This window comes from Saccostrea echinata, unplaced genomic scaffold, assembly GCF_033153115.1.
Source record: "Saccostrea echinata isolate AGI-Se365-2 ecotype Australia unplaced genomic scaffold, CSIRO_AGI_Sech_v1 ptg000003l, whole genome shotgun sequence".
NCBI classification, from domain to species: domain Eukaryota; kingdom Metazoa; phylum Mollusca; class Bivalvia; order Ostreida; family Ostreidae; genus Saccostrea; species Saccostrea echinata.
Window position 1 is genome coordinate 2,752,397 of NW_026889752.1, and position 144,179 is coordinate 2,896,575.

A 144,179-nucleotide genomic window follows, 5' to 3' on the forward strand; every position below is an offset into this window, starting at 1 on the left:
AACTTGGATTCAGCCTCTGTTACTTTTGGCCTTAAAAGAAAACAAGTTGTAAGACTTTACAATTTTATTTTAGAGAAACCGCAACTCACAATTTTAACAAATAACAATAAAATATTTAACTTTACAAAACCTCCTGAAAAGTAAATAAATTATAAATAACATTTCATTTTCCAAAATATTACAGTTCAGTTGTTTATTTTTTAAAATAGTATATAAATATGATTAACATAAAGATGATTGAACATACATGTACGTACCTTAAAAGAAAACAAGTTGTAAGACTCTATAATTTTATTTTAGAGAAACCGCAACTGAGGTTGTCAGGGCGCGCACGCCGCCATTATATACCCCAGAACCGGTTTCCATGACAATTCCACAACTTGTTAACTTTTTCAGTATACCCATGTGACATGACCGCATGTGGTCATCGTGTGATCAGTGTTTTCGTTATTCTAATTAAGAATTAACCTTTGCCAAATTTGGAATTTCTTATCTCATAAATTCAATTTAAGACGTGTTCAAAGTCAATAAGTTTGACAAATATCAACATTGTTATCCGCGGAGAACACTGACCACTTACAGGAAATATTTGATCTATTGATAGTGATTGACTTTATTACTCAATCGCCTGGTCTGAATACACAATTTGTAAATAAGAGTTACGAAATATGTTTTCAATTTGTCAGTAATAAATGTCAAGTAATTTCAAATATGACCTTGCACTGAGTATAAAGATTACACACTTAAAACTAATAGATATTATTAAATTACAACAAAAAATGTGAATAATACAATTCTATATTAATTACTTCCTCGCTCGTGAAAATTTGGTGCTCCAAAAAAATTATGGGTGCCCAATATATATCGTTACATGAATTTCATTGACAATATCATAAATACAATTGAAAATAATCGTTTAGACTACAACATCTCACTATGAATTGTCACATAAATACATAGTGTGCTGTTGAATAAACAACCACTGTCCACCGTTAAATCCAAGGTTATACAGTTTTCGTACCTTTGTGCCCATCCTTGGAAAATCTAGGGATAGGCGCGCACGCCTTTTGTGGAATATTAGCGCGCATTGCGGACCTACAAACACTTGCAAAATGATTTACTTTTTTGCATTTTAAACACTGTTTGCCAAATGCGCGGCATTAATTGCTGTCGAGACAGGCAGTTACCTCCACAAGCTTGGCATTTTCATTTGTATTTGTAGAATAATTTGGATTAAAATTGGGCTTTGGATTTGAAAAATAATTGGGACGAAAATTTCTTTGATTATTTTGGCGAAAACTTTTTTGAAAAGGCTGGGTATCAAAATTTGAAGTATTTGTGCTGGATATTGCAGCCGCGGTAGTGGCTTCAAATTTGTCTGATAGAGTTAACATTAACTGTCTTCTAATTGCTGAATGGAAGCTGCAAGCGAAGCGTTTGCAGTTTCCGTACTTTTGATAGTTTGCTCCGCCACAAGAGCTAGTTTTCGTACTTTTTCTAAAGTGCTGGACTCTGAGGCATTACGATTTGCCTCAGTTCGGATTTTAACCTCTGAATAGTAATCCCAACTAGCAGGTGCATGGGGAGATCATATTCAGTGGTTAGACGCGTGACACAGGCCATGTAATCATCGACTGTTTCCTCTTGGTATTGTTTTAGATTTAATAAATTAACGTCAAATGTTGTCTTCCGTTTTTGAAATCTTTCTAAGAATGCTTGTTATAGATTTGCCACAGATGATTTTGCCGAATCACTTAGTTGAAGGTACCATTGCTTTGGAATGTCTTCCAAGTAGAAAGGAAACGCCGAGAATGCTGCCGGTTCTGACATATTAAAAATATGCCACCATGGCCGTAAACAACGACCACCACTGGCTGGCCGGTTCAGCCTGATGGTACGGTGACAGTTTTATCACATTCAGAGCATGTCTGGCTAGGCTCCTGTGGCATGGCAACTTGACCTTTAGATGAATGTGACGATAATGGTGAAAATGATAGAGAATTAAGGAGGACGAGAAGATGAAGATACATATGTAAGTGGAGCAGAACTGCTGAAGATAATTATCAATGTAGAAGAAGACGAAGAAGAAGAATCAGAGGAGGACGAATTTGCACCTCTAATATAATTGGTGTTTCCTGGAGGATTCTGGTTGCCCTTATCAACTCTTGCAATCTTACGGAGGGTGGCGCTGTTGGAGTAGTTGATCCAGTCGGGATCATTCCCTGGAAGTTTGAAGTCTGCCGTTCGCTGCGAATATCCATTGTCCGGGCCGGGGTCAAATACGATTCTCCACCAGATTTTTATAAGATTATTTGGTGCTTTTGTTTTGCTTTATTTCTGCTTGGCAAGTGAGGGAGGATTGAGCTCAACTTGGATTCAGCCTCTGTTACTTTTGGCCTTAAAAGAAAACAAGTTGTAAGACTTTACAATTTTATTTTAGAGAAACCGCAACTCACAATTTTAACAAATAACAATAAAATAATTAACTTTACAAAACCTCCTGAAAAATAAATAAATTATAAATAACATTTCATTTTCCAAAATATTACAGTTCAGTTGTTTGTTTTTTTAAAATAGTATATAAATATGATTAACATAAAGATGATTGAACATACATGTACGTACCTTAAAAGAAAACAAGTTGTAAGACTCTACAATTTTATTTTAGAGAAACCGCAACTGAGGTTGTCAGGGCGCGCACGGCCATTATATACCCCAGAACCGGTTTCCATGACAATTCCACAAGTTGTTAACTTTTTCAGTACCCATGTGACATGACCGCATGTGGTCATCGTGTGATCAGTGTTTTCGTTATTCTAATTAAGAATTAACCTTTGCCAAATTTGGAATTTCTTATCTCATAAATTCAATTTAAGACGTGTTCAAAGTCAATAAGTTTGACCAAAATCAACATTGTTATCCTCGGAGAACACTGACCACTTACATGAAATATTTAACCTATTGATAGTGATTTACTTTAATTATTACTGAACTGCCTGGTCCGAATACACAATTTGTAAATAAGAGTTACGAAATATGTTTACAATCTGTCAGTCATAAATGCCAAGTAATTTCAAATATGACCTTGCATTGAGTATAAAGATTACACACTTAAAACTAATAGATATTATTAAATCAAAAAAATTATGTGAATAATACAAAAATTCTATATTAAGAGCAAAGCCATGATTAGTCATATTTGGAAGCATCCTCAGTGTAGATTCAAGTTTGTTCTATTCTGCAAGGGGGATCGAGGGGGCACACTATGTGATTTTTTTTTTATACATAGGAATCATATATAGAGAAAAATCTGAACAGAAAGGAAATAGTGACTCGGGTAAGCGATGTGCTCCAAGGCCACATACATCATGGGCCTAGCCTTTTGCTTTTTCCCTTGTATTTTTTTTTTCAATATTGCGTTGTCAATTTATATTTCCAGTTGCACTCTTCCTTAGCAGTACAGGTACATGCACGACGTGCCTAGCTGAACTTTCTTAAATATTTAATTGAATGAAACTAAAAGCGACTTAATTCTTAGTTGTTAAAAAATAATAATAAACAGATATATGAGAAAATATATAGATCAATGTTCTAACGGCGCAATACATTATGTTCATTCATTTGGAGGGGGAGGGGGGGGGGGGTCTTGTTGTTATCTTTATTCTTTATTTTTTATATATTTTTTTTTCAAATTAATTATTATTTTTATTTATTTGTTTTTGACAAATGTCCTCTCCTTTTGTTGTGTTAAACTGTACTCAAATTATATTTTAATTTTACTAAAAAATGTAAAAAAAAAAAAAAAAAAAAAAAAAAAAAAAAAAAAAAAAAAAAAAAAAAAAATGATCGAACCAGAAACGGGAAAAATTAGATAATAGCATAGACCTGAAGTTTGCTTCATGTCTGTGATAATAGAAAAGGGGCCTAGTATATCATAAGAGTGCTCAAATAGACCATCCCCCAATAAGAAAAAAAATCCCTCTCTCCCCTGACTTTATGAGCCCGTCAACATTGAAAATGAAACTCGGGAAAGTGAATTCTCCAGTTATGGTTTCTTATACTTCGTGGCAATCAGAATATCCTGTATTTCGCAACCCCCGTTTGATAGATAAACAATGAATGCAGGAACAGAATCTAGTAAGTAAACAATAAGTTATACTCCTCTAAGACGCGACTTTCGTTTATATAAACTAAATCATTTACACAGAATTTAGAAGTAATTCCACTTGAAATCATTTCGTTTGTCTATGACACACATCGACGTGTTACATGTAACAATATAGACTGATAGATACACAGTCGTTTTTACTAAGTAATCGGCTTGTTGCCTAGGGACAAACACCACCAAATGTTTTCCCATAGACTTCCATACAAAGTTGAGCCCCTGTCACTGATACATATATTGAATTTTGGGCAAATGACTTTCTTGCCGTGAAAGTTCGAGATCTTGTAAAACAAAACATGCCAGAAAAAATATACCGTACCGCGGCACTTTTACTTTCAAAATCCATTTGTTTACAACTAGGTGTGTTCAGCACCAAATGAAAATCTCTAACCAAAGAGCATCCCTCCCTTCAAACTTTTACCTGTAACTTCTATATATCTCAAAGGAGCCTAAGTCTTGATATGAGATTTTTATCATCTTTATTTCACTTGTCAAATACATAACTAGTCTTTTCTCTTAATGACCAAGTAAATAAATAAATAAATACACCAGGTAGCATTTTCTTCTCCGCACAACTTTGGGTGTCCAAAATGGCTGCGCCCATGAATTTGTTTATGTAGGAGTTTTTCCTATTAGACGACTTTCACATTTACAAAAGTTATTTCCCTTTGCGGGGTCAATCTGGGGTAAACCTGCATAAGACACTGTTTTCCCTCTATACCATTACCAACTTTATGGGGCAATGTCTTAGAAATGACATCTGTATGAATATGTTTGTTGTGTTTTTTTTATGTTGCCCCACACTATGGCAATACAGGAATGGATCAAAATTGTCCGAAAGTGTTTAAAAGTGGTAAATATTTACAGGTAGCAGATTTAAGGGGGATACACCCGGCATGAATCCCCCTAAAATCATCAAAGTTAGCGTGAATCATAGTTTTGTCGGGAAAATGTAAAAAAAAATCTACTCGGTAGACATGCGAAATCTCTGTAATCCAGGAGCTTCTGGGGGCTTTGCCCCCTGGGCCCCCACGAGGACCTCGCCCTGGACCCACTGGGGGCCTCAAGGTGGCCCCCAGACCCCCTGCCTACTTTTTGCGCCCCCCCCTCCAACTTCAATTCCTGGATCCGCGCCTGGATAGAATCTAAGTTACAAAGGTTATAGTGAGAAAAATGAGCGTTACGCCGACAACAGGAGATAACTCTTACAAATGTGAAACAACCATTCTACATATGGTCGTAGTTCAAAATGTCCCTCACTGGTTTTAATTTGTATTTCTACGCTTTGCAAATAAGTGTACCAAATTTCAAATATATGAATGGAATAGTCAGGTAGATGCACCCCCCCCACTCCCGCCCCACTTTCTCCTAGATATGTCTCTTATGCCCTGTTCACACGGAGAGTTTAATTCGCAGTAAATTAATGCGAAGTAAAATGATGCGAATTAAACTAATTCGAATTAAATTGCGTTCACACAACAGCTAATGCGAAGTAAACTAATGCGAATTATAATTTTATTTCTACAAGGCTTTTCAGTGAGGCTATTATGACGTCATTTACAAATCATGTCATATTGTGCAGAGCAGGTATACATTTGACATAATGTCATAACGTCTGTACACATTTTAGTGATTAACATACTTTTCCTTTGTTTTCCACTCAAAAATAGCACAAGTACCTATATTTGACCATCGGCATGTGGCCTGTGACTTAATTCTGCCCTTACGCATGCGTCAGTGAAAATTTAATTCGAATTAGCTTCGCTTAGCGTTCACACGGAGCTAATGCGAAGTAATTTAATGCGCAGTAAACTAATTCGAATTAAACTAATTCGCATTAAATTCTCCGTGTGAACGCAGATCAAATTTAATTCGCAGTAACTTACGTTTAATTCGAATTAAACCCTCCGTGTGAACAGGGCATTAGACAATTCTTTTATAAAGCATACAAACATTACTTCTTCATTTAACTGATTTTATTTCTAAAAATGAACAGGGACAACAATAAAAAATGATTTGGTTGAAGGACATCAACTGACCTATTAAAATAACCTCTGCCTGATCATTTCTATCCCCCGCCATGGGTATGTCCGGGGCGTATAGAGTTTGTCATGTCCGTCTTCAATCCTTCCATCCTTCTGTCCTCCCGTCTGTCCTTCTGTAGAGCTTTGCATTTTAGCACAGTTCAAAGCTCAGTTTTAAAGAAATTCTTCAAGATATTTTTATCAAACTTCATATGCTGATACATATTGATGAAAGCTTTTCAACTGCATCAATATTTTTTGCCCTTGACCTTTCCTTTGACCTTGACCTCACCTTTCTTAAATTAGTGTTTAGCTCAGTTTAAAAGAAACCATGATTAGGATGATATTTTTATCTAACTTCATATGATAATACATACTGATGTAAGTTTTTCAACTGCATCAACATTTTTTGACCTTGAGGTTTCTTTTGACTTTGACCTCACTTTTCTTAAATTAGTCTTTAGCTCAGTTTTTAAATATACCATTCAAGATATTTTTATTAAACTTAATATGCTGATACATATTAGTTAGAGCTATTCAACTGCATCAAAAACTGTTGACTTTGACCTTATCTGTGACCTTGACTTTGACTTCATTTTTCTTAAATTTGCATTTTGCATAGTTTTAAAGAAACCTTTAAAGATATTTTTATGTAAACTTATGCACTTATAAATAATTTGGTGAGAATTTTTCATCTATATCCAATTTTTTAGATTTCAGTTTAAAGAACTATTCAAGATATTCTCATAAAATTTCATACACTAATACAATTTTTCTTGTTGCATTACTAATATACCCTGGTGGGGCATTCCTGTCCCATGGACATATTTCTAGTTTTTAGTGCTTTAAATTCTTATTCTATATTTTTTTTTGTTTCCAGGAAAATACAAATACATGTCTTTTTAGTAAAGATTGAAAGGTTTTACAGCAAAAATATTAAGTCTGTCCCTTGTATACTTTGTAACGAAAACATTAATATTATCTCAATCTGTGAAATCTATAATAATTTTCCATGTGTTTGATAATTCCAAAAAAAAGCCTACCTACATGTATCTAGTATCCACCTTCAAAAATGTTGGATGGAATATACATAATAATAATAATAATGTTGGCCCAGTATAAAATATTGTCCTTTGAATCTAATCAGCCTTCTTGTGAGACACATTTTTAGATGTGCATCTTTGCTCGTAATCATTCTTTGTTGTATTTTTTTTTAAAGATATCTTTTCACATCGTATTTTTTTTAAAGATATCTTTTCACATCGCAATTTTTTGTTTCATGTTGAACAACACTTTTTCAAACTAAAATTCAGAAACAGAACGAACTAGGCAGGAAAAGATCATGGTTCATTTGGATATCAAAATTTTATATAAGAGTCTAAGAGACAGTTGTTGTTCAATTTAATGTTAAAACTTGTTTTGCGTATCAGATACATACTCAGTTTTGGGGACAATAAATGTATTTTGTCACTTTGTTGCTTACAGTCATTTATTCTTTTGCGTATTGCCCTTTAGCTTTCAGGACATCATAGTTTAGTCTATAACTTTCAGTTAACTTGAAAGCCCAAGGTGCAGTTGTAATTGTAACCCTTTGAAAAATAAATGTTAATTGGGTCCAGAAAGAATTTTACATACTAAAATTACATTTAGGACTCCTCAATTTGGGGGGATTGTTGTCATGACAATTTGTATGAATAAATGATTAAAAAATATTATAAGTATATATAAGAAACTCAATTATTCATTTTGGAATTTTATTTATTGTAACTTTAACGAGAAATAAAAAAAAATTTAATGCAGCCATAAGTCTCAGAGATTTTATTATTTTCTTTGCTTAAACTATTATGTTGTAAATTTTAAATTTACTAGGTTGGGGTTTAATGTAATATTTATAACATGATAATTTTTTATATTTTTGATGATGACCAACATCTTCCAAACCAAACCCTAGTAGATTGTAACATACAATGTAAATATATCTTTGCAAACTTGATATGTGTAGAATTTATAGATGCAATAAATTTGGAACAATTGTTTAAATACAAGGAGTTAGATATGTAAAAGTACTTGAAACAAGAAAATGAACCTTCCTGTTTAAATACCCATGTGTACTAGATCTGTTAAAGATCTGAATTCATGCATGTCAGTGCTACTACTGGAACTGTCCTAGAATTTTACACCAGAGTTCAGGACTATATATAGTTCCATGGCTAAATCTTCCCTTTTACTTCAGAATCATTTGACTGATAACAAATGTATGACAAAAACACTGGATCTGAAATGCATTATTTATTGATTTCTGTGGAGAAAACAGGACTTTTTGTACTTAAGTGATTAAGATGCATTGACAGACATTCAGATTTCGTGAAACTTTTTTTTATGAAAAAAAGAGAAACTTAAATGATTTTTTTTCATTAATTGCAGACTATGCCTATAGTACATATATGTAATAGTTAAAGCAAAGGGGAGAAGTAAAGAAAATGCAGGTAAATTAAGGTAAGGAAACATTGCATGATGTTACATCATTTGAAATTAATTTGTTTTCTCTTAGCTAGCTTGACAGGAAATTGTTATTTTCTTATTTTTGCTTTGGTAACAGCTCTAGCAAAATGTAATCAATGATATATTGCACAGATGATGGTGTTGGATTACTGGTTGCTATTGAGTATTCACACTCATGTCATGTAAAACAGAAATATATTATTCTCATGGATCATATTTTCCTCTATAATTAGACATGTTAGGCAGCCATTTTTCCATGCACCTAAAAAAAAAATTTAATTTCATTTTGTTTTCAGTGTTTCTCTAGAGGAGATAGATTAAAGTTTTAATACAGTCACTAGAATTATTAATTAACTAATGGCATCAGTGACAACACAGCAGCCTCAGGCAACAGACACTAATTCTGTAGTGCTTAAGAGTGGCCCTGTTACTGTTAGACATCTAAAGAACTCAGAAGATGATTTCAAATTCTTTGCAAAAGTGTTGGTGGAAGCCTTTGAAGGAAAATTTGTCTATGCTACAAGTAAAGGCAGGTATGTATGCCCTGATAAACGTTTACTATAATTACTTATTTTATATATATATATATATATATATATATATATATATATATATATATATATATATATATATATATATATATATATATATATATATAAAATTATATATATATATATATATATACTGTAAACCAACTTTTATTCGCGTGCAAGAAATATTCGTAAGTTTCGCGACCTACTTTATCTTGCGAATATTAATCGCCGCGAACCATTTATTTTGCTTTGTATTTGTAGACAGTGTTTCCCCAGACACAAAAATTAATCGTCGCGGATTGATTTCAAACAGACGAATTGCGAATAAAAGTTGACGCGAATAATAGTTGGTTTACAGTATATATATATACATATATATATATATATATATATATATATATATATATATATATATATATATATATATATATATATATATATATATACCTAATAAATAGTCTAAAATAAACTACTTGTACTAAAAGTCTACAGAATTTCATCATTGAATATCTTGGCGTTTTTATTAAACCCTGAGTTTGTATCGCATATATGAGTATGTCCGAAACATTCCTAATATGAGCGTTCAATATCGATTCTCCCCATTGTAGACAAAAAATGTTGATAGGTAGTGGCAGCTAGGTAAGATTTGTTTATTTCACACAAAATTGAAATTATTAATTAATAATTTAGTATGTATTAGCCTCAATAAAAGCATAAGCAAATCAAAGCACTTGGTAAGGTCTTAGGAAGGATGCGATATTGAACACTTACAGGTCAGATGTTAATTTAGATACTGATTACTGAAAAATTCTTTTCAATTGGAATTATTCAATTTAAATAATTAATATTAATCAATGGGAGATGTTTTAACTATATAGTAAAATAGTTATTGATCTTATATTGGTGAATATTGGCACTCGTTGGCTGTATACAAATGCACTCACAAGCTTGTGCATTTACTGTAGAAGCACAAATTTTCATGGGGATAAAATTTCATTGTTTTGTCATCTAAAAAGGTTTCGTGGGCATTAAATTTCGTTGTTTTGAAAGCAACCCTATTCAATATATAGTCCTGTAAAAATTTTGTGTGGGATTTAATTTCATTGCTAATTGTTAACAACAAAATAAATGAAATTAAATCCCCAATGAATATTTCTGCTTTTACAGTATACAGCCAACTTGTGCCAATATTCACCAATATAAGTTCAATAACCCCATATTATTTCATGGGTGTATAATTTCTGTTCAAACTGCTGAATAAATACAGTCAACCCTCATTATCTCAAACTAGCTAAATGGACCCATGAAAAACGTCATGACATCACAACCATTGATATGAAAATGATATCCACTGTATAAAGGACTAAACATGTGATAAATCAAAGTTCACCTGTAATTTAAATGATTAAAAACAAAGATCAGTAATTTAATTTTTTAGGTCACCTGAGTCAGTCAGGTGACCTATTGCTATCTGTTTTCGTCCATCGTCGTCTGTCATGCATCATCCATCGGTCGTAAACTTTTGAACATTTTTAGCTTCTTCTCTTGAATCAATGAACCAATTTCAACCAATTTTGGCATAGAGCATCAACGGGTAAAGGGGTACATAAATTGTTAATTTCATGGTCCCTGCCCCCCTGGGGCCTGAGAGGTGGGGCTAAAACAATCAAAATTAGTGCTGTCTTGAAAAATCTTCTTCTTTACTCCTGGACATCAAGCAGTCAAACTGTTGGTATGATTGTAATGAGAATTGAGCCCTCTACCAAAATTGTGAAATTCCTGGCCCCAGGGTCAGGGGTTCTGGTGTTAGGCAGGGCTGTATCGGTAATATTGAGTGAAAGTGCATTATTTCTTTGAAAATCTTCTTCTCTACTCCTGGGTATTATTGAAACAAATTGAATACATAGTTATGATAAGCAAGGCTGACTCTACCAAAATTGTGAAATTCCTGGCCCCAGGGTCAGGGGTTCTGGTGTTAGGGCAGGGCTGTATAGATAATATAGAGTGAAAGTGCATTATTTCTTTGAAAATCTTCTTCTCTACTCCTGGGTATTATTGAAATAAAGTAAACACATAGTTATGATAAGCAAGAGTGACTCTACCAAAAATTGTAAAATTCATAGCCCCAGGGTCAGGGGTTCTGGTGCTAGGGCAGGGCTATATAGATCATATAGTGAAAGTGCATTATTCTTTGAAAATCTTCTTCTCTACTCCTGGGTATTATTTAAACAAATCAAATACATAGTTATGATAAACAAGGATGCCTCTTCCAAAATTGTGAATTTCATGGCCCCAGGGTCAGGGGTTCCAGTGTTAGGGTGGGGCTCTATTTATTATATAGTGAAAATGCATGAATTCTTTAAAAATCTTCTTCTCTGCTCCTGGGTATAATTTAAACAAACTAAGTACATTGTTATGATAAGCAAGGATGCCTCTTCCAAAATTGTGAAATTCTTGGTGCCAGGGACAGGGGTTCTGGTGCTAGGGCGGGGCTATATAGATCATATAGTGAAGGTGAATTATTTCTTTGAAAATCTTCTTCTCTGCCCCTGGGCATTATTTAAACAAACTAAGTACATTGTTATGATAAGCAAGGATGCCTCTTCCAAAATTTTGAATTTCATGACCCCAGGGTCAAGGGTTCTGGTGAAAAGGGATGGGTGGCTCTATTAATTATACAGTGAAAAAGCAAAATTTCTTTGAAAATATTCTTTTCTGCTTCTGGTTAAAAAGCAAAGAAGCTAAGTGTATAGTTATGATGAGCAAGAGTGCTTCTTCCAGAGTAGTAAATTCCATGACCCATGGGTCAGATGTGCTGGTGTAAGGGTGGGGCTCTTGATAATATAGTGAAAATGTATTAATTCTATTAAATAATCCTGTCTGCTCCTTAGTGTTAAGCAGATAAACTTACTCATGATGAGCAAACTTCTGGTCCCAGGGTCAGAGGCTCTGGTGTTTCTCGGTGTGGAAGAGGGGGGGGGGGGTGTTATTGATAATATAGTGAATCTGTAGTAAAAATGCATTATTTCTTTGAAAATCTTCTCTGCTCCTGGGCATATTGGAGGCAGAGTAAAAGTTTTAATAAGGAAGGGTATTTCTACAAGATTTTGAACATCTGGACCATTTGGTCAAGTGTTCTTGTTCTGGCCAGGGATCTATTTATTTGTATTCTACTGAGAGGAGTTATTCCTCTGCCATTTACTTTTGATAATTAATCACCGTAAATAATGTACTTGAAAGGTTAATAGTATAAGAGAATTATACAAGAAATTTTATTGTATAATACAAAAAGTACTCTCATAGTTTTAATGATCAGGTAGACTTGTAAGTAATAGATAAATAAAAATGAGACAAAAATAAGTTGTCTTATTAAATGTTCATCAAAGACCAAAAGAGGCCAATGTAAAAGATTTCAACAAGGAATTAAGATAGTACAGAAGCACTTATAGTTTGTTAATATACTGTATGGAGATAGTGATAAATGGGGAACAGATTAGAACCTAATTTATGAGCAGCTAATGAATACTAGACTAATTATTTTGTTAATCCTGATCACCCTATTTTTCTTGCTTTGGGCAACAAAGATTCACCTTTCAGTTCATTTTATACTCTATAATGGATCCTCAAAATTGTTGTATTATACTCAGGTGACTGTTAAGGCCCTTGGGCCTCTTGTTTAAAAATTGATCTTTAAATTATATTTAAACAGCCTACCAGACATGGAACAATTCATGATTAACAGACTGAGAGGACGACCCCCGGAGTATTATGAGAGGAATTTCGTTGCTGAGTATGAAGGAGAAAGGGCAGGTGCTTGTGTCCTGATATACCATGGAGATAGTGAAATCTTCCCGTAATATTTATTCAAACAAATTTCATTCAGTTTTGCAAGATATCAGTCTATTCATTTTTAAAAATTTAAAAAATCACAAAACAAATAAATGAATTCAAATACAGAATTAAATAATTTAATGGAATATGTTATTTTATATACACTTATGCAGGGATTTTCCACTTCATTTTTGGAATGGGCAACACTCTGGCCCTTTGAATTGGGAATTTAACAGCATTTTATGTTTTATTAGAAAATTTTATTGCATAATGTTTTTCAAGAAATAATACTTATGATGTATAAAATTGATCTTTTACTTAATTATTCAGAACTATATAAGTCAGACTATAGATCAATTATAATAAACTTTTAGCCAAGTTTCTGAGTATTTCGTTCAATTAATTCTGATTTCCCAACTTGGCCTTGTTTGTTTTACATGAATTTTGATGAAGTAAACTTTGTGGAGTTTTTGCTCATGCAGTTCAATTTTGGGAAAAAAGGGAGGGGTTTTGCAATTGGAAATAGGGCCTATATTCGGCCCTACATGGGCAGTGTACAATCCCTGCAATATATCATTTATGTTCATTGACCCTGATAAGATCGATTGTATGTTGTTTTTACATCCCATTAAGAATTTTTCACTTATAAAATAGGGCCTATATTCGGCCCTACATGGGCAGTGTACAATCCCTGCAATATATCATTTATGTTCATTGACCCTGATAAGATCGATTGTATGTTGTTTTTACATCCCATTAAGAATTTTTCACTTACTTGTACATAGAGACAGCACCATATACATGTACCAGGGAAGGGCTTCTAATTTAGATCTTTACTCGGCACTCAGGGCCATTTAGCATTGAGGGTTCTTTATCATGCTAATGCATGTCATGACACGGGGTCCTCGGTTTTTAAGGTTTCATCTGAAGGACCCGCAATTTTCACTTCAAAATGCCAAGTGCATGGTGAAGGAACAGTTGCTACCTATTTTTTGTCGACTTAGATCAGTTGCCGCTGGGGATCGAACCCACATTCTTAAGATCATGGAGCGAGCGCTGACCTTGATAAGGAAGGGAACTCTCACTGGGGTTATTGATTAATATTGAATTTCTTTTTAAAAATTGTCCAGCTAACAGTTTAACCATTTCTGTCAAATCTTAAATCTGACAAGGAATCCTGAAATTTTGTGCATATTAATCATCAATTAGATTTCTTTTTGAAAACAAGATGTGTTTTTGAAACACTGTGCCCCCGTATGGCAACTTATAGCAAAGGTTAAACTTTCTCAAATGCAAATCAAATATGTTGGTACCTAAAGTGAGGTCTTGTCTCAAGGAATAAATCTGTGAAATATGAAAACCCTAGCAGCAACCATTGAAAAGATATGGAAAAGGTTAAAGATTTTTTCAAAAGTATGTCCAGCATCAAGGTCAAATGGTCAAAATTAATGGTGCCCAAGGAAAGGCTTTCTCCCAAGAAATACACAGGTGAAATATGAATGCCGAAGCATCAATCCTTAAAGTTATGACCAAGGTTAAAGTTTTCCAAAAGTAGGTCAAACTCCAAGGTCAAGGTCAAAGGGTCAAAGTTGTTGGTATCCAAAGAAAGGTCTTGTCATAAGGATTACATGTATGAAGAATGAAAGCTCTAGCATCAACTGTTCAAAAGTTATGGCCAAGGTTAAAGTTTTCCAAAAGTAAGTCAAACTCGTAGGTCAAGGTCAAAAGGTCAAAGTTGTTGGTATCCAAAGGAAGGTCTATTACAAGGATTACACTTGTGAAGTATGAAAGCCCTAGCACCAATTGTTCAAAAGTTATGGCCAAGGTTAAAGTTTGGTAAAATTTTGCAAAACTGAGTCAAACTCCAAGGTCAATGTCAAAAGGTCAAATTTGGTGGTGCCCAAAGAAAGGTATTGTCACAGGGAATACACATGTGAAATGTGAAAGCCATAGCTCTAACCAATCAAAAGTTATGGGCAAGGTTAATGTTTTTGCGGACAAACAGACAGACAGACGGACGGACAGGGCAAAAACTATATACCCCTGAATCTTCGATACAGGGGCATAAAAAAATCTTAAGGATTAAATCAATATTATGTATTTGGAAACAGAGAGATGATGGACTTATACTTTAATTTGAATTTTTATGTTTTCAAGTATTTGTTTACAATTTTGTTTTTTGTTTTGTACCTACTTTATTCACGTGTGTAGTAGATAATTGCATTATATCACACTCCTAGTAGATTAAACCTTAACAGTACATGTACTTGTGATAATACCCAGATTTACCATTCTTTGATAGAATAAGCTACTTATCAGTAGTAAGTGCATGATTATTTATTTGTATTTTTCCCAAGTGGATGTGTGCTGTACTGTAAACCAACCTTTATTAGCGTGTGAGAAATATCTGCGAGTTTCGCGACATACTTTACCTGGCGAATATTAATCGCCATGAACCATTTATTTTGCTCTGTATTCATAGAGAATATTTCCTCAGTCGCGAAAATTAATCGTCGCGGAATAATTTCAAACTGACGAATCACAAATAAAAGATTTCTCGAATAATAGTTGGTATACAGTATTTTATTACTAAGTTTGTAATAAGCATAATAAAACATAGTACCCTTTTCTACATCACATCTTGTATTAGCCCTTGACCAGTATCAGCCCTCAGCCCTTCGGCCCTCTGGCTGATATTGGTGTCTCAGGCTGATACAGAATGTGATATGAAAAAGGGTATGTATTATTCTCTGTGTAAATGTAGAGGAAAAAAGAAGATTAATTCAAAACATTGTAAGTAGAAACTAAAAAAATGTTTTGTTATTAAACAGAGAGAGGGAAGAGGACATGCCCCCACTTGGATGTACAGATATTTGTGGGTGAGGACAATTTTTTTTTTAATTTCATGATCCCCCCCCCTTTTTCCCTTTAATTTCAGATTCATTACATTTTAGTAGTCAATAATATTCTTTGCTTTTTCATTAAATAGTCAAAGTGTCATTATAGGCTTGTCTGTATGGATTGTGCTCTTGGGGGTGAGAAGGTCCCACCAGGAAAGTGCTATTTAGATACCATTGGTGTAGATGCCAAATTTCGAGGAAAGGGTATAGGAAAAGTTATGCTAGACGTGGCTGACGCTGATGCAAAAAGAAGGGGCTGCAAGGTATGATGATTTTTGTTTGATTTTTGTTGCAATTTTCATATGCAAAAGATTTAAAATTCAAATTTTGAATATAAAATACAGGAAGTACTGCTGTATGAATTTTATATTTCATTTATTGACACTTCTTGAATCTTAATCAATAAATGCATTCTCCAAAAGTATCTAAAACATGTTTCCTTTGAAAAAAAAAATAAAAATGTTGCAATAGAAGATGGTTACATAAACTATCTGTAAATTTTTAAAGTCTTCACATATCTTAATTATATATATTATTTGCAAACATTCATGAAGTAATTTGCTTTCACATCTCAAATTTTATCATTATTGCGCATTGTTCTTCCTCGCAGGCAATTTACCTTAAGGTGGCCTCTAACAATCGGGCCAAGCACCTTTATGAGAGACATGGATATGTGGTCAAGTATAAAACCTCACGCTGCTGCTGCATGTGGTGTCAGACAGGAATCAAAGTTAGTATCTAATCAAACCTTGTTATCTCAAACTCAGTGCTGAGAACAGCTCAAGGTGTTCGATTGGGCTCAGCCATTGGCATTGGGCAATAGAACATATTGAGCCATCCCCAGCACCTTGGGAAAAATACTCTGGTCTTTTGACTGATCAGACATTAAATAACTGTATACTCTCTCGCCTAGCATGATAGAACATCAACATGATCCACCATACATGAGAATAGGTGATATTCCAAAATACTTTGAATGTGAGGAATCCATGTACACACAGTTCACAATATTTTGCATAAAACATTCAGTATAAAATAACAAGTGTCACATGTAGTTGAAGGTACATGTAATGTGATTGAAAATGGCTTTCCTGAGGTGAAAATGTTCAATGTCACCATTGAGAAGATGCAATATTTATATTACATCAAAATCTTCAAAAATATGGTGCAAAACTAAGTAATCATGTTTGTTTTTTTTTTTTTTTTACCTTTTTAGGAATTTACTACAGTGGAAAAGTCACTGGAGTGAGATTGGGAACTACGATACTTAAAAAGATGTACTGTACTGGTGTCAGGAATGATTTCTAATTGACTTTTTTTCATTTGACTAATTTTAATGGATTTTTCATTTTACATACAGTGTATGTATATATATATATATATATATATATATACACTTGTATATGAATTCCTTCTGCATTCAATCAATTATTTTCTTTTATATATATTCTTTTATTGCATCCTATATTTTTAATGACATTATTTTTTTGAAGCATATAAATTCAGACATAATAATACTTTTTGTTAATGAAGAAAGGTTATTAGTACATGAAGTAAAAATATGTACAACATATTTGTATATAGTAAGTTGACATAAATGCATTAGATAGATCTTGGAAGCGAGACTCATTGTTTGTAACTTTGAAAACGATTTACCTAATTTAACATTTAATTGTTTGTAACTTAGAAAACTATTAATTTTTTTTCAATTTTTAAAAATGAAATAATAATGATATTGTTTTACCCATATTGGCATATTGGAGTTCATCCGGTGATATATATATATTTATCCCATGTTTACCCCTTTATCCCGTGGATATGACTCATTGGATAAATTTTTCATAATCCACAGTTAAGTGCAGTTGTGACGTCACAATGGTTTTTGCGTTAGCATATTGAAGGAAAATAAAGTGGAGTCCTATATGAAACAGTGTAAAACATTGGTTGTGAAGTATTAAACAAGGGATAAAAAGAATCTCCCATGATTTGTAGTCGGATATGACTTTTATCCAACTCGTTGTGTGTTTTTATCCCCTCGCCAAGGCTCGGGGATAAAAAACACACAACTCATTGGATAAAAATCGTATCCAACTACAAATCATGGGAGATCCTATATATATAAAATTATATATTACTTAAATAAAGAGTAAACTTGTAAAAAATATTTTAATCAAAACAAATTTTTACAAATAGTTTTACAAAGATGATATTTTCATATTGCTTTATATATTTCTTATAAATTTACTTGATCTTGATCACTTTTATGCATACTCTGAAGGTATGCAGATGGACTGTGAATGTGAACTAATGTTTTATCTGATATACATTTATGTATTAGCTCTTCTTTAATTGTAGTAAAAATGTTACTATGTTTTAGTGTTATTTTTAATTTATTTGTTCTCTATTACAATTTTCCATTTGTTCCCGTTATGCTGCCGGGTAAAAACGATGCAGGTAGAAGTTCCCTAAAAAAGATAATGTATCCCTAAAATCAATTTTTGTAAATAAATGAAATGGTTTTAAAAAAAAAAATTATAGTGTACAATATCAAATTTTATTTCATCTCTCCAAAACACTTCTAAGTAACTGTCACAGAAACTTTAACCTCGGTCAGAGAATATAACTTATAAGGGTTTTATACTCAACTTGCGCCTAACCTGTGACAAGACATTTCGAATGCAAAACGATTTTGAACCCTTATGACCCTGACCTTGTCTTTTCATCTCTGTATTAATGTAGAACATGTATGATTGATAAAATACAATTTTTCAGTTGTAATCCCCTTTGAAATTGCTGAAAAAATGATCATTTTTGCTGTTTTTTGTCCGTAAACATATGCCATCCCCCCCCCCCCCCCTTTGAAACAACAAAAGATTTGGTATGAATTTCTTAAATAACAATTTTAAATACCTGCAAAAAGTCAGAAATTTTCCATAAATCAATGATTTAAAAAATATTCTACGGCCATATACTGTTGCAGTTCTAGAAGTTGACCTTTAATTTCTACTATTTCAAGTACATGTATTTGTAAATTTAGTCTGGCTTGGGCATACGAAGAACGTGCATTGTCTGTTAATATTTGTAATATTACGAATGTAGATACATGTCGCCGAACTAAGACATTTGAACAAGGATTGTGTGTTATTGGTGACACGTACAATAAATGGGCTGCAATTATCTGGAAAACAAATACACTAATTAAAGGAGCGGATCCTGGGTTTTGATAGAAGGGGCGGAGGAAGGGTATGTAAAGCACGAGTCTTTACTGAATCATCAAGTTCATGATGATTAACGCAGGTAGGTTAAGGCTTCCCGTAGAATATCACAGTGCACTCTGTGCCTTCACATCTTTGAACTACCAAAATATGACGTCATAATGGAAAATGACGTCAGGTCACTGCAAACTTGAGGTGTTATGACAGGGAGAGTGTCATGAACTTGACACTTTATTTCAAACTGCACGTAAAATGCTAGATAGCTATTGCAAAATTCACGGATCGTTAATGGTTTTTTTAAGTTTTATATGTCCGAATATCATAAAAATACACCGCTTGCCTACCCTTGATTGAAATTTAGCATGTACAAAATGCTTATGAAAAATATACTTTTGAAATGTACTCTGTTTTATACCAGTGGTTGGAGGTAGAATTTATTTTGTATGTGTAAAAGATTCTGGCGCAGGTGATTATTGAGGATTAATCTGACATTTTTTTTTAGGAAATATGTAAGAAGAGGTTGTTCTCTAACTGAATCTTGCTTGGGAAAAATGTCTGTTGGCTTTGTTTTAATACAGATTACGATATTGTGTGGAAAATACCCTGAAATTTGTAGGTAAGTTGAATTTCTCAGGAAATATTTTGTACCCAAGTAATACTATGACTTTTCCCAAGCACATTTCGGATTCACAAGGATACGATGAGTTTATTTATATAACAAAATGTTAAAAATTATTGTGTTAATCAGCTGCGCCGAAGCGATTTATGTGAAACACTTCAAAAAATTATAAATGACCGTCACGTGATCAACAAAGTCATGTGATATCATAACAAAATATGTTAATATATAGCCGAGGAAACCCTTTATATAAATTGGAAGTACTAAAGCTCAATACTTATAAATTAAAACCAAAACCGACCTCGCAATGACATATTATGTTTTGAGCGCATTTTAGAGCTTCGGGAAGCCTTAACATAGCTGCGAAATTTTCTGGACAGTAAGATAATTACAGTATTATTTAATTAATCAAAGTTACTTTACTCGTGGATAGTTTATAGCTTGACCCACAGGAAATTTCAGTGCAATGGGCGTTCAAGTTAAAAAAGGTCTTTATCCCATATGGAAGCATGAAAAATTAGTGGCTGGGATCTATTCTCTTTAGAAAAGTGGACAGGCTTTCTCTAAAGAGAATAGCTGGGATCCACTGCATACAAAGAGTGAAGTCGTACATATACCAAGAATTTAGTACATGTACTTGCATGCATGAAGTCCTTCTATTTAAAACGGGGTAGGATTAAAAAAGTGCAGAATATCTTAACCACTATTTCAGCAGAAGCAACAATAAGAACAGAAACAACTGAATATAAATTATAGTAAAACAATATTTCCAATTTTACCATTTTACAGAAGAATAAATTTATAATTTTCAGTAAATACCAAAATTAATATACTTTTAAATGCACAAGGAAGTGCATACAAACAAAGCTCATTTTTGTAGGTAAAATAAGCTCGGATGGCAATTAAGGGTTTTCAATAGTATTCCGGAAACATTTTTTCCATTTCAACTACAAGCTGTACTTTTGTTATTTTGTAAATAACCAATATATCCTGTTTGATTTCGTAGTTAAATAAACATTTGATTTGGAACTGTTTTGCGGCTCAGTAATTCAGAAGTGCACAAGTAAGTCTTTTTTCTCTCCCACAAATATTACACAGAAAAAGTGAAAGAATAAAGAAGTGAAATTTGTTTAATTTAATATGTCTTCAAAGATTTGTTTATACATACATGTAATTGTACAGTCTGTTGTATACAGGTTAAACAGGTTGGGCACACCCCACCAAATGGTCATTTATCCCCCGTTTGGCGGACAATCTCCCATATTGGAGACGAATTTTACTGACCAAATGGTGGACTTTTTTATTCTATTCCAATTTTTATTAAAAAAAAGCAAAAGCGCATTTACTTAGGCATTGGGGAATTTTAGTGAACATAATCATATTCCTCGCACAATAAACATAGTTTGGTCGATTTTCCATGTGCAATTTCTCCATAACTTCCTAAAAACGACACCCATAGTTGTCCGTAACAGCCGAACTTCTTGATCAATTGATAAAAAAAATTTTGATTGTGTCTAGTAGGATAAAAATTCTATTTCATCCAGTGGTGTAACTCTTGATAAGTTAAGTTTCAATCTCTTTTTGGATCTTCGTCAATATTTATTTCCATAAAATCCCGTTAAACACGAGCTCTTCATTACTTTACTGGTATGGTGGGCACATACTGCTATAAAGTTAAATTTTGCTAGACTTGAACGTAATATCTTTTGTTATTTTTCTTTTAGGATGAAGTTGCATATTCCATGCAACCTTTTGTGGTTTAATATGTATATTACTGATGAATTTAAAATATTTGATAAATAATTTTCAATAAAAGATTTACAAAGTGACTTTTGCAATTATTCTTGTTTTCGTTCAAAGTACATCATTTTAAAACAATAATTATATCATAATCTAACTTCATTTACTATTTTTATAAAGAACAAAGCCATTACGTACAAAATAAAACGAAATAAAGGCGAAAACTTATTTTTCTTTTGATTTCCTAATTGAAAATTGACACAAATGTGCCTCCGTAGTAAAATCCGACTTTTGACCAGGTTATAAAAAGATCATCGTTTTTATTTGTTTGCATTATTTGATTGGTTGCCCGGATAATCGAAATAGAAAGTAAAGAAAATGATTGACAGGTGCAGCATCGTTGGAGAAGGAGGGAATTTTCTTTTTAAGTAAAAACAGAGAAATGTTGCACTTGTTTACGTACGTGACGTTTTTTGTCAAATTTTTGACCGACTCTGCGCAAATAATTACACGTTGAATTTCCGATTTTTTTCATTCAGAACACCGATAAATATCTATATTTTATTCCACGTGGTTTAAAATTATGCGCCATTTCACGCCATTCTATGGAAATGAACACAACCATTTTTCTCTCCCAAATGGTCAGTAAAATTTGTCTCCGATATGGGAGATTGTGCACCAAACGGGGGATAAATGACCATTTGGTGGGGTGTGCCCAACCTGTTAAATGCGTAAACAAGATAAATAAGGGTATGAAAATGTTATAGAAATTAGTCTTTTAATATACAATGTTACAATCTTTCACAAGAATTTTGATTGCATAATGCAAGGCAGGAAATATTGCTTTTTGAGGGGATACAGACAAAACCTAATCAAAGGTGTATATTATTATGATTATGATAATTGCGCAAGAGTATTTATTTTAATACGATTCTCATTTCTATGATTGTCATTTAATGGAAAGGTATGATACATGTATATGTTTATTACATACAAAGATCGATATATTTTTTTAAAAATGTGTTTGTTTTTTTTTAATCACTCACTATTCAATTTTGTTCAAGACTTAGTGAAGAAAATGTAAAAATTGGGTGGGGTCATTTAAAAATCTTCTCAACAGTCAGGGGTGAGACTGAAATTCATCACTTTTAAAAATTATGATTTCTAGTCATAAAATTGATTTTTAGAAATGTCTAAAAATTCATCAATTTTTAGAATAATGATGAAAAACAGTCATAACTATTTGGAGTTTATTTTACAATATCATGAATATAGAGTTACCTCTGAAAATAAATATGACTGTATAATTTCCTCATTTTTTATCATATTGGTAGGTCTGGGCGCACTTAATTATTTCATTTGTTTTATGGGGTGCACTATTTTATTTTGGTTTCAATTGTATGTTAAGATGTTTCTCTACACATTTGCCTATTACCCCATTCATATGACGAAAATTTGCTTATATGTGCAAATTTACACACGAGTTAATTTACACACATAAGTAAAATTTAATTTGCTTTGCGTTCAGACGAGATTTATGTACTTTAGGTAAACCCTCAAATTGTCATATAAGAAAAGGGAGATGGACAGATTCAGAATTGTGAATTTTCACAGAAAAAGGGTATTTCCTTACTATTTGGGTATAGGACTAACTTTTGGATGTTCCAGAAGGAAACGAAGAAAAATCAGATCCGCTGACTGGCAGACCGAACCGTTCTTAACAACTTTAAGAGCAAAGATTGGTAAGAGAATTTTCGAAAAAAAGAAGGAAATTTTTTTTAAACTTTGTGAGAAGTTGGAAAATGCTTTGGTCCCGGTCCAAAGACTGTAGAAGAGCCGTTGGATGTAAAGAAAAAGGTGGCTGTTACCATCTACTGGTTAGCGGAAAAAAGGACGATTGGAAATCTTTTTGGTGTTGGTGAAATCTAACGTGTTTGATTGTAAACATCAAGTTTGCAAGGCCATTATGGAACATCTGCTTGAAGAACATGTGTATTTTCCAGAAGGAGAATGAAAATGGTGAAGATAACAAACTGTGATCGATCTCAAAAATCATTAAAAAATACAAATATGTGAAGAGGGCTCAGATCCTCTGGTAATTCCAGAGGTGGGATCAGGTGCCTAGGAGAAGTAAGCACTCCCAGTCGACCGGTCACACCTGCCATGAGACCAATGTAATGATCAGATAGACGGGACATTCCATAGTCAAATCAGTATAAAACGAAGTCCTAACAATAGGTATGAAACAAAGCAGCCAATATGACCCTGAGATAGGTTTTATTTGCTGACAATATCATAATAGTCATTATAGTCACCATAGAGTTATTTTCCGTCAGTCTCCATATTGGACATCAACAAGCCCAGATTCCTTCATTATTCAACGATTTTAAATGTGTCATACTGGACAATGAGGCAAAGAAAACAGTTTTCCTTACGAATATATGTTAACAAAAGGTTCCTTAATTCAGAAGTTTAGATATTTAAAGATTTTTGCTCTTATATTTCTGCCATACAAGTTTAAAATTGGTTGGTCAAAGAGGAAAATTTACTAGTTTGACCCCCAAGATGGTGGCCAAGGGAAATAACTCGAAGGGGAAATACTTCATACGAAAACTATTTATTTTCAAAATGCTGACTTTAAATGAGATTGTTGACATCCATGTAACATCAACTTATCTATCAGTATCCTGCCTCAGTTTAAAAACTGAAAAAGGGTGAAGAAAGTTATCAAGGGCTATAACCTGTGGTGGGGCAAATGATGCACGCATATTCCTAACATTACTCCTAAGCATTCACATGGGAGACTACTTGAACAGGAAGGGGTTCTACTCATTGATACTGCGGTATGTTTGCGACCGCAGCTATGCCTTTAAAGACATAAAGATGGGTTTGCCAGGAAAGGTTCATGAAGCCCGATTTTTCGCAAAATCAAAAATTTATTTCAGAGGAGATAATGGCTCCTTGTTTTCAGAGCGGAGAAAGCAATTTGAGAAAGTACACATTGTACTATGCTAGACAGTAGTACTTCTCGACGACCCAGCGTATCCTTTGTAGACTTGGCTTTTGAAGCCATACACCAACAGATCTACCTTTACAAAAACTAAATTCACTTTCAACTAAAGTTTAAGTAGAGCAAGAATGACCATTGAAAATCCGCATATTTAGAGCTTTGCTTTCTAGCCGCCATGTTACCGACTGATATTTTTATCGTTTATAAATTTTATTTATTTTTTTTAAATTTTATTTTATTTTATATAAAAATATATTTTTATTTCTATTTTGTATACATAACAGTAGCAATGCTTAAAATGGAGATTGATGCAATACACAAGACGAAAAACTTACATAAGTAATTTTGCTGCATGTTCATACGACAAAATTTACACACTGGAGCAAATAATTTGCAACAACGTGTATGCAAAAGTTAATTTGCACCTTGTCCTGACCAGGTGCAAATTTACTCAACTGTGCAGAATTTGCATATGAGCAAATCAGTTCATACGACAAAAATTGCCTATGTAAATTTACATATGTGTAAAATATACTGAAGTATGCAAATCGTGTCGTATGAATGGGGTATATGGCAGGATAGTGCACTAAATAAATATGTTATTATTGTAGTAAATGGGTTGGACGATTAAACTTGGGAATGCAAATATGATGGAAAGAAGTCATATGTACAAAAATAATAAAAATATGTACATTATGTAGTTGGTAGAAATGACAATTATCAGTATCATTTTTCAAAATGATGGATATGCAGTCTCACCCCTAACTGCTCAAGAAGCACTGGGTCAGAAAAGATGAAACTTAAAGAAAACTTCCCTACACAGACATAATTTTAGAATAAAGTTTGTTCAAATCATGATCACTGGGGGTAGGGTGGAGCCACTGTGGGAAAACAAGTTTTACATGGGAATTGATTATAAAAATCTTTAAAAATCTTCTTGTGAAAAGCAAAGACATGACCAATCATATTTATAGAGAAACTTCCAAAGTTAGTGTAGATTCTTGTTTGTTCAAATTATGACACTCCCCCTCCCTACTAGTAGGATGGGGCCACAATGGGCAATAAGAATACATGTAAAAAAAAATCTTCAAAAATCTTTTTAAGACCAGGGAAACCTTGATTAGTCATATTTATAGGGACACATCCTCAGGTAGTGTAGATTCAGGTCTGTCACATTATGACCCCAGGGGGTAGGGTGGGGCTACAATTGGCAAATCAAAATTTTACATAGAAATATTTAGGTAGAAGAATCTGTTGGTGAAGAACAAGAAGGGCAATAGTTATTCAGGTAAGCATTATGGCCCATGAGCCTCTTATTTTTAACTTTTCATAATTATATACATTATCTTTTACAGTATTTTATCTGATGGAAAGAACAAATTAATGTATTTATGCTGCATTGGATCATTGTAAAATGGAATTTGTAACAACACACCAGCCCGTAGCACTAGGTCAAATAAACACCCAACCAGAACTTTTAAAGAGAGGCCCAGTTACCATAAGGAATCTCCAAGACACAGAAGAAGATTGTCAGTTTAGTGGCAGATTAATGGTCGAAGCATTTGAAAGAAAATTTATTCATGCTACTAGCAAAAACAGGTATGGATGAATTGATTTATGAATATGCCTGCTTCATTATAGTAGATCCCAGCATTAAAGTGTTTTGAACTTTTGTACACAAATATTTTACTGTACAAAATTTAAAATTTTGAAATTAATTTTAAAATTTACAACTGTACATTGTTTTTCTCTTTTCAGCCTTCCTAAAATACAGGAATTATTTGCAAAAATGTCACGCAGAAGGCCTCCATTATATTATGAAAGAGACTTCATTGCAGAATACAATGGAGAGAGAGCTGGCTCTTGTGTTCTTCGTTACCATGGAGATAAAGATCTCTTCCCGTAATAATTTTTAGGGTCCTACAGTAAAAATGACCTAATATTTTATTTTTGTTTAACAAGAAAAGGTCAAACAAAAATGTTTGGCAAATGTTGAAGAAAATGACAGTTGATATTCAAAATTCATCATAATAATATTGTTTATAATATGGAAGACTTGAAATCTCAGTCACCTTTTAAATCTCAAAATTTGATAAAGGAAAATTATATGTTAGAATGAAACATAGGGGAGAAATGATATTTATTGGTGAAAGATATATACTTTCTCTCTTTTTGTGATTTTGTATCCTAAATTGTAAATTTAAAATATTTCTTACATTTTTTTCTTTTACAGAGATAGGGATCAAGATATGCCTCCATTAGGATGCTCAGATTCTTGTGGGTGAGAATGTACAAATGACTTCTTAATATTTCAGTTTTGTGAAGTTAATTAATGTGTTAAATCCTCTGTATCTGACTTATTTAATAAGAGTTTGTTGTATAATTTATTATCATTTGAGATTAGTCATGAATTTTTTTAATGTATTAAACAAGTGTCCTCAGTTGAAACAACAAAGTAAATTTTGGCACGGATTTGATAAATAACAAATAGTAATTGTAATACATGGAAAAAAAAAGAAAAAAAAGGAATTTTATACTTGTAATCAGGATTCAGTTGGTTAGAAGATTTGTTTTTGATACACCTGCAGCAAAATTTACCTATTTCAAAATTTAAATAAATCACTACATAAAATTAATCTGACAAACAAATTAATTGTTTGCATGAAAAAAATAAGATGACTGATTCCCTATATGAAATCTCATTGCAAAGATCAAAGCTTCTCCAATATAAGTCAAAAATCCCTTCCACCAATCCTTCAGAAATTATGATCAAGCTTGAAGTTTTTCAAATGTAGGTCAGACTCAAAGGTCAAGTTCACATACATTTGTACTGAGGAAAGGCTTTGACACAGTGAATATACATTTAAAAAATGAAAGCACTATTATCAACAAAGTAATAACCAAAGTTTAAGTTTTCAAATGTATGTCAAACTTCAAGGCCAAAGACAAATAGGTACCAGAAAGGAAGGCATTATCACAAGTTATACAGAAGTGAAATATGAAAGCTGAAACACCAATGGTTGTCAAGTTTAAGGCTTTTAAGTTTTTCAAACTTCTAGGTCAAGGTATGAAAGTGTTGGAACCCAAGGGATGGTTTTGTTAAAATTAATAAACTTGAGAGAAAAATGACAGCCTAAGCACCAAAAATTCATATTAAGTTGTTGACAAGGCTAAAGTTTTCTCAAAAGTACATGTATTTCAAGCACCAAGATCCAAAGTTCAAAAATGTTGGTCAAAGTCAAAGTTAAATATGGTAAAAATTTGCAAGAATTAGGTCAAACTCCAAGGTCAAATATGTTGATGTCCAAAGAAAAGTTATGTCACAAGGAATCCACATTTGAAATATGAAGGACAAGCTCCAATCAATGAAAGTTATTAGCAAAGTTAAATTTTTAGCAGACTGCAAAAAAATTAAAAAAAAAAAAAGGGAAAAAAAACCCAGAAAGACAAAAGGACAGATTAAAAGCAGTATGCCCATAAATCTTCAAGGGCATGAAAATATAATTTTTATTTTTTGGTGACTTCTTTTTCTTAAAAAAAAACCAACATTTTTTTTAAAATGCATTGCAGATGTAATAATTGCTAAAAAAAAATGATACTTAAATTTTCCACTCTTATAGTGACTTAAAAATTTCTGCAGAAGCTATGAAGTTTATGAAAATCATAAAATTGGTCTATTTGACCCTGTCCTTCAGAACTGAACATGTATTTTATATTCTTTCCTTTGATTATTATCAGCATAGGGAACATGATTTTTTAACCAAAAGTTTAGGAAAATATTCAGGACTTTCTGTTGGGTGTCATTTAACTTTCCTTCTATGCTTCACAACCTTCTTATAATAAAACACAGTTTATTATTTATATGTCATTCATCAATAAAACCATAATTTTAATGTTTGAAATTATTTTAACATATTTGAACAGTTCATTTAAACCAGTGTCACAATTCCTTACCATAACTCCTTTATTACAATTCTCTTTATAAAGGAATTCCCACCCAAGATTAAGAAATTATACCTTTTCCTAATACAAGTTCCTAAAGTCAAGCAGTGTACTTATAGTACACTTTCTTGATATTTTAGGTTGGCATGTCTTAACTGTGCTGTATCAGGTGAGGATATTCCACGAGGAAAATGTTATGTAGATCACATAGGAGTAGATGCCAGATTTAGAGGGAGAGGAATAGGGAAAGTCTTGTTAGACATGGCTGAAATTGATGCCAAAAGAAGGGGATGTAAGGTAAACATTTCTGTCTTTTAGAAGATTTTTCAAGGACTTCTACAGTTGATTGTGGGGAACAGTACCTCATAATATACTGATTTTCGAAAAGTGACCAAATGCCATTCTGAATTTCAAGACTTCTTGTCAATGACTGAAAGAATTTTATTCTCTCTAAAGCCTTTTTAGCTTACCTGAGACAAAGGATCAAGTAAGCTTTTCTGATCAAGGAGTGCCTGGCGTCTGTCTGTCTGTCGTCTATCATCTGTAAACTTTTTGACTTCTCTAGAACTACTGCTCTCTTTCATGGGGAAAAAAATTAAAGAAATAGTGAAAATTTGATGGGTTCATTTAAAAATTTTCTCAAGAACATCTGGGCCAGAAAAGAAAAAAATGAAACTTATGCTAAAGTTTCCTGACATAGTGTAGATTCAAATCTTGAACCCACGGGGGAAAGTTGGGGCCACAATAAGGGATTCAAATCTTAAACCCCGGGGGAAAGTTGGGGCCACAATAAGGGATCAAATTTTATTACATAGAAATATGCAGAAAAAAGGTTTAAAATTTTTATTCTCAAAAACCACTAGGCAAGAGAAAATGAAACTTATGAAAACTTCCTGACAGAGTGTAGATTCAAATTTGTTCAAGTCTTGGCCCCCAGGTTTGGGTGGGGCCACAATAGGGGGTTAAAGGATAACACTGGAATACATAGGAAAGAATGTTTATCAATCTTCTTCTTAAAACCACTGAACCAGAAAAGATGAACCTTACATGAAAGCTTCCTAATAAAGTGTAGATTCAAAGGAGGGGGATTTACTTCTGCTGGGAAAATATTTTGATTAACCCTCTGATAAAAAGACCAAGGTGATTCATGTGAGCGTTGTGGCCTATGGGGTCTCTTATTTTTCGAGTTATGTTCAAATTGGATTCACTTTCATTTAACAGGCTATATATCTTTGGGTAGCAACTAGCAATCGAGCACAGCACCTGTACGAGAGGCAGGGATATGTACTCATGGAACAATACTCATTGTGTGGCTTACTTTGGTGTCAGACTGGAGAAAAAGTTTGTATCTCTCTTTTTGCTCTTCATACAATGTCAATGGAAAAAGTTCAAAGAGTGTTACCAACATTGTTATTAAGATAGTGATTGAAAAATATGATATTTAAGAAAATATTACATGATTTGTGCTAGCAAACATTAATGTTGGAAAATAGCCAAATTTATTCTATAGGGCATCCGATTCCTGATATCTGTACGAATTCAAAGATATTGGATGCATGTGCTGGTTTTCTTAGTCTTTGTTAACGTTTGGGAAGTATTTTCTCCTTCATAAACCAGCATCATAAAAAAACACTAATGATTTCATGCATTTTTCAGTAAATGGGCAGCATTATTAGCAAGCAGATAGCACAAACTGCAAGGATAACTGACATAACTAAATGCATAAAATACAATCAGCATTACTTATCAGCCAAAACAGCATACTCAGTACTCAATGGTCGATTTTCTTTGTTATGTGTTAAGATATCATTTATTTCATGACAAATGCAGGGTATTTTATTTGAATATATTTTATTAGAATATGACTTTTTAAATCCAGACAACCTAATAAGAATTCTTTACATTAAGAGTTAGTATGCTTAACTTAAAATGATGAAATTCTTTATATCATTTTTCGTCTTGCGCATTCTCCAACATGACTTGCATCTTTGGTATTTCTGATAGCATTGAGTTTTTCAATCCAGATATTATCAGCATAAAAAAACATGGCATGCATTGCCCAACATTCACTTAACAAATTTACACATTTCATTAACAAAACTTCATAAATTTCTTAAATTATTTTTAGCTGTAAAATTACATTTTCCCACTTTTCACCAAATTTTGTAGCTTGGTCAATCGTAAAGTTGTTCAACTAAACAATTTTCACTTCTTTAGTCACAGAGGCTCCTATTTAAGGAAAGATTTAAATTTTGGAAGAATAAATTGTTTGAGTTATTTTTCCTTTAATGCTCGATATGACAAAGGTTAAAAAACATGCAAAGAATTTTTATTTCGTACTAGAAAAAAAAATGTATGCCCCGAAATTAACATCATGCGTGTAATGGACAATAATTTGGACATGATGTAAAAAATGAATTTATAAATCCTGTGAGTGTGACAAAGTTCACTCAGCAGTTTACCTGTGTTTACGAAATTACATTTATTTTACTACTTCATTTCTTTTCTAAGGAATTTGCTCGCATGGAAAAGATTCTGATGTGATGAAAACAATTTTTGCAATCAAGTCAACGTTTAATTGCTGCAGTGCCACAATGTGCAAACTTGACAATCTGTCCCTTTTTTATCTTTTAAATGCTGTATTCTGTATCCCTTGTCGTTATCTTTATTATATTGTACAACTGGCATAGTTTACAGATAAAAAAAAAACGACTATTTTATATTATATATACAATTTTACATGACAAATACCTAAGATAATATTTGTATATGAATCCTTAGCATATTTTTAATTCACCTGATTTTTTTTTCAAAGTTCTAATCTATGTACAATGTTCTTTATGATGTCATACATATCTGTTGCAGATTGTTATGTGTTTTTTTAGCGTTTTATCGAGGAATTCCAGATCTTTTTGGGGTCTTTGAAAAATTGATATTTCCCACTTTAAAAACAAAATTACATATCATGAGATATTGTTCAATTTATATTTTATTTTACAAAATTAATCTCTAACAATCTCAGAGAAAAAAATTATGATTCCAGTGGAGGATTTTTTTTTCAACAAAACCTTTTACCATGTTTACGTAGTATAGACTCACCTACAGTGTATAAAACTGTGTATACTTTATTTTTTTAAGCATAATTATTTAAAACTTAACAAAATCATAATATAAAAATAATGTTGGCCAGGAATTTATTTGTGATCTAAATAATTTTTTTCTATGTCTATTTACATAATGTCTTATTTTAGTTTTATTCATGAAATAATACACAATGGACCAATCCAGAGACCCCAAAATATGTATCTTTCTGAAATAAGTACACATTTACGTTTCCAGTAGATAAATCGTTTTTCAACACAATTTTTTATCATGTTTACCTAGGTTAGATCCATTTACAATACTGCATATACTCTTTTTATTTAAGCATATTTACAACTTTGCACAAATTCACATAATGTAGGCCAGGAACTTATTTGCGATCTAAACTTAGTCTGGTCATTTTTTTTCTATGTTTATTTACATAATGTCATATTTTAGTTTTATTCATGAAATAATATACAAAGGATTAATAAGAAACTCCTAAATATGTATCTTCCTGAAATAAGTAGACATTTAAAACGTCTACTCTGTGAATTGTTTTACCTGTATTTTATCAATTTACATAACTGTATGTTTCATATTTACATGTATAAATTTCATGAGAAATACAACACCAGGGACGTTTATACTATAAACGTCCCTGAAAACACGTCCAAATAGAATATTCCCTGTGCAATGTGATAGAATTTTTTTATTTAACCTTTTACACTGATTTTTGAACACTTATAATACATCCCACTGGACATAGATACAATATTGTATCAAGACTGTAAATCAAAGTCCTTAGTTTTAAAAAGAACTGATTTTTTTTCATGAAACTTCCTTAAGCATCTTTTATTTTATCTTTTAATGCAAAACAGCTACATGTATGTTGTCTTGTGTAGGATTTGAATATTGTTCACCTTATACTTTTTACATTTTAAACATTTGTATTAATATTTGCATTTGTAAGTTTAAAGAAATGATGTCTATTATTGCATAATTAAAGTTTACTTAACAATTTTGAGATTATTTGTACAGTTTTTAATCTATGAAGATATTTACCATAACTTTTTAAGTAAACGTGTAACTAAATGATATACTAGTATTTACAGATGTTAGTAATGGCCAAAAGCACTGAAACTCAGGGTTATTCTATCAAAACCACATCACAACTTTTGTGACCTCATTATATCAGGATTTCCTACGCTTATTAATCTATAAGAAGAAATATGGAAGTATTAAACATGAATAGTTTAGTTATATATTTTTTTTATTGTGAAGTACGCATACATATCAAATAAATGCTCGATCCAGACATAGTAACTGTGGAGAAAATTATAAATATACATGTACCGGTTAAATGTTTTAAATGTTTATACTTATATTTTTTTTTGCATGTTCGTGAACTCAAAGTGATATTGAAACATTTTGTACTTCTTATTATGAATTATCAATTTGCTTATAAAGCCATACACGCATTATATTAGACATTTATACTTTGTTCAATGATATTCTTTCAAGAAAAATATCTTTAAACATATCTCTGTGTTTTTTAACTGTATGTCTGCGTTGCATAGATTGTCAGCATTTTAATTGGTATCTGGCATTTCTTAACCAAAACACTTGGCAAATTTGTTTAAATTGTATAATAATTAATGGTATGTATTATTACAAGACAAGGGGGGGGGGGGCATTCAAGGTTATTATTATGGTAGGGTATTGACAAGGAAAATGTTAATATAGACTAATGTTTAAATACCATATAGCAAAATTTTACCTCCAGAAAGTGCTTAATAATGTTTATTCATTGTGTAGCCCTGGAAAGATGATAACAACAGCGAAGGCTACATTGCAATAGAATTTTCATCTTATAAACTTCCATTTGTCCATTCTGCAGGTTACAAGTTCCGTCCTCTTTTTTAATTTGTCATAGCGAGTAGATCATTTATTTTACCAGTATATTCATGAAAACGCCTGTCAGTAGGCTTGTGAGACAATGATCCTCCTGATTTGAATATTTGGTATCAATTGTCGCAGCCAATAGTTACAACTTGTTTTATCTAAGAGTCGTTTGTGAAGTCACAATCACTTCAAATGCGCTGGCGCCCGGTAAATATCGTTTTAAAACCTGGTATGTATAGAAACTTATAAAATAAAATGTATTTGTGTAATTTTTTATTGAAATACAGGCTATTTAATAATAATAATTAATGTAATAATAAAAATTAATATCTATTATGCATGTAAAAATAAATGTATAGTAAAAGATTTCACACAGCAATAATAAATTTATTTTTAAGTATTTTCAAATATACAGGGTGTCCCAAAATATATGATACCATTTGAAATGTCTGCCACAAACACGTCCCTAGGCCAATTTCTTTGATATATGTCTCTAAAAATATTTGAATAAGTACAATTTTTTAGCAACAAAATATTCCAAAAAAATTCTCACACTTACGAAATTGCAACGTAACAAATTTACATCAAACTTTTGCAAAAAAACTGCAATTTCTATCAAAATGGATTATCAAAAGAGCTAGTTACCCTCATATTGAAACTGTTATTATCAATCCTAGTCTTAGATTCTGCTGCTAAACCCAAACCAGAATCTTTAAGATATATAAAAGGTTTACCTCTGATGAAAATCATGGAGTTACTACCGAGACAGGCACTGTTGTCTCAAGTTAAGGAATTTTGTGCAGTGTCTAGACATTATCAATACACAGATAGAACGTCGTTTAGAGGACATCATTTAAAAACCATAGCATTTTTCAAAGTGAACTCATTTTGTTGTTTTCTTTTTAATGACTGTCAAATTATGTGAATAAAATTGGACATTATATGCAATGTTTATAATGCATTTGATATAATTCAGTATTCATTACATTAGGTTTTACAGAATCTTGAAATGGTATCATATATTCTGGGACAGACTGTACATTTAATTGAGAATTTAATGGGTAAATTTGTAGTCGTCATTGCTACACTGTAGTACACGATACTATTTGATCCTCCATAAATCTGTAATGTTGAGTAATGATACATCACTAATTATCATAGTTTACTTGTCATCGATAATATTTTAATTATTTCCCCCTTTTTTTGGTCTTCTCTGGGTTGTATCTGCAAATGTGTTTCAACAAATTAAAAGTTTTTTTCCTGATACTTATATCACACATGTACAAAACAAAAGACAAATGAATTCTGTGAAAGAAAATACGTCTCTTATTTAAACATTCATTTAGTGTATATTATAATGATATATTATCATTATATTAATTTGTTCTTATAAAAATGAATGTCATATTAAGACGGTTATACAGGGCAAATGAATTAATTAAGTCACTCAGTCATCACTTCCTTGACCTTTAATCTTGGTATTGTAATCTAAATATGTTTCTAAGACAAAGTATCTCAGACTCTTTGCATGAATAAGACTGAAAGGTAGAAGGGATACAATATTTATATTATGTCCGTCCTTGAAGCCTTGAATTTTTATCACCACTCAGACACACGCGTATACTGACCAATGATACATCGATTGCGACGGAATATTCAGCATTATAATATAGTCTATTTATAGTCCTTATATAATCTATAAAAACGCAAAGGATTCATCAAGCTATTCACTGAATTTGAAGACGTATTCACTGGAGGGTCAGTGTGCATGCAGCGGCGATTTGTGACGTGATAAAAGACACCTCAAACAACATTGTAAATAATGGCTCCAACCGCCGAAGCGAGCTGTATACTTAACATAAAAAAATGATAGGCAGATCTTTTGTCAGATTATTTTCCAAACATCTCGATGTCTTATACACAACGAAAGGAAAACGGGGAAGTTATAACTTATCTGATCATTTTAAATCTTCTTTATTTTCGACAGTAGTTCGTTAATGAAAATGGTGTCGTCATGCAGCCTTCAATGTTTTACTTACATGTACTCAAATATGGGCTATGTAATTAACCAAATATGGACTGTCTCTTTTGATGGTGAATATTGTTTGTTATTCACCAGAAAAAAATATCTATTTTGACATCGGCTCCACATCGGTCAATATTGATAATTGTTGTTCATAATTGTGAATTGTAAACCATATTCACCTCCGAAAGAGCCCGTCATTTGATATTATTACTACACTGTATTAATAAAAAATGTTCTATAAAAATGTTGTCATTTCGAATACTTATTTAGGAACTGTGAAATTTGATATCTATCAAATAATCCGGAACTCAAATTTCCACCTATAGTACTTTCAGTAGTTTTGAAAACATTCAATTTCATGTTGTTTTTTTTTCAATATGACATATGATATGGGATGATAAAATTGATGTAAAGAAATATTTTGCAGCTCATCTTATTCAAAAACATGCATGTAAGTCTTTTTTTCACTGTCAGATTACACAGAAAAATGTGGATTTGAACACAGGGACTTTCTATGAATAATGAATACTGAGAAAATCTTTAGTGTTTGAATGTATTTTTTTTTTAATTTTTGAAAAAACTTGCTCTTTGCTTTTAAGATAGAAAGGAGAAAGACTACATTAGATCTCTTCATAATAGTGTTTTATCTGAAGGAAGCAGATTATCCAGTACGTGTAAGGAGACCGATTAAATTTATCAAAGAATTGATGCTGAATTGGGCCAAAGAAAAATGACATCTGTGACAACACAGCAGCCAATAGCATTCGATGAGAAAGATGCTTGTACAGAGCTTTTAAAGAGTGGCCTAGTTACCATATGAAATTTACAAGACAAAGATGATGATTGTAAATTTAGTGGTAGATTACTGGTGGAGGCATTTGAAGGGAAATTTGTTCATGCTACCAGCCGAGGCAGGTATGGATAGAATGCTATACTCATTGTTCAAGTAGTAAAGATACTCATTTCTGTAAATCATTATCTTTGAGATAGGTTTAGACTACATAAGGGATCCCAGATGAAGACGAGAAACACATATATTTTAAGTGATACTTGAAAGAATTACATGGTTTTAATTTGGATGCTTAAATTTAGGGGAATGAATCTGTAAATGTTTTTTTAGGTATTGCCCCTTTAATGTTTGAGACACCATAGAAATCCATCATGCTATAAAATACTCTCTCTTCAAAATCAAAGTTGCATGCACTCTGATATAAAATTATGGAAGTGTGTGTGTGTGTGTATTTGCTAGATTTGAGCGTTGATAAAAGGTTTGGTTTGATTTAAGACTTACATGTAGGAGGAGGAACTTGTGATAATTGTTGATAAGGGCCTTGCACCAAGATGCAGATGCTCTATTATAATAATAATCACTGGATGTGTCTGTAATTGTTCAGCCTTCTGTTTAGTGCTCTATAACAGTAAATTGATATTTGGGAGAATTTTGTAATCAGTAGTTTCTTACTTGTTCACTGTCTTCATTGTTTCCTTGCTCCAACAATTTTAAGTTGGACAATATATATTAACAAGACTCATTATAAATCCAGTCTTTGGTAATATCTTTATAACCACGGTTACAATGCAGGCACACCTTGTTTTTCAGAGGCAGACAAGATAATGGTTACTATATGGTAAAATCCATTCCTTTTTTCTGTTACAGAATACCTGATATGAGAGTTTACCAGGCAAATACACAGAGAAGGAGGCCTCCAGAGTTCTATAAAAGGGAATTCATTGTAGAGTATAATGGAGAAAAGGCAGGCGTCTGTGGTGTACGTTTCCTTGGAGACAACGATATCTATCTATCTATCTATCTATCTATCTATCTATCTATCTATCTATCTATCTATCCTTAACATTTCAATTTAACAGAGAAAGGGATGAGGACATGCCCTCCCTTGGATGCAAAGGTTCATGTGGGTGAGAGTCTACTTCAAAATGTTACCATGAATTTCCTGTATGAATATTTTAATTAGACCTGTTATAATTAAGGCTTTAAAAATATCAATCTAGGCAACACATTTATGTGTTATGTTTGAAATATCCCCTTGAATTATGTTCATTTTTTATGTAACTTCAATGCACATGTCTTTATTTGAGTTTTGATACATACCAAGATTTATTCAAAAGTATTTTCATCAAAGTTTATTCATTGCCTATCTGAATCTGTCGGTCTGTTAACTTTTCAAATTTTCAACTTCTTTTTAAGAACCATTGAGCCAATTTCAAAGAAACTTTGTATCTTTAGTATCTTAAGCTTGATTTATTAAAATTTATTTAGCTGAATGGCTTCCAATAAGAGAAAAACAAAAAAAGCAAAAATAGGTTGATGTCAATTAAAAGTCTTTTCCAGAACCATTGGGCCACAAAATATGAGATGATTTTGTGATATTTTCCTTACATAGCATAGATTCAAGTTCGTATGAACGTTTGGAGGTGGGGCCACAATAGGGGATCAAAGATTTGCGTGGGATGATTTAGGGAAACATCTTTAAATATCTTTTCTCAAAAACAGAAAGACCATGATTATTGTCAATAACATGGAAGCATCTTCAAGGAAATAACGTTAAAATTTGTTCAAATTTTAGACCGTATGGATACAGTGTGGTCACCAAAAAGGAGAGAAAAAAACATAGGGAGAATATTTGCCCAAAAAAAAATGTACAAATCTTTTCAAGGACAGCAGGGAAACAATGTGAATCATATTATTATGCAACCATTCGAAAATAGTAGAGAATAAAACATTACCTTTGGGGTAAGGTAGAGTTACAAAAAGAAATTGCATTGGAATATATACAAAAGAAATCTTTTAAAATCTTCCCAAGAATATCAGGGCCATGGATAGTCAAATAATACGTAAGCATCCCGAGGTAAAGCAGATTCAAGTTTTGTCAAATTATGGCCCGTGTTGAAAAGCTGGGATCCTCGTGTAGTATGGTTTCATATTTGATTAAGCGACATGTGGCAAGATATGAATAACAAAATGGTATCATTGTGAAGTTATATAGTGAAAAAATGTTCAGAACAGCGGGACCAAGATGCCTCTATTAAGCACTGTGTCTCTACGCCTCTTTTCTTTCTTTTGTAAATGTTTGTTAATAGTCAAGTTTATCTCTTAATTACAGTGCTCATTTATTTTCGGTACTTTCAGGTTGTACTGTGTTTTATATGCCATAGAAAACGAGACTATTCCACCAGAAACGTGTCATGTGGATCATATAAGTGTAGAAGCCAGATTTAGAGGGAGAGGCATAGGGAAAAGTTTGTTAGACATTGCTGAAATAGATGCCAAAAGGAGGGGATGTAAGGTAAAAGAAATTGTCTTTAAGACGATATTTATAGGCGTTTTTAACAGTTGATATATGGAGTAAAGTACCTAATCATGTATTCATTTGAAACGATGATTTTCAAATACCATAAGAAATTTCAGAACATTTTGCCTGTCACTGAAAAAAGAATCACTGTCTTTGAGAAGAAAAAAAAAAATGAAGCATTGGTATGTTCTCTTTTCCAGTTATTACAAGTATTTTCCTCATTTTTTTTGTTAAAATTAGCTTTAATATTGTATATCATTTTTGTTTTGAGGCTATATATTTATGGGTAGCAACTAGCAACCGGGAACAGCACCTGTACGAGATGCAGGAATATGTGATCATGGAAAAATACTCACTGTGTGGCTTAGTTTGGTGTCAGACTGGAGAAAAAGTTTGTATTTCTCGTTATCCTCTTCAACCGTGTTGGAGTCGTTGTAGATGTACCTATCAGTTTTGACAACATTTAAAAAAATACACAATACTGTAATGACACTCACTGTATATTTACTGTAATTTTATTCACTAAAATTATTGACAAAATTGATTGGTAGACTGGCTCAAGTGCTTCGCACATAAAGGGTTTTATGTGGAAACAAGGGCATCTAATTCGTTTGCCTTACTTATGCTCCAAAACAGTTGATTTACATGCATTTAACTAATCCTCAATGAGGTTAATTAAGCCCAATGTACACAGTACATATTAAAAAGTAAATGAAATAACGGATATGGAAAAATAAATAACATATGTATGTACCTTTCTTAGTAAATAATAATGTTGAAAACCAGAAGAAAACAGTTTCACTGGGCCTGAAAATCCCAATTTCCGTGCATTCAAATAATATTGGATAGCTGTCCTGATATTATTTCTTTGTCTTTGTCACAGCAAAGGGAACACTTTGTCTTGCATTAATCAGAATCAGCACAAGGAAAAAAATCAGTATTGAATTGAGAATTCCCACTGGGGAAAAGGCATGCATCATTAGCATTAATAGCAGGAAAGTTAATATTTTGCTATCTGCATAATAACAATCAAAACATCATATATGTACTTAAAATTTAGACAGTGCTTTTTTGTTTGTTCTTTTAAATGATCAGTCATTTAAATGAGAAATACATGTATAGGGTATTTTGTTAGTAACTTTTGGAAAACTTTAGTATTTTAAATCCATTCAAGCTTTAAAACAATGATAAAGGTCTAAGATTATATGCTTGAATTATAAGATGAAATTCTATATATCCCTTTTATGAAGCACATTGCCTATCATTTATGTACCTAGTGTAGCAGCAATCCTACTGTTGGTAGCATTGTCCTTATTAAATCGGCACATTAAATCGACAAGCATCAGCTAGCATTTTCAAAATTATAGATAAACAAACTAAGCATTAAAAAGTTATCATCAGTGATGAATAGTATGTTTGCTAAAAATACTATATTTCTGATGGAAATAGAAAAAAAAACTAACAATATTTATTTGATATATTTCAATCCCAAAATTTATCGTGTACTTTCAAATTTATATGACTGTAGTACCGGAGAAGATTTCCTGATTATATTAACTTTTAAATAAAAGATAAAAATAGGCTGTAAACGACACACATGATTGTGTTATTTAAGGACTGTTTACTTTTAATTTTGTGAGTGTTATTTATTAGTGTGAAAATCAAACAGACTTGTCACGTAGGTATATTTCATGAAGCGCGCTAGCATGATAAAATTATCATGTCAGTGTTATAAAAATTTCACTTTTTTGTAATGACCAGCCACATGATATTTTTCCTAAACGATTCATAAAAACCTGTCAATTTATATGAAAAGTTTATTGATATTGGTTTGAAGAAAAATAAATTTTTCAAATAATTGACATCATGTATGTAAATTACGAGTATTTCAACCCTGTCATTTTCCTAACAATCCTTTTCAATCTACTTCATTTCTCCTTTCAGGAATTTGCTCGCATGGAAAAGACTCTGGTTTGATATAAAATAATATGTGTACACTGTAATCATGTCAAATTTCTACAAAAAATGATGTGCTCTAATGTTGCTATAAGCAAGCTTAAAAATGCTATACTTTTCTATCCATATTTCTACTATCCTCTACAATTGGCTTGATAAATTAAAAAGATAGAGACAAAGTATCACTTTATCATAATTATGTAATATGTACAACTATACAAGACGGATATTACGAAGAATATCTGTAGAAATCTTGAATCACTTGTATTGTACTCGTAAAAGTAATAACTATGCACATGAATTCTCTTTATAAGTGAAAACATATCATGGTATTCACAGAAAGGTTATGTTTAATATACCTTTATCTGATGTTCCTCTAAAAATCGTAATTCCGGTGCATGGAATTTTGAAAGATTTATATAATTTTCACAGATTTTATGTTTTTTTTTTTTTTAATTTTGGAAATGTTTGAACCTTTATGAGGTAAGGATAAAAGATATATTTCCTATGTATGATTATTTTCTTAAATATTGAAATTCTGTCGTTTATTTACGTTTATGTATCAAATACCACTGTATTTATACTGTTTTAGTCTATTATTTGAAAATCTTTTACAATCGTGCATAATATGTCAAGGACTTTTGACAATCTTGATTTTTCACAATCCTTTTTTCCCATTTATTTTCCGTGTATTGTATATATATATATATATATATATATATATATATATATATATATATATATATATATATATATATATATATATATATATATATATATATATATATATATATATATAATATATATATATGGAGTCTTATTTTGGTTTTATTCAGCAATTAGATTGATCCATAGGAATCAAAACATGTACTTGCTTAAAAAAGTAGACATATTCCTATATGAATTTCTGTCCTCATTTCTTCATAGATCTCTTGCTAAGATAAGAATGCATACATTTAATTTTTTTTTTTCTATGAATTTTATAACTTCACTCCTCACAAGTGCTAGGATGTATTTTGTTTCATAAGAGAATTTGAATTTACTTGTGGATCACTTAGTGTATTAAAGTAAAAAATAGTGTTTATGTGCTATGTGAAATCATATTCTTGAAATTTTACACACTGATCTGAATAGGGTTGGATACCGGTACTCGGTACCAATACCGTACCGAATAGTTACTTCCAAAATACCGGTTAAATACCGTTTCATTTAATACCGGTACTAATAACTGCATTTCTTGATCTTTGAAACATTTTAATAGATTCAAAATGATTAAAAAAAAAAAATGAATTCTCCGTGGATTGAAAGGATAGTCTAATTGACAAAATGGATGTTTAGTACGATACTTGCTTTCGACTGCCGATATTCGAGGTAACTCAAAACGTATATTTAAAAAAAAAATACATTCACATTAATCGTGTTTAAATTTTATTAATAACCAGAAATCTCTGATGAGACTGTATCTCTAATGGTCTGCATGCACGTATTACAAAGGAACAGTAGCACGTGGATTTGAAACTATTATGTATCATTTTGTATCTTAGTGTAGTCTACTTGTATGCCAAAATATATTAAAATCAAAACTGTAGGAGGAGTAGCGTTTTAAATAAATTTCACAGAAATTTCTATTTTTAGTAACCATGGCAACACTGTTCATCAAAATCAAAAGCAATGCATCAAATTATGTATCTTAGTGTAGTCTACCTGTGTGCCAAGTTATATTTAAATCAGACCAAAACTGTATGAGAAGTAATGTTTTAAAGGAATTTCACAGAAACTTCTATTCTTAGTAACCATGGCAACACCGCTCATAGAAATCTAAAAACCGATGCACTAAATTATGTATCTTAGTATAGTCTACTTTTGTGCCAAGTTATATTGAAATCAGACCAAAACTGTAGGAGAAGTAGTATTTGGAAAATTTGTTGACAGACAGACTGACAGACACACAGACAGCTAGACGGACAGACGGACGGACACCCCCATCAGTATATACCCCCCTGCTGGTATAATAAGTATTGTCAATATACACAACTGACTGATAACCTTGATGTCGCAGTAGAAGAATATTTTGATTTTTGCGTCTATAAGACATCCATTTTTAACTATGGTTTCAGCCTTGAAAGGCCGATATTAGCTCTTAATTTTTTTTATTTGATATTTTTTTTTGCTGGTTTCAGAGAAAATGAAAAATATGTTTTATTTGAAAATAAGATGTTTTATGGTTTAATATTTGCTGTTAATAAGTGCATTATATACTGAAAGGAAAAAGAAACGCAGCGTAACATAATATGCGAAATTCATGTTACTGCTTAACCGAAAATTATGAAAAATGGTCAGAGGGATATCTTGGTTACTGTGCATTAAAATCAGTGTTCAGAATTACTCAACCAAGAAATGTATGACGTCACGTTCGGAAAATGGTAAAAAGCCGAAAACGTGCATATTGATGACGAAATGTTTTTCAACACATCTCTTAGTACCACTTGCTGCACTTAAGTTATACACATCGTTTTTCGGTAATTACGGACGATGTGCATTTCTTGCAATCATGATACGGTTGATGGAAGTTCCATGGGGTCTGGCTATTGCATTGCTTAAGTAAGGACAAAGGCAACAGCATGTTTCTGTGCAGTTTGTTGTGAATTTTTCAACCATAGAACGTCTTATCCGTCGTCAAAGAGGGCCAAGAAAGGTTTCCAACCAACCGTGACGATGACGTTGACGCGTAACAGCGCCAAGTCAAGATCGGGCTATTCATCCTGCCAACTGTATAATCACCATCACATTACCCTAAAACTGCTACTATTACAGTAGGCTATGATAGTTGTTAAATTCACCCCAAAACTGAAGGAAATCGATTGCTCGATTTTGGTTTGTGAGCTCGTCAATTTTACGTTGGTGTTCCTCTCACTCGCGCACACGTGTGTCGTTTGCCTTTTTTTGGGCATGTTTATCCCCATCACATTCATCCACTTGAATGGTCTCTGTAAAGTCCATCTTTTTCGCATTGAACATCTTTGGGACTACCTGGACGATAGGTTTCAAAATGCCCAAGCTGGTATCAATCAACTTAGGGCAGCCTTGTCGGAAGGGTTGAATAATATCCCTATTGGAAGGATAAACACACTGAAGAATTCCTTGCTTGGGAGAATCAAGGCTGTGACAAATGCCCGAGAGAGGCATGTGAGATAATGAGGATTTTCAATTTTCACTTTTGGGGGGTACCGTCATATGAGTTTCAATAACTCATGAATTATTGGGGAAAATCAAATGAGATTCTGGTTACACGTTTATTAAAGATGAAATTTTATGTTAGATAGGAACACTGAAAAATACGTCTTAATAATATAACCTTATTTCACCTAAAAAGTTTACCCTGCGTTTCTTTTTCCTTTCAGTATATGAATGTGTAATAATTAATATTAATTAATATTTCTGTTCTCGGATTCTACAATATAAATTAAACTATACTGAAATGAAATATTCTTCAACTCAATACATCGGCGACAAAATGTGCAAATGTTCATAGTACATAATATCGCCAAAATGTGCCGATGCGTGAATGTACATTTTGTCGTCATGGGCGACTATATGTTCCGATGGACGACAATATCTTACTAAATGATTTTTAAATAGCTAATTTTATATGTTAAATCATGTTTTCATTTCCAGACACATTTAAATTGTAAAAAAAAAATAGATGTACTTCAGACACGAAAAAGACGTTTTATTCAGAACCATACTGCAGAACAGTATATGTAATTTTAATGAACATTTATGGGGAAAAACCATCCATGGGAAGGAAATAATATCTTGTAAAATTTTCGGGACAGCCCCTCTTTTACTATATATATATATATATATATATATATATATATATATATATATATATATATATATATATATATATATATATATATATATATATATAACGATCACAACAAGGAATGAAAATATTCAGCAATTACATATTTTAAATCTTTCAGAGTTAAAAAAAAAATGAATCGTCAAATTTCAAGAATATATTTTTATTTATCAGTAAAGGTATATATTTTGATAATTTCGTTTTACCCTGTTTATAAAACAACTCAATTTTTATTTATGTTCATGAATTTAATGAGTTTAAATTGAAAGAAATCTTTTCTTAAAAGTTTCGAAGATAATACTTGGAAATTGAATAGTGTATGAATGTCTTTATAAACAAATCATGTACGTTTAAAAGTGTCAATCGTCTTATTGAGTATTGCTTGTTTGTTTTAACATTTAGTTTATGCATACCAAAAAGCTGTCTCAACATAATGTGTAGCAATTAATGTAAACAAAATCACACACTTGTCAAACAAGATCATTATTTTTTTTCAGTCTTGTTTATTAAATCATTTCACATTTAATATTACTATTATTATACAAACAAAACAATGAACTGTTATCAAAATTACATCAAATCTAATCATCATACCATATTATTTTACTTTCATGTTAAATACTAAAATCTAAACAGTTAAGACCATTTAACAATTCGTAATGTAAGATTCTTAACATATTTTCCGATATATTCCTATATAAGCTTTGATCGCCTGATGTGACCTCATGATCACCTTACTCCTGCAGGCCATGATTTGAACAACATTGGAATAACACTATTGTAAGACATTTATATTAAAATTTGACTTACCGTGGCTTTTCTGCTTTTCAGTAGATTTCTTAAGATATTCTTAATTTTGAATTTTTATTTTAAAATTTTGATTTTTTATTGTGGATCAACCTTTCTCCAAAGTCATGATTCGAACAATCTACATTTTAAATATAACTGACATTCATAACTTTGTTGTTCTTCAGAAAAAAAAAATGAAATATTTATTTAAAAAATATATTCCTTTGCAAAACAATTTTTTAAATTGCTTATTGTTCCCCCATCCTAACCCTGGGAGTCATGAATCGTTTTCGTTTTAGGCAAAGTGATTCTTCAGAAGAAAACTTTTAAAAGATGCCATTAAATTCTCACTAATTGTTAATTATCTCCCATTGAAAGAAGGCTTTTTGTTTGAATAAACTTGAATCCCAATCATGCAATGATACTGTTTGCCAATTTGGCAGACATTTACCCATTTACTCTGGAGAGGAAGTTGAGATTGTTAGACGTTTGCGACAACAATCTCAACGACGGTGAAAGTGCTAAAGCTAATTAGCGCACGTGTGATTAGGAAGACTAGCAGAAACAAACTGAAAGTTGTAGCTCTGTGGTTCTGGTATTTTCAGAGAAAAACTGCTTGCAATATAATTTTTATTACATAAAGAGAAATAGAATAAATATTAAATTTGTTCTGTAACTTTTTTGACTTTTTTTCAATCTTCAATACGGGTTTTGTATTTTTTCATGAATATAAAGCTTTATTTCTACCAAATGAAAAATGTTTTTCAATTTGAATCTTTATTCTAAAATGGATACTGAATGATATCAAAACTTAAAAGTGCAAAATTGTCTTTAACAATAAACAATAAAAACATTTGATCAACATAAAAATATTTCGACGAGTCTTATCTATGAATAATATTCATTTCCATTACTACGTTGATTCGATATATCCCTTTGAACTCGAGATGAAAGATACTACAGAGTCGGACACGTCTGTTTCATATTTGGATATTTACTAAAAAAATATAATGACCTTCTCAGCCAAAGCAGCAAATAATATCATTAAGTCCCATGTTGACTATTTTTTTTTTCGTTTTCCCGATCCTGACAAGGAGCACACGGCGGGTGTGACCGGTCGACAGGGGAAGCTTACTATTCCATGACACCTGGTCCAGACTTTGGAGGTTTTAGATGTCTTTCCTCTCTCAGTTCCTGAATTGGTTTTTATTTCGATGGACTTTTGAGCATGATTATTGTCTGTCATCTTCATATTTCGTTGCAAAAATGTATCTGATATAGAAGAAACGAATGACATCTTTAAACCTTCATTTTTTTAAAATTTTTTTTATTACAACAGGAACATAGGTAATGTGAATAACCAGTATCATGAATTCAAAATGTAAAGTCTACAGACCACACATCAAGCCGACAAATGCACGCAAGATAAGCTTCAATCAGAAAAAAAACCCACCGGATCTTTTATCTCAGGTAGAATAAATATGCCAAAACAAATTAAGAGAAGTACACAAAACAATGTGCTGTGGAAAAGGAGAAATCAATATAAGTTGAAGCAAATGTTTCACATGAAAAATATGAAATGTGTAATGTTTTGCCTTGTTCAGGATTTAATTTTTAAGTATGGAAAAAATTTGCATTACATAAAATGATCTGGAGCTCGATTAAGTTAAAATCAAAATATCTCCATGCTCGAGAAGGAATAAGTTAGTGAATGAATCATCATAGTATCTCATGTTGTTTCCCAGATAGCACAACAACGTTATTAAAACGTTATAAAAACGTTATGAAAATGTTATGAAAACATTTTCTAAAACGTTATTACAACGTTATTTTGTGTGGTTTTTTAAACGTTATTATAACGTTTTGCAAAAACATTGTACTGTAATGTTTTAAAAACATTTTTTAAAATGTTTGGAAAACATTTTTAAAAACGTTTTGGGAACATTTCTTAAAACGTTTTTAAAACATTTAAAAAATCAATTTTACAACATAATAAACTATATATTTTCTATGATTTAACAAATTTAAATTCATTCATTAATGTTGTCTAATTAAACACTGTTTTTTTTTTTAACACCTGCACAATAAAATTACAGTCTTCCTTCAAATGAAATTTGTACTGTTTGAAATACGAAAAGATCACAGCATCCTTATTCCATTAGAATTTAATCTGTTGTACACTTGGACTTCTCTATTTTCTCCTGAAAAACAAAGATTTGGACATAAAACTTTGACTAAATGATTACCCATTCATACTCGTACATTTCTTTTTAGTTAAATATATCCATATATTAGGGCATCTGACAACTAACTACACATACTAGTATATAAAAATCTGATAAACACAAAGAAAGTATGTTTTGGTATACAGTTGTATTAATGAACAAAAATTTACATGTGTAAATATATCTATATATTTCTGACAACCAACTTCAAATATACCTCATCATATTTAATAAATTCCTCCAGGAAGGTATGGATCAAACCTCTTTGTCCCACCTCTCATTAAATCATAAGAGATTGTCTTTGATGCTTTGTAAGCCTTGTAAGCAGCAGCTATTAAAATGTAATGTGAAATTCATTATAAGAAATGTGAATAAGTAAATGTATAAACATATTTAACAAAGGCGTCGAAAGCATATTAAGAGGGAGGGGGCTAAACCAACAAAAACGTTGTGGTGGGGGTGGGGGGTAAGCCCGAATTTTCACTAACTCTATTATGTCAATCTTTGCAAAAAAAAAAAAAGGGGGGGGGGCGTAGCACCCCCTAGACCCCCGGTTCCGACGCCTATGTTTAATAGATAAATGAAAACAACACAGCATTACTAGTATTTAGATCATTTTCCTTTTGCTGTATACATTTTCCAATGATTTATAAGTTGATACGTTAACTGAATCTTAATGCATTTTCTTAGAAATTATGGTGATAAAACTTACTCTTAATAATTCTTTAAAAGGGCGCACTTTTTAACCCTCTCTCCAGTCTCAGTGAACTGACCCATGCAATTGTTTGTATCATTGTCCTCATATCTCCACCCTGCATTGAAACCATTGCATTCATCTAAAATGAGTGTTATATTTTATGAAGAATGAGGATTTCAAAATCTTTGATTGCTAGCAAATATATAATCAAGCCTGAGATTGATTAATTAATTCCTCTCCTTTCCCTTCCAAAAGAAATAGGTTTAACATGGCATTGTATTCTGTAATACATAACACAAATTCGGAAAAATCTAACAAATCATTTTACATCTCTTAAGAATTATTTAACCTTGTCTTGTTAAGACCCCCTGCTACACACCCATTCCTAATCCCAACTATGTTTTAATTATGTTTTGAAATCCGTCACACATTTTTGATACATGTAAATAAACCCAAGTTTTCAAACAATAAATAGCCCGCCTAATTCAAATGCCAATGAACTTTATAAATTCAACTCAACAAACATATATACACCTAAATCTATGAGAATGAAAGATCTAAGATTCTAAATGCATATGTATTTACAGCTAAAATATGATTGATAAATATACAGAATGAATACTATTTAAAATTTAACATACCATACGTTGACATTTGTAAGATATTCTCCTATTCCTTTTCTTTGTCTTACAAGAATGCCGCCGGGTTTTTCAAAACTGTGATTCTGTTGACCTATATAGATCACATGGAAATAGTTTGCAACAAGGATCGGCTGCATCAGCCCTGACCATGGCATCCCGCTGTGTCACTCTCGATAAACACATTATCGAAGGGGGAACTTAATTCCCATAATAAAGACTCCACTGAATTATTTAATTCAGGAACTTTGTTGAACAAAAATTTTTCTTAGACATTTTTTTTACTCTCCTTGTTATACATAAATATATTTTTTACAATGGTATAAGAGATAAATATGAACACATTTCCGTGTTGTTGTTTTTTTTTTTTTTTTTTTTTTTTTTTTTGGTCACAACTCAAAATCAATCATAACTCAAAGTTTGGAGCTATTTACTACACTGTATAAGAAAACAGAAGTTTTTTTGATATAGGCCTATACATGTAACGTCTTACACTAAATAATTAAAAACTTCTGATGCTTGGAGTTGGTATTTCTGTAACGTTTTTACAATGTTTTGCAAACATTTTAAGACAATGTTGTATTCATGTTGTTTGGTAACATTTGTATTTCATGAAATTTATAATATTTATTACACAAGGTATGATTTTTTAAAATCATGCTATTCAATTTATAGCCACACAATATATTTTATCATTAAAGAAATTAATGTTAAATGCTAAATGTTTTCAGACAACCTCCTTGCAACAGGAACAAAATGTTATGAAAAACATTTTTAAAATGATTGTTACGAACGTTTTCTAATAACGTCTATACAACCAAAATAAAACGTTTTAAAAACATTTTATAAATGTTTTATGAAAAACGTTTTCAGATAACATCATTACAACGGGAATAAAATGTTATGAAAACGTTTTGTGCTACCTGGGTTTTGAGACATCAACTGGAAAAAAAAGTTTACTTAGTACTAGTGGTTATGATTTCATTTGTCTAATTTTCATAATCAATTGTAATTTCAACAATCAATTGTAATTTTAAGACGTTATGAACCCTGCATTTTAAAAGTGTACACAAATAAGATCAGGAAACCATACAAGGCGTACGTCGATAAATAAAGATCCCTCCCCCTCAAAAAATACTCTGCTATTCCCGATATTTTCACAAAATACCGAATACACATACATGTTTTAAAGGGATGATTGCGTATTCATGTTATCAATCTATCAAAGACCTCAGTTTCTGTTTGAAGGAAGTGGATGAAACTATTACTTGTTGCTGGCATAAACAAAACACGGAATTTATTAATTAAGTTTCTATAGAATGGATTTAAATATATCATTTACACTAATAGAGGTGATTGACAGTTAGATTTTATGAATAAACTTTTATCAAGAAGTTGTGTGTAAAAATAGCAACAAAATAAAACGCTGTATTTACATCATGTAATCTTATGCACTGACCCAAATAAAGCACACCACATACTGCACTCAGATTGAAAAGACGAGCTAATGCTTTATATGCATGATTGAAAATAGCTAATTTCTCTGAAGGATGTGATAATATCAGGTAAATATGACTTTAAGAAGTTAATCTTTCTCGAGGAAAGACACCGGCAATTAACAGATTTGTCAGTTTATGCATATATTAATGTTTTCATATTTAAATACGAAAAACGTGTCTAGACTAATGTACTTGTGTGGTGCATTATAAACAAATAACATATGACGTGTGAATACATAATGAAGGTAGTTATCTAATTTTTTTTCTGAATTTGCTAATGTGTAATCACTTGGACCTTCAAGTCCAAAAAATGAAAGGATGCTAATCCATAGAACTGTATTAGCCATTGATTGGTGTTATTACAGAAAATACTTCATTTGATTTAGTCGACAGGGGAAGCTAAACAGAAAACGGAAATGTAATGTCCCTATTAACATCTGACGAGAGGAAATAAAGAATAAATATGGAAGAGGAGAACGCTGAAAATAAGGACTGCAATAACGGACAAAAGCAATACAAACAGGAATCCGTAGAAAAAGTCATTGAAGAAACAGTGACCAGCGGGCTACACGCAATGGTGCTAGCTTTAGGATACAAAGTGGGCATTATTGATGCTTTTGAAAGATTAAACAAACCATCTACAGCTGTTGAGATCAGTGAAGAAGCAGGATTAAATCTTAGGTATTTTCTTTCTTTTTCTCATTTTCCTCCCTCTTGACATCATTGTACATTTATTTGTTATAATTTTATATGTTCATTAGCGAATACAAAAATACAAATACATGCACTTAATCTTTTTTGAGCCGAGCTTGAAATACACATTATATTAAATAGGACAATTTCAATCGATACTTTAAATGTTTTATGTTCATAAACCCAATTGCAATTCAAGGTTATTTGTATTTAAAAAATGTGTCCCAGTTTTTTTTCACCTTTAAATACCTTGTTTAGTCAAAAACTCGGATTGTTGACATCTGTTGCCTTTTGTGTTCTCTATCGATCATTGCTTCATTAATATGCACACAATTGTATGCACTAGGCATATCTCATAATAAAATTGATTTAAATTGCTTTTAATTATCTCTTTCACTATTTCATTCAAAAGTAATGCGTATTATTATTGTTAATAGATATGTACAAGAATGGCTATCTTGTATGACGGCGAAAGGCATTATACAACTGGAAAACAAGAAATTTTGTCTACCTTGTTCTGAACGAGTTCAAAAAGCTGTTCTAACATCTGCTGTGCTACCTATGTTCTGTGACTGTCTCCCTAAACTGGAGTCTGTAATGCGAGTCAAAGACAAAAATACTGGTCAGTGCTAGCAATTTTCTAGAAACTTGAATGTTTTGGTTTGTTTGTTTGTTGTTTAACGCCCCACTCGAGAATTTTTCACTCATATGGAGACGCCACCACTTGCCGGTAGAGGTCTGTAAATTTAAACCTATACTCGGCACTCAGGGCCATTGATCAGTGAGGGGTCTTTTTCGTGCCAATGATGCGACGCGGGGCCTCGGTTTTTACGGTCTCAACGGAATGAACGGTCTCCACATCCCGCAGTGGATTCGAACCTGCAACGTAAGGATTAGCTCCTTTCTCCGCGACTCAAGAACAGACGCTCTACTTACTGCCCCACGCATGCGACAGAAATTTGAATGTATTGTAGTCCGGTTGCAATTGAAAAAATTACCTTACTATGATCATTGATCAAGAAAATGACTTATATTTTCTTATTCTGTTTTCATAAGATTTTTATGTCTTTATTTGCGTGATGTGCTTTTTATGTAATTAATACATTAAAAAAGAGTACAAAAAGGATTTACGTAGTAAATAAAAGGGGATTGGGTTCTGTTGTGTGAGATTTTACACAAAACATGGAAAGAGAAAAATGGTTAAAGAAAAACCATCTTCTCCCTATACCACCTCAAAGCTAAAGATTAGAAACTTGTGTCAGTCTTAGTCGTAATGTTTTGGGTTATGATTTTTTTATTGATGAATATGGAAGTGTTTCACGTCTCCTCTATTGTTGGGTATCATGTCCAAAGTAAAACCTGACTAACAATCTGTTTTCAAAGATAATTATTAATGTAAGAGTAAGCCGATAAATTTCAAGGACATTGAATGTAACTACATTTTAAAATTGATCAACACGATACCCTATTCTTTCTGAATTCATTTATGCATATACAGGTATATTCTATAACATTTTATCATAGTAATTGAGGTGTATCAAATTTCAGATTTATGTTATAAATACTGGAAGGAGAAGGGAGTATACTGTTTTTCCCTTGTGTGTCTGTTTGTCCCTCTAGCTGTCTGTCTGTCCGTAAGAAATTTTGGTCACAGTTTTCTCAGAAACTCCTCATCGCAGATTTTTGAAATTTTAGCAGACTATTTGTTTTGGCATGCCATATGGTTGGATTCATTTTGTACAAATCTCTTGTCAACTTCCTGTTTATCCGTGCGTCTGTCCGTTCCGTACATAATAAATTTTGGTAGCAGTTTTCTCAGCTACAATTCATCGCAGATGCTAAAAGTTTAGCACGCTATTTGTTTAGGCATTCCATAGGATTTTTGTATGAATCCTTTGTCAACTTTCTGTTTATCCGTGCATCTGTCTGTACCATACATAACAAAGTTTGGTTGCAGTTTTCTCAGCAACTACTCATCGCAGATGCTTGAAATTTTAGTAAACTCTTTGTGTAGGCATGCCATATAGTGGGGATATATTTTTGTACAAATACGATATCAACTTTCTATTTATCCCTGTGTCTGTCCATGACATAACTTGTGTAACTTGTGTAATAACATCAGAGCAGAGGTATTATTAATGAGCATTGGCTCACAGATTTCTTGTTTGTTTCCTTCAACTAGGGTATCCTTTTCCCCAGAAGGATTTGGAATGGATAGGAAAATTTAACGAAATAAATTCATTTGACCAGCAATGGATTGAAAATAATTTAGGAACAGTTATCGAAAATCACTACAAAGACACCCAAGGTAAGAGAAGGGTGCGTCTTATTGTTATCATTTGTATTTATATTTGGTTTATTAATGGAAGCTTCCTTAATTCGAAGCATATTTCTGATGTTACATTTAAACTACTCGAAAATATACTTATCAAAGAGTAATCACTTTTTTGAAAGTTATTTTAATGTTATATTTGTTTACAATGCAGTAAAAATTGTATTTATTTGAATATAACAATAATTCTTTTTACAGAAGTCATTAGCGAAATTCTTGATTTTGGTTGTGGTTATGGAAAACTTTGTCAACAGCTAGCACAGGTCTATCAAGAGGTCAATATCACGGGTACAGACATTGACGAAGAATCTGTGCAACACTGTAGGAAAGTATACAGCTATCCAAACCTTTTTTTCACAAGCTCGAGAGATGGATCTTTGAAGCAGAAGACGTTTGATATTGTAATATTACACGATGTTCTCCATGATCTTCCGGATCCAGAAAAAGTTTTGTATGAGTTAAGAACAATCCTAAGACCTAATGGATACATCGTGACCTTTGATCCTGATATATCGTCTGACGTTTCTAAAAACGTCGGAAACGAGGCTGCACAGTCACATCTGCCATATAGTGTCTTCTTTTGTTTACCCAACAGTATGTCTGAAAGTCCAGCGATTGGACATGGGGCCGGATGGGGAGTTGAGGACCGCAAGAAATTTATAAGAGAGAAAGGATTTACCATAGTAAATGTTGACGAAACAAATGTTGAATCCAATTATTCAAGAATTGTGTTTAAATAAAAAACATAATAATATGCAAATGATGAAATAAAAATAAAAAAAAGTTCTTTCAAAACAGTTGTATTGCTATATTTTGTTAAATTAGATGGATTAAAATGAAAATGCTGTCCCAGAGAGGAACTCACTGCATGCATAGTACATGTGTTTTTTTTATCTATCAGGTTAAAAAAAAAAAAAAAAAACTTTGGCAAGTGATGTTTTAATATGCATTGCTTTCCATATATCTGTAAGTACATTTTTAAATGACAAAGTATCATGTACAACCTTAAGTGTTTCGGATAAAAAAAAGGAGGAGTTTCCGATGAGCATTTAAAAAAAACGAAGACGCTCAAATCCTTTTCATTTAGTGTATGCGTGATTCATTCATATTTTTAAAAAAATATTATAACAAATGAAATGGGAAAAAAAACTATAGAACGGTTGTGAAAAAGTTCACTTTCTAGCTTCCGGTTGACATATTGCTATGCCAAAATTACATGTTGCTTAACGATTGATTGATTGATTGATTGATTGTATGTTGTTTTTACGTCCCGTTCGAAAATTTTTCACTCATATAGAGACGTCAACTATACCGGTGAAGGGCTTCAAATTTTGACCTTTACTCGGCACTCAGGGCCATTGTTGCTAAACGAGATGTCGAAATGACGTTTGAAGACGGTGAGTCCCAATATGCAGTTGCACAACTTTCAAAATTCATCAAGAGCTCTGTATCTTTTCTTTGGCACAGGTACCAAAAATCCGATCCACAAATGAAAGGCTGCGAAATGTCCACCCATTCATTACAACTTGTCCATAACAGGTTCGCTACCTTCATGAAGTATATTTACGCAGCAGGGAAGCTACAGATTTTATTCTAAATTTGACTACTGAGTACTCCGTATACCTGATCAATACATGTATAGGGCTTACGATGGCTGTGACCTGTCAGTAGGAGATGATTATTCCTCCTAGGCACCTGATCCCACCTCTGTTGATAACAGGGGCCCATGTGTTTACCCTATTCATGATTCATTTTGTTTTCTGGATTTATGAAATTGATCACTGTTCGTTATCTTCAATTTTACATATAAGTCATGAATTTTATTTGATACCATTTCAGTTAAGCCAGAACATCTTTTCATGATACTTTAATTCTGGAATGAAAAAAAGTAAAATACTTCAGACCCAAACATGCCTTGTATTTTGGATAAATAAGTGCATAAATGAAATAAATAATTGACGAAAACAAAATATGACTTGCCAGCAATATAATGATAACTTCAGAAATTAATTTTTTTAGTTCACAAGTATGCACTTAAAAGCATACTTACTGCAACTATCCAAAGTCATTTGAAAATGAACTAATGCTGCTAAATTTGCTTCATGTCCCTTTGAGAATTTTTCACTCATGTTGGGACACTACTATTTCTCGATGACATGTTGCGCATTATATCTGCTATTCGGCAGTGTTTTTTTCTTTCCATCGTCTATTTCGACACCTGACATCGTCTCATCTAGAAGGTTTATAGGACACTTATGAAAATTTGAGATATCTGTGGCTTGGAAATTCTTTGATTTCCATTAATTTTTTTTTTTAAATTGACTTGAATAATATTAAGAAGTTATTTTTGTATGTTTGTAAGATAAAATATGCTAATTTTTCGATTCATATATTCAACAATGAAAAGAAATTAAAAAAATAAATTTAGCGTTTTTCTCCTTTTCTCCACCCCAAGCCATGAAAATGAGATATGAAGATAACGAAGAACAATCAAGCTCAAAAGTCTATCGAAAAAATACATATTGGGAGCAGCACAAAGACGGACCCTTATAAACAACAGAAGTGGGATCAAGTGTCATGAAGAAGTAAGCAATCCCCTGTCGACCGGAAACACCCGCAACGTACTCCTTGTAATGATTAGGAAAAAGGAAAAAATCCGTAGAAAATTCAGTGTGAAAATTATGACCTAACAATTCGAATGTTAAATGTCAGTCAACATTTTACTTAATGATAGATTGTACCATAGAATTTGCAAAATGTTGACTTTAAACAAAACTGTTGATATCTAGTTTTACAAATAATTATGTCAATAGCTTCCTAAGATGTAAAATTTCTAAATACCTCATGCATAGGCTGTTTGTATATGAAAGAAAATCACGTTTGCAACATCGTTCTAAGTATGACAAAACAAAGCGTACTGTGTAAGTTGCCTCCCATAAAATATCACAGTGCACTCTGTGCCTTCATTTCTCTGAACTACCAAAATATGACATCATGATGGGAAATGACGTCAAGTTACTGCCTACTTTAGCTGTTATGACGGGGAAGGTGTCATGAACTTTACACCTTCTTCAAACTGCATGTAAAATGTTCGATCACTATTGGAAATTCACGTGTCGTAATTGTATTTTAAATATAATATGTCCGAATATTTTTAAGATGCATCGCTTGTAACGGACCCTTGATTGAAATTCAGTGTGTTCAAAATGCTTTGGAAAAGTATACTTTTGAAATGCACACAATTTTTTGCACTACGTTTATGTCATAATAATATTGCTTTAAATTATTTTAGATTATCTCATTTACGACTTCATTAAAAAGCAATGTGTTTTATTGTTACTACATATGAAAGAGTTACTTACTATGAAAGTAGTGATGTAACTCTCAAGGTCAATGTCCTATTGAAAAAGGCTGGTCAACTCAATGAAAAGACTGCAAGATTTCACATTTAATAAAATTAAAATAATATATTTATATTAGTATGAAAAAAATACTTACCATGCAAGTAGAAATGGAAGTCTCAAGGTCAATTTCTTATTGAAAAAAAGGCTGGATAACTCAATGACAAAACTACATGTCTATCACTTTTAACAAACAAGCATGAATTGACCAAAAACACAAAGAAAACTTGGAGAGAAAAACAAAATCCAATCCAAAAGCATAATACAAACTAAAAAACAATGAAATTAAAAGATACAAAATGACCATGGCCAGAATATAATTACAGCCCTGAGGCTAACTGTGGACCTTCCTGGAAAAGAACTATTTAAAAGTCAATACACTTAACTACAGATTAAATGAATAATTATTTGATTCAGCTGTAGAAGTGTGCCACAAATAAGAAATATATACATAATTAAGTTAATGAATAAATGCATATGCAATATGCCTTGCTATGTACATGTGCATAATATATAAAACATGAGTCTGTCACACAAATAATAAACACCAATTATAAGTGTTGTTTCATTCCACTAGGGTATCCTTTTTCTCAGATAGATTTGGCATAGTTAAGAAATTTCAACAAAATAGATGCTTTTGACCATGATTGGTTTCAAAATAATTTAGGGCCAGTTTTTGAAAATCACTACAAAGATACTCAGGGTAAGAAAATTGCAAGTAATAATTGCATGTTGTTGTTATCTAAATCATATCTAATGTTTGATTTATAGAAATGGCATCAAAGCAAACCTTAAATTTGATATTAACCTTAACCTGAAAGACATTGGTATCAAAGACCAGTCACTATGATAGTAAAATCTCTGGAATTAATTCTCTGTACATTTCAGCAGAGGCAACAAATGTATATGAATATCTATTGCTTTGTTATCAAGAAATTATGCATAAACAAATAAGATCATGTTCTATTTACACTCACCATCAATGATAATCTTGATTGTGGTTGCGGTTAAAGGAAACTCTGTCAACAGCTAGCAGAGATCTATCCAGATATTAATATCACAGGCACAGATATCAATGAAGGACCTATACAACACGTATAGTTATCCAAACCTTTTCTTCACACTCTCGAAAGATGCATCTCAGAAGCAGAATGTTTGATATTATTATTTTACATGAAGTTATCCATGATCTACAAGATCCAGAACGATTTTTGGCAGAGCTGAAAACAATCCTGAAACCTAATGTATATATATTGTGATCTTCCATCCTGATTTATCGTCTGACGTTTCTAAAAATGTTGATAACGAGGCTTAAAGACATGTCTGTCATACAGCGTCTTCTTTTGTTTACCAAATAGTATGTCAAAGTGTCCGGTGATTGGTCGGGATTTGTGGACCCCGGAAATTCATTAAAAAAGTGAAATTACTATATTCAATGTTGACGAAACACATTTTGACATCATGTATTCTAGAATTGTTTTTAAACAAAGAACAACTTGAGATGTATATACTGTAGATTCCTAAATATATACGCGAGGAATTAATTATCGCGTAATTTCGCGAGAAGCACCACTCGCGAAATAAAATTACACGCTTTCATTTTTATGGTGCTGAAATCAATGTCAAATTTCTTGACCAACCACCCTCTCTTCAGCACTGTTATGGCTCAGTAAGGAAGCGGGGCCTAATTTACACGGGAAATGCTTACTATGACATCAGACAAAAATATAATTTCTTCAAATTATCACAAAATGAAATGATTTGCTATTTTAAACTGTTGAATACATGTAGCTTTAAAATACATTAATACTAACTAGGGCATGCATTATTGTCATTGGTTAAATCCCACACAGCAATATATTAACAATTCACTGATCGCAATGCACTTTTCAATGTGACGTCATATCGTAAAATTTGACGCAGTTGAATGCAGTGACAGGCGGATCAAGTTATATTTATACAATGAAAAATGTTTTTTGTAATTAAATAGAATATAAACTGTAGATATATAAGAAGCCATTAAATTGGATGCGATGTCTATTTTATGATTTTATTCATATATATACGTCCCGTACATTCCCTAGATAAGCGATACTGTCGTATATTTGTATGCAGATTCTTGAAGGGTAATAGAAAGGTCATATTAAATCGATATATTGCAAGGGCATTCCCTCGATGAATTATGACAAGCTTTTACACATAAACTCAAGAAGTATGAAGATATTTGAAAAGTGCTGCGAACCTGTTGAAATCTTGCGAATGAATTAATTATATCTATATTTAATGTACTTGACCAGCAAAATATTCAACATACGGTCTAACAAATGTAATTCTAGCAATTAGATAGTAGAGTCTATATAGCTTCGCAGCACTTTTCACAAACTACAAAGAGTGTTGAAAATAATTAAACTTAGATTTTTAGCTTTGTTATACCCTTGCAATATTAGAATTTATAGATGACCTCAATACTTCAGGTATATTTGCTATAATCAAGTGACTGCCACATCACGTGACAAGTCTAAATAAGAAATATAATCGTCCTCAACATGTAGTTTTTAACCACATTGCATTTGTCCGATAATAGTAAAGTCTTAAAAGGAAACGCCCATCCTTGTAAAGAATGTATTTCTATTTAAAAATTCACCAATATTTCTATTTGGCACCTTAACTGTACTGCGTCGCGAATTAAATTCTCGCGATTTGACGTTAAAGAGCCATTTCGCGATCGTAAATACTTGCGAAAAATAAGGAATCTACAGTAGTCAAATAAAAATAAGATATTCCGTAATTATTGTAGTACTAAATCTTGTTAAATGAGATTATTATGTAAAATTAACATTTCGTTGAGTCACAAGTAAAAAGCAGCATAATTGTACCTATCCAAAATAATTCGGAAAAATTATTACACAGATGTGATTTTGCATTTTTGTTTGTTTGCTGTATATCTTCTTGAAAATTGTTCACTCATGTTGGGACACAACGCCACCATTTGCCGTTTGAAAACTGCAAATTAATGCATAAACTCATACTTAAAGCTGTTTGCTTCAACTTAAAAAAGATTACAGTTAAGGGAAGATGCTACAAAAAATGATTGTACGGATGGGTAACATTTTTTTTTACTTATTTTGGTTGTATTGATGTATATGTCAAATTTCTCAAATATAAAGAAATAGCAGACTTTCCTCCTGTTTGGCTTCAACTTAATACATCTATACATTTTTTTTTAAAAAAAATACGTTATAGAACATTACTGAGAAACATTGAAAGAAAAATGAGTCTTTACGAGGCTTAAAGTATTCAATTTACAATTAAACATAACTTAAGTTGCAATTTTTTTTTATAATCACATATGTTGATGATTTTGCATGGCTTTATATCGCTCCAGCTCTTCTAATGGTATAGTAAACTTTCTTAAACTTCATATACTAGTATTACATATGCATCACAATCATTCATGCCACTTACATATTAATATAAAGACAAAGGTAAAAGATAAGGCATAAGTGTAATCATATGTCAAAGAACTTAGACATATATAACACGATGTGGATATTTTCTATTTCTATTTTAGGTATGAATACTTACAATCTTTCCTTATGATATCCTGCAAACATATGTATCTCATTTTCCTAATAATTTAACCTTAATTTAAAAATCATAAAAATTGTACTTTGTACATGTACTTTGCTGTACAACATATTTCATTTTAGGTGAAGGGGGTGTAAAGCTTTTTACGTCTTCTGAAAGCAGAATGAGTTCTCAAGTTCTCAACTTAAATAATTGCCAGATTATACAAATATATCATCATAAGATGTAGATTTAAGTTGTTTACATCACGTTTAATTTATTAGACATTTGTCACGAACAGCATCAAGGTATGCTGGATAATCTGTATCATCTGAAGGAGACATTAAATTGGATTAAAAAATTACAATAAAGTATTCACAAATTAAATAGGTTCTGTCTTTAAGACCAAATTAAGAAGTCTTCATAATAGAATCCTTAAAATTAAAACATTTAAAAAAAATTATTTTGCATGATTACCACATAGATGCATTTCTCTTCCTGTTCAAGCCGAATGCTGTCGGCTTTTTTCACTGTCTGCTTTTAAGGTCTGAAATGTTTTTCTTCCATAAATGTCTCAATATATTGTAGATAAAATATATTTTGCAGTATGCACAGCCTTCCTAACAACCAAAGCAGTAACATTTAATCCCTGCCCAGAGTCTTGGTACTTACATGGACGTTCTTGCTATGCTTTTGTCAGAGATCTCAAAACTGACTGGATTGAAGCGGGGGTATATATTTCTATAAAACATATAATTATAAATTTGAACGTAAAAACATATGATATGAATAATGTATCAACATCCATATGGATTACATAGGTAAAACTAGGAAAATGTTTTGTAATGAAAAAATACTTTCTGAATTTCATTATACCTAAACCTTCCAAAGAGCTTTGAGCATATTGCTATTATCCTCTTTCATGTGTCCATTTGTCGCACTTTCTTTCATGGGTTCTCTTCAGATGGACATTGTAGCAGAATGAAATATATAGAGATAACGAACAATATTCAAGCTCAAAAGTCCATTATACAATACAAAATAGGAGCAGAGCAAACACGGACCTCCAAACATCAGAGGTGGGATCAGGTGCCATGGAGGAGTGAGCATCCCCTGCCGACCGGTCACACCGGCCGTGTGCTCCTTGTTATGATCGGGAAATAACGGAAAAATCCGTCGACAATTCAGTGTGTAAATAATGGCCTAACAATTTGTATGAAAAACGTCAGTCAGCATTTGACTCAATGATAAATTGTATTTGCTGACAAGGTCATTGTATCGACCAAAGAACTTACGAAATGATGACTTTAAACGAGACCGCTGATATTCTTGTTTCATCAACTTATTTGTCAATAATTTACCTCGTTTTAGAAATTGTACATACGTAGAGCATGCTCTTGCGTATCGAATCAACTGAGAGATATATACCCCGTATGCAGGTGATGAAGGTATATTGCTGCATAAGTAAGGGAAGTTGACGATTGAAAAGTTAAAGTCATCACGTTTATCATAAAGCTTGGTTGTTAGATTACCATTAACGTCTTTTTCAAGTAAAATATCCAAATATGAAGCAGATGTGTCAGACTCTGTGGTATCTTTTATCTCAAGTTCACCAGGATATATCGTATCGACATAAGAATGAAAATAGCCATTGTTAATTGACAATACGTCGTCGACATATCTAAATGTCGAGTTGAAGGCCACAGCAAGTGTTTTCTTCTTTTCACGTACAAGATTTTGGACAAATTCTGCTTCATATGAATACAAAAAAAGGTCTGCTAATAACGGGGCGCAATTGGTACCCAGAGGAATTCCAATAGATTGTTGGAAGACCTGGTCTCCAAAAACCACATAGTTATTGTCAATCAGAAACTCAAGCATCTTTTTAATGTCAACTTCAGAGTACTTGTGTGTACAATCAGAATGTTTTTTAACAAAATAATTTTGCAAATGACCAATGACAAGGTAAGTATATTTACGAGTTCCATTTTTATTGAAAAAGCAGCTGTCAATGATATCAAAAAGCCTGGACTTTAATTTATCGTGGGGAATGGTTGTGTATAAAGTTGAAAAGTATAAAGTTTTTAAGCTGCTGATTTTGGTAAAATCTTGTGATTTCAAATTTTCCAAAAGTTTCTTGGAATTTTTAAGTATCCACATCTGATTTACACAACTTCTCGAATATATTGTTGCACAGTACTCTTGAAGTTTCTCCTTCACCACTGTTAATATCTTAGTGAGGAGTAAAGATAGAGGCTTGGTTGAACATTTACTGGAACCCGCTATGTATCTTTGTTTGTAAGGATTTTTATGAAGTTTCGGAATCCAATATAAATATGGTAATTCGAATTCATTTTGGTTGTTTGGAATATTAAAAATATTCAAAACTGACATATGATTTTGAAGAATTTCTTCCTTAGAAAGGGAACTATGAGTATAAGTTGGATTACCACTTGTAGAATTAAATCCAAGTACCTCTAAAATACATTTAATATAATGAGCCTTACAAACAAAGACAATGTTGTTACCTGCTTTGTCAGCAGGGACCAGTACGTACTGATCATGTAATCTATCTAATTCTTTTTTCACTTCTGGATTATTGAATACAGAAGGATAGATGGTTTTCATATTGCCTCTCAATTTTTTAATGCGCGATTTTAACATACATCTGATACATTTAATCCATTCTGACAAAGTGTCAAGGTCTTCTTTTTCATGTCTGGCCCATCGCCTGGCGTAGTCCTCTACAGAATCCATGATATTTATGAAATTTTTACGCCAGTTGAAGGATCTGGGTTCCCTAAATTTAGGACCATTTAAAATTAGTGATCTAAGGTTCTCATTATTAACTATATTTACGTCACCAGTAATAACGTGTCCAGCTGGACTATAGTTATAGGGTGAAAAAGAACATGAACACGATGGAGGATTATGTTTCAGATATTCGATATCCAGGCCCTGTAAAGTTTTCTTGTAATTAAAAAGTGTTGAAGCAATAGTCGATGTATATTTGTAGGAAATACAAGGTGTAGTCTTTAACTTGAAATATGGTGAAATACAAGACTGGACCCTTTTGTGATTAAGAATATTACTTATATTAACCGCGTCAATTCCTTTGTTGGCATATTGAAGTTTAAGGAAAAACGGATTGTTTTAGCTGCATTTTCTTCAGTAAAACGCGGGGGTTTAAAAAGCCTATGATTGGCAATATCCATAACTACAGATCCGAGCCTATATTCTGGTGTCGAGGAAGCAGAAACATTCTCTTCGCATTTGATTGATTTGGTCCTAAAGATGTGCAATAAGGTCTTGAACTTTCATTTTCTGGTCCAAATTTTCTAAGCAGGCAAAACAGATGTCAAAAATTAGGCTTCTCAACACGACTCCTCTTACATTTAAGTGAAAGAAAGAAAAAAAAGCAATTTTGTTTAATACGTAGCATGTCATGCATATGTTAAGCTTATGATTGATTCAGCATGACATGTGATTGTGGACAAAAGTTTTAGAATTTGATTTCTAAGGGGCTCCTTAGATGATAAAAAGGATTTGGTTCTTTACGAATGTGTGTCGTAAGAGCTTTTTGTGTTGCATTTGATCTACAATTTCCAGAGGAGTATTAAGGAACATGTGCTGGGTGCAAATTTATTAGCTAAAAGTCCTAGCTTGGCCAATTCTGCACAAATATTCTGCACAGGTATCCTTATATTGGCTTGGCCAATTCGCACATATATCCTTATATACATATTATCAGTCACGCTTAGGATTCTGCAGAGTACGTATATTTTTCGGATGAGTTAGATCAAGATGTTTTAGAGAAATTCAGTTCTTTTGTGATTGGAAGTTCTACCTTGACTGTGACACGGGCTTTGGCTTTTTGAAATGCATATTATCACTTAAGTTTTAGTTCTACTTGTGGCCTCTGCTCTTAGGATGAGTCATCACTGGGGTACTTTTGGAGGATGTTTAATCCCAAAATTTTATAATTCCTACCTTAAACAGTGTAGCATAGATGTTAGTCATGTTGCTGATGCTTCATGTCACCTGTATATTCGGGATGAGTGAATTGGTTTTGCTATTTGAAAATAAATTTTAGACGCCACCACTTGCCGATGGAACACTGCAAATATTGACCTATACTCGGCACTTCGGGCCATTGAGCACTAAGGGATCTTTTTCGTCCCTGCACCTACTGCAACACGAGACCTCGGTCTCCACGTCCCGCAGTGGGATTCGAACCCACGATGTAAGGATCAACTTCTTACACCGAGACTCTAGAGCAAATGCTCTAACCACTGCTCCACGCGGTTGACCATTTTAGAGTAACTTAACGCTCAAAAATGACAAAAATTGCATAAATTTGCTTTGGGCTATCCATGATCAGATGTTTACAATTTCAACTAAACTTGTACAACTAAAATAAGAGGGCAGGGCCATCTGTAAAATTTATTGAGACTTTTTTGCCAAGTATGTTTAACTAAAAGAAAAGTGTTTGAAGTAACAGCACATGGATGTAGAAGTGGATTGCAAATATTATACTGTCATTCCAGATTGAAGATTTTAATTAGTTCGGAGTTGTATTTAGTGTTTCATCTCTTCTTTTATTTCATGCAGGCGTTTTGTCAGAGGTTTTCTTCTCATCTAGCAGAAATCGATACACAGGACGAAGATAATTTTCTGCGACACCATATATCATCAAGTCATGGTAGGAACTCGGAGAGAGAGAGAGAGAGAGAGAGAGAGAGAGAGAGAGAGAGAGAGAGAGAGAGAGAGAGAGAGAGATTGCTATAGTAAAAGAATGTTCAAAAATGTTTTTAGACTACCTCATTAAAGCACCAGTCATCTTGTTTTGCAGATACTTACTGGGTGGGTGCAACAGACGCGTTTGCAGAAGGCCAGTGGGTATGGGTGACGAGACAGCGCCCGTTCACATACGTAGGCTGGTCTCCAGGGGAACCAGTTAATGGTGTTAGTGCAGCGTGCATGACTCTGGCGGGAAATTTAAACCATCACTGGAACGATGATTATTGCGATAAAAAATACAGCTTCATATGTGAAAAAGAGTAATTTTTTTCCAGTTTGTATGGCTATTTCCGCTCTATCTTCATAACTGTTATGTTAAGCTGAATGTATTCAAATGTTTTTATCAATCCTCAATTTGGTGTATACAAAAGTGCAAATGTACACTTTTGGCATGGAAAATAACATTCAACGTACATGTAGATTTTAAGATTCAGAATAAAGTGATTGAAAAATAATACATTGAATAATTATTTTTACATTAATATCTTAATGAAGATGAGGAAATTTTCCTTTACGGCATATACTAATTGTGATTTAAAAAAACAGTTTTGATGAATTTTGTTTTTCAACTCTGTTTTTTTTTTTTTAGAATTGAACTTGCCATGCACGGGGACTTGGTTGGATGAATTTTCCATTATGGTGCCAGCTTTTAATAGTAAAAATTATTACCTCCTGGTTATTTTTTTTATAGGCCAATAAAAGTTGATCATATTGTGATTCGTCGAGTTAGCGCATCTTTTGTTTACCAGTGTTTGTTTTCAAAATTTTCCCCAGCTTTCTTCTTATTCTTACGTCAATGATAATACCATTATACTTTAGATATTAGATGAACTTGTGCTTTTCATTTAAATAATCTAACTATATAGTCGTAAAAACACCTCACAGGGAGAGCAATTGTAGATCTTTTAATCTAATTTGACACAGTGATTATTCTTTCATGGTGTCTGAAGCTTCAAGTCATATCGAAAATGCCATTATTGTAGTAAAAATCTGTCAAAACTGAATGTTATGTTAAATTAAGTATTTCATATAGAAAAAGAGAAAAAAAGAGAGGAAAACTCTAAAGTACTATTTAATCAGGATATATCAGGAAGTGGGTATCCATGTAAAAATGAATTTCTCTGTGCTTTCTATATATATATATATATATATATATATATATATATATATATATATATATATATATATATATATATATATATATATATAGGATAGAAGCATATCATTCTGTGGTGAAAGAAAAGGTATAAATTGCAAAAGTCAATTTGTCTAGTTGCAAGGAATAAACCTTTTAGGGTTTACAATCCCTCTTTTCACTCATATAAAATGTTGCTTTAATTCCCAAAAGAAATTTAATTTATGAACTATATATATATATATATATATATATATATATATATATATATATATATATATATATATATATATATATATATATATATATATATATATATATATATATATATATATATATATATTATTTTATGAACTAAGAACATCTTTACACATGTACTACCTGTATTTGAAACTTAATGAGAAATATCAATAGCGGATTTTTGATGGTTTGTAGTTGGATATGGAATTCATTTAACGAGTGGGACAGGATTTTAATAAATATATTTTTACGATTGAAATAAATTCCATATTCAACTATAAAATCTTGAATTTTCTCTTCATAACATTTTCTAAGATTTAATTTCCCTTCGCCTCTGTCTTTTCTTTACACAGTGTCATAGGCTGTGATGTCATAGTTCAGCGATTGAGAAATTTTAAAAAAAAAATGCAAACATGGGTATCAACAACATTTTGAAAAAAATTAATTTTCGTGAGGGTTTAATTTACGTTGTTTTTGTGGTATGACGACACTCATGAATTCATATCCCCAATGAAATATTAAAATCATATACTGCAGTATCATGTTTCCCATTTAACCCGGAAATCAAATATCTCGAACCAGTATTTTTTCGTTAAACCACAAAGATTTGACTCCACGAAAATAAGTGATTTTACATATACATTTAGATTGATTGATTGATTGTTTTTTTTTACGTCCCATTCGAGAATTTTTCACTTATATAGAGACGTCACCATATACCGATGAAGGGCTTCAAATTTACCCCTATACTTGGCACTCAGGGCCATTGAGCAGTGAGGGTTTTTTATCGTGCCAACTCCTAGCGTGACACGGGACCTCGGTTTTTAAGGTCTCATGGCAAAGGAACAGTCACTACCTATGTTTACATCTTGAATCGCGGCCTCACGATCACGAAGCGAAGGCCCTTCCACTAGGCTACCGTGACCGCTCAGTATATATCTGGGGAAACTTGGTTCGTTTTAGTGTCCTTATTTCGTGTTATTTTCTTTTAGCTGGAATTGTTTGAATGTTACACTGTACTACAGATCTCATATTTGTTATCCTTGGTGAAGAACCGTCACAATATGTTTGGGTTGAGTGTTGAAGTTTCTTTTTCTGTAATAGACCGACGATACTGTTTTTTATTATAGATTTTTTTGATAAATGTAATTATGTAGAGAGTACATAGATTTGAATTAAATATAGACTATATAATTTGTTTATAAGAACAAATCAAATTGATTAGAGCAGTTTGTAAAAAAGCGCTAACTATTCCAACAAAGGTTATACATGTACAAGTATAGCTTAGATAGTTGTTAAATCTATATCTTATAATTTAATTTTCTAACATGAAAAATAAAAATAAAACAATGTCTCCTAAAATAGCTTCAATTTGTACAAAATTTAAATGAAATGTCAAGCGGATTGACACGTTTTTGACGTCAGTCATATTGTGACGTAGGTAACACAGATTATACGATATTAACTAATTTTTTCAGCCAATCTAATTGCGTGATACAATCAAAATTAAATTATTCAAATTAATACCAAGTTTTAATGATATGAATTCTGCGAGATTTTGTTCTACGTAAGAAAACATACATACAGTGCCATTCACCGTCCGTTTTCTAAAGTTTTACAAAAGTATTTTGAATGCCAGTGTTATGGTAAACAGTCAAACACTATTTCATTTAGAACGATTGGAATTGGTGAATGAATTGTGTTCTAATTCCATTCTTAACGCGACATTATTTCTTATCATTTGGATTCTACTGAGAGAGATAAGTTCGAGTGAATACTTTAACAATGGTATCTACTCATACCTGCCAATGTATCTTAGCTTTTTTGATAATTTTCCAGACAGGAACAGTTCAAAGCAAGATGCAAAATTTTGACAAGCTACTGGGAACATTCCATCAACAAGAAGAATTATTGATAAGTCTTAGAGAAAAGATAGAGGAACTTACCAAAACTGTGAATGACTTACATATTAAAACCGGGAAACAGGAAAAAACAATTAAAGAACTTTCGATCAAAACTGCCACTCAAGACTCGGAAATAAAAATTTTGCGCGATGCCATTAATAGTATGAAGGAATATTCCAGTGCAAATTCTGTGCATAGCCCTACCACAGACCAAGATCAGAAACGAAATGGTTCCTATATGACAAATTTTGAAATATATAAAGAAAGACAGAAAATGCAGGACCTCAAAAAGGATGTTAAACAGAGACCCCCCTGTAAGTTTAATATTCTTGTTAGTAAATTTCAAGGAAGGTGCAATTGATAGAGTATGACAATTATCTTTTCGTATAATTAATATTTAGATTTTTTATTTGTAATATCTAATATATACAAATCACTGCATGAAAATTTGGCTTTACAAAACAAGTAAAGATAATGTAAATCTATTATTTACAATGCCTTTAATTGGCTTTTCTGAAAAAAGTCAAAGTTGGAAAAGGTAACCTTTACATTAACTTTACATACACTTAAATATGATGTAATGTCCCACTTTTTCTTGACTTTACAAAAAAGTAAAGTTAATATTTACAAACATTAAACACAGTATTTGGGGTTCATTAAAGCTGATAATTACAAATCTTAAATTTAATTAAATATCATCTTTAATAGCCACAAAAGTTAATAATTACTTTTTCCATTCTTCTGAATAAAGCTTATGCATATAATAAATAAGCTTTTCCTTCCAAATTGAAACTGCAAAAGAAGTCTGGACATCATACTTAATATGCAAAGTAACGACAGATTGACTTAAACTTTCTTTATTACTATACCAAACATCAAATTTCTTGACAGTATCTGTTGTTCATAGTCTATCCTGCAAATCCCATACACATAAATAAGTATCCAGGACAGACCACATTTCACCAAAATCCTTTTCAAACATGTCATTTTGTTTTGTATAAAGAACCAATTGTTCATCCTTGAATTTAAAGATTTGAATTGACATGAAACTGTGCTCCGCTTTCTTGTTACTGAACATGCGTTTCTGTGGAAATCAAGTGGAAATCAACAACTGTCCAAATATATATTTTGTCACATCTTCCTTTTCAGAGTCCAAAACTTTTATTCTCATGCAGGCAGTCTTCTATTGTTTTCCTTCAAAGAAAAAAAAATATATATTTTCAGTGACATGAATATGAATATTTTCATAGGCATCTGTGTTATAAATTCAAATAAACTCTGATATCAGTATTCACAGTATCATGACTAATGAAAATTGAAACAAGATGCAACCATATTAATATATAAAAATTTCATACATGACCTTTAACCTCAAAAAGAAAATATTTTGAACCATTAATGTCAGCCTTTATTTTTACCAAAAAAATGATGCTAATCTTATCAAATAAGACAGATACAAACAGATGAACATGTTGTTATTAACTTATTTTATGATATAAATGGACTGGGCCACTAGCCCTTATCTTACCCCTAAGATTAAAATTTAATAACTCTGTAATTTCTTTGTTTATCATTACCTAATTTTTCTTTTGAAAGGATTATTTACAAAATACACTAATGTAGGAGTAATATAAGATTTCTCGTGACCTTCTGTAGCTAAGATACTTTTGCAGAATTGGAAAATGTTTGTCTTACTTGCAAGATAATTTGTGAAAAAGTACTGGCATGAGTATCTATGGATAATTACTGAACACATATAATTAACTCCATTTTCCTTCTTAGTAATCAGGTAACAAAAGGACCAATAGTTGCTGCTTATCGAGCTATAGTATGATACTCAAGTTATGGTTTAGGATATATGTACCTTTCTCCAAGTAGCATGTTGCTGCTCATGAATTATTTCTTGATCTTGGAATTGTAAAAGTTGACAGGTCCCTCATTTTGAAGATAACATGCTAAAATGGAATTCATCCTTTAGATAAACATTTCATACATCTGGATAAATATAGTCAATGTTTTCATAAATACTTTTGAGTTTGAAGCATACCAAAGAATGATTTTAAAAATACACAATGCAATCACAGTTAATAGTTATGAATTGCCAAACACCCTTATGTTTGTTTTCTTCACAATTAAAGAATACTTTAGGTCTAAGCAATACTTGCCATCTATAAAATTAAACTATTGAACCCTTCTCAAGTGTTTCTTCTTCATGAAAGATCTGTCAATAAGGTGTTAACTCTCTCACAGTAAGCTGAGTAGATGGAGCCTGGAAAAAGTAGTAACACATTTTTTGAAAACAGAAATGTATAATTATACTGACTCCCGAACAAGTCAAGCAATTGATAATGTAAATAATTGTTTAAGTAACATTTTAATGATACCATTTATTGATTTTTTAAAAACTAATATGTACAAGTACCATCAAAAAACATTGGTATCCCTTGGTCTGGTAAATTATACATTGTTGTCATCCATGACTTTTTTCCTTCAAGAACCTGTATAATTGATTTCACTGTACCTGTTTTTGAAAAATGGACATGGTTTAGAATACAAAATAATATCTATAAAATATAACCTAACTTGCCCTCTATTAAGAACATGGCCCCTACCCTGGCTTCTATTTTTTTTCTAGCATTAATGTAAACAGCTAAACATTCTAAAACTGTGACCTAGAATTGTTTTTTCTTGGTCTTGTTTAACCCATGATCCTTTACAGAAAAAAATGGAACATTATCCCTAATTTATCAAGTTACTTATCTAAAATACATATTTAGCGTAGTTTTTCCTGACTTTCATCAGTTTCAATGTTCCACAATGTATGCTGAAAACAGATGGAAAACGTAAACAAACCTGCAGTGCACGCCAGCCCGGGAGCTCGAGCAGTTTTCCAAGCAATAACCTCCTTAAATCTACCGGTAGATGAAAAGGTATTAAATCAACTGATCACTGGTTGCATATTTTCGTCAAAAATACCAGAAAGTCCGATGAGACCCGCTCAACTTGATTTGAAATGATTGGCTATTCAACCGAATACACAGTGCCATATTTGGGTTACTGTTAGAAGTAAATCGTTCGTTTTGTATTCAAGAAGACTTGAATGAAGAGGATTACACAATACTGCGGTGGAAAACATCGGTATAACATGATAATATATATTTCAGTATTTTAAAGTAAAACTTGTCAAATGAACAGGACATATTACTGATATTACCTCATATAAACAAAACCAATAAGCGTATGACTTATTCAGGGCACTTGCAATGTATGGGAACCAGTCTACAAGGCCACAAAATTCCGCCAAGAATAAACAAAGAAATTGCGGGATGTTGTTTACGTGTGTCACTCGACACTGACTGCAAGGTGATGAAAATGTGCTTAATTGTTGTGTATAACTTTTTTCTGTCTTTCAAGATATTGAACAACAGTCTTTTAACATTTCAGACGTAACATCTGGGGGTGGGGGGTGGGGGGAGGGGGGGAGAGAAGAGGGGTCACCTCTTAATTTATATTGTATCTACTACCACTGTGTATCATTGTCAAGATATAATAAATTGAAATGAAAAAAAAAATCATTAAAAATTTTGTTATAGATTTAGGACAGCTAAATAAAGGGGCGACTATTTTTTGTTTGATGCGGGGGGGGGGGGGATGGATTAAAAATATATTAACCTCAAAAATGTTTAAAAGATATGATCTCATCTGAACTAAAAAATTGAATAATAATCTTTCCTTGTCTGATGCCACTAATTCCTTTACCTCAGTGAATTAAGAGTTTCTGAGTCAGTTTATTTCCTTTTGTAGTGGCAACGGGGGGGGGGGGGGGGGGGGGGTCAAACTTTGTTCATTTGAGATAAACATGAATAACATGTCTCTGATTATTAAGGAAATCAAATATTCTATTCATTACTGGCTGGAAAATAATTAATCTGACTTAACAGTCAAAAAATTACCTTTTCATAATTTATCTTTTGTAGAAATGAAGAGTGGAGAGTTAATGCATGGTGCCAAGTATGGAAAGGTCTCTTGTGGATTGGTTGTGCCAGAGACAAATGTACATTATTTCCATGTTGGGTACTGTCCTTAAGAATCAAAGTTTTTTTCAATTACAAGGGACATGACTTTTTCATATGTTATCACTGTACAGAGATCAAAATATTTTTAAACATTGTTAGGTACTCACTCCATTATTCCATCTTTAGAAAAGTATTTAAAATTATTTTCTCACATTTTTTAAAGAGACCAATATGGTGAAGAGATTTTTTATTTTAATCTTGAATTTGGATATTATACAGGTCAGAAGTTTCGGTACACTTTGGGTGAGTGGCAATTGGGATGACCTTCAGATAGTTTGAGATGAAGAAGTTTTTTTAAATGATTGAAAGTGATCATCATAGAATCAACTCCATTATGAAGATAAATTATGAGAGTCAGGTGAGGAATTGACTTCAATGTGTTATCACATTGTGTAAATGAATCTTCATTATTAAGATCTTTTACATTTTATTTTTATGTATGAACTTGCTTTTCTATTATTCTAAACTTCCAAAAATAAAATTAAAGTAGTTAAAGCATGCTACAAACATTTTAAGTATCTTGGCAAGTTTTCAGGGATATTGCAGATGTGCTTTAATTTCAAAAGATAACTAATTAATGCAAACCTGGAAAAGAAATGGATGTTATTATCTATAATTTCCAAGATTATGTTTATTATTAGCACTCCTTTTGTCCAACACCCGAGAGATCTGAGTATCCATCCTACTGTTGAATTAATTGGTGACCAAGAAAAGATGACAGAGAGGGGAATCAAATATGGATGCCATCGTGATCAAGAATATACACACTGACTAGAAAATATCTGAAAATTTATAGATGAACATTCAAGCATTTATAATAATGAAAGTTATTCAGCAAGAGAGTTTTTGTACAAGTTTAATCTCAGTAAAATTGTGTATATTGTGCACAGAGGAACTTAGTATGTAACTCATTATGATTATCCATTTCTTAAGAGGATGTATTCGGAGTATATTTAAATAATCATTATCTTGTAGAAAAGAGCACACAAAACTTTTCTCTCTGTATGAAGCAAGACACATATACATACACTCAAGCATTAACCACAACCACAGTTACATGTTTTCCAGGGCATGTGAAGTCGAGCACACACAACATCTACCACAACACCAGTTACATATTTTCCAAGGCGTGTGAAGTCGAGCACATTCATGAAAATGTGTGAAGCTGGACACATATGCAAACACACAAGCATCTACCACAACCAATTACATATTTTCCAAGGCGTGTGAAGTCGAGCACATACATGAAAATGTGTGAAGCTGGACACATATGCAAACATACAAGCATCTACCACAACCAATTACATATTTTCCAAGGCGTGTGAAGTCGAGCACATACATGAAAATGTGTGAAGCTGGACACATATGCAAACACAATATCTACCACAACACCAGTTACATATTTTCCAAGGCGTGTGAAGTCGAGCACATACATGAAAATGTGTGAAGCTGGACACATATGCAAACACACAAGCATCTACCACAACCAGTTACATATTTTCCAAGGCGTGTGAAGTCGAGCACAAACATGAAAATGTGTGAAGCTGGACAGATATGCAAACATACAACATCTACCACAACACCAGTTACATATTTTCCAAGGCGTGTGAAGTCGAGCACATACATGAAAATGTGTGAAGCTGGACACATACGCAAGCACTCAAGCATCTACCACAACCAGTTACATATTTTCCAAGGCGTGTGAAGATGGACACAATGCAAACATAATCTCTTACCACAGACACAATACACATAACATTTAATCCAAAGTATAAAGTCAAGCTCAAACAGGCTCACTGCGTGAAGCTGGACACATGCATTTACTTATGCATCTTGCAAAACTACATCTGAACCTATATTCTAATAGGTGTTTAAGCAATTTTGTTTATTTTGTGAATATGTAAATTACACCATTATGCTTACAAGATGTCAACATTATTAACCTGTACATAAATACTCATTAGATAGCCTTTAATTGTTTAAATTGGAAATACTAGTACTTTGCCTCATTTATGTTGTGTAGTTTCTCATCAGTGCGCAAGTAGGTTAAGGCTTCCCGTAGAATATGACAGTGCACGCTGTGCCTTCACATCTCTGAACTACCAAAATATGACGTCATAATGGAAAATGACGTCAGGTCACTGCAAACTTGAGGTGTTATGACGGGGAGAGTGTCATGAACTTTACACTTTATTTCAAACTGGATGTAAAATGCTAGATAGCTATTGCAAAATTCACGGGTCGTTAAAGGTTTTTTAAGTCTTATATGTCCGAATATTTTAAAAATACGCCGCTTACCTACCCTTGATTAAAATTCATCATGTTCAAAATGCTTATGAAAAATATACTTTTGAAATGTACTCTGTTTTATACCCGTGGCTGGAGGTAGAATTTATTTTGTGTGTATAAAAGAGTCTGGCACAGGTGATTAATGAGGATTAATCTGAGAATTTTTGTGAAAATCTGTAAGAAGAAGTTGTTCTCTAACTGAATCTTGCTTGGGAAAAATGTGTGCTGGCTTTGTTTTAATACAGACTACGATATTGTCTGGAAAATACCCTCAAATTTGTAGGTAAATTTAATTTCTCAGGAAATATTTTGTACCCAAGTAATACTATGACTTTTCCCAAGCACATTTCGGATACACAAGGATACGATGAGTTTATTTATATAACAAAATGTTAATAATTATTGTGTTAATCAGCTGCGCCGAAGCGATTTATATGAAACACTTCAAAAAATTATAAATGACCGTCACGTGATCAACGAAGTCATGTGATATCATAACAAATATGCTATTATATAGCCGAGGAAACCCTTTATATAAATTGGAAGTACTAAAGTTCAGTACTTATAAATTAAAACCAAAACCGACCTCGCAATGACATATTATGTTTTGAGCGCATTTTAAAGCTTCGGGAAGCCTTAACATAGCTGCGTGATCTTGAGTAATAACTGAGTAAGGTATTTTTAGTTCCTTTTAAACTGCGAAGTTTTAACACATGTATATGCACCATAAAGGATAAATAATATTGTATTTTAACCTTTTTAATTTTATTCTTTGTCATTTTATTGCCTGTTCTAGTAAAAGATGTAATCTTGTAATGTTTGTAACTGTTTTTGGTAGATATTTATAAAGCAGAAATTATAACAGAAAAGGTTTCAATATATCTAAACTAAAAGCAAATAAAAAAGAGCTCTCCATCTATCAGATATCAGCAAATCAGATAAGTTAAAGGTTAAGTCATAGGTAATTTTAAAGTTTAATATACCTATATTCTGATATCTGATAGCATTTTTGCATTTGTGATTTTCCGTCTACAGTATACAAAAGTAGTATAATTTTTTATATTTTGTAGATGACAATCTCTAATACTAAATACAACTGGACATTGATATAACGCTTGAAAATTTGTGTATTTTTAGTAAGATCAAGTTTATCAAAATGGGATGGGGGTAACATAATAGACACATCAGATACCTATTTATTAAAAGTCAAAAGCGATTTGTTGAAATCTTATACGAGTGTATTAAACAAAAGCCAGTATTCAAATAAGGATTTAAAAAAGTTTCATATATATATATATATATATATATATATATATATATATATATATATATATATATATATATATATATATATATATAAACTTTAATGCAGCATTAAAGGTGAAAGGTTAAATTTAATTACCTTTTCGTGTAAGTAAAGATTACCTTTTCACCTTTACTTTTTGTAAAGTTAATACAAAGATGACCTTGCTTTTTGGAGCACCTTTAATGAGATTTACTTTGCAAGTAAAGTTTTGTAAAGGTGTTTTTTCAAGCAGTGAATGTTAATATATAATACATGATATTACTATATCGAGTATAATTATTTCGTTGCAGTTGTTATTTTTATTGTTATAATATTGTATCACTTCGTGGAAAGTACTATAATTTTGGATAATTTTGACATTCAATCTTTTGTAGCAAGAGAACTCCGACTTTTATCCCAGAGTATTCCAGACAATGAAATAGATAACCAATGTGCATTCTACGCCTATATGAACAAGGACGAACACACATTAGCCCCTCACCATACACTTATTTTTGATGTCGTGAAGACAAACATCGGAGACTCTTACAATAAGTTTACTGGAGTTTTACAGTTCCATCAAACGGGATATATGTCTTAACTTGGAATATCTACTCAGACGCCCGCAGTTATGCCTTTTCTAACCTCGTTATCAATCAAGACATCTTGAACAGTGCACTTGCAAACTCGTACGACAATGGTGATCGTCATGCATCCACTGGCATAGTCGTTGTCCCCTTGAATAAAGGTGATGTTGCGTTTGTCAAAACGCACAATGCAATCTCTGGAGTTGGAAATATAGAAAGCTCATCTGAGGCGCGATCGACATTTTCTGGATGGAGAATAAATTAATCCTGCATGTATACACCGAAAACGAAAATTATCTCGTCCATATATCCAGCTTTAGTGAGAGATTTTTTTCTAAGAGTATTCATACTTTACAGTATTTATTTCTTCTAAACGTTATAAACTGATAAATCTCGTTTTAACCTTGTGCTTAGTATTTTTAAATTAATTTGTCAAAATTAAAAAAAATGTGGATTTTCAGAATTGTCTTTGTTCATAACTTATTTTGATATGGATACCAATTGAGGAATATTCTCGGCAGACAATTTTGACACAAAGAAACAAGAATTTCTTACTGAAAAGATACATTTGTGGTGCGCAGAGTTGCATCTTCGTCCATATCAAGGTCGCTTGGACAGATCAAGATCACAGGTACACAAACTTTAAATCATAACTATTCTTGTCACAGCTTTAGAAAAGAAAAATGTAAAAATATCATAATCAGAGAGAGTGTGTTTTTAACTTAAAAAGGGTACGTATTGATAAAGTCAAGGTCAAAAGTCTTAGAAGTGTAATCCTTGCCTTGGTCGTCAATTTAAAATGAAATATATACTTTAAAACCAACTTTTATTCGTGCGAGAAATTATCCACGGGTTTTGCTGACTTATAATACTCAAGAATATTTTCTACTGCGAATCATTTTTTAAATTATTATGTAGAATGATAATACAGACGCTAAACATCATAGTGGGAGAGGGACTTTGAAATGGCAAATTTGATTAAAGCTGTTACGAATTAAAATTGGCTTATAGTATTCGAACAGCGTTTGCTTATTAGAAAAAGGTGTGTAATGATCCTAAATCATTGTTATTTAACCAAAGTCAAGGTTAGCCGGTTGAAAATTTAAAATTCTTGTCTTCACTAACTTTTAACTACATGTAAAATTACATTATAAGCAAATATATATGTATTGATAGTTCATTGAAACATATATAATAATATATAATAACCAATCAATGTTAGTCGATACAAAATAGGTAGAAACCGTACCTTCATCAAGCGACCAGCACTTTGAAGTGAAAGTTGCGGGTCTTTCAGATGAAACCTTAAAAACTGACGTCCCATATCACGGCAGGCGTTAGCACGATGTAGATCCCCCACTGCTCAATGGCCCTGAGTGCGGAGTAAACTTGAAGCCTTTCACCAGCATACGTCTTATATGAGTTAATAAATCTTTCATGGGACGTTGAACAACAATCAGTCTATTAAAAGTCAAGTGTATTGTATAATGTTCCTCTGATTATTATTAGTCCCCTACCGGTGAAAACGGAGGGGACTATAGGTTTCCTCTGAGTCTGTCCGTCCGTCTGTCTGTCTGTCTGTCTGTCCCTCTGTCTGTCTGTCAGTCTGTCCCACTTGGTTTTCCGCACTTTTTCCCTAAACGCTAACAGACATTGAGCTGATTTTTGGTATGTGAGTGTATCTTGATGAGTTACAGATCAAGTTTGCATTTCGTTCCGCTTCATTGATTTTTGACGGAATTACGGCCTTTTCAATTTTTAGGGGTTTTCCACATTTTTCTTCTTAACGCTTGCAGATATTGAGCTGATTTTTGGTATGTGACTTTACCTTGATTAGTTATAGATCAAGTTTGCATTTCGTCCCGCTTCATTGATTTTTGACGGAATTATGGCATTTTCAATTCTTAACGGGAACCAGATTACACTTGCCGGTAGGGGACTAGTATTGCTAATGCAATACTCTCAGAATGCTTGTTTATTTTAAGCTGAAACCCATATATGTAAATATGTTTGGTATAATTCATTTGTAGGGAGAGAGCGTATTAAGTTTAAAGAACTTTTGCCCAATCCCAGTTGTAAAGTTTATAGACAATAAAATATGTTCAAACCATAAGTCATCGACATTAAAACAAACTAAAAATATTGAGAGACCAGGTATGTACTGAAAGTTCTTTAGGAACATAGGGTATATCATTACCTCGAATAAAGGTCATTAGGACGAGGTCAAGCATTTTTTTATTTTAATGACAAAACCGTGTGTTAGAATTGTAAAGATACATGTAGATACATGTAGGTTAATAGGTAATCCTTCAATACTGGCACAAGGATCGCTACATATGTAATTACCAAGATATATTTGAAGTTTCCTAGTCTTGAACATTTGGACACTGTGAAGGTCACATGGCATTAAAGTTTAAAGGACTTATAGCATGCTCGTAAAAATCGTAATTTTATGAAAAATATTATCTACAACATTTTTAATTAAAATACTGAACATAATAAATGGTGTTGCAATCATATTTTAAGCGATATTAAGAGTAAAAAATGAAACATGGCGATATGCATATTTCAATTGGATGTCGGCGCCATACTGCTGTGACGTCATATGCAACTATTCGGTGATAGAGAGATAAGAATATGAGCACAATTAACGGAGTTATAAACGACAAATGCAATAAAAAGTATGAAAAATGCGGGGAAAAGTAAATATTTACATGTAGGTGCTTTTAATTACTATAGAAATTTATAACACTGTTACATGTACATGTATTCTAATTATCCCCCGGCGCCTTTCTGAAATCGAAAATAATTCAGTCGCTTATTAACAATAAAAAAAAAAAAAAAAAAAAAAAACAAAAAAAAAAAAACAACTTGATTAAAATAAATGTTTTGTAAAAGCTTAGTTTTAGTTTTATTTTATATTACCAAATCTACTGCTATTTGAAAAAAATTAATCTGCTTTTTCTGTTTGTTATTTTAACATTTGGATATGTATTCGGTAATGTTTCTTGATAGAGAATTATTATTCGAGACCGCCATTCTTTGAAAAATATACGCAGATATTTTTGCATAAATTGATATTTTATTAGAAATAAACAATACCAAAGATTCTACAATGTTGAACTTGTGAAAAATAAAGGTTTGATGACAAATCACGTATTTTGAAGGCAAGTTGCTTCGTCTTCGCTGCATACAAACCTTCCTATCGTCGCTGTTACTTTATCGTATTTACATATTTTACGGATTTTCTACTGATGGCATTTCAAACATATACGATTTGGTATCAATTCTCATATTGTTAAAATAAGTGATTTGGTCGTTTATAACGCTGAAAATCTAGTTTATATCGTGTATATTTTACTGAGATTAATGTAAACAACTGATCAGTCATTGTCGCATATGACGTATGACGGTCACGTGATCGCTATCTAATTAACTCTGTTTTTAATTCAGGGATTTTTATTTGAGTCAAATAATGTTTAATTAATGCGGTAAATTTTATAAACTATAATCGTAAAAGAACGTAATACGCTTTTAATTTCAATAATTCAGAAACCTGCGATAAGGCCTTTTAAGTCTTCTTTTAAATATAAAATTTCAATGCTAGTTATTGTGTACACATACACTATACATTAGTACATAACACAAAATTTTCTAATGACAGAACTTCCAGCATTTTAAAAATAACAATAAGGTTTTTCGCAGCATTAACGTTTTACATTCTTTTAATTGAAACATATCCAAATTATCAATATGTTTACTTATGATGACATTGAATAAGTTGACTGTGAAACGCTCTACCTTACATGTCTGTGGACAGAGTTAGAATTTATAAATCGTGTATTTGACTGGCACAAGTGATCAATAGGAATAGATTTAAGATATTCTGTGTGAATCTACTAGAGAAGTATGTCCTCTAACTATATTTTGCTGGGGAATCGTATGTTATTTATCCTACTTTGTATAAATTGCGATAAAGAGTGGAAAATCTCCCTTGTATGTGGGTAAGTAGAATTTTTTTGGAATATTTTCTCAACAAGTAAAATTCAGACTCGCCCCTAGCACTTTATATGTACCAAAGAACACGATGAATTGACTAATGTGACAATTTTTTTCTCAATAATGTTGTTTTACAATTGTGCCGATACGATTTTTATGCAACATTTAGGAATTTATAAGTGTCCGTCACGTGATCAACAAAGTCATGTGACATCACAAAAAAGCATTATTATAATACCTGATTACACTCTCATCACAAATTGACTGCAAATTCATACATGGATTATAAATTGAAATTAAAATCTAGCTCAAAATAAAATGTATATTTTAATGCATATTTAGCCTTCGGACAGACTGAACATGGTTGCGTTTGAAGTTTTTTCAAAGTGTGTAATTTTTCAAAGTGCGGTGTAACAGTGTTAAGAACTTGAAATTTATGAAATAATTATTCTAAAGGAAATATTCCTAGGACGTCCATTTTGATGTACTGTTCGAGAGTATCTGCAGCTCAAGAGTTTTACCTATATGCTAATAGTTATATCTGTTCATCGAGTCTTCTCATTTTTCATATCTTTGGAATGATTTGGAAAATTGTCTATCGTTTTCGCTTTGAGTTTTCCGTTTCTTAATTAGCTGAAGTACGAGGAATGAGAGTGTTTAGTATTTGAAGATAGTGAGTCCAAAGCAGTTTTCATCCAAAGACAATACAGAAGATTGGATAAATCTTCGTAGAAGGTTATTTGATTTTCCGATACATAACACAAATGGAAGTTATCTGCGACATGGATTTGATTAAGTTGGAATTATAAATAAGAATGCATTGATCTTTTTTTAAATCCAATTTATATTATCGATATGTCTTCGAACAATGTTGTGTTTCTAATATTTTTTCCAAAGTAGTATCTTCAGGATCATAACCCATAAATATGAAAACAGAAAATACGGATCAAAATTAATTCTGTGATTGATTAATGACGATGGTGTATAGTACACAAATTTATCGTAATTTCAATGCTGGCTGCAGAAATTAAGACATATAGTACATATATCGTTCATCTGGCTCTGGGATCATAAAACGAGCTCACTTCTTTTTTTTTTTTTATCGCAGTATCACATACAAAATGATTTTTTTGTAGAAAAGTGAAACTTGGATTAGAATGGAGTTCAGCTAGGCACTTGGCCCATGGGCTCGTTCTTTTTACCGAGAAGCCAGATATGTGCATGGGAAAATGATTTGTGACTTATTGAGAGGAACTCTTTACGAACATGCTATATCTAAATTGTTGTCATCTGACTCTTCAGATAGATCTAATTTCAGATGTTCTTTAAAATATTCTATTTCTGTAGAAAAGAAGAAAATTATTTGATCTTATTTGTACTAAACAAAGTCCATTTGATTGATCTTCACCCATCACAACAGACTGCTATAATGCAGATGCAAGAATTTCCATCCCAAGCACAGATTACTCTGCGACTCTTCTTTCATTGTTGACCGTGCTGGGAAAATCCTTTTGGCTTGTGATTACAGTTTATTATTTTCAACTAAGCCTTTTCTACCTTTCAATTAAATTTAATGTGAAAATCATTTATTTTACATTATGTGTTTTTTGGTAATAAAAATGCAAGCAAGAAGTAGCTACTTTACCTACTTTAGTCAGAAAGCTATTGTAAATTATTTTTGTAATTTATTCCCGAATAATAGAATATTTCTAGAACCTTAATAGTTGATCTGTTTTCTGAATAGTTTCATTCGAATTAATTACTATGCCAACATATATTCAAACATAATCCTTGAATGAAAATATACATTCGCCCTACGTTCAAAATTTTGGGCAGTAGATTGAACGCCATCGACAGGAGAAAAGGCGATTAGATTTTTATTTTAGCGGTAGATAACTGATAACCAGGTCACCTTGGGCCATCCAAATAGGGTCAACCCTCTAAAAGATTTGTCTTGTAGTTGACATGGAAATTCTGTTATACCTCTTTGAACTCAGTAAGTGCAGATCCTTATGTACACTTCCAATAATTCCAAAAATGAATTTGGCATTTGATTCTAGTGATAATCTATACATGTGCATACTAGGTTGGGACCTACATATCAGAGGCATGGGGTCATTCTTTATCTTGTCAATGTTCAGATTATTTTGATATTCTGCAAAAAGATTAAGAATTTGTTTTAATGACTGGTGTGTTCATACAACAAACTAGTGAAATATTTTATGCAGAATACTTTTTTTACCTTTCAAGCGTTATCGATAACATGTTTTGCAAGTTGGACTGATGGAGCGAATCCTTGTCCTGCACCATGGATCCACTTCCATACCTCGTGTTATGTATTTGCCACCGGTTATCCTGAGGATTGGACGGAAGCCGGGGTAACGTAATTCAGTGAAAAAATCATATTGACTACTGTGAATATTATTTGATACAGAAATATATTACTTTATTCTAAGTTGGAATAAATGTTAAACATACCAGAGCAAAGGAAATTTAATTGCATTTTCAGTCTTTTTGTAATCGAATGGGTGCGAAGCTAGCAGAAATTGAGACTGCAGAAGAAAACAACTTTCTACGATTGCATGCCATTGACAATTACCAGCAAACTGGAGGTAATTTTACATAAAAAGGCAGTTATAATATGAATAATTTCTGGAGGGAAATCAATCATGATGAGTCCCCCTACTTTAACTAGCATTTATGAATATGAATTTAGGTTCAAAATCGCGTTTTCTATTCCTGAAAAGTTTTATTCTTGGAACACACCTTAAAGTGTGACAGATTATGATTAAGTATTGCTTAAGTCTAACCGTAAGTTTGTTTGTAAATTGATTCCTATATCTTTCAGAATGTTATTAATTTATGAAATATTTGTTCCCTTTCTAAGGAAGAAATTCTTCAAAATCATATGTCAGTTTTGAATATTTTTAATATTCCAAACAACCAAAGTGAATTCGAATTACCATATTTATATTGGATTCCGAAACTTCATAAAAATCCTTACAAACAAAAATACATAGCGGGTTCCAGTAAATGTTCAACCAAGCCTCTATCTTTACTCCTCACTAAGATATTAACAGTGGTGAAGGAGAAACTTCAAGAGTACTGTGCAACAATATATTCGAGAAGTTGTGTAAATCAGATGTGGATACTTAAAAATTCCAAGAAACTTTTGGAAAATTTGAAATCACAAGATTTTACCAAAATCAACAGCTTAAAAACTTACGACTTTTCAACTTTATACACAACCATTCCCCACGATAAATTAAAGTCCAGGCTTTTTGATATCATTGACAGCTGCTTTTTCAATAAAAATGGAACTCGTAAATATACTTACCTTGTCATTGGTCATTTGCAAAATTATTTTGTTAAAAAACATTCTGATTGTACACACAAGTACTCTGAAGTTGACATTAAAAAGATGCTTGAGTTTCTGATTGACAATAACTATGTGGTTTTTGGAGACCAGGTCTTCCAACAATCTATTGGAATTCCTCTGGGTACCAATTGCGCCCCGTTATTAGCAGACCTTTTTTTGTATTCATATGAAGCAGAATTTGTCCAAAATCTTGTACGTGAAAAGAAGAAAACACTTGCTGTGGCCTTCAACTCGACATTTAGATATATCGACGACGTATTGTCAATTAACAATGGCTATTTTCATTCTTATGTCGATACGATATATCCTGGTGAACTTGAGATAAAAGATACCACAGAGTCTGACACATCTGTTTCATATTTGGATATTTTACTAAAAAAAGACGTTAATGGTAATCTAACAACCAAGCTTTATGATAAACGTGATGACTTTAACTTTTCAATCGTCAACTTCCCTTACTTATGCAGCAATATACCTTCATCACCTGCATACGGGGTATATATCTCTCAGTTGATTCGATACGCAAGAGCATGCTCTACGTATGTACAATTTCTAAAACGAGGTAAATTATTGACAAATAAGTTGATGAAACAAGAATATCAGCTGTCTCGTTTAAAGTCATCATTTCGTAAGTTCTATGGTCGATACAATGACCTTGTCAGCAAATACAATTTATCATTGAGTCAAATGCTGACTGACGTTTTTCATACTAATTGTTAGGCCATTATTTACACACTGAATTGTCGACGGATTTTTCCGTTATTTCCCGATCATGACAAGGAGCACACGGTGGGTGTGACCGGTCGGCAGGGGATGCTCACTCCTCCATGGCACCTGATCCCACCTCTGATGTTTGGAGGTCCGTGTTTGCTCTGCTCCTATTTTGTATTGTATAATGGACTTTTGAGCTTGAATACTGTTCGTTATCTCCATATATTTCATATTTGCAAAATTCATTTAAGGGGGGCCGACCCTCTGATAAGAGAGATAACTTTCCAAGTTAAATATCCTAGTATTACTCATAGTTTACTTTATCCGAGTTTACTTATCGAGACCTTTGATCAGTCAAATCGATCGGACTTAATAATGATGGAAACATTACCTTATATTTCCTTTGACTCTACTTTTCAAATTGTTTTATTATGTTTGACAAAAAAAAAAAAAAAAAAAAAAAAAAAAAAAAAAAATCCAGTTTTTAAACCCTTAAAAATTGAATAAGTTCTATCTTTTTAACGATCATTTTAAAAATGGTTAAATGTATCAAACACCAAATGTAGAATTATTTTTAGTATTACATTTTTTTTTCAGTGAATAAATATTTATAAGAAAGATAACTCTTGCTAACAGATGTATTATTTTTTTACAACCACATATAACATTGTGATTTTCTGACTTAGGAAGCAGCGCTTCATTATGATTTCTAATATGAATTTAGTAGGTATGACACTAAATATTATTCTCATATACACCGCATATTTCTAATTTTATGTTATGATAATAAATTATTACTATTCCTTATCTCTGTGTTAAAATTTCTTCATATTATGATCTGACATAAAAATCATTTCTGAAAAAAATGAGAGCGCTTCATACCTCATACTATTTTTCATTTGATTTTGATGCTATAGCTCTTGATGAAAATCAATGTTGGGAAGTTTAAAAAAATTTCGTGAAATTATGAGCAGAGAGTCATTAGTCCTTAACAATTCAATTTTCAAAACTCAAGTATTTCTTTTTGATAATAGAATTTGTCTAGTACACATCTTGATACGTTTTAATTCCGAATTTTTCAAACGTTGCAGGACCGTCACGGTTACTCAATCGATAGAGCGCTCGCTCCGTGATTGGAAGGTCGTGTATTCGAATCACGGCCGCTACTGACCTATGTCGACAAAAAATAGGTAGCAACTGTTCCTTCGCCAAGCGCTCAGCACTTTGAAGTGAAAGTTGCTGGTCTTTTGGATGAGACCTTAAAAACCGAGGCCCCTTTGTCACCGTAGGCGTTGGCACGATAAAGAACCCTCACTGCTCAATGGCGCTGAGTGCCGAGTAAAGGTCTAAATTTGAAGACCTTCACCGGTAAATATGAGTGGAAAATTCTCGAACAGGAAGTTAAACAACATACAATCAATCAATCAAACGTTGCATTAAAACCCATTGCTAATTTAAACGATTTGTATCGGGAAGGCAGACGCACAGAAAGATGGACAGACAGTCAAAAACAGGTGATATTGTTTTCAGTGTCGTCAACATTACTTAAAATGTTGTTTCTTGAGATTAAATTGCAGGCACGTAAATCAAAAGCCAAATCATGAAATAAAATTGCCTGCCACCGGTACAGTCACACAAATGGTAGAATAGTCTCTATTTGATCCGGAAGTTGTGGATTCAAGCCCAGGCAACCAAAAAAAAAAAAAAGATATAAAATCTGTTTCCTGGCCAAGCACTCGACACTTTGAAGTGTTACGCCCTTTGAGAATGGTTTTGTAAACAGGCACGAGCTCTGTTATTGTAAATGTTCACGATTCACGGAGTGTGTTCAATTTTTTAAACTTTGTACACATCAATGAGCACGGACTGACAATACTGGTGAGTTGGATTTGTACCAGCAAAAAGCAAATATTTGACCCATGAACAGATATCATAGTAACATAGACCCGATTTACCTATGCAGTCGCACAGTATATTTAAATATATTATTTTTACTATTTAACTTAATAAAACTGATTGGTTTGTTTGATATCACATGCAGAATTGAATTTTACGATATTGACCTGAGATACTAAAGAACAATTAAGGAAAATCCAAAAATCTTTTTATAGTGGTGAATAATCTGTTAAAATTACAAATTCTATTATAAAGAATTTGTTTCTCTCTCTCTCTCTCTTTTTTTGTTCTAGAAAACGAAGAAATTTAGCCCTTTGATTTATTCAATCAAAGCATATTCATCTTCTTTCTCAGTCAATATGCTTTTCTGTAAATCGATATACTGTATGTGTACTTATAAAAGCGGGCTTTATATTTTAGCAGCTTAGGCTCGGAAAAGGATGCGCTAATTCATGACTATACCGCGAAAAAATCATTAAATGTAATGCACGACGCTGACATTGTAGCGCTAATTCATCATTACGCCAAAAACTCCATACCCAGTTATTTCACTTAAATTTGAATGATCCTGTTTATATACACCTACAGCTAATTTGCTAGGGCTGATATATTTTTAAGTTTTCCTTCTTTGCTTTTCAGTATTTCTTCTTTTTTCGGATTTATCAGAAGATTAAATTGATTTAGAATAATGTGATTTCAGAGAATAGGTTGGGATCCATTTGCCAGTCATTAGATAGCCAGATATCTGAATTATTACTAAACTATTATAAAAAAAATCCTAATATTTTTTAATTCCAAAACTTTTTATTGTCTGTTTGTATAGGAAGCTTTTGGATTGGGGGCACAGATGTTTTAATTGATGGCCAATGGATCTGGATAACTACACAAAAAAGAATGAGCTACACAGATTGGAACCCGGGTGAACCCAACGGGGCACTGCGTGAAAGTTGCTTAATGTTACATAATGGAAAATCTAACTTTCATTGGAACGATCAACCTTGCGATTCGAAGCTATTTTTCATTTGTGAAAAAGAGTAAGTTTGCAATTTACGGAAATCTTTTGACACATATATCTGCAAACTGAATTCAAAATTGGTGAGTATTATACATGTGTTTAAAAAAATTCTTAAAATTTTAGCAACAGAAAATTTTTTACCATTATAAAATATGTTATATTATGAATTATCTTAATTAGGTCTAAAATCTTAAGTAAACAATTATATAAATAATATGCATATTATAACTAACACTTAAGGTGATAAAAATAATAAATAAATACAATGTATGTATATGACTTTCAAATATTCAATTTGAACGAAATATTTAAATCAACACTATGAAGAATAGTGTTTAAAAGTCGTGCATTCAAAGGTAATATTCATTGGAAATATGTAGCTCAATGCAACACGGTTTACAATGAATGGCTTTAGATTGCTGCTTTCATCTAACATCATGTGTTGCTTCGCGTTTAGATCTGCAATCAAAATGATAAAAAAAAATGGTTCAGGTAACAAAGCCTATTATTGAAATTTTATATCTTTTCAGGCTGCCGAATGATGGAGATCCAAGCACAATCATTGGTTGAAGTCATGTATCAATGAATATTCTTTTTCAAATGAGACCAAATTCAAATATTGAAAGCATTCCGTTTAAGATAAAAAGATATGTTCTTATTAATAAATGATTCTTCTCTTTAAAAAAATGTATTACTCCACTAGCTGTAAAATTATAATTAGTTTGATTACGGAATGAGCGATTGTTTTAATTTTTTTTAATAATAACATTATTTTTCTGATTTTTTTTGTTATTTATTTTAAAACTGTATTTGGCCGAAAGTCCCAAGCTAACATGAAACCACAAGGGTCTATGGCTGTTAAGATTCTTCAGATCAAAGAGCAAATTTGAAAAATTAATAGTTGACTAATCAACCGCTAATGCTAAATCGCTTAATGATAGAATTATATAATGACGCGTCATTAATGCAGAGCAACACCGACGCTTAATGAAACAAGCAAATATCTACATTTTCGACAGTTAATGATACACACTAGTATATCATTAAGCGTTGCAGTCACACCCTTTAATGATATAAAACTTAGAAATGGCTGCCAATAACTAAGAGAAAAATTCATCCACCTTTCCTTCTACCACTTGCAAAAACATTTATGTATCCCTTGTGCTATAGAATATAGTAAATATTGGAGTTTTCCAAGTTTTTTTTTAGTCAAGGGAACTTCTTAAAGCTCCAGATATCCAAATTTACTTCTGTTACGCAGGGTCTTAAATTAAGTGTTTCCACGCAAAAAATTGTTTATTGATATTGAAAAATATATTCATGTATAAATTAAGTAAATCATTAATGTCACTGCAATAAGAACTCTTATTTCTGCTTATTTTTGCAAACTAGACATCACACACTGACAGAAAGAAATGTTCAAACACTTCTGTGTTTCTTATCTTTACTTGCATTAATACTGAATCAGATGAGCTAACGACCAAGGAAAATCTAGGACACGCTAATAATGTACATTGTAGCACTTGCCGAGAATTGCACGCCTTTTATACGAAAAGTCCAAGCATATCAGAGAATTGTAGTATAATGAATTCGAAATAATAAGTAATAATTATCTCTTAAATAATTCAAACGTGGTTATTTCTATTCGTTACTCAGGCCCGTAGCAACGGTTTCAAAGTGTGTGGAGGGGGGGGGGGAGGGTGCATATTCTCAAAAGAATCCGACAAGAAGAAAAAGGTAATTTGCTGTACAAATCATGGATTTTGCCAGTGCTCGACCTTACTACATCAACCATTGGGGTGTGGGGTCAACCAGCATCTAAAGGAATATATACTATATTGAAACATTATACTCCGAAAAGGGCCACCCCCTGGTCCCCCGCGTTATACGGGCTCGTTACTAGAAAGATTTTCTGTCTGTCTCTACTGCAAATGTCAGTATACAACAATCCATTTCAGTTTACCGTTTATAAGTCGGTTGCATTTTTTCAGATTTATTCGGAAGAATTAGTCATTCACCCTCTTGTAAGTCGGTAATATTTTGCTAAATCTGTAGACAATTTCAGATGAAAAATCTTTTTTTTATTTACCAGCGTTTCAAAGTGTGTTTTAAGGCAAGACATATATTTGAGTTTACTAGCAATTTTAACAAGTACAAGATCATTTAATTCTTTAAATACTAGTGTTATGATTAAAATTGTGGTAACATTAGATCTTAATTTCCTGCATTATAATTTTTTCGATCTTTATAAACGAGTTGTTGCCATATTACTAGATTTCTTCTTCAAGAAAAATTCAAAATGTATAAGTCGGACCTAGACTTTTGGCTCAAAATTAAACATTTTAGCACATGTATTTAAATTTCAGTATTTGCGGTAGTTGCAGATCTGCAGTGTTATGGTTTATAATTTAGTCTTTGACCATGATGCTACAGATCCTGTTATAAAAATATGATTGGTCAATCAACTACCTTTCACTCCCTTATTCTAGACACATTCCTCCCTAATTACGTTCCTGGTACGCACTGATTAACTTCCTGAACCTCAGGCCCCTGAACCTCAATCGCAGATATAATGTCACCCACTATACTACTGAAAACAAACGGATGAAAAAGAGAAAACAAACAGATGGAAGTTTCCTTTAAAATGTCTTTAGTGAGCAGCTTAAATAAATCTGAAAACACCAAGTATCCGAAGGATAAATCGTGCGCAAAACTGTGAAAAATATCGATTATATTAACTTTTTTTCTTTCCTAATAACGATGGCAGATGAACTATGCCATGAGGACATTATCGAAGATACAGTTAATATTGGCCTTCAGGCTATGGTGTTGGCTCTGGGATACAGGGTCGGTATTGTTGACGCGATGCAACGCCTAAATACTCCCTGTACAGCAGCAGAAATCAGTGAGGAAGCACAACTAAATCTCAGGTAACACATCTAACGGTTCGATGTATTTGGGACATTATGATTTCTTTTCTTTTGATATAGCAAAGCGGAAGTAAATGAAAAATACTTACAAAATACAGTGTTCTAGTATAACAGAAAACATCTTCGCTAGCCAAGGGTTTCTGGTCCACTACTTTCCTTACAAACCCTTGGCAAATGGTGCTATCAAAAGACGGGAATATTTACGTCACGTGATCTCGAATCTTACCACATATGCACAGATTGCGTCATCGATAGAAATAAAAAAGCGAATTTAAGCATTAAAGTTTTTAGAGAATAATGAACAAGAAGGTATCGAGCGATATTTACTTGTTATTTAGGGTGCAAATCTACATCTGTAATATAGAAAATTGCAAGTCAACTTAAGATTGGATCACAGCATAACTATTTCTAGAATGACATGTTATCTTACGGATCTTTGTTCAGTTCGTGTTTTTCATTACCAAGACTAAAGAGTCAAGATATATCCCAAACGCAGATATCGTCATTTACGAAAAAAGCAATTACTGATTGGTCGATCTATATCAATCAACTTCAATCCCAACTCGAGAAAAAAATCCCAACTTTTGACAGCAACGTAGGCCAAGGGATTAGCGGATCAGAAACGCTTGGTTAGCGAAGATGAACAGAAAAAAACTGTGGCTCATCTAAATCCCGGGTTAAATTTTAATGTTTCCAAATATATAATACCTAATTAATCCTTCTTTGTTAAGATATTGCAATACGGAGTTTTAAGTGGAGAATAATTTAATTAAACAGAAAAGTATAGTTCTAGCTCATATACATATAAATCAATGATAAAAGGTCTAATGTTTCCAAATAATTATTACCTAGATAGCTAGGGATTTTTTTTATTACGAGATAGCAGAATAGGGCTTTTATGTAAAAAATAAGTAATCAATTTTACATTAAATATAATTATAGAAAATCATATCTTAAGAAAAAAGAAAAAAGACATTTCAAATGATTTATTTTGATCTTAACCTGAGTTTGGAAGATCATTTGCCAAAATATTCTTCATAACTATTCCCCTATGTTTGTTTGTTTGCTGTTTTTAAACTGTGTCAAACTTTTATGTTTTTTTTGTTATTATTTCATATCAAAAGATAAAAAGATTGCTATATTATCAAAACATTTTTTCTACAAATAAGTTAATTGCTTAAATAGAATAATAGTGAATTAAGTGAAAACATCTATTATCGACTAAAGCATTATACAGAGGGAGATTTATTAATATCTTAAAAGTGCTGAAAAATTGTTTCTTAAGGGGGCCGACTGGGGTATCATAGGCGCAATACTTCGCGCTGCATAGTAAAATAAAGCGTATTTACTCTTTTAAATTAACTATTTTTACATAATTTATAAAAATTAAGAAAATTAGGAAATCTCAGGTTAAAAAATCTAATTACGTATTTAAATAACTGATTTTTTTTAACGATTTTTCAAATTATGGGTAGATAGACATTGTAATTGTGTGTTTTTGACGTTATGAATAATAATAATGAGATGCTCAGGAAATTTTAAACATAGGAAATTGAGAATCTCACAATCATTTTATTATTTTTATATAAATCTGTGTTATCTGTAATGTTTTAGTACTCCATAAAAACAGCAAAACATCATGAGTTCTGACATTTTGAGATACCCCCTCTGTAAACCAGACGGTAGAATTTTGTGTTTCTTGCATAAAATGTACAATATAGTATTACTTATCAAATACTATAATTTGAGCAAAAAGTATTTAGTGGCATTTGTATAATTTGCTCCGAAGTGCGAAAAATGATAATTCACTATATAATCCTATAGTAAATGTACATGTACCTGTATATTGAGATGGTCCCTTAAAAATAACCATACGGTAGATTTTCACTAAACTTGGCGTGTATACTATTGTCAATGTAAGGTACTAGGGTATAAAATTAAAGAGTTTCTCTATAGTAGTTTTCACACAATAAAACCCCAGTCGGCTCCCTTAAAATAAAAAAAAGAAAGTTGCGCAAATAAATAAATAAAAATAATATTGAACGACTAAAGTGATACTTTAAATAATTATACTTAAAACAAAAAAAAAAAAAAAAAAAAAAAACTGTCTTTATTACAGTGCAGTTACATTTATATAAAGTACTTTATTGTTATCAGTTGTTTACGAAAGTTTTCTAACCGCAACACAAAAAGTGAAGGAGAGTTCAGCTACTGAAATGAATTATGTCATATCCTGTCCAGAAACACCTTAAATTACACTAACGTTATTGTTTCACATCCGTTAAATTAATCTTGTGGTAACTTTGACTGTCGACTATGCACAATGCACAATGTGTATATCACCTCATATGAACACGCAAAACCACAATTGCAATTAATTTCCTGACATGTTTACTGAAGAGCATTCCTTTTTTTTTCGCACTGCATAATTATGAGGTTTGAATTGAAAGTTAAGTTTGCATGAATTTCTTATATATTATTGTAGTGTCCCAAACACACTGGTTTCTGATCTTTCACATCTAGATACGTAGAGGAATGGCTAATATGTATGTCTTCAAAATGCATCATACATTATGAAGATGGGAGATACAAAATACCGTATTTAAAAAGGAGTTCAGAAAGCTGCACATACGTCTGCTGTCTTACCAATGGTTGCAAACTGCTTCACAAAACTCGAAAATGTGATGAAGAATAGAAACACGAATACTGGTTAGTATGTATTGTTCTTATTAATTTTGATAATTATTATCTCTTTTAAAATTATAACATTATTACATGTTATATATTGATGAGGACTTTTTTTTAAATTAAAAGAAAAATAACACTTAAATAACACAATTAATTAATTTTGAAAAAAAATCTAAACCAATTAAATAAGATGCCCAAATGATAAAATGTATATGGGCCTTAGTGAAACACGTTCAAACTAATCAATTTTACTTCACCGTGGTTTATGTTCGTTAGCAGTAAAGATTTTAGAGGCTCGATTTAAAGAACAAATATTATGACCAAGTTATTCTTTGTAATGTATAAAAATTCGTAAATTGATTGACTGATTGATTGTATGTTGTTTTACGCTCCGTTCGAGAATTTTTCACTTATATAGAGACGTCACCATATACCGGTGAAGGCCTTCAAATTTAGACCTTTACTCGACACTCAGCGTCATTAACAAGAGAGGGTTCCTTATCATGCCAAGGCCTACTCTGACACAGGGTCTCGTTTTTTAAGGTTTTTAAGATCTCATCCGAAGGACCTGCAACTTGCACTTCAAAGTGCTGAGCGCATGGTGAAGGGACAGTTGCTATTTTTTATCGACGTAGGTCAGTTGCGGCCATGATTCAAACACACGACCTTCTGATCACGGAGCTAGCGCTGTAGCAACCTCTAATGATAAAACGCCGCGTAATGATACAAATATTATTAAGCGTTGCGATTGCAATGCCTAATCCCGTAAATCATTGCATTAATAGTTGACATTCCCAACCGCTAATGCTAAATCGCCGCTTAATGATAACATTACATGTATATAATTTCGCGTCATTAATGCAGAGCAACATTGAAGCTTAATGAAACAAGCAAATATCTACATAATCGACTTTTAATGACACACACTAGCATTCATGAAGCATTGCAGTCGCACCCTTTACTGATATAAAACTTAGAAATGGCTGCCAATAACTAAGAGAAACATTCATCTATCTTTCCTTCTACCACTTGCAAAAACATTTATGTATCTTTTGTGCTATAGAATATAGTAATTATTGGAGTTTTCAATGTTTTTAGTAAAGGGAACTTCTTAAAGCTCCGGATATCCAAATTTACATCTGCTGCGCAGGGTCCTAAATTAAGCATTTCAACGCAAAGAATTGTTTATTGATATCGAAAAATATATACTATGTATAAATTAAGTAAATGTCAATGCAACAAGAACTCACTCGTGCTTATTTTTGCAAACTAGACAGCACACACTACAGAAAGAAATGTTCAGACACTTCTGTGTTTCTTTTCTTTACTTGCATTAATACTGAATCAGATGAGCTAACGATCAAGGGGAACCGAGGACACGCTAAAAATGTACAGTGTAGCACTTGCCGAGAATTGCACGCCTATATACCGCAAGTCCAAGCATATATCAGGGAATTGTAGTATAATGAATTCGAAATAATAAGAAATAATTATCTCTTATATTATTCAAACGTTGTTATTTCTATTCGTTACACATGCCCGTAGCAGCGGTTTCAAAAGTGTGTGTGTGGGAGGGGGGGGGGGGGTATTGTCAAAAGAATGCGATGCGACAAGAAAAAAAATGTAATTTTCTGTACAAATCTTGGATTTTGCCAGTGCTTGACCTTACAATTTCAACAAGTGGGGGGGGGGGGGGGGGAGAAAATCTAAAGGAATATTTACTATATTCAAAACATTATACTCAGAAATGGGCCACTGCATTATACGGGCCTGTTACTAGAAAGATTTGTCTGTCTCTACTGCAAATGTTAGTGTACAACAATCCATTTCAGTGAACCGTCTATAAGTGGGTCTGCTTATAAGTCGAATTAGTCATTCACCCGCTCGTAAGTCGGTAATATTTTGCTAAATCTGTAGACAATTTCAGATGGAAAACCTTTTTTTAATTTAAAGTATACTTTGGGGCAACACAGATATTTGAGTTTACTAACAATTTTAACAAGTACAAGATCATTTAATTCTGTAAATACTAGTGTTATAATTAAGATTGTGGTAACTTAAGATCTTCATTTCCTGCATTAGAATTGTTCCGATCTTTATAAACGAGTTGTTGCAATATTACTAGATTTCTTCTTCAAAAATTCAAAATTTATAAACAGGACCTAGACTTTTGGTTCAAAATTAAACTTCTTAGCACATGTATTTAAGGTAAAGTTTGCGATTACAGGGAGATAACTCTTATGAATCACTTAAGCGTTTGAAACCGGCGAAATTTAAACCAGCGATAATAAGCATTCAATCGCTAATGAATTTCGGCTGTGAAACACCATGACAAGAAATGATGAACAGAAACAAAGGACATTTCCAGTAGAAAATCGTATAAGCCTAACAATTTAAAGTAAAGGAATCTCAGAAGAATTTAGCGGACAAATGCTTAGCGTGATGCACGATTGATGATGCAATAAAAGAGCACTAGTTTATTTTCAATACGGAACTGCGCAAGTTGCACGGTTATTCAAGTCAGCAGGAGCAAAGAATCAGATGTATTGTAAATCATGCACTTCACCGCGTCACTTAATCATGTTAAAATGACAACACGAACGAAAGAAAGAAACATCCAGGATCCTGTTACACTCTGAGTGGTGTATGCAGTATGCACTCCGAACAGGGAAGAGAAGTCATGGAGTATTTGACAGCTTGATATAGTTGCATCAGACAGGTAATTATTTAACTGTTAATTTTAGGTATTTGTAGTTCATAATCGCGTATTACAAATACGGATTACAGAACTTTGTCAATGACCTAAAGGGACATAAACAGGAATGAATGAACAGATCAGGGTACATGTTAATCTGAGTTTTCTCTGACTGTAAACCCTGCTTTTATCTGTTTATATTGTGACATGTTCAGCGAATATCAGAAAAGGTGCATGTGACTTTAATCCCGCAATGCAGTTTTCATCCAAATTTTTAAAATCTATCTCTCTCTCTTTCTTTCTCTCCATCTCTCTCTTTAATACAATCAGGAAAGCATTTTCATCAGTTATTTTTTATGAAATTGTTTGAATTATTGATTGACACATTATTTTTCAATGCAAATTAGTTCTCACTGAAAAAGATCTGAAGCCCAAATCCATTTAAAAAGTATCAATCTTGAATGCAGTAAACAAATAAATGTTCTAACTCTTAGTCAAAACATACTAGTTTATATGTTGCACATGGATTTTCTCCCTAGATAGATTTTAATGTGAATTTTATCATAAACTTTAATTTAATAATCTCAAAGAGGATTTAAAAGTAGGTTCAAAAGAGGGGGATTTTTAAGCATTGAATCATTATTTTTTGAAAGATATAGTATCATAACTGCAACGGTGTGTGCAAACTAATTGAGTAACGCGCATTAGCGCATTATGATAATATGTTGGCACACACCGTTGCAGTTATGAGACTATCATAACACACCATATCTTTCAAAAAATAATGATTCAATGCTTATATTTACATTTTTTAACTCCTTGCCTTCATTGCAAATGTGATTTATATTTCAAAAACCCTGTATTATCCTTCGGGTAAGCTACAATGAATGGAAGAGCCGTTGCAACAGCCTTCTGTTCAATGTGAGCGTGAATTTTGATTTTCGCTTATGACGTTGCATTTCCATGGCGCTCAACGTTTGTGACGTAAAAGTAAAACGCATACTTTAACCTTTTGACCCCCCTTGAATGCCATAGCTTCCCTTACACTTTAAAGCAAAATACATGTGGAATGTAAATATAAAGCTATAAAGTCTGGGACTCAGTATCAAGACATTTTCAATACTTTTCCTATTTTTACTTATATGCACTGGCTATATTTGTTCCAGTATTGATTATGATTTACTGATTACTAAGCTCAGTTGATTGTCCTACTCTGACATGGTAAATTTTGGTTCTCTCAAAATAGATACATGGTCAGTTGGTACATGTAAATATAAGTATTTTATTTATTTCTTTTTATTTTATTATTTTCATTATTTTTTTTAAAGTTTGAAGTAACCTTTGATGGGGTCTTATAGAGACAGCTGGCACAGGTTGGAATTATGACATAATACAGGTGAGCATTTCTAAAGTACAGTTTGTATTTATTTTTTCCTCACCAAGTGATACGTACATTAGTATAGTCTGGATCAGGCCCGTAAGAAGCAATTTCAGCTTGGGGGGGGGGGGGGGCATAACGAAACCCATTTTCAGTTGGGGGGGGCACTACCAATAATATTAAAATTCCTTGGCAAGCAAAAATGAAAGGTCATCAGACATTATTATTTAGGTGGCACAAGCATATACTTAGCAATGTTTTCTATAGTGTATAGTGTTCTATATATCAGGAAAATTAGGGGGGTATGCCTCCCCCCCCCCCCCCCAGTTCCTAAGACCATGTGGATAGTTTTAATTTAGATTGAATGGTTTTAATAAGGGCCTGGAAATACTTTCTGTGAATGAAGTTCTATTTTTATTGGTATCTCATTTTTTAAATAAAAAGAGATCCAGATTATGCATGACTATTTAATCTTAGCATTGCTTAGCTTGTGTTTTAGAAAATTCACTCATCAAGCTTATATAATTGCATTCATCTAATTCAATCTATATAAATTAATGTATACATTTATTTTTGATAATAGTTGTACCATTATTAGTTATAAAGTGAGTATGTTGGAAATTCATTCATTTCATTTTTTTTCATTCCTTTCATTATATGAAAATGAACACACAATTTCAGATTATGGATCATTAATTGGAAATAAATCAGAAAAAGTACTTCAGTTCTTGCTTAGAAGATCAGTGCCATCTATTATAGTAATGACCATTGCATTCCAGCTCATGAATGTTCAAGAAAGTTGAAAGATCGAGCAAAGGTGTGGAACCAGATATGCCAATACCAGTGGCCCAGGGTTTGGAGGAGACTGGTTACCCAATAAATGTTATCCATGGAAACAATGATTCCACAACAACATTCTATCTATAAGCTGTTTTCTCTATATTTAGAAAAAATAAGAGTCTGAGATGATTATAGTACATTGCTTCTCCATCTTTGAACTTGCATTCAGTAAAATAAATTTATGCATCAGATGTATTAATTGGAGGTGGCATGTCTGCTTAACAAGTTTCTATGTAGCATTCAAAAAGTGTTTGTAAAATTTCATGTAAATTGTTGTAGCAAAATATCCATAGATAATGGACAGAATATGTATCTGTGACATTATGGCATTGTTATATTTTTCCTGTTCTTGTCCAATATTCATGACAGTGTAATAACTTCGCAGAATTTTACAATTTGACTGAAATCGGAAGTACTTGCACTGTAAACTCATTAAAATATGAATTTGTAACTTGAAATCCAGTGTTATTGTCTTCTTACATACAGCTGCATTTATCCAGAATCTGGGACTGATCAAAGTCGCCCTCATGGTGCAGTGGTTAGAGCTTTGCTCTAGAATCACAGGGGAAGGAGTTGATCCTTGCATTGTGGGTTCAAATCCCACTGTGGGACTTGGAGACCAGTCCTTCAGGTGAAACCATATAAACCGAAGTCCCATATCAAGTATTTGCTGGCACGGAAAAGATCCCTCACTGCTCAGAAGGCCATAAGTGTCGAGTACAGGTCTAAATTTGCAGCCCTTCACTGGCAAGTGATGGCGTCTCAATATGAGTGAAATAATCTTGAAGGGAGGGTAAGCAAACAAACGAACAGACTATTAAAATGATTGATATGTAGATATTTGTTACTGTTGTTAAGATAGCAGCTACCTGGATTAAATGCCTGCAACATTTCACTCAAGTGATAGCATGTAAAGCCTCACCAGTCGTAGATGAATAAAGACATTAGCTATGGATGCCTAGAAATTAATACATGTAGTTGAAATCTTTTGGAATGATTAAATCAACATAAGGTCAAAAAGTTTTACTTAAACTTGTTTTCCAACAGCAGCATGCTAAGAAACCATGATGAACAATTACATGTACATGTATACACCTCAAGCATGTTTATAGATACAGGTATTTCCAAAAGGTGTTGAAACATAATTCCATTGACTTTTTCATCAATAATATTGTAAAGGTGTGTTATGTAGGACATGTATACCACGAGTCTTTCCACATGAACTGATTATTTACTATTTAGTAGCATAGAAGGAGTGTTATTGTGGTCAATTTTCTGCCCCAAAAAACAATTTCATATAAAATTTAGTTTGATGAGTACACTTTCTGAAAATTGTATCAATGTTTACTTTAAAATGCAAAAAGGTCTGATTTTCATGTACAAAACCCATTATATAGCCTCTGTTTCCATGGAAACAGTGTTGGGGACATGTATATTTTTTTAGTCCATTGTAATGAAAATTATCCATTGAACAATTTCTTGGATTTTTGTGGAATCGGTAGATATAGATAATGGTGATTTTTACTTGTCTGTTGCCATGGCAACGGTTTCACTTTATTATGGAAAGTTGAAAAAACCTCTTTTTTAACCCAAATTTTTACATTTTCAGTAACAGAAATAAAAAAATAAGATAAATTAAGCATAAAATAAAATAATTCATGCCATTTTAATTATTTTAATATGATAATATATAAAATTAATCAATTTTTTTCATTGAAAATAATTAAACATGTAAAGCGTCAATTCCCTCAAATTTGGCGTCTTTTACTCAAAAAACGGGACGGGCAATATCTTTTAAAATGGTGTTAAATGATGAAGCTATTCTTCCCAAACAAATTGATGTACGACATATGTATAATTTCAAAAAAATAAAATTTGGAGGGGGTCGCAAACCTTACCTTAAATTTCATTTCAGTATTTGTGGTAGTTGCAGATCTGTAGCGTTATGGTTTATAATTCAGTCTTTGACCATGATGCTACAGATCCTGTTATGAAAATATGATTGGTCAATCAGCTACCTTTCACTCCTTTTTTCTAGACACGTTCCTCCCTAATTACGTTCCTAGTACGCATTGATTTACTTCCTGAACCTCAGGCCGCCAAACCTCAATCGCGGATGTCACCCTCTATACAACTGAAAACAAACGTATGATAAGGAGAAAACAAACGGATTGAAGTTTCATTTAAAACGTCCGTAGTGAGCAGCCTAAATTAATCAGAAAACACCAAAGTATCCGAAGGATAAATCGTGCGTAAAACTGTGAAATATACCGATTATAAACTTTTTTTTCTTTGCTAATAACGATGGCAGATGAACTATGCCATGAGGACATTATCGAAGATACAGTTAATAATGGTCTTCAGGCTATGGTGTTGGCTCTGGGATACAGGGTCGGTATTATTGACGCGATGCAACGCCTAAATACTCCCTGTACAGCAGCAGAAATCAGTGAAGAGGCACAACTAAATCTCAGGTAACAGATCTAACGGTTTGATATATTTGGGACATTATGATTTCTTTTCTATTGATATAGCAAAGCGGAAGTAAATGAAAAAAAAAAATAGCTACAAAATACAATGTACTAGTATAATAGAGAGACATAATTGTAGCTCATTTTAATCTCGGGTAAAATTTTAATGTTTCCAAATATATAATACCTAATGAATTCTTTTTTAATAAAATACTGCAACACGGAGTTTAAAGTAAAAAAAAAATAAAATGATAAAACAGAAAAAAAATATAGTTATAGCTCATATCAATCTCAGATAAAAGGTCTAATTTTTCCAGATAAACATTACGTAGATAGCTACTGATATTTTTTTTTTTAAAGGAGGTAGCAAAATAGGGTTTTTATCTGTGAAAAAGTAATTAATATAACATTAAAAATGATTATAGAAAATCATATTTTTAGCACAAAAAAATATTTTAATCTTAACCTGAGTTGGGAAGATCATTTGCCAAATTATTCTTCATTACTATTTTACTTTGTTTCTTAGTTGTTTTTTTTTTATTTATTTAAAGCTTTGAAGATTTTTTTTCATTAATTCATATAAAAAAAATACATATAAAGATGTTATAAAAACATTTTTTTCTACAAATAGGTTAATTGCTTTAATAGAACAATAGTGACTTAAGTGAAAACTATTATTATCGACTAAAACATAATGTTATAAAATAAAGAAAATGAAGAAAATTGTGCAAATAAATAAATTAAAATAATATTGAACTACTAAAGGGATACTTTAAAAAGATCATATTTAAAACCAAAAATAATACATCTTTCCTCATTACAGTACAATTATATATCATACTTTATTTTGATCAGTTGTTTACAAAAGTTTACTAACTCAGCACAAAAAGTGAAGGCTAGTTTAGCTACTGAAATGAAGTGTGTCATATCCAGTCCATAAACACCTTAAATTACACAAACTTTATTGTTTCTCATCCGTTAAACTCATCCTGTGGTAAATTTGACCGGCGACAATGCACAATGTGTACAATGTGTCACCTCATATAAGCACACAGCAAAGCCACAATTGCAATCAATTGCCTGATATGTCTACTGAAGAGCATTCCATTTTTTTTCCAACTGCATAATTATGAGGTTTGAATTGAAAGTTAAGTTTGCATAAATTTCTTAAATATTTTTATAGCTTCCCAAACATACACATTTCTGAAAGGTATTATTTATACACGTCTTTCACATCTAGATACGTAGAGGAATGGCTTATATGTATGTCTTCAAAACGCATCGTACATTATGAAGATGGCAGATACAAAATACCGTGTTCGAAAAGAGTTCAGAAAGCTGTACATACGTCTGCTGTCTTACCAATTTTTGCAAGCTGTTTCACAAACCTCGAAAATGTGATGAAGAATAAAAACACTAATACTGGTTAGTATGTAATGTATTTAGAAATTTTGATAATTACTATCTCTTTTAAAAGTATAATATTATTAATATATTAATGAGAACATGCATTTTTTATTTAATTAAAAGAGGAATTACACTTAAATGACACAGTTAATTAACTAAAAAACCTAATTACATGTAAATAAGATGCCCAAATGATAAAATGTATATGACACATTAATGAAACATTTTCAACTAATCAATGATATATTGTGCAATCATTTTACTTCACCGTGGTTAATGTTCCTTAATAGTAGAGATTTTTGAGGCTCGATTTCAAGAACGGATATATTGACCAAGGTATTCTTTGTAATGTACAAACATTCGTAGTTTGATTGACTGATTGATTGTACGTTGTTTTACGCCCCGATCGAAAAATTTTTCACTCATATAGAGACGTCACCATATACCGATGAAGGGCTTCAAATTTAAAACTTTTACTCTGCACTCAGGGTCATTAAGCAGAGAGGGTTCCTTATCGTGCCAACGCCTACCGTGTCACGGGGTCCCGTTTTTAAAGATTTTTAAAGTCTCAACCGAAGAACCCGCAACTTTCACTTGAAAGAGCCGAGCGCTTGGTGAAGGAACGGTTGCTATTTTTTATCGACGTAGGTCAGCCTTGGCCGTGATTCGAACACACGACCTTCCGATCAGGGAGCGCGCGCTCTACCGACTGAGCTACCGTGACGGCCTAAGAATTCGTAGATAAGGATGATCCACGAAACATTAATCCCCAAGCTAACAATGTAATGATATATAATGTACTATACGTCAAGGTCCATATATAACACTGCTGATGCAACTAAAAAAAATTCCGCCGAAAAATGGCTGAAATATTGCCGACTGGGCTTAAAACATTATGACAATCAATCAATCACAAATAATACTGAAAAAATACATGTATATTGTCATTTATGATAACCGACACTATTGCCTAATGATACAAAAGTGGGTTTCAAAAAGTATGAGTTCGGCGACTGATGATAAAAATGATATAAACATGTGACGCGTCATAAGCCGTTGGGTCCAAATGCAGTATGTGTTAATTTTGGAGAGATATTCAAAATAACATGAAAGAATAGCAAAGATTTTTTTTTTTAAATTTTTGTTCTGTTTGTTTGTTTGTTAGTTTTTTTTTGTTTTTGTTTGTAATACTAAACATCCTTAAAAAAACAAAATCACTCTAACTATATGTTTAATAACAAAGTAAATTCTTCCATCAATGTGAATTATGTCATCAAAGAGTTTATAACACTATTGGATACCCTAATATTTGATTACTTTTTTTAAAGTCAAATCATAAAAGTATTTTAAGACCCTGTTCAAATGATGAAATTTGAAAAAAAATTTGTAGCTTTCTCTCATTTATATTTAATTTCAAATTCACTTCAGGTTACACATATCCAGTGGAGGAACTGGAATGGCTTGCAAAATACAGGAAATTAAGCAATATTGATCAGTCCTGGATTAAAAGGAATATAGCGCCAGTAATATCAAATTATCTGAGGGAAAGAGAAAGTAATTAAAATATCATACTCTGCCTATATCTTGGGATTTAAAATAATATCATTAAAATATTATCCAAAGGGCATTGCGTAATAAACAAATATCGATCTAACAGGTAACAAGTTTTTTTACTATAGTCTGAATTCATGAATCTTAGATGATAGGTATAAAAAACAAAAGAAGGTATTAACATACCTGCATGTATTTATTTACAGCCGTACCAACAATTCTTGACTTTGGCTGCGGTTACGGAAAACTTGCTGAAGAGCTGGCAACCTACTATCCTCAGTTTCCTATCTTTGGTACCGATATCGATGTAGACGCAATTAAAAACTGTTGCAAGTCATTGAAACATCTTCAATTCGCTATTTTTAGCAAAGACATTGAAAAAGACTGGCAAGAAAATTTTGACATAATTATCTTGATGGATGTATTGCATGATTTACCAGATCCTGTAACAGTTTTGACACAAGTAAAACGCCTGCTTAAACCAAATGGATATATCATAACCTTTGACCCCAACATTTCGTCAGACATATCAAAAAATATTGGCCAAAAGATGGCGATGAACCAACTGCCCTACAGTATGTTTTTCTGTTTACCAAACAGCTTGTCAGAAAAACCTGCAGCTGGACATGGGACAAGCTGGGGAATAGAAGATAGAAAACAATTTTTCACAGATAATGGATTTACAATCTTGAACATTGATAAAAATGCTCAATTAGTTGAAGAGCATTTCAGGATTATATTACAAAAATGAATATACTTTCTTATATTCTTGTTTGTTACAATTTGTCTTAATAAATAACATGTCGCCTGCGTGGCGCAGTGGTTAGAGCGTCTGCTCTAGAGTCGCGGAATAAGGAGATGATCCTTACGTCGCGGGATCGAATCCCACTGTGGTACGTGGAGACCGGTCCTTCGGATGAGACCGTATAAACCGAGGTCCCGTGTCGCAGTAAGTGCTGGCACGAAAAAGATCCCTCACTGCTCAATAGCCCTAAGTGCCGAGTATAGGACAAAATTTGCAGCTCTCCACCGGCATGTGGTGGCGTCTCCATAAGAGTGAAAAAAAAAATCGAGAGGAACGTTAAACAATAAACAAACAAACAAATAAGAAGTAACAACTTTAAGTTATATTTTCCATTTATTGAATTACATAAATAAAGAATAATGAACTAAGTTTATCCTACAGGCCAGAAATTTCTCTCTCTCTCTCTCTCTCTCTCTCTCTCTCTCTCTCTCTCTCTCTCTCTCTCTCTCTCTGTGTATAAAAATTTCAATAATAATAATAATTTACTATTCAGTTATCGAGTTTACGACAGAAATGTCTAATATTTACATCGACAGCAATTAATTTTTTTAAAAGGCAAACTCAACCTTGATTATTGTTTTTTTTTTTTTATTTTAATTTACCATGTTTGTATAAAATTTGGTGTGATATGCCCACGCTTAGAAGCTATTTTTTTAAAAAAATTTCTTGGAGTAGTTCAGAACAACGTTTATTTGTTATATACATCATGTTTATGGTCCTAATCATTAGTATGCATTAAAAATGAGTTTTAAACACTTTTAAAACTAAAAAACCTACCTTTTTTGTATTTTGTTAGCTCATTTGCATGGAACAATCATGCAAAGATTTTTCTTACTTGTTATATTTAGAACAAGGAATAATAGAATTCATATGGATATAATCATAACAAGAGTACACAGTTAATTTTTTTAAATAGTAACGTGAGGTATCAGGTAAACTTAACTCGACCCCAAGCAAGGGTTGTCCCTTTTCGCGCATTTAAAACAAACTGTTATTAATCTTTTCATTGGTGGAGAGGTGAAAAAGTAAAGAAATGGATTCACAGAATGAATGATAATTTTCATAAAAGTACTGACTGAAAGAATGAAGCTATTTTCTATCAGAGCAGGTACTTCTTCGGTGACTCTTAAGATGCTATTTTGAGAAATGTAAAGATGCAAAGTGGATGTGATATTTAAAATGGAGTTCAGGCCATTCAACGTCAAAATAATTATTACAATTATTGTCATTTATTTTAAATTTCCGGCGGCTTTTGATGATTGTGCAGTACGTAATCTTTTGTAAAATAAAACACAGTGCAGAATAAGAAAAATTACTAGCAGAAATACGTCATCACAAATATATAGGATAACCTTGAGAGACTTGTTTATGGACCATAAAAAATATACAATAGTATACCCGTAGGCTGTGCTCAGTAGGATAGAGAAAACGGCAAAGACGATTATAAAGTTTGTTGTAATGTACACTCGGCTTCTGATGGGATAAACAAACATTGCATACCGAATAAACCCCAGGAATAGCACGCACAATTTTGATAATAATTTCACTCCATATCCCAGCAGGCACACAACATTGAAAAAAAACTTTGAATCAACGTTGATTATATATGTTGATTCAACGTTTAGTTTATGTAAGATTTTGAAAATTGAGTTCAACGTTGAAATCTTAACGTTGATTCAATGTTGAAAATCAATGTTGATTAGACATTGAATAAAAGTTAATTCAACGTTGTTGTTTTTTTCGGGGGGGGGGGGGGGGATAACATTTAAAATTTTATTTTTTTATTAACTAAGAATTTAATTAACTTCCTATCAATAGATCAGTTGCAATAAATTTCACAAAAATACATTTTATAAATTACATGTAATCAGTACAAAACCCAAACATTTTACAAATGTTTTCTATCTTCACGCGTGGTCAAGAAATAGTCCAATACACGAAAACATTCCAAGATAAGATGTAAATCTTATACGGTAACCATTTTGATGCATCAGATGCGCATTACGACAAATTATGTCTCTTCACTGTTGGCATTAAATCTTGGTGTTAGAGTCCTGGTGTTGGAGTCCTGAGAGTGGTGTTGGTCTTTGTGGGTGATCTTGGACTCCTGGGGTGCTGTTGATCTCCTAATTAGTGTTCTCTCCTGGATTATGTTGGTCTTCTGAGTGGACAGCTTGGTGCAGCGTTTTAGTTGATTACCCCTACAATGTACAATTTAATATAACAAATATTCGTACAATGAAATATGTTAAAATTGTGTTCAATCTCATAATCTTTTTATTCCAAAATTATCTTTCAGTGAAAATTGACGAAGACTTTAATAAACAATTAATATCTTGCGCTTTTTCCAAATAATGAATAATCAATCCAAGGACAAATTTAATTATTAAAAACGAATTATTAAATAAATACATATATGCAAATATTAGTTAATTTCTTGGCATTGCAAATGATATTTATCAATAAAACTTTAAAATGCAAATTTTTAAAGTGTAATGAGAATGGTTAATGCACTGTATACCATTTGATTTCCATGTGCTAACATTCATCAGTTGCTTAATTTGCTGGAAGCCGTGAGGTGCTGGAATGTACTTCATTAACAAGGTACATCTATATCATTGTTTGGCCGTGAGATTAAATCTATTTCTGCATGATATTTCTTCCATCTCTATATAAGCCATGCCTGCTGTTCACAAAACACAAAATAAAATGAAGTATATTGAAAGTGTAATAGGAAAGTAAAGAAAAAAAATTGTTAAAAGTATGTGTTCCATCAAAGCAAAAGATTTACACTTGAATTTCTCAACCCAAACTTGGGCAGCAGTTCAATATCTCATAAAACAATTATTTACAAGTAAAACTCAAATCCAAGACATAAAAAAAAATCATTAAAAGAGGAAATTACTTATAAAATAATGATTTACTCATCAAATAAAAAAGGGGGAAAGGGATATACTGGAAAACAGACGGGGAATTCCTGACTGCACCCCCCCCCCCTTCCCCCCAAGTAAAGCTATACAAATACAGATCCATAAGAATCTGAAAATAAAATTCAGGGTTCCTTAAGATGTTACAAATGTGAGAATGGGATGTAAACGGGACTCGGTGTGCCATGAAAACTGCCCAAAAGCCTTCGATGGAAATGGTAGACTTCCCCTGAATGCTGGTGATTTCACCCCGATTACCTGTTCGCTCTGAGTGGTTTCGCGCCATTTCCCTGTTCGCCCTGAGTGGATTCACCCCCATTGGTTTTCTTGAAACTTACAGTGTGCTTGGTGTTTATTTAAGTAAAAGTCGTTTGATTAATGAGTGTTTAGATTAATATAATTATTGAGCACTTTAATTAAATTCAGTTATGAGTTGCCAGTCTGATTTTCACGACAGATATAAGATAAGAACTTTTCTTTAAAAAATCACGAACACGGGAAAAAAAAAACATAATTCATCTGTATTAAAATATGTAAAATGTATGTTTCGTTTAAGCGTTTCAATTTTATTCCAACAATCTCCATCTTTTTTTCAAAGTTTGATATATGTAGATTTACTTCATTAAAACGTAATCAAATAGGTGTGCCGTGTAGATAGCTTTGCTATCTATACAATAAAAACCTCACTCTCTACCATCGGCTCATACATTCACCTCTGTCGTTGGCTCGCGTATATCACAGTGATAAGCACGAGAAATAGTGCGTTTGTTTAAATTCATTATAATTAAATGCCTGCACTAATGTTCCTCTTTTAAGGTAGATATTTACTAAGTACGAGGGTTGTTCGGAAAGTTCGTGGACTATCGTCATAACTTTTTTACTTAACGTCATATTATATCCAGATTTGGAAGAAATATTTCAACAGTAAATTCAAATGATGTATATTAAAATTTTTTAAAATATCGTGGTTTATTTCAAACTTATTTAGACTTTAAAAATGCCAAAATCGGATCACGGAGCAGGTCAAAATTTTGTAATTTACAATCAAGACACTAAATAATGTCTGAAGTAATATCTTCTGTAAAATGACAACAAAAACGGAAAAAAATCTACACTTTCAAATTAAGATTGTTTCATCGTTTCTGATTCCAAATTATAACTTAATATTTTGCTTCGTTGAAAAGAAATCAGTTTCAGAAGATAGGTAGTCCTCATTCAAAAAGGCAAAAAAAGAAGACGTAGTAGAACGTTACGGAGCAGCAGTTAACCATACAATTTTGTTGTACTCTGCAAAACTCCAGAAAAAAACTGAAAATGCCAGAGGAAGTAGGAAATATGTCAAAAGCAAGCCATGCATCTGTGTGTACATGGTAAAAGCGATATTTGAATGATATACTACTCTGCTTAGATGATGGTAATCTGTAAGAAAACAGATTATCTGTAAAAATCTTATTAAAAAACATTGAAAAGTTAGTAACGTCATGCTAAGAGTTCGGCGCTTCATAGATGCTGAATTTGTGAAAGCACACTTATGAAGTGAAAAAAATATAATATTGACAAACAAAATGATGCTACTGGAACAATTGTTAACAAAATAGATTTCAAGTGATAGAAAAACGTTTTTAATGAGTGCAGTAGTATTGGGCAATACTGTGTGAAATGTATAGGGATAGTATTTTTGAGAACCTCATGTCGGTATGTTTTTGACGTTACAGTGTTGTTGAGTTTGCTCCGTGGTTACAACACGTGTTGATTTTAGAATTAAATAACACGAAGTCTATTAAATCACATGGAATGAAACTTCACAGTTAAACAAAATAAATATTTTTACATATGAAAATGTGCTCATTTTCAATTTCTTGAAGATAGTGTAACGAAGATTGGCATAGTCCACGAACTTTCCGAACAACCCTCGTATATCTATAACTATTAGTTAAATTTGAAATAATCTTTTAAATGTCATGTTTTTTACGTTATGTCAAAAATCTTGACTTGAGCCCATCGCAGAGGTGTCTGAGAGAGAAACGAACGACAACTCTGCAAGGGAGATTGTAAAAACCTTTTCCATAGCACATACGCAAAAAACACAAACATAAACATTGAAGATTTGTCATAGCTAGCTGCCAAAATACACACGTGGAAGTACATGTACAGGTAACAGATATAATCGGGGCGAAACCACTCGCCGCGAAACCACTCAGAGCGAACATGTAATCGGGGCGAACCCACCCGTTATTACCCTTCCCCTTTCAACATGTTCAAGTGGCCCCCCCCTTTTTTTTTACAGAATCTTTGATCCGTTTATGCTAAATATCCTAACACTTAACATACACAAGATGTAATACTTTCAAACTATGAAGATCAATTAACTAAACTTTACAATGGAATAGTCTTCAATGTGGTCTTCATGCATTCTTTAAAAAAATATTGAACTGAAATTGGCGTCAGTTGGAATTCGAAAACATCCATAATCACGAGCAATTAAGACAGATAACAAATCGAGTTATATTTTTAAAATCTTAAAACAGCTGTATATATAAAATCTTAAAATTAATCAAAACTTACCAGTAACTGTTATCCTGTCTTTTTGAATATTTTCCGGATGTCCTATTGCGCATGCTCTTAATTCGTACTTTGGCAAATTCGTACTGAATTCACATTAATCACTGAATTTGTAAAATTCATATATTTACCATTCTTGTTAGTTGTAATAGTTATTAATGATATACAGTAGTGCGACTTTGTCAAGTCCGACCTCGTTATGGTCCGACAATGTTATAGTCCGACATTATTATAGTCCGAATTATTTATCAGAGAAAAATAGAATTCCCGCTCGACGAAGATCCGACGTTGAATCAATGCTGGCAATTCAACTCAATTTGAATTCAGTGTTGAATCAACGTTACATCTTCAACGTTGAAAAGTCAACGTTGAATCAATATTGAATCTAGATTTATCAACGTCTAAACCCATTTTCAACTAATATTCAACGTTTAAACAACGTTGTGTGCCTGCTACGATTCGAACATATCACACAATTTTAGATACTTGAAAAAATGACATAGACTTTCAATGGACAAAATTGTAAAGACTAAAAAATAGTAAACTGTGAATAAGACGTCAGTTAGACATAATAATAATATAGCATAATAGAATGGTTTCCGTAGTGACTTTTTAGCTCACCTGAGCCGAAGGCTCAAGTGAGCTTTTCTGATCAAAATTTGTCCGTTGTCTGTCGTCGGCGGCGGCGTCGGCGGCGTCGTTGTTGTCGTAAACTTTTCACATTTTCATCTTCTTCTCCAGAACTACTGGGCCAATTTCAATCAAACTTGGCATAAAGTATCCTTGGGTGAAGGGGTTTCAAGTTTGTTCAAATGAAGGGCCACGCCCTCCTCCAAGGGGAGATAATTACGAAATAGCAAAAAATTAATGGCATTATTGAAAAATCTTCTTCTCAAGAACCAGTGGGCCAGGAAAGATGAAACTCATGTGGAACTATTGTCAGGTAGTGTAGATTCAAGTTTGTTCAAATCATGACCCCCGGGGATAGGGTGGGGCCACAATGGACGATCAAAGTTTTACATAGGAATATATAGGAAAAATCTTCAAAAATCTTCTTCTCAAGAACAGCGAAGCTATGATTGGTCATATTTATGTGGAAGCATCCTCAGGTGGTGTAGATTCAAGTTTGTACAAATCATGACCCCCGGGGGTAGGGTGGGGCCACATTGGACGATCAAAGTTTTACATAGGAATATATAGGAAAAATCTTCAAAAATCTTCTTCTCAAGAACAGCGAAGCTATGATTGGTCATATTTATGTGGAAGCATCCTCAGGTGGTGTAGATTCAAGTTTGTACAAATCATGACCCCCGGGGGTAGGATGGGGCCACAATGGACAATCAAAGTTTTACATAGGAATATATAGGAAAAAGCTTCAAAAATCTTCTTCTCAAGAACAGCAAAGCTATGATTGGTCATATTTATGTGAAAGCATCCTCAGGTGGTGTAGATTCAAGTTTGTTCAAATCATGACCCCCGGAGATAGGGTGGGGCCACATTGGACGATCAAAGTTTTACATAGGAATATATAGGAAAAATCTTTAAAAATCTCAAGAACAGCAAAGCCACGGTTTGTCATATTTATGTGGAAGCATCCTCAGATAGTGTAGATTCAAGTTTGTTCAAATCATGACCCCCCCCCCTCCCTTTTTAGGAGTAGGTTGAGACCACTTATCATTTAAGCTTTTCAATACTAAACTGATTTTTCCTTTTTTCCTAGCCACAGTGCTCAGGTGAGCGATGTGGCCCTTGGGCCTCTTGTTAAATATAAAAATCGTTACAGTTAATAAATTGCTGATGACGCCAATAGACAGTGAAGTTCTACATAGAATATCTATGAAAGTATTCTCTGTATCTATGAATCTTCCGATTCCTTGAACAATGTCACGTGTGAAGTTTGCATCACCTATCGCAGCTGTGAATGGTATATCTTGAGTTGCGTTACCATCTTCTATCCCCTCAAACTCTCCTATGGAGTATCCACTCTGCCAGATACCAAAGTTAAATGAACACACCATTTCAAGCCAGAAGTCTGTGTACTGGAATGCATCTTCTTGAGATAGTAAATCATTGAATTTCAGGTTAGTTGACAAGGAGAATTTCCCTGTTTCCTTGCCTGATTGATTGACGTGTAACTTGAAATCAGCTTCTTGATGATGGTGTCGTTTTGACAGAAATCTGTTGAAATTTTGAGAGTCATTTGATAGCATCTTTCTTCTTGGAAGAGAAACTAGGAATCTATCATCCCCATCTTGTGAAGTTTGATTCAGGATGGAAGACACCGTGTTTATAGGACGAATGTCTGATATTTCAGAGGAAAATATTTCAGGTCTGTTAGTTTTTTCTGTAACATTGCCTGTGTTACAGAGCGAGAGAAGGGTTAACATTTTAACAAGGATGACATATGTCTTTGATGTACGCATTGCTGAAATCAGAGATGGAAAATGTCTTTACGCTGTCATGTAAAATAGTGAAGAACACTACGATTTTCTTATGCACGACCTATATGAAATGTGTCTCTAGATTTTACATTCCACCTGTTAAGTGAAAACGTTTTAAGATTTCCTTTTTATGATTGTAAATGAATATTAGTTGAACTCCTTCAAACTTTAAAAATTTTGTATCGAATTTACATGCTTAGTCTCAAAGCAAAGCAGGTCTATTATCTCAACCTCAGGGTTGGCCAAACGGGAGATGGTCTTCGGATGATCTTTTTTCTCTCTTTCTATCAACAAGCTATCGTTTTCTCAAGACCGAATCAAAATTACTTCAAGAAGAACAAATTTGGTTTTATTAATTGCTTAAAAGAGAGAAGAAGGTAACTTAAATCTCCATCGTGTCTAAGCCTATGAAAACGGCAACCGAGTTCATTTTTGAAATATATATACGTATACAACATCATGTTGTTTTAAGAAAATGACTGAAGAGTGCTTTTACTGTTTATTATTTCACACCGTTTTCATTTTTTAAAATTTTTTTCTGTCAATTTGTTATTCATCGATGGATTGCCTGATGTTCTGACTGACTGACTGATTATTTTATTTATTTATTTTATACTTTTATACTTACTTATTCAACCCTTTATTAATTTAATAATGTTACGTTTCATACAATTTTGTGCATTTAAAATAAACTCTCTGTGACGTTCGATTAGTACAAAGAACTTTCAATGGATGCTTTGTTTCTTGGTTAATAGAGAAAACATGGAATTTCCTACGTGGACACAGAAATATTTACAAATAATTTCAATATTTTAATTAATTTTTTCGTTTGGAGGGGAATATTTGTAATACTATATTTAATTACATTTTTTTGAAATATGACTTTAATTTATATCATTAAGATTGTAAAAATAAAATTAGAAGCTGTCTACTGCTTTATTAAAATATTTCATTCAACCCCTCCCCCTCCTCCAAAGAGCTTTAATTACACATAATCCCTTCCACACTTTGATAAAACCTTGAAATTTTATACGTACAGTGAGCGCTTCTGGTAAGTCTGACTGGTATCAATATTCATGGATAAAAATGTTATTTATCAGAAGAAAAAAAAATACTGGAGCATTGTACTCAATTCATGTCTCAATTTTAATCCTTTTTATCAGTTTCAAACTTGTTTCGCAATCCAGAAGGCAGTAATTTTAACAACCTTATTTGTGAAACGTAGAATGTACATAAACTGCTTAGATCTAAACTATTCAGTATTACAGTGCTAGGGTAATCAAAGAAAAGAAATCTATAAACATATTTGAAATTGGTCTGAAAACAAATCCAAGAATGCAAAAATTGGGAAATAAAAGAAGTAATAATTTAGCTCGGCGTTATATTTGGCGATTTGGAAGAGAGTCTGACAATAAAATACATGCTTGTAGTAATGAGAAACCAAGGATACAAACCTTTCGAAGCCAGGATTTTCAATGCCGCTTATCAGTACAGGAAATTCCCTCAATGTGATACTTCAAAATTGTTTTGGTTTGCGTATTATGATTGAACAACCTATGCATGTAAGGGATTCGAAGACATCAGAAAAATAAGGAACTTAGAGAGGACAGTTTTAACAGCTATATATATGATATGGGAAATTGAACACGCCCAAATTCACTCTATGGGAGTCAATAAAAATGGTAACACATATCTATGATTTTCTTAATATTTTGTATGACAACAATTCCTTTCTCTCCGCAAAAAATATAATTAAAATGAGAAAAACAAATTGTAATAATAAAAATGTAAAGATACATTCTTTCAGAGAAAATTCATAGTAAGTTGCTATTAATAGCGATTCTGTAACCACTTAAACTTCTTTGCCACGCATGGTCACCGATTTCGATGAAACTTTGCCCATTATTACAACTTGACACCAGAAACATATCAAATATAATTTTGTTGCTATGTGTCTAGCTTGCCATGGTAACAGCCAGAAAAGTTTTTAAAAATTTGAGATTTTCAGCTACTTTGAATCTTTATTAAGCCTTAATAAAGACTAAGAAAATCAAACAAGCCATTCTCACAAAAACATGACACCTAGTTGCCACTATTGCTATAAAGAAACTATTGAGAATTTGTCTTTATGTAAGTGGTAATCATGGGTACATTTGGAATACATTTTAGATGCTGAAAAATGCTGAAAAACGTTCAATATTCACTATTGATAGGTGTTACATGATCAAACTCAATCAACAATCTAAGAAAAACAATAAATATATTTGACCTTAAGTAATTAGGTATTGGCAATATCATTCTGAAAATAACTTTCATGGTTGCCATGGTAGCACATTGTAACCATGCAAAATATGTTGCTAAGATTGGGTTTATACTACTATCCTGAGGAAAAACAATCAAATTCATGACTGGCACATATACATCCTTAGGACTTGCAACACCCACAACATAAGAAAAATTGGAATTTTATTGTTACTTTGCAGTGTAACCATGGAAACAACGTACCATTTGTTTAAAGTGATATTTTTTACTGCCTTAGGAATTTACTTAACTTTTAATCAAGAAACATTTTTATTTGACTCCCCTTAAATAGTAACTATCTGGTAGAACTAAAGTTGAATATCATACATTGATAAAGTTTGTTAAAAAATACAACACTGTTGCTATGGTTACCAAAAAGTGAAAATGTTCGATTTTGTTAATTTTTTATTAATATTGAACCATATGTGCCAGCCTCTTGCATCCAGTTAGAGATTGGGTGGTAGTCAAAATTGAAAGTCAGGTTAGTTGTTCATAAATATCAATCATAAAAGTTTTGGGAATCTACATACAAGGGTACGTATCCAAGGAAATAGAATATTTTTCAGATTTTTATGGATATTTTTTTCGGCTATTTTTCATAGCAACGCTCTATTTAAAGAATTGAATTTGAATGTTTTGAAATGTGAAAATTACGGGCACACCAACGCCTTTAAAAATTGATCATCAGTTATATAGAAATATGCTTTTTAAAAAGATAGGATAAGATTAAAACACTAAGAGAATAAATTTAAAATCCCTTCGTGGTATTAAAACAATGGCAACCATTGCCATCCTATAAGGAATATCACATTTCATCCTTGGTACATGTATATGTTACAAGGATCGTTTGTCTATTATTTGCTTGCATTTCAACCTATAATTGTTTTTTATTCTTTAGCTGTATGACTTTTTAAAATTAAATGAACAAAATTATTACTTTTGAATACTTTGTTTCCATAGTAACGTATATAATAGTTGATTTACCAAACATGTTTATCATGCATTTAAGACATGAGGCCTTCAATTTTCAGAAACAGTCATTGCCACTTGTTTGCTTTGCTGCAAACGTTAATTGTGGGACTCTGAATATGCTGAAAAATGCAATTTTTCAAATTTTATGGCATGTTGCTATGGTAACCATGACACATAGCAACCAATTTTTGCCTGGTTTGAGTTTACGGTATAAAAGACTTTTATCATAGAGAGTTTGGAGAAATTCTGAGACTATGCCTGCCACAGCTCCTATATAAAAGTTCAAGTCATTACAGAGAATGGCTCTTAAGCAGTTTTCCAGTTTGGAGCTGAAAATGCTCAATTGATCCTTATACTTATAGACATATTCACTCTTCTTTTCTTTAGTTGTTGTAGTCACGTTTTGCATTGTCTTTCTTCAGAGACAGTAGATAAAGTGACTGTCTCCTAAACTCCTACATCATCTCAAAGTCCTCTTAACCTAATTAAAAAGAATAATAAAATGTTCATCAATTGCAGGAATTCTTTTACGATAGAAACATTGTACTTTTATGACGTCCGGATTGATAATTTGTCTTTTAGAAAATCAATTTTCTACTGTTAACAAGATGAATACAGGTTTATATCGAATTTACATTTATTTTTTTTTATCTAATAATATCATAAGATACTTTTATATGTATCAATGGCAAAATGTTTACGTCTCTTTTTGAATTTCATCAAAGCTACTGAAATAGAATCTATGGTCCCTCCATAAAAAATCAAACGAGTTTCAAAGTACCCAATTTGTTTTTTCGAATGAGTTTTCACTAATAACACTACAGGCGAGTTCTTTTATCATGTAGGAATGATCTTTCAATGCATTAAAAAAGATGTATTTGTATCCTTTATTCAGAAATGTTCTGTATGTTTTGTATTAAACAAATTAAGAAAAGAAACACTACATGTACATAAATGTATTTATATTATTTACTCATTCTAATTTATTGTATTTATTGATTTCTTAGATTTGATAATTTAAGTGCTATAATGCATAATGTAATGATACATTTGGACCGAATCGAACTTGATTTAATAATCTCCTTGATCATTTTTAGCAAGTATTTTCTATTATATATCAGAAATCAACATATCAAAGGTTAAAATTTTTTTTTACATATTTGGTACGAAGAGATACAAAACAGAAATTTGTGGAACATTTCAACTGATATTTACAAATAATCTCATATCCCACTTTTGAAAGAAGTCCCATTTCCAATTGCAATATATAACATTGAATATCCTCTTTATAATATTCGCAGTTATTTTTTTGTTATGAATTATTTTGCAAGTGGAATCATCCGGTGAAATTCAAGGGACATGGCATGTGATGATTGGATTTTGTCGCCAGGGTGTGATCCACGACAACCCTTTATCAGACACCTCGGCAAAAGTATTACAAACATGTTTTAAAATTTTAAACAGCCAAAAAAAGTATCACATGTTATTAGGAATTAAATAGAATATGCATTTGAAGTCAGAAACATTAATTTTTTCCGATTGTATCATGTTAGTTGAAAATACATTTCCCTTATTTCGGCAAGTTTATACAATTAACATCAGTGCCTTAATATTTACACTTAAACATGTTAAGAAAATGAATTCTTTCGTTCATTTCTCTACGTACATGACTGTATCTTAATGTAATTGTAGACGTAGTTTTGGCGTATCAGGTCATATTTTTAGCATTATTTATGAACACGGAGTACTAGTGTATAACTGATGTGGCGGATCATTAAAGATTTATTATCATTTCCATAACACACCTTCTCTCACTATGAAAATAACCAACAACATTGTTGAAAGGGAATAATTAAGTTATCAGAAGAGGGACATGCACATGTACAGTACCCAGTCTTTAATAAGCAATAAGAATAATGATAATAATTTATACATCTTTTCCCTTTAAAAAAAGCATTGAAACAACCTGACCCTAATCCTTACCCTAAACTTAACCCTATTTTTTTACCGAAACAATAGAATGCAGTCAATGTGATAAAATTAAATAGCATGATTATTTCTGACCAAGGCATATCTTTCAGAACAATCGAGTCAAGGAAGGTCGTTGAGTAGAAGTGTGATAAAGATAACCATGTTTCGCACGTTGGCGTTATTCTGTAAGTAAAACTTTCATTTGAAATGCGTTTATATTTTTAAGAATATATTGAACATTAACCGATCTGATGATATTATATTTATATCAATAATTATTCCTTATCTTAAATGATACAGGTTCAAAATGAACTGTTCTAGATTTACATACAAGGCTGTGCACAAAGCCCTGTTATCATGGAAATATCCAATGTGGCTACTCCACGGTAGTTCACATCAGTTCAATATATGCGTAAATGATTTATCAATAATTTCTGGATAAATTTTGCATGAACATGTACCATCCAAAGAACTTCTTTTCACATGGCAAACTTTCATTCGTTTTTCGTATGACTCTTGTTATATTTTATCTGTTTCAAGAGTGTATTTGCGTATATTATGCATGAATTCGTTTCGCAGTAATTAAATGTCATGATTATCTATTTTTTGATGTTTTTTCCAAGCTTTACAACCTTTATGTTAGTATTTATTTTCCTAACTGATTGGACTATTTGTAAATTATTACTTGCCTTTATTACTGGTCTTGAATTTCATTTTTCTTTCTAAAATGTCCATTTGTAAACCTTATTTTCGGGCTGTATTATATTTCTATTATTATCTTTCATTTGTCTCTCTTTCTAGCTTAGAATACTTTACATTCACTTATTTTTGTGGGAGTCAGATTTACGTGTTTGAGGAAATATAATTTCATGGTTGAAGAAAAAAAAAAAACTCTAGTAATTGAATTGACTAGTAGTTAAGTTTAAAGATTTTGTCGGAGACAAGTATTCGTTGGTCTTTCCATACCAAGAAAGCAACGGAAATTAAATCCTTACGAAAAGTATTGTTTTCAATAGTAGCAGATTTTTGACTTCCTTACAGATCTTGTTGTGACTGCTCTTGGGGGAACATGCAACAAGCCATGGGTGAATCATGCAGACTCCTGTTACCTCTTTGTCACACATCTTCAAGAAAACTGGAGTGAAGCCACGGTATACAATTACAATTCCATTCCATTTAGATCAAAATGTGCAAATGGTTGTTGCCATACATGTTGATAAATGTTACCCTTTCATTTTCTATGTTTGACAATTTCACAGGAAAAAAAAATGATTTTTCTTTTTAGTCAATGTGTACCGAACTTGGTGGTTTTCTGGTAGAGATTGAAACTGCACAAGAAGATAATTTTCTAAAGAATTACGCTATACATCAGCTGCAGAGTAGGATTTTTATTGAGTTTTCAGAGCATTTTTTCCTTCACCGATACATTTAAAATGAAAGAAATAATTCCATAAGAAACTGTAGAGCTACTTTTTGAGCGCATGACAAACTATATTCCCGATTTAACCCCTAATTCTATAGCATAGCAAACTTGTCGACACTTTCAAGTATCAATATAATAGGAGAATAACGACGATTTTTTTTTACTATAATATTCAAGCTTTTACGTTCTGTCAACCTAAAAATGTGTATAATTTCCTACATGATTTGTCATTTATAGTTCAACCAGGTGGTGCGTTTGGAAATGGGAGCTTTTGGATTGGAGGAACTGATATGCTTGTAGAAGGCAATTGGTTCTGGCTCTCGACGAAACAGCCATTTGCTTATACTGATTGGTATGCAACCAGTCATGAACCAAATGGAGGGATAAGGGAAAATTGCGCGCATCTTGGATCACATGTTCATTTTCATTGGAATGATGCAGACTGTCACATGCTGTATAATTTTATTTGTGAATCAGAGTAGGTGATTTAGCAAATTGGGCCTATAATGAATATTTTATTTAATGATATATATGTAATAAGTTCATATCATAAATGATAGCTAAATTGTTGTCGTTAAGAAAAAGATTGGAAACGGAATTTTGTTTATTAATGTCTTAAAGATACTAAATATAAAACCAATAATTTGATATATTGTTCTTTCAGTTTTTAAAAATAATTAACTACATTTTTAATGTTATTGATGCTATTTATTTTTATTTCTGCAGATCCATTGGTGGACCAAGCGTCGTAGGATAAAGTCAATGTAAATGCTCAACTGAATTTAAAATTTCTGTTGTATTTCTTTTGCCCCTTCATGTAAATATAAACTTTAAAGAATAACCTGTTGTGAATAAATGATGTTTATCGTACTATTTGGATTCATTGTTGCAATTTGTTTATAAAATCAAATATTTACATTTCCAATGTCTTTGTCCGAGATAAAATTACAAATTGTAAAAAAAAAAAACTTTATTTCTACATAAATCTACTGGTTCATCGATAGGCGCGGTTAATTTTATGCATAAACGCCTTCGGCTTTTATGCAAATTATCACGCAAGCCACTCGATTGATCACATCATGAATCCAAAAAATAAGACAGTTATTCCTTTAATAAATGAAAAAAGCTTTATCCTCAGGACTCAGACTTGAGAAGCTCACTTTCATATTATCAATTCTTATAGTCGGTTCCCTTTTTAGGTTTAAGTACAATTTTTTTTAAGCAAGATTGCAAATTTTACCTTTCTGAATTTCGAATCATGAGGTTGTCGAGATATATAGGAGAGCATAATCTTATTTTACGTTTTCAGTACAATTCTCTTAATTTTAGCCAGTGAAATCAATGAAAAGAAGGAAGATCTTCTCTACCTACAAGAATATTCCAAATGAGCTTAAATATAAACTCTTAGCTCCGGTGATGAGTTTTTTTTTTTTTTTTTCAAATATCTATTTTATGTAATAAAACTACAAACAGAGTATTACAAGCAAATACCCGGAATTTCTTTTTGGTAGGAATACTTCATTTACGTGGCTATGGAGCTAAGAAGAATAAAAATCAACGAAAGCGTAAAACCTTTAACATGCATTCAAATGTATAAGTGTTGAGACTGTGTGCAAGAATTACATGTCTGACATCTCTATATCATACTCTGTCCTACAATTTGATGATTCTTAAAATGGGATGTTTTCTGAACTTTTCAACACCATCGATAGCAAGTGATATAATTCAAGGAATTTCAGGGTGTTTGAAAATGAAGAAAAGTGGAAAAAAAAATTCAAAATACCATACACTGATATTTCATTGTGAATTTTTATTTGCAGGTTGGTGTATACTTGTTCTTTGAAATAAAAGACTTTTTTGTATGTCAGGCACTTTAAAATATTGTTTTTTGCTTATGACGAGAATAAAATTAAGTTTGGTACAACTTGACGTAATTTTGACGTAAATCAGTATTGCCTGAAAGAAATTTATATACCGAGTTTATTTGTACACTAGTAAAGCAATACGCATTTGTAATCAGATAAGAAGTTCGTGGCGTTAATAATGGATCGCACCTAAAATAGGAATTTGCTATCAATGACCTATTAAGTATTGCAAAATGATTTTATTTTCCACTTTCCTAGGTAAGAAATGTTTTTCAAATCAAGAAAAGTCGCTTTTACTCATGAAACTTCAAAAATCTTAAATTAATTAATAGGTCGCCCAATAAATGTTTTAAGTCAAAGATTGTAAATAATCTGATACTCCAGGTGTTAGGTTTGCAGTTTATGGAATTGTAAAGAAACTGAGTAATTACATCTAGTTTTGTCTGTCGGAATAAAACTTTTGTACTCTGAGAACTGTTTATATTTTCACGTCATAGATATACTTCTAGATAATTAGGACGCTTGTGTTCCGAATAAATTGTCCGGATTAATAATGCATTCGGATTATTGAAACATGTTATATACAGTCAATCCTGGTTATCTCGAACTCGATGGGACCAATAAAAAACTTTTTGATATCCGAGGATTGAGATATTAAGAGTAAACTACATGTACTTAAAGAATAAGTAGTTGGGACTTTTGAATCACTTTGATATTTCTATCGTATTCGAGACATTAGTGTTCTAGATACCGAAGTTCAACTGTATAAATATAAATTCGTCACTCCAAATTTTGTCCGAATGTGAAGCATCCGGGTTAATTCCTACCACCCGGCTTAAAGAAAGTATGCCTTGAAAGGGACGGGTCATATTAAACATATAAAACAACGATTCATCTGCCAGACAAACATGTGACGTGCACATTGTTACATGTATCATGTGTCAAGCAGAAAGGAATAAACATGTACACAAAGTACAGTTATGGCATTGCAGAGTCCACTTGCATCTTCCCCATTCAAAATTTACTATAGTTAATTATAGTTTACTATAGTGAAAAGTTTGATACTTTGATTTACTATGAAACTTTACTCTTGAACTTTTTTTGAGATTTCAAAGCTAAAAATCTCTAAATTCGATAAAAGTGATATATAATTTGGAAATAATGTGTGAATATACAAATGATATTTCAATTTAATATAAAAAATGTGCATGACTTGTATGAATTGAAAACAAAAAAATATTACGATCTGAAATCCATAGTAAAAATACTTTGAGTTACTACAGTGAAAAAACTTTGATACATTGTAATATAGTAACTTATAGTTAACTATAGTAAAGTATCGTTAACTATAGTACTTTTTTCTTAGGGTTGTTTCTAAACATTACAAATCATCTGCAATAGATATTATATGTTATATACAAGTCAGTATATATTTATACGATTTTTTTTAGTTAGTTGCCTTTTGTTGGAGACATCAGCACAGACTCCATGTCCAGACCAGTGGTATTGGCATGGCGGTTCCTGTTATGCATTTGTCACAAATTTGAAAGCTAATTGGATGGATGCAGGGGTTTAGTATCTTAATGGCTATTACGCAATAAACGACGATCGTACATGTACAGTTTGTGATGAAATAAAAATGCTTAAGAATACAGCTGTCAATATAATGATAAGAAGGAAACATAGTTTAACATTGACGAAATACTTTTTATCACTTTCTGAAAAAAACTTACAGGCATTTTGTCAAAATGCGAATTCTAAGCTAGCAGAAATTGAAAGCGCAGATGAGGATCTATTTCTTCGAACACACTTGATACAGAGTCATATATCAGGTAAATTTTTAAAATCATTTTTATTATCAATGGAAATACCCCAAGGTGTATCATTTACAGGTGTCTTTCAGTTAAGATAATGAAATTATTGTAATGATTTTGACAAAACAAAATTTAAGTCATTGTCTTTTGATTGCAAAATTTTGTTGTGTGTCAAGACAATTATGTAGATTGGCTGACTGGCGTCACTGCAAATGGTGATCGTGAGAATTTTTTTTTTTCATTTCATAAACCAGGATGTCATGCATATATGTAAACTTGTTGATATACGATGATATCATTAGCTTTTAAAGGGACATAAACACAGATTTGAAGTTAATATTTTCTCAAATTTTCTGTATAATATCATGACTTAAATGTTGCTATTGCATTTCTCACGGAAATATAATTAAAAAAAACCTATTTTATCTGGAAATATTGAAACTTTGAGAAAATATTAACTTAAAATCTGTGTCTAGGTCCCTTTAATATATAAAGACTTCGCAGCGACAATATAAATATAATAATTTATACTGAAACCTCTTTATTTATCTTTTCTTCTTTTTCAAGTTTTAGATTCACCATATATTTGGCTATGTAGTATACCTGTTTTGAAATATTTCTTACACTTTAATTTTCCTTTTTAGAATAAGTGTGTCACGGACGTGCATTGTTCTGTACTTTTTTAAACCAACTTTTTTTTATTTTATAAAATATATTTTTTTAATTTTGTTTTTAAGATTTAGCTTTTTACCTATTTTGATATGAAAAATAAATATTTTTTTTTAAATTGAAATCACCTTGCCTAGGATTACTTCAAAATAGAAAACATTTAAATAAATTGTCAAATAATTTTAACAAGTGAACATATTCCATGGCACAAAAACTACAAATAGAAGTAAGATAGAAGTTAAAATGCTCCGTTCGCGTTTTGCATAATTTATGAGCGCAATATGCAAAGATGCGACCATAATACTGAAAAGGAGTTTAATTGTATATATATTTCAGAGCACTTTTGGGTTGGAGGAACAGATGCTTTTGCAGAGGGAGAATGGGTGTGGCTATCAAACCAGAAACGATTACCGTACAAAGGATGGGCCCCTGGGGAGCCAAACAACGGAGTGGGCGGAGCTTGCATGGCATTAGCATATCACGAGGGTTACCACTGGAACGATGATCACTGCAGAAACGAATATGACTTCATTTGTGAGAAAGAGTATGTCGAATTCAATTCATCAGTTATATTCTTTTACTCACCTGCTCTAGATCTAATCTAGATTAATCTTGTAATTTTCTGTCCTCTTCCGATGTCATTAGTGATTTGTTTAACACAGTTCCTTACTTAATAACTGTAATTCTTAACGTATTGCATGAAATCTATGATATGCTTGATTACCTAGTTCCCTCTGGTAAAAAAAAGTTTATGATTTCTGTATAAAGCTGTTGGAACCTCTCTTAAAATATATTCAACACTGAGATCATGATGCTATGAATAAAATTTGTATGAGCAAGCAAGATTGCGCCATAAAATACCGGAAAACAGATATTCCAGAAACATGTGTCCGCATTTAGGAGTTACATTGCTTATATTAATTTCTTTTTTTTGCAGGCTCTAGGAATTTGATGGCTACTTATATCTACTCGTCTCTAATAAATCGGTCTAATTTTTTTTGTTTTATAATTTATTATCGTTAGGAGCATTTTACTCTAATTGTTATACGAATTATTTTTAATCATTGATGCAACTAGCAATCTAATATCCCTTATTTCAATTTCATTTTGATCCTTTTTATTTTTATGTATTTTGCAACTTTGAGAAAATTATCTTCCTGATGCGCAAAACGTCTGGGTGTTCAATAAAAAAAAAGGGGGGGGGGGGTAGTAACGGGTTTCGAGCTTATTAAGTACATATTTAAGTGAAGCTGTATGTCATTCATTGATAGTTCATAAAAGAAATCAATAATAAAAACAAAAAAGAGTGTTTTAAGTCTGATTCTGAAAACTGCACTGCAATATATGAACAAAAAGATTCATATTTAACTAGCGAACCTTTAAAAGTGAAGTTTTGCATATACAAAGATACATTTATATCGAATTTTCAACTGTTGTACATAAGTAATCAAAATAATATCTTGATTTTATTTTCTTGAAATATATTTCATTCTTCTTTAATACCGATTCACGATTTATGCACAGATAAATTTAAGAAAAACAATCATAAACAGAGATTCATTTGACAATAGTTCAGTGAATATATCTTATAATACCTTGTTCATACAGCAAGAAATTTACTCATGAAAAAGTAAAAAGGCAAAATTGCACCTGTGTTCAAAAGTTTATTTACTACGCGTTCTCTGAGTAAATCCATATCCTATCTTCTATCAATTTTCTATCATTACATTAGAAAAAGTATTATTTCACATATATTAAGCATGGGTACGGCACAGTGAAAAATAACATAACCACAACCAAGTATCTGATTCAATAAGATGTTCTTAGAAAACTAAATGATGAAAAACGGTAGGATATTTTAGGAATTAAAAGACGGAACTTCTTATCTGTAAAAGGCTCAGTGAAAAGCTGTCTCCATCAATAAACACCATAGATGAAAATCTAAGCAAACAGAATTTGCTTTTGCATACGAGTGAACACATTCGTACCTACATGTACCCCTGACTAGGTGCAAATATACTTCGTATATGAGTATTTTTACATATATGCAAGTGTGTTTATACAGCAAGAGATGCTTATATGAGTATATTTACACACATATATATAGGATCTCTCATGATTTGTAGTTGGATATGATTTTTATCCAACGAGTTGTGTATTTTTATCCCCGAGCCTTGGCAAGGGGATGAAAACACACAACGAGTTGGATAAAAGTCATATCCAACTACAAATCATGGGAGATTCTTTTTATCCCATGTTTAATACTTCACAACCAATGTTTTACACTATTTTATATAGGACTCCACTTTATTTTACTTCATCACTTGAACGGAAAAACCATTGTGACGTCACAACTGCACTTAACTGTGGGATATGAAAAAAATATCCAATGAGTCATACCCACGGGGTAAATCTCGTCGTATGAACAAGGCTTTAGACATTGCTCATGATATTGATTTTAAGTGGAAACGAGTCGGTATGCCTTTTTCTCCTTTTTTTCTTTCCAGAAACGAGCCTCATGAAGGCGAAATCATTGGATAATTATGTTGGTGAAATAAAATATATGATATTTCAACTATTGTTTTTTTATATCATATAAATGATTTTTGCTTAAACAAGTTCTATTTTCTATCCTTAAGACCAGAATGGGGATAGAAACATGCTAGATGAATAATTAGCTGAATAACAGAGGGTGTTGTAGAACAATTTTAAGAAACTGTATATCGACTTCCAATTTGCCATTAAATGAAGTGTAAATTAGTCACATAGCAAAAGAAGTCAAGTTTTCTGTCTTTTAAATAGGGAATCTCCAATTTTCTGAAAAATTGCCTCCTTGAAACAGAATGAATTTGATATATGCATAAAGAGACAGGATATTTCTTCAAAATTGTCATTTCCGATTTTTGTTTCAAAGAGGCATTTTTTGAAAATCACAAAAATCGAATAAAATTATCATCCATGCGAAATGCAAAATGTGCACATTAAATATCACAAGATATCTCAGTGTCGATGCTGGTCTCGTGGTAAAGCGTGTGGACTCTATGCAGAGATTCTTTTACCTGAGAATGGGTTCGAATCCTGGAATGGCTGGTATATATATACTTATTTTTTCTTATATAATGAAAGAACAATGTAACATCTCTCTTGAGAGAGAAAGAGAGAGGGAGAAAATGTCAGAAAGGTTAATAATTAATATTTTAAATGCATGAAGAATTAGATTCTTTTCCTCGATATTGTGATCTAAAACTAATAAGACATATATTCAATGTTATTATTTAGTGACATGTCTTGAAAAATAACGTACTATCATTTTAAGTAATTTAATTTTTTCATACACATTTCGTGTCATTACTGTTCTATTGGTCAGTGGCTCAGATTTTACTTGAAACAACTAAATTGAAATGACTCAGTGGAATAATTTCATGGATATTGGATCAACTGCGTGATTACTGGACACATTTTTATATATTGAAAAATATTAACCCACGCTGTCTACAGTACATCTTTCAAAATGGTGTGCGAGGTACACTTGCCATTAATTATGCTTTTTATCGTTCTAACTTTTCTCGTGCAATATGGTGACAGTGACCATAGATTTGATAAAAGTTTACTTACAGGTCGCTAGTCTATATAAGAAAAAAAAACTATGCATGAAATGAAGGTAAAATGTGAAATGTTTTGTTATAACTAGCTGGACATACCCGTCGTATAAATAAAGTCATCTACGTAGCATTATCTATATTTAGAGATAAGGGTGAATTAAAAAGAAATGACCACCAAACAGAATTTTTTTTTTTTGGAAAAATTCAACTATTTATAACGTATTTTTCACTTATATCATCACATTGCACATGCATTCTAGTTTAAAATCCTGAAGTTACAATAGAATAGACAATTGAATTAAAAAGTTTCAGAATTTTTATTACTAAAATTTTTTTTGAAAAAAAGAAAATATCATTACACCTTAAAAGACTTTCTAAAATACATAATCACAAGAAATTACAGTTTTTTATGCTTCAAAATTGTAAAAGGTGTATAAATGCTTAAATCTAGACCTTGATTGAGTATCTTCTCTTGTATATGTGACAAAAAAATGGCTTTTATGATTGTTATTTTACATTATTTTTTCAATTCTGGTTTGTAAAGTTTTAATATGAAAAAAATATGAAGCAAAAAAATTCCCCCAAATTCACTTTTTTGTCTATTCAAGTCAATTCTTTAAATCTAAGCCAAAAAAGAATTTTTATATACAAGTTCTCTTACAAAAAATACTAGATTTTGAAGTGACCCTATGTTACATTATTGTGTTGCACTCCTGACATCTGATATGTATTTTATTTAACATTGTTTGAAAAATTATAACACACAATAACCCATTCTCACTTTGTAAATCAATTTGTCGTTTTGATATTTTTCATCGTTTGCGGCAGATTTTTCATATTTTGAAGACCTCAAAACATTATTATTTACAAAGTGTAAAATACATAAATTGTATTTAAAGATATATGTGAAATGATGAAAATTATTCCCTGAATTGACTGTAAAATTTCTGTAATTTGTTGATAGACATAGCGTTTTGAACATCAAAAGTATCAAACATTTTTTTCAACTTATTTTTTAGTAAAGATAATTTGTTGATAGACATAGCGTTTTGATCATCAAAAGTATCAAACATTTTTTTCAACTTATTTTTTAGTAAAGATAGTTAAAAAGCGTTGGTAATTATGAAAAAGTTTTGGTGCACTCCTGACTGCAGTAAAATTTAAAATTAAAACCATAAAACACACAAAAATTCATAAAGTTTTGGCAAAATCAAGTGGTGATGAAATTGTGCAATATTTATAGTCCAATACTTCATAATTAACACAGATGAATTCAAAATATTTAAAATTCACATTTATCTGGAATTATTCCTTATTTATTCCAAAAGACTAGTTTAAATGTATATTTAGAAGATAAAACATATTTTATAGCATATTTTCCTTTAGAGGACAAGCACAGTAACCCACCAGAAAAATTCTACTCATCGTTTTTCTTCATTTTTATTCTTATTGGATGATTTATAATTCTTACATATTTGTTGCACTCCTGATCAAAAGCACTGGGGCCTTTAAAGTAGAATTGTGAAGTGAAAACTACATAAGAACTTGTTCTGTTGTTTCAGTGAAGTTGGGGTGGAATTACTTGAATTTTATGACAATTTTTTTAATGTGTTTATTTTAACATTCATTAAAAAAATCACAAAAAGGATAAAAACACATCTGAATTGATAAAATTGAAAAGGAGGGATATTAATAATAAAACTGTCTATAATTTAGTATCAAATTATACAGAAAGATCATTATTAATTAATGAATACTTCTAAGCATGAATAGAGGTGTTTTCGTCACACAACTTGAATCTTTAAAAAATGTGTTGCATTCCTGACCATAGAAAAATAGATCTGAAGCACAGACAGATCCTGTAATTGATAAATCTGTTTAGTGAAAATGTTCTATATGTCTTTATTTTCCAAAATAAAAATCAGAAAATCATATAATGATAATAGTTTTTTCACGCTTGGTAGCAAAACATGAAATGTTGCACTAATGACATTATTGGGTATGCACATATATTTGACTCTCAGTAATGCTGCTTGTGATTTATATAATATTTTTAAGTTTTAAAATGTATATCAGTTATTTTTTCACACTTTGAAAATTCTCTTTTGTCTTAATTTTCTTTCAGAATATTATAATTGAAGTTTTTTGGCAACACTACATTTTTTTCTGTTGCACTCCTGACATGGTATAACATTTTGTTTTAACATCAGTCATGACCACAACTTGATTAAACAAAAGTTACTATAGTCCACATTTAAAGCGCAATACTTTGAATATTATCAGGATAGTCTTTATTTTTAACATAAAGCATTGTTATATATTTCACAGATCTCCAAAATTTATTGAAATTTCAAAATGTCAAAAAGGTGTTGCACTCCTGACATTTTAGCATCATTTTTGGGCATAATTTTTTTGTTAATTGAGATATCAACGAGATATTTGGCAGGTATTTAGACACTATCTAAAGACATATGCTGAGACATAGAAATTTATTTTCATTGCCTGTATTTTTAGTGTGGGTTGATAAATATGCGTTTGGTAATTTTTTTTAATTCACCCATAACTCTTTCGTCGTGGGTATTTAAATGTCCTTCTCGATTAGGGAATAATCGCGAGTTTCTGCAACACCTTCTCTGAAGGGAATTTTTTAACTTCTTGTTGTGACTTCCACTTCTTTTTTTTCAATGCTAATATTGCAAGATGTCCAAAGTCCACAAACTTCATATATGCATGTATGTATGTAAACAAATTATACTTCTTATTTTAGCAATCGAAGTGAGTTCACAGTTTCAACTAGATGCTGTCATAAGACAGTAATACATATAGATGTTTGGCTCTAAATGTACTCACCGTCATATTTGGGTAACAAGGGAAGGAGTTACAATTAAGTAGCCATCAATTAAGGAATTTCATTACTTATTATCTGTTCAAAATCCCTGGTGAGGAATTCTGATTTTTTGTTAAACATCTGAAGGTACTGCGATTGTTAATTCAGAATATCTTGAAAAATTATCGGTGGGAAAGGTACATTTTTTCGTACATGTATATGCACATTGTGCATGACATTATCACACAGGTAAATCAAAGTTTATTAAAAAATAATAACGAAATATAAAGTTAACGTACTTGACTCTTGTCCCTAAACTACGTTGGCTTACTTCTGCAAGTATATAATTTTTCCCTATAAACAAACTGAATATTTTGGGAAGTAATTTTACAACACTAAGCTGGTAATATATCAAATTAATGATAAACACCGCTTTAATTGATAAACTCGATGTCGTTTGTACAACAATAAGGGTACAACAGCGCTCAAAAGGTCCAAAATTAAGATATTACAAAGCTTATATTTTGGTTTGTTTAAAAGAATTACATGTACAGTGTAATACGGAATGGCAAATGTCGAGAACTGATAAGGACTTCTAATTTGAAACGCAAATGTTTGAAACAGAAGTTGGCATTTATCAAAAGTAGTGCTTTTACACGAGAATGCGGTCCAATCTGAGATATTGGATAAAATTCATAATATTTTGCGATGCCAGAACAATTTAAAAGAAACTGTTATATTTTATGATAAAATACATAATATGTAATTATAGATTTCTACATATTTAACATTTATATTTTTAATTATCATCACGATACACAGTAATCTATTTTAAAAAAAAACAATATAGATTGTTTAACAAAACTAATGTTATCTATTTTTTTTGTGGATTAAGTATGAATGACCAAAAAAAAAAAACAAACATATTTACAAGTTTATTTATACTATATGACAATGCTGTTCGTCTTTTGATAAGACCTAATACTATCAGTACTAACGTAACTGTAGATAGGACAAGACCTTTAATCCTAGTGCACCGCCAATTAGACATTAAGGACAACGATTTGTAATGATTTTGTTTTTTCTTATTGTTGGTAAGATAAATTCATAATTTTTGCTTACTTATGGTTTTGTCACTGAATGTGGAAAAATAATATGAAAAATATTAATGTTAAAACGGTACAAATGCAAAAATTACAGCTTCTTCAGATTTCGTCTGTCAAATTGTGCCAATGCGAGAAAAGTTTCTATGGGCCATATGTTTTTTTTTTTTCTTAAAATTGGAAAATTGATGTCCCCTAAACGGGCGTATTGGAAAGCAGTACTCAAGTGCAACTGTCGATTTTTATCAAATCATGTTGTACTTCCGATATTTGTTTTACATTGTACCTACATCCCTTCATAGTAAAGGAGCTGTACGGTTTTTAAAGATTTAAACCAATTTCCATACTATAACACAAGCTAGGTTCTTGACTTTTCGTCTTGGTAAAAACGTCAAATCAGTTCTTGTTAAATTATCTTGTTACATTTCCAGTTTGTAATCTCAGTCTCGAGACTTTTGCTCAGAATCCCTGTCCAGACCAATGGTACTGGCATGGCGACTCTTGTTATGCATTTATCAGAGACATAAAAGCAAATATGATGCAGGCCGGGGTAAGTGACATCATAAAATACTATACTTAAATGTAATGTAATAAGTTACAAAAGAACACTGATAATATGTAATTTGTTTTCTATCGAGGATCAATCTGTTGAAAAGAAAAAAAAGAGCACAACTTCATTGATATGTGATTCAAAAACATTAACATATGTAGTAAATAGATTTTATCGATTATATTACGATTATTGTTAATTTAAGGCATTTTGTCGAAATGTTGATTCGACATTGGCAGAAATCAATAGTGCAGATGAAGATCGTTTCCTTCGAACACATTTGATACAGAATCACATATCAGGTTTTTGCATGTTGATTATTCTCATGGCTTTTCAAATGACGAACTTGAAATATTATTCTAATGCCAGACAATTCAAATTTTTCTCGACACTTTAGCGAAAAAACGTGAATATACTTAGTTTTACTTTTCATTTTAGAACACTTTTGGATTGGAGGAACAGACGCATTTGCAGAGGGGCAGTGGGTTTGGATATCAAATCAGAAGCCTTTAACCTACAAAGGATGGGCCCCTGGGGAACCAAACAACGGAGTGGGCGGAGCTTGCCTGACATTAGCATATCACGAGGGTTACCACTGGAATGATGATCACTGCAGAAACGAATATGACTTCATTTGTGAGAAAGAGTATGTACATGTAGTATCTCTAGAATCATTTTGGAGTTTGAAATTGGTTATAGAATATGCATTTTTAAACAGAAAAAATTAAAAAATAAAACAAAACAAAACAAAAAACAAACAAACAAACAAACAAAAAAAGAAAGACATACATACATTATATAATCCTTCATTTTTATATTACATGTAGAATAATCAAACACAGGTAACAAATACGTGGGGCATCCTTTTTTAATATATATATATATATATATGATTTTCTTGCGTTTTTTTCTGACTTCAAGCAAAACAAATTGATTATTAAAAAATGCCTAATAGTTTTTTTTCCTCTTTTTTTGAACAGAAAAACTACATAGCATGTAGGTTTGTGTCTATAAAACCGTCGCAATAATTGGGTCATTGAAATGACACACTAAGAGTATTTTCTTACAAATTACACAACAGCAGACTTTATGTATCGAAAGAAATACCAAACAAAGCTGATTTAAACTTTGACTCTTCTGGAATTTATACCCTTTTTCAGTTAATTGCTGTTTATATCCTTTGTCAAAGTTTTCAGGCATAAAATAGCATATTTAGGTATTACCTTTTTTTACGTGAAAACTAGAACTGTAAGTCTAAATTCATGTAGTTCATTGTCTGATTTGATGGAATTAATGGCAAGATAAACTGGAGTTTTTTTTTAAATAAAAGCAGATAAGTTTTTCTCGGGTTAAACTTTTCTGAACTTTTTTTTTTTTTTTTTTTTTTTGATCTACAGTTTCCGATGACGTATGATATTACCTGTTTTACATTTTGAATTATAACACGTTATACTAGTATTTAGAATCAATAAGGATTGATTTCTTTGGTTTACCAGGACATTTATACATGTATCACCCTTTTCTTGGCTTCTGCACTTCTTCAGTATAACTATGTATAAATTATTGTTCTCCTGAGGATAAACATTTTTATAGATACCATACTTTTTAGAAGGATGTATTTTACAAAATTACTAAATAATTATTATAAATGATATGATCTTTTGCATTACTTAAGCCAAATGTAACAAGTTTGTCAATTGTTTTTCTATAAATCGTTTGTCTTATTTTTTTATTTCGATTTCTCAAGAACCAGTTGACAAACATACTACAAAATACACTTGAGACTTTAGAGATTTTTCAGGTCCTAGAATTTTAAGAATTTAAGGGTCATAGTCTAAATATTCCTGAAACTTCAATTTTTTAATGAATTTTGGAATAAAATTTTAGTTCTCAACGTTTTTGCTCTCCAAATAAACTGCAAGACATAGAATGGCTTAACTTGTATCTATGTTTTTGCTATAGAAGGTTAATTAATGTTGATTTTCCTTGAATAGATAAATAGTGTTTTTCTCTTTTATTTTTAGAATTGGACATCCTGATGTTCAGGTCATTGGATAAATATCTTTTAGAAAATAAAAAAAAACTAATTGTATGTTTAAATTATTGTTAGAACACGATTTATTTAATTCTGTTGTATGGGTTGCTAATTGAAATCAACCAAACAGCATGAGGACAATTGATTCCTTTTATCGGATTTTATTTTTATTTCTGTAGCTTAGCCTGCTCTATCGATATCCAAACGATTTTACAAAAAATATAAATGAATAGATAAAGCAATAAATAATTAAATTAACATTCATGTCTTCTTAATAATCATAACAGGTCATACTTTGTCCTACAAGTTTATTAAGGCCTGTTCAACCTCAGAAACCTTGTGATATCTTTCTTAGAGAAAGATAAAGGCACAAAGTTAAACAAGGCATCCTCCTTAAGTAGATTTCCTCCATAGCCAGCTTTCTCCAGGAACTTTGAGTAACACTTCGAGATAAAGAATTCAAAATGCTTTGGCCCTATCATTCTACATAGTTAATGTCTATGAAAATATGTCTCTTTTCTACATGTAAGCGCATTGACTAGAACTAAAATGAAGTATGTGTCACGATTTACATGCATAGGGCTCATTGCGGGTGTGACATGTCAACAAGGGATGCTTACTCCTCCTTGTCACCTGATCCCATCTCAGGAATTTCCTGGAGTCCGTGTTTTATGCCCCAGCTATACAATATTAAAATTTGTAGCAGTGTAAGCAAGTACTACTCAAAAAGTATTGTAAACAATTAAAATTTTCAGAAATTGACCCTTTTTTATTTGTTACATGGCAATGTTTGATATTTTATTCCCCGGAAACTAAATGAGTCATTTTCACTTCAATATTATACAGTTTGAAATATCATTAAAGAAAAAAAAATTAAAATGAAAATTCCCAATTTTTTGTTTCCATGGCAAAGTAAAAAAGTTTGTTCAACTGGTTTCATTTTCTTGTAGCAAGGAGTTTCAGGTAATGAAAAGAATAATCCTCTAATGCTTCAAAGGAACTAAATAGGCAGTTAAAATATTTAGTTTAGCGGAAGTATTTAAAATTGATATGCATGGAGTTACTGAGAATTATTGAATTTTATGTTTCTATGGAACGTGATGTTTAGAATTTAAAATGTTAAATAAGACTTATTGATTATATATATATATATATATATATATATATATATATATATATATATATATATATATATATATATATATATATATATATATATATATATATTTATATTTATATATATATTTGTTATATTTTATAATAAGATTGCTCAACTACATGTATTCCACCTGTAAGAACATAGGCATGTGGACAAAATTAAAGGTGAGACAGTTATAACATGTCACCCCGATCATGTAACTACAGGCAGATAAACAGATAAATATACATCATTTATAGAAAGATCAGTTTCGTTTCACGGCAAGTCCCAAAATATGATTACGGATAACAGAAAATTAATTATTTGGGGGGGGGGGGGTTGCACTGTATAACTATTAAACAAATTTGAATTTCCTCAGAAAAATTGAGTTGATATGGGATTTCCGTATCATTTTTCTGTCATTTTTCTATGGTGGAAGTCCTACTCAAGACTCTATTTTTCGAGAAGAACGCCTCCTTTTGAGCCGTTTAGATTTAAGAGAGGATAATCTACAAGAACGGAACCAATCCGTTTGAGATTGGTCACGGTATGTTATCTTCACTTTTTTTCATTTTTCATTTTAACCACCGAGCATGTCCCCGAGTATACTTGTCGATCGGTAACTATTTTAAAGATGCACGATTCCATACTGGCTGACACGGGGCGTTGAATAAAAAGGTGTCAATCTGTAGAGTCTATAAGGGGCGCTGGGTCCGACAGAATGGTTGGAGCCCCTCAGATTCTCCATCGAGACATTCACAATTTATCATCCAAACAGTTAGCTGAAAACCTGTTTTGGTATAAAACAAACTTAACTTTTACTAAAACAAAAGACGGTAAGGTTTCAATCAGAGATATATTGACAATTCTTTTTCTGATCTTATGTGTTCCATTTCCGAATGTTGCTGAGATGTTGCTCTTTGGTTGAGAAATATCGGTCAAACAAACTAGAGAGCTATACATATAAGTATTGTATTTGTAAAACCTACGATTTATTGCGCCACTTTTTTGTCGAACAGTTTGGGTATTATTCCTTTATTATACGCGTCGCCGTCAAAACATGTTATACGTTAAAAAGTGCGATATTTAAGTCTGGACACGACACTTTTGTAAGATATTATAAAACTTTTCGTGTTATATAGTGGGACTTTGTACTCTCATGAAACATCCTAAATATGATACCGTGCCTTGTATATTTTAGGAGACATAACATCTAAAAACAAATTAAATCCGATGGAGTTATGGAAAGATTTCGCATCCTAATTGATATCCCAGCATTCTTCTGTGGAGAAAAAAATCTTATTTAAAAATCCTATAAGATATTTCTCCCATTGAAATTTTATTCACATTTGTGAACTAATATGGAATATTTTCTCCCATAAGAAAGGAGAAAATATCCCCATTTGATTACACAAGTAGAAATAAAGTTCCATATCTAATGCCATTTTTTTTTATTCCTTGAAAATTGAAATAATATATCATAATATATTTTCTTCAAATAATGAGAAATAGTATGGAATAGTAAGAATGGCAAAAAATGACATAACAATTAAATATCTAATTCCAAGAAGTACCCTAGAAAATGCCACACTATTTTCTCCTTGCTACTATATGTATTATGTTCACAAAACTACTAATATGACTAATGAATGAATCCTAAGATTCAACACATCATGATTTTGACAATGCTAGCTATTTTCTTTCATGTTTTACAATTGTGTTTCATTCACCGTGGGACTGTCGCGGTAGCTCAGTCGGTAGAGCGCTCGCTCGGTGATCGGAAGGTCGTGTGTTCGAATCAGTGCCGCGACTGACCTAAGTCGATAAAAATAGGTAGCAACTGTTCCTTCGCCAAGCGCTCCGCACTTTGAAGTGAAAGTTGGGGGTCCTTCGGATAACACCGCAAGAACCGAGGCCCGGTGTCACGGTAGGCGTTGGCATGATAAAGAACCCTCACTGCTCAATGGCCCTGAGTGCCGTATAAAGGTATAAATTTGAAGCCCTTCACTGTTATAAGGTGACGTCTCTATATGAGTGAAATATTCTCGAACGGAATGTAAAACCACATAGTCAATCGATTATCATTCACAGTGGTAAGACTTGCGACTAGAATGTATATCCGATGATGTCTATGTTACTGTCTGGCTGTTATATTTGTTATAGTGAGGGTATTTACCAATACTACTATACTCACGTGCCTAGATTTGCGTTGAAAATGAAACAATTCTTGCATATTCAACAGATATCTCAAAAAAATGAGTATAAACGAGACTACATTTATAAATCTACCTGAATTAATTCCTTTGACTTCGCTCTGGATGTCTATCTTTTCCAATTTTACCTGCAATTTTACCTGCATCTCTGTTGAAACAGTGCATTTGCAGAATGTATATTTTATTCAATCTCCTATGCAGAGTTGTCATTCGTTCCTCTCTCAGACATCTCTGTAATGGGGAACGCGTCAGGATTTTGACATAAAGTAAAAAAGATGATATTCCAAGAATTTGTTCAAATTAAACTAATAGTTCTAAATCTGTAAATATCTACCGTACAGGACACAGATCACAGCAAAAATTTGACACACTTTTAACGGTTTCATAAATATCTTCGGTATTATTAAGTTCATGTTTCATATTTTTGTAAATTATAAAAACACGCACAAAAATAAAGAACATAAATATATCAAAGCAATTTATAAGAGATTAAAAATAATGAAAATAACAGACGACGTGAGAGCCTATTAATACAACAGTAGATGATAAGAAGGAATTCATCTTTTGAAAACCTAGAAATATACATATAAAATAATATATTTAAAAGTATGACCAGTTTCATATTGAAGCTGCAATTACTATAACATGTAATAGACAGACCCAATATTGGCAGATATCTTTATCAAATATTTACGGAGTCCTATAATAATGCAAAACAGTAAAGTACGTAATAACATGAAATAAAGAGCATTATCTATGAAATGTATGTTTTTGTTCATAATTAAATATGTCTTATCCAAACGCAAAACAAGCAAGAAACATAACAAGAGGCCCAGAAACCTTATTTGCCTCCTAATCATAATAAAACGTTGTAAAGAATATATGTAATGGCAATTTAATAATTATAGAATAAAACAAAATTGATGATTGATGAAAATATGTTGCCCAAAAACAAGAAAATAAGGACGAAAAGGATCGAAAAATATAACTAGTCAGGTACTTGGTAACAATCCAACAAGTAAATCTTAATTTGCCTGAATGTGTCTTTGTTCACTTCAGTCTATCATTATCAGAAAACTCAGTAACACAATTATGCTTTGGCAAATATCAACGCATTTACATATTCAAACCCAGTACTGTCTCCAAACCATTAATGCATTATATAACAATATTTTTGTTAATCATTCATTCCTTCTATATACAAGTCTTCCTGACTATTTAAAGCTATAAAAGTACTTCTAGTGCGGCATGTATGCATAAGATATTATATTTTATTTTTTTTTATTCGATTTAGCTATTATTTACATATTTACAGTGATTTATTATCAATGATGAATAAAAAAAGCACAGGACTTCTCTGATTTGCAAAGAGGATCATAAGAGAACCCGATCTTGACTCTGGAACCGTTGACCCAGGAGCCATGAACTAACAATTTTGGAAAAAGCACTCTTGCTAATTTAAACCATCGCATGGTTTTTCTGCTAATTTCTCAGGACCGTAGAATTTTTGTATTAAAAAATATTGATTCATATTCACTATATGCCCAAGTGCCCCCCCCCCCCTCTTATACCAGAACTCAGGGGCCACGAATTTCACAAGTTATGAAGGGGAACTCATGCTTACTATAACCTGCACGTAGTTCGTCTGCTATATATACCGAGGAACGGAGATTTTGAATGCATTTCACTTATTGATCAATAGCACTCTGCCCTAAATCTAGAGACCCCACCCTACCCTACCCTACCCTACCCAGGGTCATGCATTATACAAACTTAGAAGCCGTACTCTTGCTTAACATAAAGTTTCTGAAAGAATAAATTGATTTTCACAATTTGATTGATAGAGACTACATGTAAAGCTTACACCAGATCACCTGACCTTCGGGTTATATATTCCACATAGTCGAAAGAGGCATCTTTGTGTTTAATTACAATGCATTTAATTTTTTTGCTAAATACCGAAGTTCAGAGAAAAGATTTACAAAGATTTAGTTACTCTTATGACATAAAACACGTTATCTTGTCTCCAAAGAATCATTGGATCCGTTTCAATAAATTATATGCATGTCTTTAATGGTACAGTGAAGATCTTTATATTGCATTTCGAGATGTCTGTTTATATATTAAACTCTGCTTATTCTCACCATGTCCGAGTACTGCTTTAATTCTTTATACATTTCAATTCTTCTTTCAAATCCCTTATTTTTCTTAAGCAATTCCGATTCAATCATATCATCAATTGTTTCCTCAACTGAACGGGCAAGTGGGCTATGTTTAATACCTTGTAGTTCATTTCTACCGTTGGCGATTTTCTGGATTTTGTCATGCAGTCTCCCTAGAAGCTTTTTTATATCACTATCAAGGTGCTCTAGATATTCGTCATATGTAAGTTGCTCACCCTTTTCCTTTTCATAATTCATTTTCATCTCTTGGTATGATTTAGTAACCTGTTCAGCGACATATTCATAGGTATACGGAGTGTTTTTATGGTCAGACCATACGCAGTGTCCAGTGCATATTCTGCAATAACCATCTTCCATTGCCCAACAATCAATTTTGTCCTTGTCATCTGGAATTTTACAGATTTCATGGCATGTAAAATAGCAATTGATACAATTTGTTACATGAATACCTGGCCGAAGATCTTTTTTTATTTGCCGAATTTCTTCTATTGTAAATGATATATCGCCTTTGGATAAAATATCACTTTTATAATTTGTGAATGTTTTTACTTGAATTTTTACTTCTTCCAGTTTTGCTAGATCTTCAGTTATCTGTGGTTGAAGAAGGGATATCTCGGACTTTATTTCCTCTCGTTTCTCGGGAGTAGGGTGATCTTTGTGGATATCCTTTGCAGACGATCTCCCTAGAAAGTCAAAAAATAATCCTAGCTGTTTGGAATTTTCTTCCCAGAATGGTAGGGAATAGGAATGATTGCTTTGAAATAGTGAAGACCAATTTAGGTGATAAGACTGAACAGGAGTAATTTCATTAGCCTGAAATATTTCATCAACATTAGCTTCACCTGCATCTGCAAAGGTATAAAATGCACAAAAATTTGACATCAAATGATCCTGGAAGAGATCTAAGATAGATCTAAAATATCGTAACTGCTCTTCAGACAAGTAAAACTCACAACCTTTTGCTACCAAACAAACAATGTTGATTTTTTCACAAACTGTTTTCATAACAAACTGTATCTGTTTATATATTTGTTTTTCGTTCCCAGTCCTTAAGGAATGAAATCTCGGCATATCGATTATTGTGAGAGGAAAGGTAATTCTGTCGCCCTCAAATTCGTCAAATTGGTATACCTTAATCCAGTTATCATCATTATGTTTATCGACATCATCATCATCATCATCAGAAGCATCATCATCACCCTATTTTGGAAATATTTCAAATTTATTTACTATTACAGATAGAATGTTCTACAGATGTGGAAAAAATAAAAGATCCTTTGAATTATAAAAACGTGCTAATGTGCTTAATAAATGCTATGATTTGAATGCTAGAACTAGAACATGTTACCTCAAAGGCATTGTCCCTTGAAAGGAAAAGTCGGAAGTCGTCTTTAAAGTTTACCCCAAAGATAAAGTTCATGATCCCCTCAACAAGGTTGTTTTTCCGGAATGTGTAGTGCTCATCAGCAGAATACTTTTCCGCTCTGCAGTTAGTAGGCTTTCATGTTCTTCCCCTAAAATAGATTTTGTCTGAATACTTAAAGTTTATGACAGTTAATTCAGAAACAAGCATGCCTATTCTTGACAGCATATTTACCGAGACCATCGTGTTCTTAAGTAAATAAACTGGATTACCATAGTAATTCTTGGTAGGTAACTTTATGAATATATTTTATATATTAGGGGTGTTTCTGTACCCCAAATCTGACATTAATGAATTTCGTGTAAGGATTTAATTTAAAACATGTTTGTACGGGGGGTCATCAAAAAGGTCGTGGGCTGATGCGATAAAATTAAAAGTATGTAGTCTGTGCTTACAAAATTTATAAGGAACATAAAACAACAAAAGTTTAAGAAATGTTGAATTTTTAAGCTTGATATGTTGATAATTTGCCAAATTACTATAAAATAAAAAGATATTATATGATCATCCGGCGGTGTCGCCGTTTTGTTTCATGACGTTGTTTCTCAATGTCCGCTCCCTCTACCTCAATACACTTATCTAGAGGAGATTCTCTAGTAAGTATGTAAACCCGTCTTGGTTATATGATTTTACAATGTCACGAACACTGCATGCTTTCAATGTATGTAATGTTGTAATTGGACCTATACATAGGAAAAGATCCTCACATGATTCTGCCAGCATATTCTGCTTGTTTGAGTTCAATTTCTACCACACATGATCAACGTCACTTTTCGACGCCTCTGACTTTTGACAACCTGATTACAATTCGACATTTACTGTGCATCTCTCATCTCTCTGAATCTTCCTGAAATTTTAAAAACAAGTACTCTGGGTGCATTTTATTTCTCTGTAGCCTGTTTAAAAATTTTCTAGGTCTATACCAGTTTTTCCAGAGGCGAAACTTTATAGAATGTTGGAAAAAGAAACCCCTCTCCCTTTTTGACGTCATTTCAAGCCCTTAATTGTTTGGAAAACCCATATAAAATTTACGATAAAATTTCATAGAATTCACAAAATGAGGTAAAAATTGCACAGTTTACGGAACAAATGTGTAATACAATTTGACTGAATTAAGGTAATTTTTGGATGACAAATGCTCATATGAAAAGAGTTTTTTCAGTTACACTCAAATAAAAAAAACGTCATGTTCGAGGTTGCGCAGCCTGGACACACCATTGATTACAAAATCATTAACAACTTATTAAAAAATAAAACTTACGATTTATGGTTTATTCTTTAGATAGAAAAGATTATTTAAAATAAATATATATAAAAATTCATTGATGTACCTAAAGCGGTTTTAATTTTATGGCGCTGGTCCACGAACTTTTTTTTATAACCCCTCGTATACGTCAAATATTGGAGGCTTTGATGTGGCCCCCATTGCACCATGCATTATACGCATTACCTGGAATTAAGGCTAGATATCAATTTTTGATTTAGTAACTATAATCAAAAGTATTTTGTTGTACAAAGATAGCCCTGATTGCCTGTATAGTATATTTGCTCTTCAAGCTTCTAATGGTTATGCTCTACATATGTACTTTCATAATCTAATTTCATAATCTTAACCTACCAAACCACCCAACTAATGTATTTAATTTCCCCTGCAATATTCTGGTATTCACATATAGAATAGTCTCTTCTTAATAAAAAAAAATTACCAACTCTTCAATCTTCAAATGAAATATAGAACAAAATATTCTCAAAAAGACCCGCAACTTTCACTTTAAAGTGCCAAGTGTTTGACGAAAGAGCAGTTACTACCTTATTTTTATCGACGCAGGTCAGTCTCAGCCTGGGTTTAAACCCACGACCGTCCGGTCGTTGAGCGCGCTAAATGGAATGTGGAGATAACAAAAATTTTGTTCAAAAGTTCAACTAAATGTTCCAAATTGGGACCAGAGCATACACGACCCCCTAAAATTATCAAAGGTGAAAGGAAATGCAATGGAGAAGTAAGCATCGCCTGTCTACCGGTCACACCCTTTGTGCTCCTCTCAGCATGTCAAATGGATGTTATTAAAAACAGGAAATTATCTTTTGTATACGAATAATGATGATGGTATTACTATAGTTGAAATCTAATGAATATTTTTAAAGAAAAACATATACTTAAAATCCACTCGAATGTGTGATTTTGATGTTATAATGGATATATCTTAACAATGCATCAAATATGGAATATATACCCAGGGCCATGCATTTTACAGATCTGAAAGAGGTACTCTTGCTTATCATAAGGTTTCTGAAAGAAAGATGTTCAAGATATCTTTTTCACAAATTAATAAAAGAGATGATAAAAGAAAAAAATGAAGTATTTTGATTGAGTACAATGCCAAGATATATCAATTTCAAAGCTAGAAAAGCATATCGACCGATCTGCATTCCTTGAGGTTGATATATGTATACATGTATCTTGGCTTCGATCTCATCAATTGGCTGAATTTATGTATTATCTAAATTAACTGTACACTCTGCATGAGTTCATATAATATTTATTCAAGAGGTTCAGGGAACATATTCCAAGAATCTGTAGCATTTTCTCAACTTTGTAAACGCCTCTCCTGTCAATTATTGTTTTATTTTCTTTGTAATGAGTTATAATACATATTGTTGACTTTGGGTTGGCAATCCTTAAGAAATGGGAGATCATTTATTTTTTAATGCTTTCGAAATCTGTTTTTCTAAACATAACTTTTAAGGCATACATTACAAATCTCACTCAGCTGACAAAAAATAGATTTCTTATCTATAGATTACATGTCATCGAAATACTTTACCAATTTTTATTGCCTGTATCTTCATTTCTTTACTATATTCGCATTGACTGGGTACTGCATACTTTGAAATGGATCCGGGTGTAGATCCCCTCTCTAGCGTGGAATCCCGTTTAATTTTAAATGCTAAACTTTTTGTGCTGATGACATCACTTTCCTCTCCCGCAGGACCAACTACTGCTCCGGAGCATGCACTTACTTTTACTTTGTATTTGGTATTTAGCGAAAGATCGCGTATTGTAATTTTACAAGATTTGTCTGAAGTCATGAGAGGAACCCAACTTTCACTGTCCATATCCACTTCTCTGTAATATACGATGTAATACTCTGGATTTGCAAATAACGGTTTTTCCCAGGAGATTACAAGTGAATTATGCGAAGCTTTCAAGAACATTGGTTTGCCCTTCACCTGAAATAAGAAAATAATGTGTATTATTCAGTATCATTATCTCACATAGGAAACAAATGAAAGACAGTTCAATTTCCAGTAAGTTAAATGATTTTGAAATGCATTTATTTAACTTCCTTACCTTTAATTTAGAAAATGATTTATCCCAGTATATCAACCAACATGTTAACATGACTGCAATAATGACCACCCATGTAGGAATAGAAAATGTAAAAGACGAATTAAATGCACCTTCGAGGACTTTATCTAACATGGTAACAACGATATTCAGAGGTAATATTTGGATCATTCCATAGTGAAATATGATCGTCCGTTGATTCTTATGCAGCAATTACAACAATCTTCAAAATATGTTCATTCGGAGTTTTTAAAGCATTTT

The 144,179-nt window shown here is 32.1% G+C and overlaps 9 protein-coding genes and 1 long non-coding RNA gene across 14 annotated transcripts; all 10 read left to right on the forward strand.

Annotated features, from left to right (window-relative positions):
• The first annotated feature begins 4,113 nt into the window (after positions 1-4,113).
• On the forward strand, positions 4,114-18,326 carry LOC133178745 (uncharacterized). 2 transcript variants are annotated; one of them, XM_061313450.1, is made up of 8 exons: positions 4,114-4,137; positions 8,614-8,685; positions 8,988-9,224; positions 12,934-13,077; positions 15,887-15,934; positions 16,062-16,218; positions 16,566-16,685; positions 17,172-18,326. In XM_061313450.1, exons 3-8 carry the CDS (start codon positions 9,049-9,051, stop codon positions 17,202-17,204), a joined length of 678 nt encoding a protein of 225 aa, XP_061169434.1. In that variant the 5' UTR covers positions 4,114-4,137; positions 8,614-8,685; positions 8,988-9,048; the 3' UTR covers positions 17,205-18,326. The 2 variants fall into 2 exon arrangements, with proteins under 2 accessions (XP_061169434.1, XP_061169435.1); XM_061313451.1 differs by lacking the exon at positions 4,114-4,137 and adding an exon at positions 8,493-8,511.
• Positions 18,327-25,900: 7,574 nt separating this feature from the next.
• On the forward strand, positions 25,901-31,094 carry LOC133178746 (uncharacterized). Its single transcript, XM_061313453.1, has 6 exons — positions 25,901-26,138; positions 26,298-26,441; positions 26,773-26,820; positions 28,622-28,778; positions 29,703-29,822; positions 30,993-31,094. Exons 1-6 carry the CDS (start codon positions 25,954-25,956, stop codon positions 31,023-31,025), a joined length of 687 nt encoding a protein of 228 aa, XP_061169437.1. The 5' UTR covers positions 25,901-25,953; the 3' UTR covers positions 31,026-31,094.
• Positions 31,095-36,223: 5,129 nt separating this feature from the next.
• LOC133178668 (uncharacterized) lies at positions 36,224-40,781 on the forward strand. The gene is made up of 7 exons (XM_061313389.1): positions 36,224-36,275; positions 36,324-36,408; positions 37,151-37,290; positions 37,359-37,410; positions 38,642-38,798; positions 39,076-39,195; positions 40,749-40,781. The coding sequence occupies exons 1-7, from the start codon at positions 36,224-36,226 to the stop codon at positions 40,779-40,781; spliced, it is 639 nt and encodes a 212-aa protein (XP_061169373.1).
• A 9,681-nt stretch (positions 40,782-50,462) lies between these two features.
• LOC133178747 (S-adenosylmethionine-dependent methyltransferase Rv2258c-like) lies at positions 50,463-54,290 on the forward strand. Of its 2 annotated transcripts, none has more exons than XM_061313454.1 (5): positions 50,463-50,542; positions 50,863-51,157; positions 51,607-51,791; positions 53,352-53,477; positions 53,700-54,290. In XM_061313454.1, exons 2-5 carry the CDS (start codon positions 50,940-50,942, stop codon positions 54,239-54,241), a joined length of 1,071 nt encoding a protein of 356 aa, XP_061169438.1. In that variant the 5' UTR covers positions 50,463-50,542; positions 50,863-50,939; the 3' UTR covers positions 54,242-54,290. The 2 variants fall into 2 exon arrangements, with proteins under 2 accessions (XP_061169438.1, XP_061169439.1); XM_061313455.1 differs by having other exon boundaries at positions 50,476-50,542; positions 50,870-51,157.
• A 592-nt stretch (positions 54,291-54,882) lies between these two features.
• LOC133178669 (perlucin-like) lies at positions 54,883-65,913 on the forward strand. Its single transcript, XM_061313390.1, has 5 exons — positions 54,883-54,898; positions 61,076-61,200; positions 65,081-65,171; positions 65,322-65,529; positions 65,859-65,913. Exons 1-5 carry the CDS (start codon positions 54,883-54,885, stop codon positions 65,893-65,895), a joined length of 477 nt encoding a protein of 158 aa, XP_061169374.1. The 3' UTR covers positions 65,896-65,913.
• A 2,591-nt stretch (positions 65,914-68,504) lies between these two features.
• LOC133178670 (uncharacterized) lies at positions 68,505-76,799 on the forward strand. Its single transcript, XM_061313391.1, has 2 exons — positions 68,505-68,862; positions 76,594-76,799. The coding sequence occupies exons 1-2, from the start codon at positions 68,505-68,507 to the stop codon at positions 76,797-76,799; spliced, it is 564 nt and encodes a 187-aa protein (XP_061169375.1).
• A 5,950-nt stretch (positions 76,800-82,749) lies between these two features.
• Positions 82,750-88,392, forward strand: LOC133178671 (perlucin-like). The gene is made up of 5 exons (XM_061313392.1): positions 82,750-82,780; positions 83,035-83,162; positions 83,294-83,396; positions 87,594-87,804; positions 88,316-88,392. The coding sequence occupies exons 1-5, from the start codon at positions 82,750-82,752 to the stop codon at positions 88,353-88,355; spliced, it is 513 nt and encodes a 170-aa protein (XP_061169376.1). The 3' UTR covers positions 88,356-88,392.
• A 7,477-nt stretch (positions 88,393-95,869) lies between these two features.
• Positions 95,870-98,242, forward strand: LOC133178748 (uncharacterized). Its single transcript, XR_009720017.1, has 3 exons — positions 95,870-96,122; positions 97,427-97,494; positions 98,158-98,242. It is a non-coding gene; the product is annotated as an uncharacterized LOC133178748 (long non-coding RNA).
• A 2,203-nt stretch (positions 98,243-100,445) lies between these two features.
• Positions 100,446-121,011, forward strand: LOC133178749 (CD209 antigen-like protein 2). Of its 3 annotated transcripts, XM_061313458.1 has the most exons (8): positions 100,446-100,790; positions 102,028-102,212; positions 117,835-117,909; positions 118,766-118,875; positions 119,010-119,103; positions 119,385-119,625; positions 119,874-119,911; positions 120,477-121,011. In XM_061313458.1, exons 1-7 carry the CDS (start codon positions 100,621-100,623, stop codon positions 119,902-119,904), a joined length of 906 nt encoding a protein of 301 aa, XP_061169442.1. In that variant the 5' UTR covers positions 100,446-100,620; the 3' UTR covers positions 119,905-119,911; positions 120,477-121,011. The 3 variants fall into 3 exon arrangements, with proteins under 3 accessions (XP_061169442.1, XP_061169441.1, XP_061169440.1); XM_061313457.1 differs by lacking the exon at positions 120,477-121,011 and having other exon boundaries at positions 119,874-120,017; XM_061313456.1 differs by lacking the exons at positions 117,835-117,909; positions 118,766-118,875; positions 119,010-119,103; ... (1 more) ...; positions 119,874-119,911; positions 120,477-121,011 and adding exons at positions 103,623-103,748; positions 103,952-104,571.
• A 9,954-nt stretch (positions 121,012-130,965) lies between these two features.
• Positions 130,966-133,657, forward strand: LOC133178750 (perlucin-like). The gene is made up of 5 exons (XM_061313459.1): positions 130,966-131,018; positions 131,459-131,577; positions 131,783-131,879; positions 132,016-132,223; positions 133,602-133,657. The coding sequence occupies exons 1-5, from the start codon at positions 130,994-130,996 to the stop codon at positions 133,633-133,635; spliced, it is 483 nt and encodes a 160-aa protein (XP_061169443.1). The 5' UTR covers positions 130,966-130,993; the 3' UTR covers positions 133,636-133,657.
• Positions 133,658-144,179: the final 10,522 nt, after the last annotated feature.

Coding starts and splice junctions, on each gene's coding strand:
- LOC133178745 (XM_061313450.1), top strand. CDS start 9,049: ATGGCATCAGTGACAACACAGCAGCCTCAGGCAACAGACACTAATTCT. Junction 13,078..15,886: donor GGAGATAGTGAAATCTTCCC/GTAATATTTATT, acceptor GTTATTAAACAG/AGAGAGGGAAGAGGACATGC. Junction 16,219..16,565: donor CAAAAAGAAGGGGCTGCAAG/GTATGATGATTT, acceptor TCTTCCTCGCAG/GCAATTTACCTTAAGGTGGC.
- LOC133178746 (XM_061313453.1), top strand. CDS start 25,954: ATGGAATTTGTAACAACACACCAGCCCGTAGCACTAGGTCAAATAAAC. Junction 26,442..26,772: donor GGAGATAAAGATCTCTTCCC/GTAATAATTTTT, acceptor TTTCTTTTACAG/AGATAGGGATCAAGATATGC. Junction 26,821..28,621: donor GGATGCTCAGATTCTTGTGG/GTGAGAATGTAC, acceptor TTGATATTTTAG/GTTGGCATGTCTTAACTGTG.
- LOC133178668 (XM_061313389.1), top strand. CDS start 36,224: ATGACATCTGTGACAACACAGCAGCCAATAGCATTCGATGAGAAAGAT. Junction 36,276..36,323: donor ATTCGATGAGAAAGATGCTT/GTACAGAGCTTT, acceptor GAAATTTACAAG/ACAAAGATGATGATTGTAAA. Junction 37,291..37,358: donor CCTTGGAGACAACGATATCT/ATCTATCTATCT, acceptor CATTTCAATTTA/ACAGAGAAAGGGATGAGGAC.
- LOC133178747 (XM_061313454.1), top strand. CDS start 50,940: ATGGAAGAGGAGAACGCTGAAAATAAGGACTGCAATAACGGACAAAAG. Junction 51,158..51,606: donor GAAGCAGGATTAAATCTTAG/GTATTTTCTTTC, acceptor TATTGTTAATAG/ATATGTACAAGAATGGCTAT. Junction 51,792..53,351: donor AGTCAAAGACAAAAATACTG/GTCAGTGCTAGC, acceptor TCCTTCAACTAG/GGTATCCTTTTCCCCAGAAG.
- LOC133178669 (XM_061313390.1), top strand. Junction 65,172..65,321: donor CCATATATCATCAAGTCATG/GTAGGAACTCGG, acceptor CTTGTTTTGCAG/ATACTTACTGGGTGGGTGCA. Junction 65,530..65,858: donor AGCTTCATATGTGAAAAAGA/GTAATTTTTTTC, acceptor TTTTTTTTTTAG/AATTGAACTTGCCATGCACG.
- LOC133178670 (XM_061313391.1), top strand. CDS start 68,505: ATGCAAAATTTTGACAAGCTACTGGGAACATTCCATCAACAAGAAGAA. Junction 68,863..76,593: donor TGTTAAACAGAGACCCCCCT/GTAAGTTTAATA, acceptor AATCTTTTGTAG/CAAGAGAACTCCGACTTTTA.
- LOC133178671 (XM_061313392.1), top strand. CDS start 82,750: ATGGAAATTCTGTTATACCTCTTTGAACTCA. Junction 83,163..83,293: donor AGGATTGGACGGAAGCCGGG/GTAACGTAATTC, acceptor TTGCATTTTCAG/TCTTTTTGTAATCGAATGGG. Junction 83,397..87,593: donor CAATTACCAGCAAACTGGAG/GTAATTTTACAT, acceptor CTGTTTGTATAG/GAAGCTTTTGGATTGGGGGC.
- LOC133178749 (XM_061313456.1), top strand. CDS start 100,621: ATGGCAGATGAACTATGCCATGAGGACATTATCGAAGATACAGTTAAT. Junction 100,791..102,027: donor GAGGCACAACTAAATCTCAG/GTAACAGATCTA, acceptor TTTCACATCTAG/ATACGTAGAGGAATGGCTTA. Junction 102,213..103,622: donor GAATAAAAACACTAATACTG/GTTAGTATGTAA, acceptor AATTCACTTCAG/GTTACACATATCCAGTGGAG.
- LOC133178750 (XM_061313459.1), top strand. CDS start 130,994: ATGATTTTGTTTTTTCTTATTGTTG. Junction 131,880..132,015: donor GATACAGAATCACATATCAG/GTTTTTGCATGT, acceptor TTTTCATTTTAG/AACACTTTTGGATTGGAGGA. Junction 132,224..133,601: donor GACTTCATTTGTGAGAAAGA/GTATGTACATGT, acceptor TTTTATTTTTAG/AATTGGACATCCTGATGTTC.